Source organism: Sinohyriopsis cumingii, chromosome 17 (genome assembly GCF_028554795.1).
Source record: "Sinohyriopsis cumingii isolate HCF-2022 chromosome 17, ASM2855479v2, whole genome shotgun sequence".
Classification (NCBI taxonomy): Eukaryota; Metazoa; Mollusca; class Bivalvia; order Unionida; family Unionidae; genus Sinohyriopsis; species Sinohyriopsis cumingii.
Genome location: NC_142977.1, coordinates 26,111,500 through 26,216,011, shown reverse-complemented (window position 1 = coordinate 26,216,011; position 104,512 = coordinate 26,111,500). Strand labels below are relative to the sequence as shown.

The following is a 104,512-nucleotide window of genomic DNA, read 5'->3' as shown; positions in this document are numbered from 1 at the left end:
TATAATCATCTTGTGAAAGAAGTTTGGCTTATTTTGAATTTATTAAGCCCTTACACGATAAAATAAATTGGCATGGTTACTCTAACCGTATCCTGTCCGCCATGACAGATAAAGAGAGACTCTCGCCGTGACCCCTTTTCTACGTAAGGCTTGCCAGACCATATTTTGGATATTCTAGGCTATATTATTATCAATTAAGTGCGAATAATCGCTTCTTGGTGGAATTTCAAAGTTGCCGATAAACGGTATTTACTTTTAATGCGCAGAATTTCTGAACCAAACGACGCCAAATTTTTACTACAATTTGTTTACATTTCCAAATATGGCGTCAATGTCCTTATATGGCACACAAATAAACGAGGCTGAGAACGGAAGTAATCATTATTTGAAATAATATGGCGGACGATCTAAACGAAAATATCGGCTAAGAAAGGTAAACGAGATTTTAAAACTATTTCTACAATGATTTTCGATACTTCCGGTATTAAATAAGAGGGCTACTCAATTTATTGGATTATATGCAAGGACTATGTTTAAAGTGTTATTATTAGGCTAAAAGAGTGCCGGGTGTGAATTACACCCGGCTTGCTCCATTAACATGTATATGATCATGTTAGTACCCTGTCCACGAGGTACGAGTAAGGGTACTAATATTAGTACTAAGCTTCATATTGCTATTCCATCTATGAAGAAAATCCGTCAATGTGTTCAGGATATATAAGCAAAATGGAAAACGTACTTTATCCCAACTTAGCGCACATCATCCATGACCGTGACATTGACATCAAGGTCATAATGGCGAGAAAATTCCTACTGATTCATGCCAAATTTGAGGAGAATCGAAGGGATTTGGAAATATTTGCAAGCAAGAAAGCTTTAACTAAAACCTTAACGCATATTGATGTGACTTTGACGTTGACGTAGGGTATATATAAGTGAACGATGATATCGGAGAACGAATTCTGTAAATTTAGTAATAATGCATGCCAAGTAGGATTCGAATCGATCGATGACGATGTGTAGAATGAATGCAAATAAAGTTAACGTAAACTTCTACAAACTGTTGCCTCTGGCGAAAAGTGACTGCTGTGTCACATTTCTCACTAACATGGTCCCAAATAAAGAATATACTATGGGGTGACTATGTCATTTAGCTAATGTAAGTTTCAACGACAACGCCTAAAAATAACGCCAAAACAACAATACTTTTAAATAACCCAGAATCTTAAAGCAATAATATAGGGGTAGACCCGGACTTTCAGAGTTGAAACATAGATGTTAATAATACACTGAAATGTATTTGAACATACTTAGGTAAAGATTAAGGATTTAGAGTTCAACAAAATGAGTAACCTTGAGATAATTGTAAAAAGGTCGTAATAGAAAGATTTGCTTTTGAGACTAAAACATAACACCAGAATTTGCAGATTGTTAGAAAGTATATGGTGTATAATTAACGAACATCTTATTACATAAATCATGAATTAAAGCATGTTACGGTTATTTAATAGAGATGGACACGTACATATAGAGACTGCTGCAATTTATTTACAAGTGCAGAACATTGGCAATTTACAAAAGAGTTGTCTGTCAATCATCATCTCCACCTTCAGAACATTTTAGATTGCACAGATAAAAGGTTGGCAGATTCGATTTACACGATTTTCGAGGCGACTATAAGCAAGTATTATAATTACACTTCCAGCACCAACAAGGTAATAATGAATTAATTTCATGGAAGGAGCGTTTGTGGAATGGTAATTAGACCAAAAGTTTATATTGTTTATTTCAGTATAGCTTGAACTCGTTGCTAATAAGTTACAGAGAGTGGCCCCGGGTGGCCGAGTGGTCTAAATCGCTCGCCTTTACCAATCACCGCCATTTCAGCTCTGTCTACGTAGGTTCGCGCTGGGCTAATGTGGGTATGTGAAAACGTTTGCGCTTGTTCTGTCTGGTCTTTTCCCGTGTTCATCCTCCACCAGTGATAATGGCTCCTTGTGTAGCGTATCATTGCTGAAAAATGTCGTTAATCCAAGAACAGTATAAACTATACATAGATACCAGAACAAGTGTTCTTCACACATACACGATTCGGTAAGATTGGTAAAACACTTCGAATGCGAAACGGAGATATGTATTCTGTTTGAAAAATAAATCCAGTTAACCCAAACAAACAAGAACTAATAAATGCCCACTTTGTGAAAATAGAATTTATCACTATTTGCCATAATACAGTTTAGAGGAGATAAAACACCACAACATAGCACGTACATATTCTTACACAAGAGACAGACGGATTTAGAAGTTATTCGGTTGCACGACAAAGCATGCATCACAATAGCTGGAATTGTGACTTGTTAAGTAGAAATACGTTCATACAGCGTATTTCCTCTGAATTGTGTTCAGAACTAAATTCATGTTACACTCCTTGTTGAGAAGTACAGCCTGTTGTACAAAGCAAACTTGAACCAAGAAGATCGTTGGAAAGTTTTACATTGGACAGTAAGAGCATTCTACATTGATCTTTTCTATTCATTCATTTGTTTTTTGTTGTTGTTTCGTTTGCATTTGTTTCTTCTTTTTTTCTTTACAATTTGTTGCTTCATTTTACTTTAGCTTCTATATCATTAGAGAATATTCACTTACATTTGTCAGGTTTTTTTTTATCTTAGTTTTTCCCCCTGATACAGTAGATTTATTAGCAAAATATTACCTTTTGCACCATAATATATACATGTCTTAAGGTACTGACCGCCTAATGTACGAGACAAACGACCGAAAAGACTTCTACATTGTATATTGTGGTGTGCGACCAGCCGAGTGAAAATCGCTCATATTATCGGATTATCATGGAAACCGAACCAGAGAACATAGTAAATCAGCCCAAGGTGCAAGACTAAGCACCTATTTCAAGACCCAAGTACATGACGGTCAACTATTTGCACATCATCCCCAGGGATGCCAGATTTTGGACTTTGGGATGGCAACACCAATACCCAGACAGGAAGAAATCCTTGCAGTTCTTAATACTATCATTGATAACGGAAGGAGTGATGGCCTACATAATGCGGGGTATGACAAGTTCTATCTGTACCCACGCCAAGACGACACAAAGCTCTTGGAAGTTGGAAGTATAGAGGTCAAGGGAGTGCAAGCACAAGTGAGAGAGGCACCTCCCTTCATAAGACAACTTGAAAACAGATTGATAGAAGTACACGTAGTAGGATTACCTTTAGAATTTGAGACAACAGAAATAATACGAAAAGTTGAAACCTAGTTCCAGGTCCGGGTTAAAACACACAAAATGGCGACAGTGTGGGGCTTTGGGCCCATCAAATCCAGAGTTCGTATCCTACTTATGCCAACAGAGGAGGAAAACAACTACCTGTCTTTTTCTATGTGATGGGCTTCCGACTTAAGACGTGGTATAAGGGAAGCGAAAGTGACAGAAAATGCCCACTATGCAGTCAGACAGGGCACGCCCAGAAAGACTGTAGAAACACACAGATAGTCAAACAAACAATACCAGAGACTTATGCTAGCAGAGTAGCAGCAAATAACCAGGTGCCCGTAATGATGGATGATATAGAAAATCTGATACGGCAAGTAAGAATGGAAGGGGCAAATGAAGCACAGGAAATAAGGACAGCACATACTACATAAGAGACAGATACAGAAGAGACAAGAAGAGCTTAGTGGGAGAATTATCTCAGCCCAAATAAAACAGGAGGGATAATGAAAACACCAGCAAAGGAGGCAATACGCACGGCAAATAGATTTAGCCCACTACATGAGGAAGGATCGCATACAGAAGACCAGGGGGAGGAGGGAGAAGGGGACGAAGGAGGGAAGACAAACACATCAGGGCTAGCCCCCTTAACGTGCTCTACAACCCTCCCAAACAAGACAATAAAAAAGAGAAAAGCGAAATTCCCATCACCAGCATCGCAGGAAGAAACCTTGGAAGAGACAAATGACGACACACCACAAAGGAAAAGTGCGGCAAACACAATTAAAAAAAGCGGAAAGCAGAGGCGTAGCTGGGGGGGGGGGGGGCAGGGGGGTACATGTGTCCCCGGGCGCCAAGGTACAGGGGCGCCAAAATGAGGCTTACAACGTTACATTATAATAAGTAAACAAGGGTAATATTCAAAAATGTGATTAAACGGGGAGGGGGCTGGGGCGCCAATTTTATAGTTCATAGTTTACAGACATATATAGAAAATTAAATATGCTGAGAAAAGACAACATATATGAATATAAGGTAGAAGGAAGTCGATTAGATAGATTTTTTGGAACCCACTTTGAACAAAAATATATAAAGATGCAGGAGTTACAGATTTTAAAATATCCGACCACAAACTTATTTTTGTAGACTTAGAAATAAAATTTAAAAATAGATGGGGTAAAGGGGTCTGGAAGCTAAATTGTAAAGTCTTAGAGCAACCAGATTTCAATGCAGAAAGTAAAGAGGAAACAAAAATTGTAAACAATGGAAATGTTGACATTCAAGAATGGGATAACTTAAAGAATTTTTTCTTTCAAAAAAAAGCAATGAAGTACTCACAAATGAGATCATATAGAATTAGAATGGAAAAAGAAATAATTCTAGATCTACTTAAAACTAACTTAACCGAGGAAAGAGATGAAATTCTAAAAAAGAAACTAAATAAAATACTGAAGAGGAAAAAAGGGAAGGAGATTAAGGCAGCTAAATTCATGCAAGTATATAAGAAAGCAAAAGGTTTGTATAAAAGAGAAGAGCTAAGGAGGGGAGGGGAGAAAACTATGGATACTCCTAGATTAGGGGAAAATGAAAGTAGCTCTGAAAAAAAGGAAATTTTAAACTATATAAAAGATTATTATAGTGATTTGTATAAATCTCAAGTTATAGAGGACAAAGAGATTGATGAATATTTAAAAGGAATAGAATGCGAGATGATGTCATCAGAACATAAAGACTTATGTGATGATTTCATCTCGATAAATGAAATTACAAACGCCATACAAAATCTAGCAAAAGGGAAATCACCAGGTATGGATGGGCTTACTGCAGAATTCTACATGAAGTTCTGTGGTGAGTTGTCGCCTATACTAGAATGGTTGTATAACAACATATTGCTTAAAAACAACAAGATGACCAGCAGTATGAGGAAGGGGGTAATTACTCTAATATACAAAGGGAAAGGGGGATAGAGAGGATATTAAAACTTGGAGGCCCATCTCTCTCCTCAATACAGACTAAAAAAATTTAAGTAAGATTTTAGCAGAACGAGTTAAAAAAGGCATGTCGAAAATAATTAATATAAATCAAACATGTGGAGCTAAAGGGCGAGACATCCAAAACAATATCCTAAGCATTAGAACAATTATTGACTTCATAAACATTTCTGGCCAGAAAGGTGCCATGGTACTTCTGGACCAGGAAAAAGCTTTCGACAGACTAGAGCACAACTATATACAAAAAGTCTTAAAAACGTTTGGATTTGGAGACAACTTCCAAAAATGGACAAAAATCCTGTACAATGGAATAACTTCAAGTGTACAGGTAAATGGCGCCAGTACAGGAAAATTTGAAATCCAAAGATTGGTGAGGCAAGGTTGCCCCCTATCTATGCTATTATACGTAATAGCAATAGAAATGCTAAGTATAAAAATAAGGCTAAATAGACAGATTGAGGGCATCAAAGTTCCGAATATAAGAGAGAAAGTTAAAATGCTGCAACATGCAGATGATTACACAAACTTCATTAGGGATTCTAACTCATTTAACCACCTTATAAATGAAATTGAAAAATTTGGTAAGGCATCAGGATTCTGAATAAACCATTTCAAAACAGAGATTTTAAAAATAGGGAACTGGAGGGGAAATCACTCTGGATTACCCCCAAATCAAATCAAGGAAAAGGTAAAAGCTTTAGGGATATACTTTGGCCAAAATGAAGAAAAGGATAATCATAATCAAATAAAAAGCAAAATAAATGAAAATGTGAACATCTCGGCGCTTACGTCACTATGTCTTATGGAACGGGCCCAGGTGGCCAAGACGTATATGTACGCAAATATAATCTACACTACAAAATCTATAGATTTTAAAAATGATACTCTAAAAAGTTTAGACATTCCAGTTATAAATTACATCCGGGATTTCAAAACTCACTATATGAAAAAGGAAATAATATATAAGGTAAAGGAAGGGGGGGGGGGGGTCTAGCAATTACTAACACGGTACTACTTAAACATACTAACATTATTACTAGATTTAAAATGTTAAAACCAAACCCTGACAAACTATGAGAGGGTTTTTATATATACTGGTTCGGCCTATCTATGAGGCATAGAAAAGACATCTATCCAAATAATAAGTTGACTAGACTTTTGGAAACACCGCGGAAATTTAAAGAAATTAAGGAAATGCTAATCAAATATAGGGACAAAAGAGAATTATGGGAACTAGATAGAAAAAATACGTAAACATGGATGAGGGAAGAACTAGCAAATAAAATAAATAGTCAAGAAGAAATAGAAAACAGAAATGTAAATTGGAAGAGGGCGTGGGGAAACTGGGTCAAATTAGGCTCACTTAAGATACAAAGCCTCTGCTTTAAAATACATGCATAATGCATGGTTGACAGGGGAGGTCTCAGTGAGGCGGCATATGGTCAGAGTACCGCCGAAATGCCCACTGTGTAAGAAATCCACTTTTAGTAACACTCATACCATGATATACTGCGAAAACAGAAAGACCAAACGACATAAATTAATAAACGAAATTAAAAGTAAAGATACCTACAGGACACAAAACAAACTATATTTAGACTGAAACTTTCACCAAAAAAAACAACTTTATATCAGATTACAAATTACATAATTGACTCTATGACAGCATGTGGACAGGTTGGACGAGATTAAACTGAAAGACTCTCTACTAAGAATTTCTCTCACAAGAATAAATTTAAAGAAGATAGGAAGGATAGGGATCTATATGGAGCAAGTACTATAGATGACGCCATTATATATATATATATATATATATATATATATATATATATATATATATATATATATATATATATATATATATATATATATATATATATATATATATATATATATATATATATACACTTTTGAAACATTGGTAACTAAATAAATAAAAGATAACCTGCTCCAGATGGGAGAAATACAATTAATTAAGCAAAGTATGGACCCCACATACTGACTCGCCAAAATTCAAAATGTTCTATAAATATTCTATTGCGAACAAGACTCATAGGAAAAGATAGGACAGCTGGGTACTTGAATTTCATAAACAATCTGCTGTCCCGACATAGAAATATATATATTGCCATCATACCATATAGCACACACATATAACACACATGGGACATAGGTGACCCCTAGCAAAGGTCAACTATAAAGAACTAGGGAAGGAACTCTAAGAAGGTGATATAAACCATTCTCGGATGAACAATCCTATAGATACATTAGGGACTTCTTAGAAATACCCCCCCCCATTTTTTTCGAAGTTAAAAATTGTATTTCAAAATTCTTTTTATTAGAACAACACATACAACACACCTTTGGGGGATACACCAATACATAAACAATTTCCACTTCTTTGGTTAAGTTGGGGGGGGGGGATTTGTCTGGTGCCCCAAAAAAGAAAAGAAAGCAGTACAGATATATGAGCAAGGTTTCTTTAATATAACAGTTTGGAGGATCAAAATATATACACAGTAATCACTTTCCTCGTTGGTAATTTTAATTTTCTCTACCGTTACCAAATTAGCACATTGTAAAAAGGTCCATCCTTAATTATTGTCAAACAAAAATTTCTAGTGCACAATAATAGTTGGCGTCTGTCGATTCCTATCTTGTTACTGTGTAGTCGCTTATAAGAATAATTCAGCTGGAAACAACACAGACCCTAATCTGCCGGAATATAATGGTCTATGCAGTCTATTCTAGTAATTAATCCTAACAAACTGCATAGATCCAGATCGGTTAGCTCATTGTATAACAGCAGATCTGGGTCTGTGCATTTGTAGTTAGACTCGATTAAGAAGCGAGTAAATATGACAATCATTTTTTTTATATACTAGTACTTGCTTACACTCCAGAAAATGTTTGTCTATATGTTTCTCATACACTGATTTTGTTTGGAAAATAATCGCCCTTATTAAATCCACACATGAGAGTCTATGATTTTTGTGTTGTCTTTTAAGCGCTGAAAGCTGTGTTTATGTCTTTACCTCTGTTTTAGTTTTAGCCTTTATGATTCTACCTTATAAAAAATACACACATGACTAAATATATGAAATAATTTAAGAAACCTAGTTTATGTATTATTTCCATTTAGGTTTCTGTTAACAACTTTGTTAGATTTTAGTGAGTGCTTGTTTGATTATGGGGAGTCTGCGTTGGAAAGATATTTTGCAAACCTAGTAATTAGCCAATTTTTGTTGGAGGAAACGTTATGATGTACAGTATTCACGAGACTTTATGATATTACTGATTAGAATCGTAAGCAGGGACCCTCGTTAATATCTTAGAAATTCTCGGGATATTCTAATGTATAAGTATTAGTAATATGACATGGGAAAAATTATTTATTTTACGTATATCTTGTAAATCGTATTTATACTCTTTAAAATGAGTGTGGGTGCAAAAATATATGCCATCGAAACTTAGATTTATTAAAATGAGACCAGCTAAACATGTTGGTCACTCTTTAGTGTTCCCTGTTTTGTTTTTAAATAAATGTTTACGTGTTGTACTAAAATACTGAATTGTTCTTTCTTAACAACTCAAAAAGCCCATCATATTATCAAAGAAAGTCTCTGTAATAGGTTTGGGGTTCTGTATAATTTACATTATGTATGTTTCGTTAAGATGTTGTTGCTACTACATTTAATATTTTCAGACTTAAATGTTGTATTGTTAATTTCGATTATCTTTCGTGCATTTTTTAAATATAATACTTATTTAAATATATTTTATGGTATTCATTGTTGAGTCGGTACTCTCATTTTACTTACTGCTGGTATACTTACATACATGAGAAAATATTCCGACAGGACATATTTAGAAATCCTAAATAAATCCACTAATTCAAGAAAAAGCTGCTTTTACGCATCCTTTAATACTGTTGTCATTGTGGTTATTTAAATTTAGTCGTCGTTGTTATTATTATTTTTGTTATTATTATTATTATTATTATTATTATTATTATTATTATTATTCCCATGCTTAATAACTGAATCTTATGTATGGACTACCATCGTCTTTGAAACGACTTTAATGACTTGTTCTTGTGTAGACGAGTCCTCCTTATGTTTGAACATTCTGATTGGTGAAAAGAAATGTATTTAATTATTTTTGACTTATATAGGGAACATAAGGTGTGAAAATTTTCATCATGTTTGAAAGATCTATAAATGAAAACAACTTGAACAAAACATTTACGAACATTTTTTTTATGACTGTGACCTTGACCTAAGACTAATAGGACAAATATTTGTTTCACATAAAACAACGTTTTTGCTTCATAATGCTTCCTTCCAAGTATGGAGCAAATCTATTTATGGGATAAGGAATATAAATAATTGAAAAGCGTTAACCAAGGTAGTAACGCAAATTTTCTATGGCCGTGACCTTGACTCCATGGTCAGCTGAGGTCATATCGACAAGCAATTTTGTCATTAAAGGAATGTTCTTAGCTTTATAATGATTTGTTGCAAGTATAAAGATAATCTATCTAACGAAATATAAAGAAATTAACACATTTGTTCATGACAATAACCTTTAAACATAGTTTACAGGACTGACCTTTAGCCAACGTTAAAAAGGGATCCAGCATGTTGTAGAATGAATTGTCTTAGCTCTATAATGATTCATGCTAAGTATGGAGAGAATCAATCATTAGGCTTAGAAACATGCGCACATAAAACTTTGACGAAAACCACGAACATGACACTTCGCTGCAGTTGGAGAAATGACATGCGCAGATGTAATTACATCTCACTGAAAATGGCTGTACTTACGAAATTATAGTCGCTTTTATGTTTGGTTTCAGGCAAGATGAGTGCTGAAAATCAAGAATATACTAACACATTTGTTATTCATGTTTCATACATAAGCTGCGATGGCTTGGTGTTTAAAGGCGTTTGACTCGTGAGCAGAAGGGTGCGGGTTAGATTTCCACCAACGAATCAGCCCTAAAATGGAAACGGTGGTATGTCCTTATGCAAGGGGCTTTAAGACCCACGGTACTCATTTCAACTCTTATAGTAAACATATGGAAACACCATTACCGTAAACATTCAACAAGTACAAACGTCTCTCTACTAACGATGGTACCAATATGTCTCGGTATAGTCCCATTTATTAAGACAAGTTTCGGTGTGGAGAAAACCACAGAAACCTGATAACTTTTTAAAAAGATATACACGTGTATGAAACGCATGTTTCCAATTCTGCATCTATATAATCAGGTACTACTTTCGGTAATGAGTGTTCTTAGCTCAGATTGGTACAATGACTGAACTTTTATCAGTAGAATGTTTACCCATCATTCTCAGCATACATATGAATAGTTTTCTAAAGATTCCTTTTACTAAAATTTTACTTTTCAGTATCGAACAAATGCATGTCACTCTAAACTCGTATATACTCCATTTTATGTTCATCCATTTCTAGACGGGTTCTCATTTTTCCATATGAAAAGTGTTTCTCTACTGTAACACACCAAAACCAAACACTCACTCAATAAACTTATGTACAGCTATTTTAACCTTTCGATATATTGCTTACGTTGTGCAAACTATTAAAATCGTGCATATGAAAACGATGTGCATTAACTTAAAGGTCTCGCGTCAGATCTTCGCGTGCCACGTTATTTCTCATAATTTCAGATACTAATAAGTATTTGAATGCAAGAAGTCTAGGAATTCGGAAGTAAAGTACTCTTGGGACCTATGATCATTGAAATAGAAATGAGGACCCTTTGCGAAAGTCTTTCACCAATATGAAATAAAGTTTTTAAACTTAGTTGATCCATATATTTTCATGAATTGTATCTTCGATATCGACCTTTTCAATGTGACCGATATAATCTTGATTTGGCATAGCACCAAGTTTGATTGTAATGACCACTTTATTTATCTGCGATTGAAATGCGATTATTTTAATGATGATTATATACATCTATCTGAAATGCATTTTGTTTCATGATCATTGTATCAATTTGTGAGTGAAATGCTAGCGACATGCATTCATTTTAGATCATCCAGCCACCCGCTTTCCCCTCCCCTCCTCTTCCAGGGGCCCCGAGTGGCCGAGTGGTCTAAAGCGCACTCCGTTACGGATCACTGCCATCTCACCTCTGTCTGTGTGGGTTCGAGTCTAGGATTCGGCTAATGTCGGCATGTGAGAAAGCTTACCAGTAGCTTCTCGTGGGTCGGTGGTTTTTCCCGGGTTCTTCCTCCACCATTAATACCGGCCTCCATGCATAGCCTATCGTGTGCTGAGAAATGGTGTTAAACCCAACAACGACAACAGCAATCCTCCAACAACCCTATAATGTAATTGTCAGTCTATCTAGCTACATGCACATTTATCTAACGGAGCATGACTTTGTACCGAATGTCAAAACCGATTATTCTTGCAATGCTTTTGAAAAATATGAAAATATATATTAACAATTTGCCTTTTAACAATAACTATAATCAAATGATTAATTTCAGCCCATGTAAATTGAAAATCATTACACGTTTTTACTTGTTTGTGTATCCATTTATTTATGTGCCTGTTTATTGATGGATCTATTTGTTTATGAAAGAAGAACAAAGATGGTTGAAATTTCAATGTTTTATTTGAAACAAATGGAGAAAAGTCACGCATTTGGTCTCGTGCAGTTGATATGCACAACAAAATGTGATGTTATATTGTATCCTTGCGCACAAAATGAGACATGCCTTCATAATTATGCAGGATGAAAAATGTTGTTAGGTGCCGGTTTGTATGGCTAGATAATCAAATGACGGATATTGAAGTACACACATTTTGTGACGTCATGTGAAAACAACGGATATTTAGTTCCAATTGGAAAACGGAGAACATGGATTACATTAAAACTCTTAATACAATAATATCTCTTTGACTGGTATTAGTTTGGTCCTGGTTATAATTACTGCAACCAGTGTAAGTATCGTGTGATTAAAACTCAAGATGTCTCCTGAACCCATATGACCAATCAATTAATCAGTTTTTTACGGGTGAGGGTCTTGACATTATCACAGAGAACCTGAAAGTTACATGGTCATGCCCATGTAATAAGGCGCATACAGAAATATCGCGTTTGTATGTAAACAAGTAGGCGTGTGGTCTGTCAGATGTCGGGGAAACGAAGATCCAGGAATCTCTTGCATTTTGAGCATTTCAAGGGCATAATTGAAACCATCTAACTGTAAAGAAAACTTATTCCAGGTAACGGTCCTGTTATTTCGCGCGATTTTGTTCTGGGTGGTGGTGGTGGTGTTTGTGCTGGCTTGTTCATATAGGTCTTAAAATATGATACATTACCGAAGAGCAGGGCCCACGCAGGAAGGTGAGAAGGTTGGAGAATGAAGATGAAAAAGAAGAAAACCAGAAAGACACATTTGGCATTGCTGTTCACATTGGTCCAATGTTTAACGTTCCTGACTCACATTAAGTGGGTTGCAAGCTCGATTGTTGCCGATTTGCCATTGTGTGTCTATAGGCAAGTAGCTTTATTCCCATCGCATCGACGTTGAATAAATATTTTATCTACCGACGCTCCCTGAAGAATCGAATCATTTTATCCAACACGCAACGGCAATGTCTAATTCTGGTTTTTGTTCCAATGCCAATGCAAAAATGAAACAAGGACTTATGTGATTATGGTTCTGTGTGCAAGCATGTGCTATTGCAACCATACGTGTGGTACATGGCACAATCACTCTTTCGTCATTTGGGAAGACTTGAAACCTTGTGCTATGAAATAGGGAGTCGCTTGCAAATGTTCACGATGGCTTTGGAGAATGTTTCTGGGGACAGACCGAATCGGAGAGAATGTTTACAAGAAGGAGGGAACTGAATAATTAAACGTATTTGGATCATGTTGTTTGAATTCTACAAGCTTTACGACAAGAATGTTTTGAGTTGAAGTGTTCATGAGTTTCAGTGCCATATCGCTCAGATACCTATATAACGAGGAAAAAATAGACTGCCATACTTTTGGTACGTCATTATAGATGTGCAAGCAGTCCCTATCAGAGTCATTATCAGGACAGTATCCACATGTAACAAGTATTTGAATACGTGCTTACAGTAGCATGTACATTACGGTACCATTTTACCTTTATACGTAAGGGAAAATAAATATAACTTTCACTTCATATTTCTATTTGTTATTTTGTTACGTAAAGTTATAGACAAAACAAATGTTTACTGATTTACTTAACTCTCTCTCTCTCTCTCTCCAGAAGTAATATGGTGAACGATGCCATATTTTGTCTTTCTTAATGAACTGCAGTAATCAGAAAGAAACTCTTATCTTTGTTTTATCTCGCCGTTTTCGCCCTCTCTCTCTCTGTGTCTGTCTCTGTCTCTATTTATCTATCCTGCAACACTTTCTTTTGAGCATTATGCGCAGCTGCTTCATTTCTTTATTAGCTTCAAGCTAAACGTTGTAGAGAAAATATGAAAATTGTACAGTATTGACAGAGCTATCTTGTTAATTTTAACAGTTTGATTTATAGATAAAAAGAGTGTTTCGTGATTTATAGATAAAAAGAGTGTTTCTTGACTTATAGATAAAAGAGTGTTTCGTGATTTATAGATGAAAAGAGTGTTTCGTGATTTATAGTTGAAAAAAGTGTTTCGTGCTTTATATATAAAAAGAGTGCTTCGTGTTTTATAGATGAAAAGAGTGTTTTTGATTTATATATAAAAAGAGCGTTTCTTGATTTATAGATAAAAAGTGCTTCTTGATTTATAGATAAAAAGAGTGTTTCTTGATTTATAGATAAAAAGAGTGTTTTGTGATTTATAGATAAAAAAGAGTGTTTCGTGATCTAAAATTCGTAATTGTTGAATTTATCGGAACAGCGACAAAACAGTACCAGTAGAGTACAATTTCATATAATATGAAAAAAATAACATTTTGGTCAGCGATTTTATCAAACCTCAATTCCCTACTATGTAAAATATATTCTTCTTTGCACATTGATGTTGTTTCTTTTAATAATGGTGAAAATTGAGACTGCTAAGTCAAACGTATACAAGACTATATAGGACTGTCATACTTTGACCAGTTTAGGTAGTCATGGAGGTAGTTCCTTGCAGCCTCTAGCAAATGTAATTATTATCCAATGTATATAAACAATTTTGAGTTGGAATATACCTGTATAAAATTACAAATGACATTTAGAATAGTACTTACCAAATTTTGGACAGTATCGCATAATCTGTTGAATTAAGTCTTTTTATAATGTAATGTCATAATGGCATTTTCGTTATTATTGTATCCAGTCCGTCTTCGGGTAACATGTTTAAGTCGTGCAACTGTGAAATTATGTGTGCACTGGATACTTATTTTTATATTTATGACAGCAATATTGTTAATGCTAGCGCTTGGTGTACATTATATCGGTTTGCACTTATATTTTCGAGTTTTCCGTAGCTGGCAACGTGCACTAATATTCCTTGCCGAGTTACCTCCCGTCATCGCTCAGCTAGTCCATGTTCTTCTTCAACGCAATGTACTTTCTCACTGTACCTTGTACTTTTCTTCAAGTTCAAGTGGAATGCATAAACTGAATTATGGGAGTAACTATTAATAGTTAAAATAAATTCAGAAAACCACTTTAACCTCTTATAATTGCACTCCTGAAATAAGTTACGATAGTCTTTGAATATATACTAATGGAAAGTACTATTTAGTTATATAAAAACAGACCGTAAAAAATAAAGCCGATTTTCACTACCAGTGGCTATTTCTAAATTGTGCATGTGTTAATTCTCATTATGCAAATTCGCAGAGGGATCTAATTCTAGGGAATGGTTAACTTTGGTCAACAGTCAAGGCTCAAATTTCACAAGTATTATTATTAAATAAAGTATATATATATATATATATATATATATATATATATATATATATATATATATATATATATATATATATATATATATATATGCATTCTGATCGGTGTCGGTAAATTGATCTGGGACCGAAAGGATTAATTTTTCTTTGTGTATTTAATGTTTGGTTGAAATAACACCATTGATCATATGAAATATTTGTATACACTTCAATTGAAGTATCGGCCTTACCATCACTTTATCATAATGGACCAGCTGCTGAAACCCAGGGACCTATAGCTGTAAACAAATAATGCATCTCTCGAATAGGGCCTTAGTGTTTAAGAGCATTAGGAAAATTGTTGAGAAAAACGGATATACGGGAATGAAGGTCAGTCTCGTAAAGTTGTTTTGAAATTAATCATGATATACAGTCAGCAAAACAGATTTGTTACCTCGGCAACTTCAACAGCTTCGTCCCTCATCCACTCAAATCTCTCTCTCTCTCTCTCTCTCGCACACATGCACACGCATACACATATACACACAAACATAAACACAGCATACAAACTTTTAGGAAAGTTGTTCAACGCCATTTTTCAGCACACGATACATATCGGCCAGTATTAACGGTGGAGGAAGAACCCGGAAAACACCACCGACCCACGAGAAGCTACTGCTTTCTCACATACCCACATTAGCCGAATCCTTGACTGGAACCCACGCAGACAGAGGTGAGATGGCAGTGATCCGTAACGGAGAGCGCTTTAGACCACTCGGCCACTCGGGGCCCCCTTTTAGGAAAGACCAATCTCATTATAGATGTGGTAATATTGAAAGACTTCCGTGTCTGTACTGAGTACACTTGACTGTGAAAACCTTTTCCAGTTTCCCGGATCTGATTGCAAAAAGCACCATTTGGTTAGTCCATGCCCAAATGCACGTTTTGATATGATTGTCTGACTGGAGGGGACGTGTAGACTTAGAATTGTCATGCAATGCCTCTAAAATATGTAAAACGATTTTACGTGTTTGAATTACACACTATAGTGTACGCCAGTTTCTTTGTGTTAATTTCAGCAAGTAGGTTACAAGACATTTTAAAACAAAGCAGTGGTTTGGGAATGTTGACCTTGATCATAATTTCGCATTTTGACAAATTAAATTACCCGTTAGATTAAGTGCAATTATTTCATGCTAACAGCTGGTATCAAACATGGAACAATTAGCATCGGTCAGTTCGAGTATTTAAGAGGTGATTTTATGGTAGCATTCTCCGCATGCGCATAATTTCACAAACTGTTTTAGGGTCTTAGTTCACAATGAATCATATTACACATAAAAGTTTAAACTCGGCAATAAAAAAGTTTGCAAGAACTCTCAGATTAAGTTTATTAAGTAAAGCATTTGCAGAGTCTAAACAGTTGTGCCAGCAAATATGTTCTACGTCAAATTTTTCGAGGTAGTGACATGAGAGTAATCTATTTTCGAATTCGAGTATCTAGTACCAAAAGACGTAAGCGGCCGATCTTGGTGCAGAAGATAGCAAAACAACAATTCACTATTAATTTTTCAAATTGTTATAATTATCGTTTTGTTGAAGAATATTTTGCACGCTATTTTTCATCCCAACCCGCGTCACGGGGTGATGACAGCAGTGTTGCACCTTGAGAGATCCCATGGGACATTCTCCAGCCCCATAAATTGACAAGAAAATCCCCATATCTCTGTAATTATAGTGAGGCAGCGGTACATACAATGCCCGCTTATTGAGAGTAATTACATTTACGAGAATTAGAGCGTTATTACTTTTGCGAGAGTCGACAGTTATTACTTTTATGAGAGATATTGCACTTTCTAGTTTGACAGAGACTCTTCTTTAGGAAAACGGACCCTAATATCGGACGAAAAATAATAATTTGACAAGGAATCTAGAGCGAGCCTTACTTTCTGATCAGGTTCATAAAATTATTGAATAATTACGTTTTTAGTACATTCTTTATAATAATGAATTAGAATAACTGTTTAGTTTTCTTGAACATCAGATGAGTTGATCTAAAAGATATGATTTTTTGTTTATTATTTTCTACATGACTTTATATCCCATACATTGCTAAAAAGAAGTGACCACTGCTTTGCTTTCAAGTACATCTTGAGACTTTGAACGTTACATTCTTAGCATCATGTAATATTACTCACTTGTATTATTGAAAATAAGAGATTTATTACTAATTCGGCATTTATTCCAAGTTTTGTATAGACCTGCTAATTCCAATTGCTTGTACGCCAATTCCTTCGTTTACGACAACATATTTGCTCTTATTTGTTAAGTTAAGTATATTTTATAATCTTTGTAGTAGAAAGCAAAAGAAAATTATCAGATGGAAGATATGACTCTCTCTCTCTCTCTCTCTCTCTCTCTCTCTCTTCAGAAGTAACATGGTGAACGATGGAATATTTAGTCTTTCTTAATGAAGTGCAGCAATCGGAAAGGAACTCTATCTTTGTTTTATTTCGCCGTTTTCGCTGGTGAACAGATCCACGTTGACATTGATTCGTTCTTGGTCAGATGCCTAAACAAACGTAGAAACAATGCAAGCATTTATTCTTTTTCGATGCTTTTAAACTGTACTACTACTACTAATGCTATTATTATTATTATTATTATTATTATTGTTAGTAATTAGTAATTGTATTAGTAATAGTAGTAGCAGTATTAGTAGTATATTGTTAATTAACCAACAAGTATGACAGCATTAATTCTTGTCTGGACAATTTCTCACCTCAATCAGGAGCGTACGTACGTACGTACATACATACATACATACGTAAGTATATTCTGTACTTTCTTGATCGTGTACGTCAGTGCATATATGTATACATCCATAAGTACAAACTGACATTACCTACTTACTTACATACAAACCTACATATACATAGCTAGAGGCACATTTTAGAAAGAAAAACAACTTTAGGACAGCATTAGAATACTGGAAAGTTCAGAAGGACGAAGCAAAAAACCGCGACGTTTTTAATTTCTACAAGTAATAAAAGTTGAATCGATCAGAGTCTACAAGTAATAAAAAAGTTGAATCAATCCGAGTCTACAAGTAATAAAAAGTTGCATCGATCAGAGTCTACAAGTATTACAAAAGTTGAATCGATCAGAGTCTACAAGTAATAGAAACGTTGCACCGATCAGAGTCTACAAGTAATAAAAACGTTGCATCGATCAGGGTCTACAATTAATAAAAAGTTGAATCCATCAGAGGCTACAAGTAATAAAAACTTTGCATCGATCAGGGTCTTCAAGTAATAAAAAGTTGAATCGATCAGAGTTTGCAAGTAATAAAAAGTTGAATCGATCAGAGTCTACAATTATTACAAAAGTTGAATCGATCAGAGTCTACAAGTCATAAAAAAGTTGAATCGATCAGAGTCTACAAGTCATAAAAAAGTTGAATCGATCTAGGCAGTCCATAACAAAGCTGGCTTCAGTAAATGTAACTGCTGGATGCTGAGTCATGCCAACTAGGTCAAAATACGTTTCAGAGCTGGATCAAAATAGCAAAATTGTTTATGACGAATTCCAGAATAGGGCGGAAATAAAGTTAGGAATTGTTCTCATTTCTCAGGTTTTAACAGAAACGATTTCATTGCACACTGTATCAAAACATGAAATAGAATGAAAGAGTTTGAATGCAATATAACACACTAGAAAAGTACCAGGACCAGACTTACGTAGTAAAACATTACAAAATGACTCGAAGATCGTTTATTTGGTATCTATAACACCTTTCCAGCAAGATAATTCAGCGCACAAACGGATTAGCAAAACTTAAACTGATGCATGCAATTATACCGATATAACGTACACGTTAGTGAAAGGTGAACTGTGTATCTCGTTTCGTATCGAAATGAAGACGTTTGTGGTAGAACAAGAGACTGACGTTAAGCATACCATTTTGAGTAAGAAGAAACCCTTTTCGCGCAACCACGACGATCGGTTCAACTGAGGTGAGATAAATCCGAGCAGAAAATATATGCATACGAAAATACATATACGTCATATTAGATTTTCATTATGAAGATAGCAGTTTCTCGTATTAATATCCAATCTCTTTAAGGCTTTTTGATTTGTATTTTGAAGCAGGTTATAACATCGAAATATTTTTCTCTTTTAGCTATCTTGGAGACCTCATTTCTTGCCTTCATAAGCTTTGCAAGAACTTAACAATTCTTGCAGCTCTTATGTCAACCTTACATCTCTAGTTTCTATGATCTGAATCCCAGAATTCCGGCTTCTATGAAATCTTGAAATTACTTTTGTCCGCTCTGAAATGTGAATCTAACTGGCCCAAATAAGTTTGTGAAATCTTGCGCAGTATTTTTGTTTTTGATTGTTCGTTGTGATGTCTCTTTTTCCGCCCTCTGGAACCTTTTTATTTGTTTTCTTTTACTTTTACTATAAAAAAATTTGTCGGCCATCTTTCTAATTGATTATTCAAGGGAAATTGGGAATAAAAAAAAGGTATCTGAATATGGCCGATCTACTCCAGAAGGGCTAGTTACAAATCAAATCAAAAGTGTCGGTTAATTGATAGAGGGCGAGAGGTCCAAACCTGTTACTTGCACCCAACCCCTTGGCATTTGTGCCCCATAATTGTGTAAAAAATCTTATCTGTCAGTCAAAATCAAACACATTCATACAGTATACGATACATGCATAAGTCCTGTTATAATGCAAACTATAATATGTATCAAAATCAAACTAATTGAAGTTTAACTGCATAATATGTTTACCAAATATTCTATCAAAGGATTTGTCATTTTTACTACGTTGAGACTACATTGATTTTAATAATACCTTTGTATATGCAATATACACGGTTTACGGGAGGATAACCCTGATTGTTTAAGGTCTTTTCCAAGTTTTCTGGAAACCGTTTCCACACAACAAACCATGTTGGATTGTTATTCTTACATGATCGATTACTAAACCCAGAAATAATATCCAAAAAATACTAATGTACCATTTTTGAAAGCCATAAAAGTTGTACAAAAACAGTAAGTGCAATTTCAATGTTTGAGCAAGGCCGACGTAAATTATCGCACTTGTCAAAGCAGATAAAATTGTCCTGATCATATAAGAAAAATGTATAATATTTTTGCCCTGGTATGCTGTTTCCTGTTTCGAAACCGGTGTGTCTGTGTGTATGTGTGTAGGTAGTTCAATTGTAGCAATTTTCCATTAAGAGGTTAGTGTTAGGTCTGGTCGGCCTGGTGTCAGGATAATATGACTGGGTGGGACATCACGCTACATGTCTGCGGCATGATGCCCCAGTGCTAGACATCATTATAAACTGTCACACTGCAGACATCGTAGCGATATGACTGAAAAATTGTTAAAGCTACGTTAAAATCCTAATCACACACACACTCGGATATCTACATGACCTTGATTATTACAAAAATAAATGCACCTGTCAGTAATCGATCTGGAATTTGTAGTTCAGTACACTAATTTCTATTAAATCGCTTGAAAAATGCATAACTTTTGTTATAAAAGATTACCATCGGATACGTAAAGAAACGTACCAGCAAAGACATGCTACAACCATATTGTCTGTTTTCCTGTTCATCTCTCATCATCTGCATTCAATATGGCTGACATATTTCATGGCGCCTGAAGCAAAAGCTGCCATGACAACACTGTAATCTTATGTCGTGTGAAGTCCACCCCATGTACTACAAACATTGTCCGCAAGCTAATTCATCACTTGTTTTAAACGCCCATCCAGGTAAAGGTGACTCCCACAAAAATGTACGAAGATCAAAGATAGCTGACGGTATAATGTTTTTGTTTACTTTTATCTGGAGGAAGATCCAACTTTTTTCCTTCGAGGTGAAAAAAGACTACATTCTGTTTATGTCACACAAGTAGTTTTAAGTTCTGACTGTCCTATCTTTCGCTGCGCATCATTCATTTATTGAGGATAATTGAGGATACCCACTTCAGTGTGTATCAGCTGGCCATAATGTTTGTCCTAAACTGACTGCATCGCACTGCGATTGTGTTAGTAACAAGGGGTCTGCAGACCAAATTTTCTCTAATCTGAACTATGCCGGTTCTGTGATATACATTACACCCATCTCGTTATGGTCGGATATTGTTCTATCGGAATTCAGACAGATACCAAGGCTATCTGGTAAGCTAAACATGGTAGACCATAAACAAACACAGTTTCATAAGATTAACACACTGCCTAATGGCTATTCGATCCTGACTCACATTAACAGCACACGAGACATAACAGTTCCATTATATGGCTTAACTACGCTATTTTCAGCGAATACACAATTAAAGTCTTTATCATACGTGAAATCATCTAAGATCGGTGAATACAAATGGATTCTCGTAACTCATATCAACTAAAGTAATGTATGAAATCTTAGAATACCCGATTCCTATACAAAAAAGACGACAACTTCAACCAATTCGTCAAACTTATATAAATATTATTGTACGAATTCAGATGAATTCAAGCACAGTCATCTCATATCAAGAAAGTTGATCTACGAATTTAAACAAATTAATTCATGCAAATATAAGAAAATAAATTCATGCAAGTCATAATATTGGTATCAACAAATTATATGAAACTGACGCATATACCTCGTGCTTCAAGCTGTGTTCGCTTATACCACCAGAATTGTGTCTGTTTTCCAGACATCCGGACCCTTTGTAAACGTTTTACGAGAGAATTTCTTCCAAATTTATTCTCGGAGTCCCTTATATTTTCACTCTTAAAGGAAAGTTGTAGACTGACCAGATTTTTCGATGTGTGTCTGCGTGTGTGTGTGTGTGTGTGTGAGGGGGGTAGGTGGGGGTATTTACAGCCCAAGGAATTTCGTGTGGGAAAAACGCCTCTTATTTAGCGTAACCAATCAGGGTTAAATACATTTACCGCCTTTTGTAACTATGCGCAAAAATTGCGGTCAACCTGACGTTTACTTTTCCGAATAACTGTTCTGGAGCATTTCAATTTCTGACAGTTCCTATATAAAATCGAAGTTAAACGTCCCATTTCTAGTCGTCTAACGGCTAAGTAAACGAAAGCTTAATTAAGAATCACATCCTCTCCCGACACAGACATTAGAAATCATTGCAGCATAGCAATTTAACAAGCACCTGTCCCCATAAATCTAATTAATTGTTCTCTGGCCCAAAGTAATGTGCTTTTCATAGATCGACATAAATTTGCTTCCTTACAGTCTCTTTTCACATTTCAATATAAACCTACATTTTCAGTCATGTTCATTCCTTTCTTCCTTCCATCTTGAGACTTTTGCTTTACTACTTCTGCTCCATTGTTGACCTCAAGAGTCTGTGTGTAGGCTATTAAATGAAAATGCGGAAATACATCTATCATAGTCACCAGGCAGAGAGAGAGAGAGAGAGAGAGAGAGAGAGATTGTCTAGGTGATGAATAGATAACAACGATGGGATTCCAATTATTCATGCAACCGTAAGTGATTGGGTGACATGGAGTGTAGGATCGCTGAAGGTGGAAATCAAAAATTAACAAAAAAATGAAGCATTTGACATATTTAATAAAGAAAACATATTTATTATCAGTTTCAGGTGGGGTTTTTTAAAACATGATTTATTTTTTTTTAGAGAACTTGGACAAAGGTGTTAAATTGGTCCAATATAATGCAAGTTCATTACAGACATGTTAAGTTCTTGATTTATGCAAAACTTACATCTCTTGACGTGTATCCCTTGAAAATTTGTTTCGCCTGATGTATCCTTTTAACTCTTGTACCTCGTGACGTGTATCACTTTAAAACTTGTATCTCCTCGATTGTATCCCTTTAAAACTTGTATCTCCTGATGTGCATCACTTTAAATCTTGTATCTCCTGACATGTATCACTTTAATATTTGTATCTCCTGACATTTATCGCTTTACAAGTTGTATCTCCTTACGTGTATCCCTTTAAAACTTGTATCTCCTGACGTGTATCCCTTTACAATTTGTACCTCCTGATGTGTATCCCTTTAAAACTTGTATCTCCTGACGTGTATCACTTTAAATCTTGTATCTCCTTACGTGTATCACTTTACAATTTGTATCTCCTGACATGCATCACCATACAATTTGTACCTCCTGATGTGTATCCCGTTACATTTTTATCTCCTGACGCGTATCACTTTAAAACTTTATCTCCTGACGTGTATCCCTTTACAATTTGTATCTGCTGACGTACATCACTATAAAACTTGCACCTCATGACCTGGATGACTTTAAATGTGTTATCTCCTGATCTATATCACTTGAACGCTTGTATCGCCTGACGTGCATCACTTTTCTAGTAAACGTGATTTAGAGATAGATGCAGTGCGAAAAATTGACATAATACTGTTCTTTGGTTCACATGTATTGTGATATGCATATCTCTTCCTTGTATTGTCTTCATTTCCTTGTGGTTTGATGTTGGTTATTGCTCTGGATTTCTACGATTTGCATGCTGAAATATTAATTTTCTTTCTTAAATATGAACATGGAGCTAGCCATTATTTATACATTGAGCTGCATACTGGGAGAAAGGCTTCTAAATAGGTTATGAGAACTCGAAGACCATCTCCATTTTCCGTACAAAGGACGTGTTTGAACCGAATGATGAAACATAATTATGAAATCCATATTACCAAAGTTTATCGGGATGATTTGTGTCATCTTTACATCAAGAACAACGAGTCTCAAATAAAAATCAGTTGCGGATCCAGGAATAATTTTGTTTTTAGTTTTTATTAGGGTGATAGTGTTAGTGGTGGGTGTAAATAAGTAAAACTGGGGTCTTTGGGATGGAACTTTATAAACTGACGGTACCCCTAGAAGCTCCTGCAATTTAATCGTTTCTAATGCATAACTGTATCCATGTAACTGAAAACAAATATTTTTCTTGGAAACGTTCCTATTGTTTGGCGCTCATGTTTTTTTTATTTCGAAAGGAAGAAGGGTGGAGTAGGCCCATATCCCCCTCCCGTGGAAATCATATCAAGAAGTAACGTAGACGCCAATTTCGCGTATAAATATCCAATTAACTTGCGAGACAATGGAAAGCCTAAGACAATTTACATGGCCATTCGTCTTTCTGAGGATATCTTCTACTTGAACCGGTCCTTCCACATACTCCTGTAGAATTCGAAATACATCACACGTAGATGAAGTTTCTTTGTTGACTAATTCATTACTATAATCTAAACTCCATTTCATAATGTAGTCTCGTCTATACAGATTTGAAGAAACATTGAGTGGATTGAACAAATTATTTTCATCTGCAATGAAACCTGATTCGATGACTAATTTAGTCACATTTTGAGGAACGGTGAAAATTATCAAAACAAAGTTCTTTGAACTTTTTGTATATCCCCAGAAAAAGTCACTGTTTAGTTTGTTATACGCCTTGTCAATGTAATACTCTTGATAGACACCGAGATTTGTCTCAATGGTCGCATTTGGATTATCTCCCTTTAATCGCTTCTGCTGAAGAAAGAAGTATAAAGAATCGATCCCATCTGATCTTGTTTGATTAGCGAGTGTGGACTTCGCTCCAATATGTTTAAATACCGTCGGAATTCTTACATATTGCTTTGTTTGGACCGTTATTGATTTGAAATACATAAATAGATAGTCAATAGGTTGCTCCTCATAGAAAGAAGTCAACAGACTAACTAACTTTGGAAGATCTGAATTTCGGAAAACTTTTCCGATCGCTCCGACAAAGGAGAGTTCCAGAACAGACCATGAACTTCCACTTTCTTTTATAAACTCTGATATTTCTCGAACATATCCCGGTCTTGTTATCACATCATCTTCAATATGAACATAATATTCCGCCAAATCTTGACAGTATTGCATTAAGAAAGCCGCATCTAGAGTTTGCTTGGCACGCCATTTTACTCTAACTGTTGAATCTCCGAAGTTTTGTTTGAGGTGTTCCAGAGATGGATATTTCTCAGCGCTCACATTGTGTATCAGTATGAATTCGTCTGAAAGTTCCTTCGGAAACATTTCTCGGATTTTTCCTTTCACTTTCTCCTGATACGAAATGTTGAAGTCGCTCAGCTGAACAACAATTTTGACACGAGATCTATCTTCAGGCGAAGTACATGACACCAATGAAGATAATGTAGCAAAAAGATAGGAACCACCTGCACGGTAGATCGTTGGAATGCCGATCACCAGGAAAACTGCGGTGATAAAGAAAGGAAGATAAAATGCTCTTGTTGAACGTTAAACGAGATACGGCGTGATGACTCATGAATAACGAAAAATCGGTTCATTTTATCCTCCATTAAAAGGTATAAACAATTGAATGGTTAAGATTGCGATAAAATATTACTAGTATTCGTCAAGTCAGTTCTTCTCGTTTTAAAATATAACTATATATACAACAACTTGCATGACTTTGTTCATGTTGCACAAGAAAGATTGACTAAAAATCATTAGGCACAAAAAATGAAAGTGGTCCTAGGCCAACCAAACCAGAATGTTAATGTGCATCTTTGATGCACACCAATAACCTATGTGACTCTCCATGTGAGTCCTTTGTAACCAATCGACCTCAGTTTCTGAATATATGATTATGAAGTGTACATTATACAACGTATGCATACGAGCCGCTAAGCGAGAAAACGTTACTTTGGGTATAAAAATGACATTGTGAAATTTTGCGAATGGCGAAAGAACAATTTTTCCCGAGTATAATAAAGTTTATTTCACGCAAATATCAAGAATATTAAGAGAAACACATGGTTTGCTTCCATAAAGCAACAACGTTATTGTGTTAGAATTTAGTTTACATGATATCAGTTTCATGCTAAGACATCGTTTGTTTGATTGGACGTTACTCGCATTGCGGTTCGTATGCATGAGGACTCTTAATATAATTACCGTACCTTTTGTATTCTTTAAAACAAGTCCTGAAATATTGGCATTCCTTGCCTGAAATAGATAAAAATCGAAACTGTGATAATATGCATTAACGCGTCTGTGTCTCTCTTTGTCTCTGACACCGTCTCTCTCTCTCTCACTCTCTCTCTCTCTCTCTCTCTCGTTATCTGTCTCAAAGTCAAATTTTAAAGTATTACTAACTTTATTCTTAAATAAATAAAACAATAAATGCATAAATAAACAAATAGGTAACCTTCTAGAAATTCTGATTCATGTATTCTCATTTAGCCTACTTCTATAAAATTACTGGACCATTCAAATTAGGTATTATTTTATGAAAGGAAATAACTAGATAAAGACATGTTGGATAACGAACATGTCTTGAAGAGGAACATTTTCTATTATTGATATTGGTTACTGTTAGAAACTGCCCGATAAAACGCCTGCTTAACAGACATAAATAGCATAAACTTCAAAAAGTGGCAGCAAATTGCAACCCCGTTCCTAGCACACCTCCTTTTTGTTAAAACATAATGATTTTTTAAAATTAATTTGGAAAGACCAGTTCAGTGTTAGAGGACAGCAGGTGACAATTAAACAAGGGGATCAGGAATGCAGGTGCTAGCCACGATCAAAGCATTGCCGTGAAACGTGTGACCTTGATCCTTTGCCCAAAAACTTGAGCGAGGACTTTTGAAATTCATAATTGCCAATCCATGGATGAAGACAATCCGTCAATTTGTTCGGGATATATAAGCCAATCAACAACAAAAACATTTTAACGGAAAACTTACCGCAAATTGTCTATGATTGTGACATTGACTCCAATATAAAAGATGTTATAGGTTCTAGAATACATGTCGTAGAATAACTTGTCCTAGCTTTATATTGATTCATGCCAGGTTTGAAGAGAATCCATCAAGGGTTTAGGAAATGTTTGCAAGCTCTAACAAAAACATTAACGCAAATTTTCTGAGGCATTGACTTTCATCCCATATACAAATGGCAAACGATCATGTCGGAGAACGAATTGTATAATTTTTCTAATAATTCATGCCAAGTAGGATTGGAACTAAGAGGTGTAGAATGTATGCAAATAAATTTAACGTAAACTTTAACAAACCGTGTTGCTGCCGATGGAAAAGTGACTGTTATGTCGAATTTCTCGCTAACACGGGTTCAAACAAAAGAACTGCTGTACGACTAACTTTGCTCTATATGTTTGTTAGCTGATACAAATATAGTTAAAACGACATGGTGGGAAGATTAAAAAGAAACACCAACATTTGTCAATAGTCCAAGTTCTTAAAATATAATTTTGTGACCAGGGTTGTAAATGGGCTAGGGGTAAACCCAGTCTTTAGTAATACTCCGTATCAGGTCTAACTTTCAAGTTTAAAAATAGATGTTGCTGGGGATACACCGATGTATTTGAACAGACTTAGTCATTTATACATTCTCATTTTAGAGTTCGACAAAAGGAATGATGTTAAAGGTATTTGTATCAAGGTGGCAATATAACGATTTCCTTCCTAGACTTACAGGCTACGCTAGACGTTGCAAGTAGGTAGAAATGATATGATATATAATTCATGAAGAGGGCATTACATAATAAAACGAACAAACACGCCTAAAGGATCATTAGTAGAAAACGACACACATATAGGTATAGACTACGGCAATTTATTTATAAGGACAGAAATATGATAATTTACAAAGAGTTTCCTGTCGGTCATCATCCAAGGATGAAAAGAAGCGTATAGGTACACACCTTCTAAACATTTTAGATTGCACAGACATCAGATTTGGAGATTAGGAAGATCGATTTGCAAGATTTTTGAGGCGACTATAAGCAAGTATTCTAACGAAACTGTAAGCAATAGTATGGTAATAATGAAGGATGGACATCTTCTTCAAGGAAGCATTTGTATAACATTTATAAGACCTAAATTGAACTAATGCTTTTTAACAACAAAAATGCAAAATAGACTGAAATCAGTTTTTGAAAAGAAAGTTGTTGAAGAAGATATAGTTGTTAACTTCTGTTTATCTCATTTTAGCCGTAACTCGGTGCCAATAAATTACACAGAGTAGACCCGGGTGATTGAGTGGTCTAAATCACTCGCCTTTACCGATCACTGCCATCGTAACCCTGTCTGTGTGAGTTCGAGTCTCGGGCTTGGCTAATGTAGGTATATGAGAAAGCAAGGTTCTTTCCGAGGTTTTCCCGGGTTCTTCCTCTACCAGTTATACTGGTCGCCATGTATCATGTGCGGAGAAATGGCGTTAATCCCATAACAACATAAATTTCACAGAGATACCAGAGCAGGAAGAAAAACTAACTTCACCGATAACAACTTCGGTAAGATTGGCAAAACAAACACGAAACAGAAATATATGTTCCTTCTGAATAAAGGTTAATCCAAACAAACAGAACAAAATACTGTAATATCACAAAAGCCATGTCACCTAGATTGTGTGTCATATGCATGTGTATATGCGTGTGTGTGTGTGTGTTTTTCTTTTTTACTTTCTCTGTAGATTATATTTATTATCCCTAGATTATCTGATAACCAGAAATGTTTGATTGTAAGGTGACTCTGGGATGGTTTCCCGACCCATTGGTCAACCTATTACGGGGTTAATAAAAAAAAAAAAAAATAATCCAAACAAACAAGAGGAACTAATATATTTCCACTTTCTAAAAATGGAGACATGTATCACTCTTAGCCATAATACAGTTATGAAGGAGATAAAACATAGCATGTACATCATCCACCAAAAGACGGATTTACAAGCTATTCCATCATACGCCAAAACAGCATGTTGATGAACAAAAGACAAATAAAAAACATGGAAATGGCTCTATAAAACAATTGGTCGGTCATTAGTACAGACATACGAGCAAGTTTTCTAAGCATACAGAAGTTTGTTGGATCACAAGGAAGGAATACACAGTAAACGCATTCCTCGTTTGTTACTTTTAATTTTCTTCTACATTTTCACAAATGGTCCTTTGCAAAATGGTCCATTTTTAATTATTGTCATGCTAAAAGTTTTAGTACACCATACTAGTTGTCGTATATTCCTTCCAATCTTGTTACTCAGTGCATTAGCTTTTAATACGGATTCAAATGTAAACAACATAAACCCTGAACGTGTAACGCTGCAACAGGCCAGGGTCTATGTAATGTATTTGACTAATTGAACCCAATAATCTGCATTGACCTAGATCTGCCAGCCAATCATATCTGGGTCTGTTCAGCTTGCTGGTGGCCCGACCTATAAGCGAATACACAAGTCAAATGTTATTTTTTATTTTCGAGTTGGTTTTTAATAGTACTTGCTTACATTGCAGCTGGGCACTTTTAAAGCTTTTAACTTATTCTACCTCGCAAAAATAGCTGCAAAATCTAGCACTAGTATTATATATATATATATATATATATATAGTCTCTCTAATATGACGTGGGTCCTATTTTTGCTGTTCTTTCTGTGTAATTTACGTTACCTATGTTTGCTAAGACTCTATTGTCACTGATATTTTATAATATTAAGTTATGCATATCTAATTGTTGTTGTAATTGTCGTCCTAGTAATTGTGTTCGTCGTTATTATTATTATTATTATTATTATTATTATTATTAACTAAATTTTATGTATGAAATACCAGCGTCTTTGAAACGTCTTTTTCGACTTGTTCTTGTGTAGATGAGACCTCCTTATGCCGTATGTTGAAAGTACCGCTTGCTGAAAAGACATATATATCTGATTATTATTCAGTCATATAAGGGATATGAAACACCTGTAAGACACGTACATTAAGGTCTTAAGAAACACATGTAAGACACGTACATTAAGGTCTTAAGAAACACCTGTAAGATACGTACATTAAGGTCTTAAGAAACACCTGTAAGACACGTACATTAAGGTCTTAAGAAACACCTGTAAGACACGTACATTAAGGTCTTAAGAAACACATGCAAGACACGTACATTAAGGTCTTAAGAAACACCTATAAGACACGTACATTAAGGTCTTAAGAAACACCTGTAAGACACGTACATTAAGGTCTTAAGAAACACCTGTAAGACACGTACATTAAGGTCTTAAGAAACACCTGTAAGACACGTACATTAAGGTCTTAAGAAACACCTGTAAGACACGTACATTAAGGTCTTAAGAAACACATGCAAGACACGTACATTAAGGTCTTAAGAAACACCTATAAGACACGTACATTAAGGTCTTAAGAAACACCTGTAAGACACGTACATTAAGGTCTTAAGAAACACCTGTAAGACACGTACGTTAAGGTCTTAAGAAACACCTGTAAGACACGTACATTAAGGTCTTAAGAAACACGCACGCACCTTGATCCCAAGGTTTAAAGGTTGTTAGGTCTTTAGAACATATAAGCAATTGAAAGGAACTAGAAGAAAAAGCTTAACGCACATTTTCTATGACTGTGACCTTGTGTGTGTGTGTGTGTGTGTGTGTTATTTTGATTTTTAACGTAGCTTTAACGACTTTTCAGTTATATCGCTACGATGTCTGCAGTGTGACAGTTTATTATGATATCTAGCACTGGGGCATCATGCCGCAGACATGTGGCATGATGTCCCACCCAGTCACATTATCCTGACACCAGGCCGACCAGTCCTAACAATAACCTCTTGATGCTGAGTGCCAAGCGAGGCAGCTGTTAGTACCATTTTTGTAAGTCTTTGGTATGACCCGGCCGGGGATCGAACCTACGACCTCCCACATCCGAGACGGACACTCTAACCACTAGGCCACCGAAGCGGTGACTGTGTCACAGAACAAAATTTTTTTTGCATCATAATGCTTCCTCCTAAGTATGAAGTTGAGGTCACATGGACAAGTAATTGTGTAATAGAACGAAATTTCTTAGCTTCATAATGACTCTTAGAAAGAGGGGCCCCGAGTGCCTGAAAGGTGTAAAGCGCTCTCCGTTAAGGATCACTGCCATCTCACCTCTGTCGGCGTGGGTTCGAGTCTAGGATTCGGCCAATGCGGGTATGTGAGAAAGCATGCCAGTAGTTTCTCCTGGGTCGGTGGTTCTTCCCGGGGTTTTCTCGGGTTCCTCCTACACCATTAATACTGGCCGCCATGCATAGCCTATCGTGAAAAATGGCGTTAAACCCCACAACAACAACAACAACTCTAAGAAAGTGTTATTAGAATCTATCGAGAGTTCAACGAAATACAAGCAAATTAACACATTTGTTTTGGACCAAAACCTTGAAGCAAATTTTCTATGATTGACCCTTACCCATGGTAAAAGCACACATTTGTCATTCATTTTGCATACGTGAGCTGCGATGGCTTGGTGGTTAATGCGTTTGACTCATGATCAGGAGGGTGTGGGGTTGAGTTCCAACCAACGAATCATACCCACCATGGCTAATGTGATGTGTCCTTAGGCATGGCGCTTTAGGACTCACCATAACGGTTGAACTCATTTAGTGAACCTATGGAAAACACCTTAACGTCAAACATTCAATAGGTATCGATTTCTATATACTAATGATGAAACATACATCTCTTAGCAAAATTGTTGTTGATGCATATATTTTTAATAAATTTCTCTCGATTTCGACCTTTTCATTATTATCGATTACATCTTTATTTGACATATCCTCAAGATTTATTTGAATGATCATTTGATCAATCTATTTGCGATTGAAATGCGATTTATTTAACGAGAATTTTATGTGCCTACCTGCCAGTGAAATGCGATTTATTTAATTACCATTTGATGTATCTATCTGCGACTCTAATGCGATTTACTTAATGAGCATTTTATCTATCTGCGACTGTATGGCGACTTTTTAAATAACCATTTGATTTAAATATCTGCGATTGAAATGCGATTTATTTAATGACCATGTTATCTATCTGCGACAATAATGAGATTTATTAATAACCACTCGATCAAATGTCTGCGATTGAAATCCTAGCCACACCTCCACCCTTTAGAAGTCTAATTATCCGCTGCCTCCCCGCCTCGGATGTATTTGTTAGTCTGTTTAGTTATATGTAATTTGCTTTGAACTTTTTTATTTCACTTTCCTAAGGCTTCAAAATATTAAGACCTTTCTTCCATGCTTTCAAAAATTATGTGGCACGAACTACTGTTCTGTAAAGATTCACATCCTGATGACTGCTGGTCGATTTAAATGTGCATATAGTCTTTCGCAGATGAACATATTTTGTTGCCAAGTACTTCGGTTCGGAGAGAATAGCATGGTGATTACATGCTGGCCCGATTTACAAGTCCACTTAGTCTTTAGTAGATGATAATATTTTTTTACCATTGACTTCAGTTTCAGAGAGAGAGAGAGAGAGAGAGAGAGAGTATACCGATCGATGAACATGTATACAGCAGAACAATATTCAGCACAGCCAAACAGATGACCGCCAGCCAGGCCAACGGCAATGATGTTATTCTCCTCATAACTGATGATTAAACCAGATGTTTACCGTTCAGAAGTCTGGAAATATAGACATAGCACAATAACGTCAGACAAACGAATCTACTTAACCGTACTTAACAATATTTCATTTTCAGAGCTCTTTGTCAATCTGTCTATCTATCTATCTATCTATCTATCTATCATTAAATGTTTAGAGCATCCGCCTCGTATGCGGGAGGTCGTAGGTTCGAACCTTGTCTAAGTCATAGCAAATATTTATAAAACTATGCAGTATTTATAGAACGGTGTTGGTAATGATAACAATTGGACTTAAAGGCAAGAAGTGTATGTGTGTGTATGTGTGTGTGTGTGTGTCATTGAAGATATTTTCCCTCTTCACTCAGATGTTAAAAAAGTGTGTATACATAGCACAACATGTTAGTTCGCATATTCCTGATAATATGTTTACCAGTTAGCATCAAAATCTGATAAATTTCTGCAATGTGCTGCACATTGAGAATAATACAGTATGCTGACTAACTAGTTAAATATAAAACAGTTCGAAGGTAGATCTTAAACTGCCCAAACACCCATACTGACCCTAACATAGGGAGTGTCCCTCGTAATTCGTTCGTATGACACCCACCTACATATATTCTCCCATTCGTGATTAGCAAAGGATATTGGCCATACCTGTATATACTATGTCAATGCGAACTAAAAATATCACATACGCATCAATGTATTATTTTCGAAGTTGTTGTTTTCATACGAAGTTGAAATATAACTTACCTGGTAGGTATTTCTTTAGATACACTCAACCGTATCAAAATACCGAGCAACCCCACACTTAACCCAACACACGCAAATATACAACGCAGTGTCGTTATTTGTGTTGGTGATCTTTGCTTTGTAGACGACAGGTTGGCTGGTAGAAAAAAAAAGGTGTGATACATTTTGATACCATCTTGGTCAGAGACTTTATCAAACTTTAATTCTTTGCTCTATGAAATATATTTTATATTGCACAATAACGTTGATTCTGGTATAATTTTAAATGGTGAATATTGGGCTTACTAATTCAAACGTATATCAGAGGAATTAAAGCTAATTGCTGAATAGGTACAATCTCGTGACACCACATAGCCTAAGTAAACAGAGTTTTGATCAGTTTATATAACCGTGGAGGACGTCCCTAGCAATCAATCAAGGCTTTTCTACGTCACAGCGAACAAACGTATTTTTTTAGCTCTGATATTATTGCAAATTTTATTGAAGTTTACACAATGTTGCCGAGAGAGAATTGTGTAAGGTTTTTGTGATTAACGCAAGTGACGTCATTCCCATAACGTCAAGTTTGAAAACTGTCTCTCAATTTGCTTGATTTGTTTACTGTGTAAATCCGGCTTGGTGTATAATTTTAAAAGTTCTACTGAGTGTGGCCACCACCATCACCAATTAAAATAGAATAAAGGAACAGGAAAACAAGAGCAAAGAAATAATACCAAGAAGAGGAAACGATTAGCAAACCGCCAAGCGGTGAACAAAGAAATTGCACAGAACAAAGGAACTCTCAAACAAAGGAACGATAGGAACACGAGAGACTTCTAGCGGAAGAGCAGACTGGGTTAGGACAAAAACAAAAGATAAGTCATCATTCAATGCTATACGCAATTTAAGTAGAAGAATGCAAACTAGGTCCAAACAAATGTCTCTATTCAATCCAAACACGCAAACACACAAACCACCAAACAACCCTATCAATAAATCAGTAAAAATATTGCATATATCACAACTCCAAACAGCACCAATAAAGCATGTAAAACAAGCAAGATTAACGCAAGTCGTACCAACCACAGCAAACTCGAATACAACCAACATCACACTGGGACCCCAAATTCTGGTCACAGACACAGACCAAACAAACCACAAACCAGCAGACATAACTAACACCCCCCCACCCCACCAAGAGAAACTACTAGAAATACAAAACTACACTCCAGGGAACAATATAAATACAATGCCAATACTATCGCCAATCCTCTTCAAGGAAGCGGAAAAACCAAACACAAATGAAGATATAGACACCACTATTCCAAACCTAACAAATGAATTTGACAGTAACCTACATATCTTAAACTCCCCACAGTTAGACCACATAACCATAACCAGCACCCCAAAATTCACCAAAAATGAAATAACCAGTTCTAGAAACATGCAAACAAACCAACAACAGGAAATCAAGCAAACAACAATAAATCAAAACATTAGGAAAGAAACTATACACACAAGCCAAACTCCTGGACCATCTGGGATAATAACAGTAAGGGAACCGCCAACCTATGGGAACAAATCCAATGAATTAGACACTACAAAACTACCCAGCAGCATCACTAATATGGCAACCCAAAGACCCCAAACAACCCAAAACACATACCTAGGTAATGGCAAGGGCTCGCTAAAACCCCAAAACAACCACAAAAAAAACACAAGTAAGGTTAACTCAAAACAGGAAATAAAACAACAACATAACCCCCAAAACAAAATTTACAATTATCATTACATCGAACACACCATATACATAAGCAGCAGGTGCAACAGAATTACTAGTCTAAGTACCAATAGTATTATGACAGCACTGGCCAAAATTCACACTGGACAATTCAAACTGATAAGACCAAGGCGAAACTACCTGATTGTCCAATGCAGCACAATTCAACAGGTGGAAAAATTCATCCAAATTGAAACTAAAGGCCCAATAAAGATCAAAGTAGAGAGACACCATAGCACTCAGAGGAAAACACGAGTCACTTCGAAATCCAAACACAGTGAAACCACAACTAATCTGGCTGAGCCCACTAAAACCACTATCTTTAAAAAAGTAATAGCACTAAACGGATACAACAAGGACATAAGCAATGAACTCCTACTTCATATACAGCAAATGGAACACAGACCACCAAAGTATATCGTCTTAAAAATCACAAGGGACAAGGAACAAACAAAGCAGTTATTGAGGCTACCGAGCCAATACCCTCAATAATAAAACTAGGACAGTCAGGAGTGTGCCATAAGCTGGAAAACTACATAAATAGGCCAAGATTTTGCACCAAATGCCTGCACTGGGGACACTATGTCCTCAGATGTAGATTCAAACCAAGATGTAAGTACTGCGGAGGTCAACACAAAGGAGAATGCCACACAACTAAACAAAAATGTGCTAACTGTAAAGAAAACCATTATCCTAGATCGGCAGAATGCAGATTTGCAATAAAAGAGAAACAAATAGTGGATTTAATGAACGAAAAACACCTCACCTACCAATTCTGCCAAAAACATTATTTGTAAAAACAACCCCAACACACCAAAATCTACCTCTGAAACAATCAATGAGCACCAAAACTCTCCACGCAGAATCAGAAGGGAAAACATTGCACCACAAAACATACCCTCGAATCAGGAAAGAAAAGAACCAAAAACTACAACCCACATTGTAACAAACCATGACCACCCTGATAACACTCCAGATACAAACAAAACTTTCACCCCAAACATCCCCAAACCTAACCCACACCCCAACACAGAATTAATACAGGAAGTAATGAACCTAACAACAGGAACCCTAATGCAAGATCTCAGTAGCATAATGAGAACCCTCAAAACCATTTTCACCATACCAGCTGATTGGACCACAAGACTAACAGATAAGGACAACGTCAAAAATGAATAGTACAAAAAATAATAAAATCACCATCTGGCAATGGAACTGCAGAGGAATCTTTAAAAACCTATCAGAACTGCAGAACAAACTGAATAATACGGCCGTAAAACCAGACGCAATCTGCCTTCAGGAAACCCTCATAACACAAGAACACAAACGCCTGCCCAAACTACAAGGCTATACCCAGGGAATCTTTAAAAACAGACCCATGGGGCAGAAAGGGGGTGGACTAGCAATTATTTTAATAGATACACTAATCTACTATGAAGTAATAGAAGTACCCCCTAACCTAAACATCAATAATAGCATCGAAATAATGTCAGTAATGATAAATATAGGAACCACAAACATTCAAATAATAAATGCATACGACCCAGGGGGTACCTTCTGCCCTAACAACCTAATCTCACTAAAGGCAATCACTAATAACAACAACAACAATCTAATGATCTGTGGCGACTTCAACGCACACAGTGAATTATGGGGAGGTAAAAAGAAAGATCAAAGAGGGAAAATGGTTGAAAAATGGATAACTGAGAACAATCTGGTCATCTTAAATGACGGGTCGAACACTAGATTAAACCCTGAGGATGGCGCTCTCTCAGCAATAGACCTAACCATCACTACCCCAAAATTGGCTCAAATCACAAATTGGTGGGTGGATCAGGAAGATACGTTAGGAAGTGACCATTTTCCCATCACAATCAATATTCAAACAAAAACTCAACACATTCCAAACGAAACCCCACCTAAATGGAGGTACCAACAGGCAGACTGGGACCAATTCCAATTATTACTAGCTAGAGTAAATCCAGATAACTTAGAAAGCCCAACTATTGACATGTATTATGATAACATTACAGACACAATTATAGAAGCAGCTAACCGATGCATACCAAAGACAACTAATATCCAAAATAAAAACCCTGTACCATGGTGGACTAAACAGTGCACTATAGCACATAAAGACAAAAAAAGGGCCTTAATTAAATATAAACGCACCAAAAATTCTATCTACTTCCAACAATAAAGAGATAAAGAAAAAGCACTAAAACAAACTATAAAAACTGCTAAAATTAATCTATGGCAAACCTTTTGGTTTAAACTGAGTCTAAAATCAAACTCAAAACAAGTATGGGACAAGATAAAAGCCATAAAAGGGAAAGCAACTACCTCAGCCCCAAAAATTAAAAATGCCATAACAAATAAAGATAAGGCAGACCTCCTAGCGAATCATTTTTCGAACATGAGTAGCAACAATAATCACACCAGAAACTTTCAAGAACACAAAAAACTAATGGAGGGAACCCAGTCTCAAATGTTTCAAGACCAAGGAACAAAAGAATCTCACCTAAATAGCGACATCACAGTACATGAATGGAAGATAGCCCTACGATCCAAAAACGAAACATCCCCTGGTAAGGATCAGTTAGGTTACATTATCTACAAAAAACTACCTATCAATATAACAATAGCCATAATCAAACTCTTTAATAGGATATGGGATAAAGGCCAACTACCCACCAAATGGAAACAGGCCATAGTAATACCAATCCCCAAGCTAGGTAAAGATCGCATCAACATAAATTCGTACCGACCCATTTCCCTTACAAACAATATTTGCAAAATAATGGAGACAATAATCGCAAATAAGTTAAAACACCACCTAGAAACCAATAACCTACTCTCCATAAATCAATGTGGCTTTCGGAACAAACGGTCCACCACTGACCAACTTCTCAGATTGGAAACAGACATCAAACTCGCTTTTAACGCACATAGGAAAACCGATCGCAACCTCATAGCGGTTTTTTTAGACCTATAAAAAGCGTTCGACCTAGTATGGACCAATGGACTAATGGCCAAATTAAACCAAATTGGAATAACTGGACGCTTGTTCAACTGGATTGGCGAGTTTCTCACAGGCCGGAAAATTACCACAAGAATAGGCAACACCCATTCGGAAGAATTTTCACTTGAAAATGGAACACTGCAAGGTAGTGTAATAAGTCCCTTACTATTTAACCTAATAGTAAACGACCTTGACCTCAATGCAGCCTCCGCAAAAATAAACTTGTCACAATTTGCAGATGATAGTGGCATATGGAGGAATGGAAATCCTGCCAATAACACAGTAGTTACAGAAATCCAGCAGAGCCTAGACAACATAGGGAGATGGGCGGACAAATGGGGTTTCAAAATATCTCATGAAAAAACTGTGGCAATCATATTCACCCCCCAAACGAAATAACAACCTAGTCTATCCAAACTTCTATATACAAAATCAATTAATCAAATACGTGACAGTAGTAAAATTCCTAGGAATGTTCTTTGACAAACACCTCACATGGAAACAGCACATTGAACAACTCACCCAGAATTGTAACAAAGATCTCAATTTACTCAGGAACATCACAGGGACTGACTGGGGATCCAACCAGGAAACCCTCCTTACGATATATAAAAGCCTAATTAGATCAAAACTGGATTACGGCTGCCAAGCATATAACTCGGCTAAGCAACCTGTACTACAAAAACTTGACACTATCCAGAGAAAAGCCTTACTATTATGCACAGGAACACTCCCCTCAACATCATTAGAAGAATTACAAACACTAACTGGAGAACTACCCTTAAAATTACGTAGGCAAGAACTGCTCCTCCGATACTCCATTCGATTAGATACCCACCCAGACAACCATCCCACCAAAATAGCTATAGATAAGTGTAAAGTGGTCTTCAAACCCAAAATCATACCCATCACACCAAGTGGCAAAGTAATCCTTGAACTAAGAGAAAAGATACCTCTACTAAAAAAAACAGGTAACAAACAATAGAGACCAGAACAAATCACCGTGGTTACAAAAACCACCAAGGATTAACACTGAAGCTACCAAATTAGGCAATAAAGAAGGACAAGAAAACTTACTAAAACCTGTACTGGTAAACGAAATCAACCAAAAATACCCGGACTATGTTAAAATATATACCGATGGATCAAAAACAAACAACCCACCAAGAACAGCAGCAGCAATAGTCATCCCTGAATTCAATATACAAACGGGATCCAGATTACCTGACTATTGCTCCATTTACACCACTGAATTCTGGGCTATACTTGAATCACTACAATGGATCAAAGACAACCAAATACCTAAAGCAGTCATTATAAGCGATTCCCTAAGCGTTATCAAATCGATCCAAAATCGCAATACAGACTCTAGGGAACAATTCCTCGACAGAGCATGCCAATTAATCGACGATATCACCACAGCACATCAATTAGTCGAGCTCATGTGGATACCGTCGCACATTGGAATCTCTGGCAACGAAACAGCAGACAAAGTTGCAAACACCAAACTAGGGGATCAAAACTCTATCAAGCTTAACTATATAGCTCTACAGAAGTAATAAGCTTCGCACAAACATATATAGACCAAACATGGCAAGATTTTTAGAACTCCTCCACAAAAGGTAAAAAGCACCATGAAACCCCCAAAAAACGTACATAGGAACATACAGCTACCTAAGGGTACCTATTTAGAACAGAAAACCATAAACAGGATAATAACTGGAAAAACTAAACTAGCAAGCAGTTTTGGAAGGTTTATAGGACCCAAACCAGCAACCATTAACTGCTTTAACTGCCACACCACCGAAGATCTACACCACGTATTCAATATATGCCCAAAATATCAACCCGCTCGGAAAATATTTATCAAAAACCAAAAAGAGATTGGATCACCACACACATACCCAGAGTTACTTATGGACTCTAATAAAAATAAACAATCAGCATATAAAGATATAAATCAATTCATAGACTCAGCAGGAATTAGGAACAAAATATAATTACTATCCTCACAAAACCAAAAGACCCAGTAACTAGCTAAATAAATTTAGAAGCCACCACATAAAAACCCATAACATATCATTCAATTTTATAAAAGTATTAATAAATAATTCACTTACGAAGCACCTATAAAAAACTAAGGAAACCGCAAAATCGGATGTCCTAGATGTCCTTAACGAACCGAGTAATCAGCTAGGATTCCGGTCCTAGATGTCCTTAACGAACCGTGTAATCGGCTAGGACTCCGGTATCTTGCTAAATAAAGTATAAATAACATTCAATCTCTAAAAACATTAATTAATAAATAACTTAAAGAGGTAATATCTAAAAACTTATAAATAACATAACGTAGGAAACACACCCTAAACACCTCGACTAGTAATACCATAATAACCTTGAAAATCTCTCTTCATACATGATTTCTACTAAGAACCTCTATAAACAGCATAGAACATCCCCCCTCCTTTTAGAACATTTTGAAGAAGAAAAAAAAATCGAAAAAAAAAATAAATAAAAAATTGCAAGAAACACCAGGCAAATGCAACAAGAAACCAGCGATGTAAAGCAAGCAGGACCGTTTCCGAGCTCTCCTTCCCACTAATGACATCCAACCATTCAACTATAGGGACCTATATGGACCCACAGATTGAGGCCAAACTATCAGGGTTCCTTGAATCCATAAAAGCCTGGGGGAGGTGGCACCATCCCCTTCCCAAGGAACAACTAGCAGGCTGAAGTGCAGGCAGAAAAAAGTGGCACATGCACAATTGTGCGCACCCCACTATAATTAAACTCAACAACAACAACCTAGCAACCTATAACAAATCGACATATGATGCTAAGTGAATAAACAATTTCGATTTGTAAATGTACCTGTATATAATTACAAAGGATACATTTAGAATAGCACTCACCCAGTTTAGGACGGTATCGCATAATCTTGCTGTTGAATTAAGTTTGTATCTACAAATATCCTGAGAAAGAAACTCCTGTGTAATACGTAATGCAAATATGATTGAAACCGAATATCACTTCCTTCATGTGTGTCCTTTGAAACGAATATTTACCTTCGGACATTTATTTTGTCCCGTTACACTAATTTGAATTTCCCATGTCTTCTCAGTCAAATAGTAAAATGTCTTGAACAGCTGAATACATTTGTGTTCAAAGAATAACCAAATTTAGAGATATCATACCATTTTGATCATTTCTGTCTGAGCCTGCTACCTGATTATTCTTATTGTTTTAAGCATGTCAGTACTGGCAAATGCATTGATTATAGAAGTGCACCATTCACGCCAAGGCTGTGTTGAATACCGAATAAAATACTGGTCATAAATGATTCATCATTTCTGAGATACACTGAGCTTTGAATTACCTGTCTATTGTCGGCCTACATTAAAGTGCAAGTAGACCGTAATGTTCATAAAATATCAGAGCTTTTTCATTGAAATGCCCGTATCTGTGACCTGTATTAAACATGTATTCTTTAATATCTGTAATATAGTCCCTATATAATACATTTGCCCTACTCGGGTTCGTGCATGGATAATTTGGAATGTTACAATCTATTAGTTTTATTTTATTGAAAACTCTTGCTTCCTGTTTACATATCTCAATGACGTGCTGATGAATGTAGATAACAGTGTAGATAAAATGCACCATTTCAATGAGAAACGTTGTTGAGTATTTGATCAATACAATACAATACAATACAATATAATACAATACAATACAATATAATACAATACAATACAATACAATACAATATAATACAATACAATATAATACAATACAATACAATATAATACAATACAATACAATACAATATAATACAATACAATACAATATAATACAATACAATACAATACAATACAATATAATACAATACAATATAATACAATACAATACAATACAATACAATATAATACAATACAATATAATACAATACAATACAATACAATACAATATAATACAATACAATACAATACAATATAATACAATACAATACAATACAATACAATACAATACAATACAATACAATACAATACAATACAATACAATACAATATAATACAATACAATACAATACAATACAATACAATACAATACAATATAATACAATACAATACAATACAATACAATACAATACAATATAATGCAATACAATACAATACAATACAATACAATATAATACAATACAATACAATATAATACAATACAATACAATACAATATAATACAATACAATATAATACAATACAATACAATACAATGCAATATAATACAATACAATACAATACAATACAATATAATACAATACAATATAATACAATACAATACAATACAATACAATATAATACAATACAATGCAATATAATACAATACAATACAATACAATACAATACAGTTTATTGCTTCAAGTACTTGAAAGTAGATATATAGATTGATAGATCGTCTGAAGGATCGATCGATCGATCGATCGAGAGAGAGAGAGAGAGTTAAAATAGTGACCTTTGAGCAGTTTTGGATTCCTTTTCCTGTAAAACTGGATCTGGTTTTTGTAATTATTTGAAACATTTTAGTTAAAAATCGATGATATGTTGGATTGGCGCCGTACCTTGCCTAATAAAATTTAATGATGGCATTTTCGTTATTAATGTATCCAACCCTTCCACGAGAAACACGTTTAAGTGAAGCAAGTGTGTAGTTCTATGTGCACTGGAGTTTTATGTTTGTTTGTATCAAAGCACTATTGTTAATGATAGCGTTTGGTTTACATTATTATATCTTACTAACTATTCGAATTTCCATATATGCTAACATATACTAATATTCCATAAAGAGTTACCTCAAGTCACCACTCAGCTCGTTCGTGTTTCTTCTTCAGCGCAATATGTGCGTCAGTTCTCGTTAGGCACCTTCTCATAGGGATCTGATTCAACTTCAGTCAACATACATTTCTCATCAATATATATTTAGGGATTTTCGTTGCTGCAAATGTAAACACAAATCTAAAGAAAATTGTAAAAGTAACAATTCCGACTCTATGTATATGAGAGAGAAGTAGTGAATAGGGACGATCTGGCGACAGTGGGAATTAGCATTACAGACCCCCCTGGGACTGTCTAGCGACAATGGAAATTTAACATTAACCACCCTGGGACTGTCTAGCGACAATGGAAATTTAACATGGACGAAAAATCGTGGGACTGTCTAGCGACAAGGGAAAATAACATGGGAATAGAGTTTGGGACTGTTGAGCGACAAGGGGAAATGAACATAGGATTTTTAAAAAAAAAAAAATAAAAAAAAAGAAGGGTAGGCAATGGAAAGTCAATCTCTTTTCGAGACCTATGAGTGGCCCTGAAAAGGGCCTTTGGGTTTCGTCTTCTTCTTTTAATTTCTTCTATTTCTCCACCAGCTTCTTATTTTCTGTCCTACACTCTTTCTCTTCTTTTCTTTCTTTTCTTCCTTCTTTTTCTCTTCTTTCTGCTTCTCCTCCTCTTCTTTCTTCCTCTTCTCATTTTCTTCTTCCTTTTCAATTTTCTCGTTCCATACTCTCATCCTTATCCTTTCCTCTTCATCCTCCTTCTCCTCCTTTATTTCTTTCATCAGAGCACTGATCATTTCTTTTACTTTTCTTAAATTGTTTATCTCCATCTTCACACGATGGGGACTATAAGAATAGTGATCCTCGTTTATGTCAACCATCATTTGCTCCATCATACCCAAATTGTCCAGGACGTCTTGCAATGTTTTCATTTTATCAAGTTGGTTTGAAGCCATCTTCCTATTTATTCTTTGAAGAATGGTTTGAACGACGAATACTGTGGGTTCTTATAGTGAAAGCGCGGACGTGATGGAAAACATCCCCCTAAAACAAAATTGATCTTACCTAGATCATAACCAAACAACGCGCGGACGTGAAGGAAAACATCCCTACTTTTTTCTCATTTCATATGATCTACTATCCACATACGTGAGCCAACAATAAACAAACCCCAAATCTACTATTTACACACGCAAATCATTAAAACTAAATCCATAATCTACTATTCACACAAACGTACGTGAGCGCTTGCAAAACCCCATAATCTACCATTTACACAAACCTACTTGATCACTTACAAACACTAATACATACACTCGCAATTAGAAAAAAGAGTCAGTGTTTATATTCACACTACTCTGCATACACACATTGGCAAATAAATAACTATATCTTTTCTAGAGATTGGGGTAGCCCTGAAAAGGGCTTTTTTTTTTTTGAACTCCATGACACCTGGTTAATGATGGCACCTTCCAGGCCTGGCACCACACACATCTTCTTCCCCAGTCTCTTTTCACTCTTTTTGGGGGAAGAGCAGAGGCGGGATAAGTGGCTTCAGAATCCCAATTTTCTGTCTCTGGGATTCTGAAATTTCCTCTCTCCTCTTCTTTGTTTCTTCTCTCCTCCTCTTCTTTGTTTCTTCTCTCCTCCTCTTCTTTGTTTCTTCTCTCCTCCTCTTTCATCCTTCCCTCTTCTACTAGGGCCTCTGCAGCCAGCTCATTCACTATACACCTGGCATATTCCAGGTGTACATGAAGTTCAAGCAGTTTAGCTAGTCTGGTGTTCATTCTGGTGGTGTTGATCAATCAAGAAGGGTAGCTAGACTGCCGAACGATTTTTAATTTATACTGAAAGCGCGGACGTGAAGGAAAACATCCCCTAAAACAAAATTGATCTTACCTAGATCATAGCCAAACAAACGCGCGGACCTAAAAGAAACACTCACTCACTTTTTTATACTGCCTATCACTATTCTAAAAAATCTTATTAAACAAATAATATACTATTCACATACGCAAAGCAATCCAATCAAACCCCAAATCTACTCTCCCCACACCTCAAACAGCAAAAAACATGATCTTAATCTACTATCCACACAAACGTACGTGAGCACTTACAAACACACAATCCTATACACAAACACATACACTCACACTATAAAAAAGAGTCAGTGTTTATATTCACACTACTCTACCTACACACATTGGCAAATCGATTGTTATTTCTTTTCTAGAGTATTGGTTAGCCCTGAAAAGGGCTGTTTTTTTGTTTGCTATGGCAATCTTTTAGTTTCTAAGAATGCGACGTCCTCTGAGGATAGACTTTCTGACGATAGGTCTGCTTCTTCGGAAAGAGAAGAAGAACTCTTTGGTGTCGATACGACAATCTACAAAGCCTCTGTCAGGTTCAGGTTGCTGCTGCTGCTGCTGCTGCTGTTGTTGTTGTTGTTGTTGTTGCTGTTGCTGCTGTCTCTGAAGTCTGTACTTCTCTGTCCATTCTTCTTTCTCCCTGTTCACTTCTTCTCTGAAGAGCTCTTCTATCAGGTCTTCAGTGACTTTTAACATTCACACATTCTCTATCTCTTCTGGCTTCGGTATCAGACTGTGTCTGACCATGTGCAAATTCACGTAGGCTTCGTTTAGCTTAGCTAGTTTGGAGCACATCTTCGTAGGAGGATGAGTCGATAATGGATGGGTAGATTGGAAACTACCCCGGTTCTCAAAGTCAAAGCGCGGACGTGAAGGAAAACATCCCTCTACGGTTTTCGAGCCGCAACGTTCAATGAGTGTCATGAGAGGGATAGAGAGAAGTCAGAGAGCATGAATCAAAATTCTTATAGCCAAACAAAAGACAAAGGCATTTTTTCTCAAAACACAACATTTTTTATTCAAAATCACTTAACACTAACCAACAACTCTAACATTTTTAACAATAATCCAACAATATAACATCAAACATTTTTTTTTCAAATGACAAACATTTTTTTTTTCAATTCACACTCTACTTTAAACAGGGCTGACAATGTTGTGAATGAAATTGTGATTTCCACTGTTGGAAGTCATTAGGCCATTGATGGACACTACGTTTCCTAGCTTGAGACAAAAGATAAGCATAATGGTCACAAAACCATCGATCTACTTTCACATCGTTTCTAGAAGAAGAACGAGGATCAAAATGAGTCACTAAATGTTCTAAGGAATAGCCCAAGCTGCGATGATGCAGAAAATACACACATTATTGTCCACACACCAAGGAATCTGTACCTTGTAATTTCACATTATTGAATCGGGTGGTCTGAGCATTTCTTCTCATAAAGTCGATGATATCGTCTTCCAAAGGGGGCAATCCGTACGAATCAAAATATTCCACACATCCTTCTTGAGGAAAGAAAACTGCTACCCAGTGGGTTCCTGGGAGATGACAGTCGTCGTGTTGATCACATAAGCTAGATGGTCTTGAGGTTTGCGATGAGGGAGTTCATCTTTAGCACAAACGACAAGATTCCAAGAAGCCGTATACGAACTGTGGTTCAAAAGGTAATAAAGTTCCCAGGTATTCATTTTTTGTGTTTTTTTTTTCTTCTTCACAGGTAATAATAAGTTATCAATTCGATCCTGACTTTTTGCTTGAAAATGCCTGACAAATAATCGTTTCTTCGTTTCGTCTCCTCACTCTGATTCAGGAGAGCTTCGATACGATGGATCTCTTGAGTGGTTAATGGTGGACAAGAATGTTCACGCAAGTCGTTATACCACTGATGCAACACGACTTCGTCCGAGATGAGACTCCAAGCTTCGTCCAGATACTCGTTCAATTTTTCTTCTTGACTCAACATCAGGCATTTATCGTGTTGAATTTGACTGGGATAATCGTTTTGACATCCATAGCACTCTTTTTTGATCAATTCCGTCATTTTTTCCACCAAGTGTTTGGCAAAACAGGAGACTAAATGTGATTCTTGTTCTGGCCATCTAGACTTCATCATGATGACTTCTTCGTCTTTGTCTTGAGATTCTTTTTCCACGGTCTCCTCACATTCCATCTCCAAAGTTTCTCCACTAGGTAAAGAGGGATAACAGTCTTCCATAGCTTCTAATAGTCTAGAATGACTTCTCTCAAACTGTTGATTTCTATGGTATTATCGAATTCTGCATACAGGATGACGTTCACTGCCTCGTTCAGTGGCTTTGCAAACTGAAGTTCCACACGAATCTGGCCGGATTTTATAGGGTGGAAATGTCCCTCGTCGCTGCCTTGGTCTGGAGTGAAATCAAAAGCCCACAAAGCATAGCCTCCTGCGTAATCCTCGTACGTAATGCCGTGACTGGTGTTGGTCCCTAATTGTCCGGTGGCTTCGTACAGGGACAAGTACGATCTCAGATAATTCATCTTTGTGTCACCAAAGTCAGGTTCGAAAGGACGGGTACACAAGATCTTGCCATCGCGACTGACTTCGATTTTCTTCACGTCGAAGTGTTGAAAGTAGAAAGGATTTTCAGCGAAGGCTCCGTTGAAGGCTGAATTCAAGACCATACCAAGGATTAAACGCTTGGGTAACTGTCCTTGAAACAGATGATCTTCGATCATGGAATGATGGTTACGGGGAATGGTGAACGTTTTTACTTCCACGCGTCGGATGGGATACTTGGCGGTCGTTCTGCTCAACGTTTGACTGATGTCGTTTCCCACTTTAGGTAACACTTCCACGCGTCGTACGTAGAGTTTGGCCTCCTCGATTTTGCTTTTGGCAGAACTATCAGCCAACAAATGGAAAGCGGTACTGCTACGATTCAGTCTCAAGCGAACATTTACCCCGTTCAGCAAATATTTCTCTTGCAACCACATGTCCAAATGCAAACGATCCATCAGTTCTAAACTCTTCTTATTTAAGATTTTGCTTCGTCTTTCCACAAAACCGTCATTGCTTTTATTTAATGTGTTAAACTCCTTCGCTTCGTCAGGTCCCCATAGCACACCGGCATTGAGATGAGTATTCATGGCATCTATTCCGTACGTCAAGAGATTTTCCAAGTAGGCACGGTAAGGGTAAGTATCCATGCTGCTGCCGACCAGATTGTTATTCAAGTACAAGTCCAATGAGCTGAACAAGGAATGCATGAAATTGTTGACGGGAGCTATACTCTCAGTGTCTTCTACTCCACCGTCATCCTTATCTAGAACTTTGACTTTCAAGTACAAGTAACTGCTATTCAGATCGATGTAATCTTCGGGCTGTCCCTTGATTTCAAACTCGATGGGAGCGGAATCTGTCAGTGAGGAGACGGGATGAAATACCACCCATTGGGATTCTTGCATCGTCATCATGGTAGGTGGCATGGCAAACAGATCCAGTTCCGACTTGGAACAAGCGCATGACTCTTGGTGCATCATTTTTTTCTGTGTCTCAATAATCGAAAACGTCTAAGTCTCGAACGGTTCTTCTTTTCTTTGTCTTTCTAGCCTTAGACGTGTGAAGTCTGGTGAAAGGGTGTTTTCTTCGTCGTCTCTTTCTGCCTTGTCCTTGCTGATTGCCTGACTCGGTAGCGTGCAGGGCATTTATAGGTGTGTCTCGTCGGCCCAAAAGGTCTTTGCCCGTTTGCAGCAAGACATTTTTGCCTGCCCTCATAAAGGCTTCTTTAGGGTTTTGTTTGTCGATGATGACATTTTGGAGAAATTCTTTGCCTTGTGTCAGTGCCGCATCTTTCAAGGCGTGCAATCCGCGTGTCACCATCGGTTTCAACACCGGAGCCACCGAACGAAAGGCCGATTTTAGCATATCTCCTAAACCGTGTCCTCGCTGTCGAGCAACCCTTCGGTACACTGGATACATGACTTAAGAGTCGCTAGAGAACCGTTTTCGAAAATGAAGTTTCACCGTGACTTTTCCTTTGGTGAATGGAATATTTTGTCCCAGATCTCCTTTTATAGCAATGTTGACCGTGTCCAAATACGACTTGCTGACAGGCAAATAATGAGGATGTACAAATTCGCGGTGGACGTGATAAGTGTTTCCACCTTCCTCGTCAGTGTTCGTGACAGAATTTACTTTGAAAGGAATGACACGCAGTAACGGCACGGAGGTGTGTCCCACCACGTTGTACTCCACCACATCGGAGTACACAAAGATCAAATTCAGTCCCTGGTTCAGTTCTACCGGGAAACGAAAATACCTCGCAAAATGCCCGTTGTTGTCAATGTCTGCTATGTGAATCTTTTTGGTCCGCTTATCCGTGACCATATTGAGGTCTCCACCCAAAATGTCATACAATTCTGGGCAAAATTTAATACGTATACTTCTATCCTCACTTTCAAATTTGATGAGTAGACGGTGAGACAGTTTGTGGTACTCAATGGTGACACGTTTTTTTAGTCCGGTCAGAACTTTGTCAAATGCTGCATAGAATTTGTCAGCGATGGCCTCCACCAGATGTTGACCACTAAAATAATGGCCTGAGTTAATTTTAAAGTGATAAACGTAAAAAGGAGGAGAAGTGTCACTGCTGCTGCGGGGTATTTGGGTCTTCGCAAGTGATTTATGTTGAGAAGTGGTCATCATGGTTTGCTGCACTGTTGGGTCCAGAATTTCGACGTCAAAAGTGTTTTGAGTTTCAGTGATGTTTTTGATTTGTGTTGGGTAAATCATTTCTACCAAAGCCACTTCCCAATGGGCTTCGTGATCTAATGGGATGGCCTGAGGTAATTTGGCCGTGTAACAGCACAACGTCTTGTGGGGAAACACCTCCATGGAACTGTCACTGGGTAAGGTTAAGTAAAATTGGTTTTGGTGACTCATAATTCCAGAGTTCTGTGGCTGTCCGAGGGGTTACTGGACGTGAGAGGCGTGTCTTCGCTCAAAATGGGGTTGTTGTTGTTGTTATTGGAGTGGTGACTGGCACTGGCACTGGACACAAGGTTTCCGCGGTTCCCGTTCGAGGAGAATTTCAGGGAGGGATTGGGAAGCAGGTAACCGATGCAACTGCTCAATAAAATGGTCCACAATTGTTTGTCTCCTTGTTGCAAACTCAAATTGACGATGGCTGCCCCGGTGACACAATACACCACGAAGATTTGGCAGAAAAAGACGATTTGCGTTTTAGGCACACGTTCTCCGCACCACACCCACAAGGGTTGTTTTTTGCAAATCTTGCACAGAAGAACTGGGTGAAGGAGTGGTCAACGTAGCTGCGTCTGTGTGAAAGGGCATGATGGTCACTTCTTTTTATAGTCGATGACTTGCGAAGCGTCGATCCAAGAATAAAAACTGGGTGGATATCCTTTCCAACGTACTTTCACTTCTTTGACACGTCGTTTGCCCACTTTACGGGTTCTGCGTTCGAGAATGCTTTCGATGTCGTACACGTCGTCTTCTTTTTTGGTCACACGTTGTAACTCGGGCAAATAAAACGTTCCTTTGAGTACTTCTCCGTTCATGTCTTCCAATTTATAGACGGCAGGATGATGACCATGCACTCGTCCAGTGACACGAAACAATTCGGTCGTCCAGTTAGGTAAGTAACCTTTGTCGAAAGTGCGTTTGGTTTTGCCAATGCGCACCCAATCTCCTACGGCCAACACTTCACTTTTCTTGGGGACAGCCCTCGTCGTGGACGTACCAAACAGGCGCTCAAACACCAGCACTTCGTTGTCGGGAGTCACTTCTTGCGGGGCACGTCCGATGCTTCGATGGTAAGATTGGTTGTACGCTTGCACCAGGTGCGGTAAGATGTCGATGTACTTCAGAGTGTGGTGATGCGTAAAATATTTCCACATGCGTTCTTTCAAAGTGCGTTGAAAACGTTCCACAATGCTGGCTTTGGTCTCGGGATTCTCGGTGGTAAAAAAATGAATGTCACGTTTCTTTAATTCTTTTTGGAAAGCTTGGTTCAGAAATTCGGTGCCTTTGTCCGTTTGCCATCGAAGAGGGTGACGACCGCTTTGTTTCAACACTCGTTGCAGGGCTCGCACTAACTCGCTGCTCGACTTAGAAGTCAAGGGCACGACCCAGGCAAATTTGGAAAAGACGTCGATGACACAAAACAAATATTTGTAGCCACGATTGTAGCTGGCCAAATGAGAGACATCGGCTAAATCGGCTTGCCATTGATGATCGATGCCTTCCACTCGGGTGCGACTTCTGGCAAACTTGCGTCGAATGGGTTTGTGTAAAGTGTAGGTAGCTTGTTCTTGTAACCATCGTTGCACTTGAGGTAAACGGAGACTTTTCAGTCGCATTTTGGCAGCACGATACAATTTTTGAACTCCTGTGTAACCTGCAGGATGCGAGGGATCGTAGTAAATGCTGGCTAACACTTTTTCCATTTTTTTTTGTGTTTGTGTGTTAATAAGACACCCACTCTTGGAGGATGCTACTCTTTTTCTCTTGGGTTATTTTCTTGGATTGCAATGCTTTGCGTGTGCGACCGGCAATAGGTGTCGAGGAGGAGGATGTGTGAACAGGGGATATCGGTTCTTGTTTCACTTCTGTCTTCACTTTTGTTTTCTCTTGTGATGAAGAAGGGGTGGCCATCATCTTTTTAATCCATCCAATTCTGGAGGTAGGTGGTGTTATTAACTTGCGTACTTTTTCTGGTGGAGTTTGAAACCCTTCTTCTTCTTCTCCTTTTTCTGTCTTGGTCACTGGTAGTGGTGGTACTGGTACTGGTGATGGTGCTGGACTTTTCATCAAGGTCTTAAAATCTTTCAGAGTGGGTAGAGCTGTTTCGTCTAAAGCTTTCTGGTGAAAGAGTTGCAGTCGTTGCAAGAGTTGGCCGTACTTTTGCGATTTTTCTGTTTCGGACAAATCTTGGCGATCCATCAAGGACTGCAATTCGTGTTGTAACTGGGACATCTCGCTCAAATGGGGATTGGGAGGTAAATGCCCGGTGCGTTGTTCTTGCCAACGATGGTATTCCATCCATCGTTTGTAAGGCACTAAAGCTAGTTTTCGTCCTTCCATGGGGTTGTCAGGGGCCGATTCTGAGATCTTGGGACTTCCGAGGGCCTTTTTATCTTGCTCCCACCAGTCCTCCCAACATGGATCCCAAGATTCCTTTCAGCAAGGGACCTAACAAGAGGGGTAAAATGCCTCCACGTTGGACCAACATCTTCTTCTTTTGACGAATGGGAATTTTCTTTTGAACCATTTGGCGAAGAACGTGACGATGTTTGCCTAAGCATTGTTTCTGGTGTTTGGACAAAGGGATCGTGCCTTTCAAGACGTTCAAACAACGTTCGCACACGGTATCGATGACCTCTTTGGAGGCTGATTGAATGAGTTTTTTTTCGTAGAGGTGGAGAAGCTTTGGACAGGACAGATAACATGTCCCCATGTTTGACTAAACGAGGAGGCAGTCCTTTTCTTTTCTTTCCTTGGGGTTGTTTAGAAGAGGGATGTTTTCTGCTGGGTGACATCTTTGAGTCTTCAGGAGCACCAAAAACACTGATACCCCGACTTGGTCACAGGCCTTTTTTATACTGGAACGCGTCGCCACTGATTGTCTTTACGTCGTATCAATTTGAGGACAGGCATGACACGTCGTGTAGGGGTACGCAACGGACTAAATCGAGCCAGTTCTTGCTTGGACAAATCCAGTAAACTTTGTAACATGCCCGATCTTTCTTGGACTTTGATTTTGGGAGAAGGTACTTTGTGAGCAGCAGCCACTGCCACTAAATTGGAGGGTCCTGCCACTGGGGAAGTTCTTTTTGGGGTCATCAACGGAGAAGTTCTTGGTGTGATCAACGTCTCCAGGTACTCTTCAGTTCTTGGTGTCATCAACGGAGAAGTGGATGAACGTGAGGCTGCCGGAGACGCAGTCACCGTCGTGGCAGGTCGTGGTTTGCGAGTGTAAGGTTGCGTCCTGGCCGAAGAAGTGCCTCTCTTGCGACTAGTTTTCTTCTGTGGACTTTTCTTTTTCTGGGAACTTTTTCACTGTTTCTTTTTCTGGGGGCTTCTTTTCTTTTTCCGGGGATTATGTCTGGTAAGAGGAGGGTCACGCCACTGGAGAAGTTCTCCTTGGGTGCCTGGTCTTTTTCTTCTTCTTGGAGCTTCGTTTGACTTTTTTCTTGGGGAGAAGTTTGGGGGCATTAGGATCCCATCTTAAGAGAGAGCGAATGATGACCCCTCCTAGAGTACCGCTCCCTCCAGGTTTCAAAATGATTTGTTTTTTGGTTTGAGTGTCGATGCGGGGATCGGCCAGTTGGGTCAAAGCGACTTTGTTTCGATCAAAAAAGCGTTTGGTTTGATGAGGAATCTGAATGATCCCTTGGAGTAATTGACGTGCTGTCACCGTGAACCATCGTAAGACTTCATTGAGACTAGCTTCTAAGACACGAGCTCGTATTTGTGGATTTTTTTCTCGACTGATGCCATACAAGGCACGAATCAATTTGACGGGAAGATGCGACTGAAGGGACGTCATGTTCAAAATGTGTGTGAGACAGACGAAAAGGGTCTGAGGTTTTTATAGATTTTTTGTGGAATGAAGTTAAGTTGAGGACGGAGACGTGTACAGGACAGGCCCTCCGTCTTGGCACCAGTGGTGAAACAAGTGGGTACGAAATCGCAAATCATCGGGGGTCGTAGGTTTCAAATCGACGAGTAAATAGGCGTGTGGCGTTTGAGTGGCATCGTCGTACGCCTGAGTCAGCCAAGGCGTTCCGAACTGTTTGTCTAAGACTTGCACTTGCGGTTTATCTCGAAGGCTTTTAAACAAGACCACGTAATGCGCATTGAGACTGATGGTGCGATGGGCTTTACTTTGTTGAAACAAATTTTGGGTGATGTAAACGACACTGGCATTACGGTGATGCCCTTTGCGCGTGAACCACAGTTTAATTTCTTCTTCGTCTTCTCCTAACATGTCGAAAATGACCAAATGGGTTTGACGGGAGTCAGAGACGATGCCGTCGTCTTCTTTAGGAATGCCTTCCACAAACACGATGGAATCGCCTTGACTTTCTAGCAAGAGGCTGTACGCCGATTGCCACTCTTTGTAACACCACACGATCCGTTGAGGTGGTCGATCGATCAAATGATGTTTATGTTCGATCAAACGTTTGACGAATTCGGTTTTGCCTGAACCGCTAGGTCCAGCAATGAGCATGTTAAAGGGATGGCGAAGATACAAAGCCTCCCAACTGGCACGATCTAAGTGTTCGTCGATGACTTTGACAGTGGAGGAAGAGGGAGCAGAGACAGGAATGTCACTTGTGACACGAAAACAAACAAGACGAGAGTTTATATACTTTTTTTCAGAACACGTTTATTGAATGTTTTAAACATGAATACGAAAGAAAAATATACATAAAAGCCAAAGTCTTAAGTACAAGGATAAAAGGCACATGAAAATCATTAACGTGGAATAAAAACAAATGACTGTACAACATGTTTTGGGTAAAGTTCCGACCAGTTCTATAGTAGGGGGTAAGGTCACAGAAGTGTCCTCCCGAAAGGGTCTTTCAGGCCTGTCCACGACAGTCGTGTCCTGGGTGACGGGTTCTTCTGGTACCGTCACTAACACAGGTTGAAAAGTGACTTTTTTCCTTGAACAACTCTCGTGCATACTGGGCCACTTCTTGGTTCCAAGCCTCAAAATCCCATTTTTTCCAGGCACGGACATCTGTCCAATGGGGGTGTAAGTCACAAGCTACACACACATCGTCATACACGTCTTGGGTAGCTAAAGGTTGACGAATCTTTTTTTCCCGTAGAGGTCGAGAAGTATCCAGATGAAAACGTAAGGCTTTGAGCAAAAGGAGTCTCTCGTGAACATTTAAAGGCACCACTTTCATGTTGTATGGGTGGTAAATACTGTTCGTAAAGAGTCCACAAGGAATCGGCTGGTAAACGAAATCCCAGAAAACAAGTCACTAAGACACACACCACTTGTCGACCCAAATTGAATGGATACAGTTCTTGTAATAATCGATGGTAATGATCCACGGTTTGAATATGGTCATTGAGTTCCTTCCACGGAATCTGTTGGATTACATGCGATAAAAGTCGTGGCATGGCAGCCTGTTTTTATAGTCTCTTTGTTTCGGAAACAATACACGTACTTTCTAGCTAGAGATCTTCGTTCTCCAGTGGGGAATTTAAATGTTGCATACTGTAACCGAAACGTCAGACTTCGTTTAGAAGTTTCCTCTTCCGCTAAGTAGATTCCACGTAAAATATGTCGGTAATATTTTACCTTGTCTTCCTCAATGTGTTGTACTAGGTGAATCTCGAAGTAACCAAAATGATCAACACGTGGATCATCGGGGGCCTGGAAGTATTGAACAAGGTCTGACCACTGAAACAATTTCTGACGAATCAGTTCTCTTATACCATTCAGGTACCAGTGGTTAAAGATCTGGTGACGTAACGGATGCAATTGTTCTTTACGTTTGACTTGTATTTTGACCAGCTCTCGGTAAATGCGTTCTCTCAACTCCACAGGCAAAGCACGAATGTTCTCGTGTAAAGTATCCATGAACAGATTATGGTAAGTTACTTCAATGTCTCGGTCCCACTAAGAGTAAGTAATGACAATTCGGTGACCATCTAGCATGTTCTACGTAGGCCGAATCTTGCGGTTCCCAGTGGTGAAGTGACACACCGCAACTGAAGCACTTGACTTTATCTCCTTCTCCCAAGTAGAAAAATCCGGCTCTGGCTAATTCTTCGGGGGTCGAGCCTCCCAGATACTTAGGCCATTTTCCTTTGAACGATTGAAGACGATTTTCAAAGTCGCAGTATTCCGACAAACGCACAGGAAACGAATATTCGTCTTTCACAGGTTCGTTTCGATGAGGGTTGGGTGACATGGACAGGAGTTTGCTCAGGGCTGGATGACATCCGTAGGGGGGTAGACGTGAAGGTGAACATCCACCTTTAAAACGAAACCCAGTAAAATGTCCACTAGGACGAGCGGCATCGCTTTCGCATCCCTCAGGTTTGACACGTACAGCATCACTTTCCATGATAGGGGTAGTGAGAACAAAGTCCCCATGATGCTTTACGGCATCGCTAAGGTCACAACGTACAGCATCGTACCCATCGCAAGGCTCACAATCGCATTCCACTTCCGAAGCCCCACACTTGAATTGTGCCTGTCTAAACTTGTTTTGTGTTTCTCTGAAAGCATTCATCTTGTTCGCTCGGTCTTGGTAGTCCCAATGAACTATCGATCTTGACCATAGCCCCTTTTTATACTAGTCGCAATGCAGTCTCAAGCTTGTACATCGTTCCTTTTTTATGTTTTTTATGTCTTGTTTTGGAAGGTACCGTCTCTAAGGTACCGTCATCATTGTACCGTAATGTCATGGGTGGAAAGGCCATAGAAAGGTAAGGGCAGTGCGGAAACCATCGAGTATGTTCCAGAATAGCTGAATCTTTATAGATACATAGATCCATTCGTAACTTCAGGCCACAAGCGAAACACTGTACTTCATATCCCAATCCTGACTCAGGTCCCAAGTAGACAAATCCTGTTCTAGCTAAAATATGCGAAGAAGGTAATCCTTTCCTATCCGTAGGCCATGCTTGAAACTTGTCCAATCGACGGGCACAATCACAATAGTCAGGCAAGAAAACCGGAAAATGGTAGGGTTTGAACTTGGAGTTCTCATCGGGTTTCTCACTCGATTCTTGCTGTGGCGAAGTCATCCTTCTGGTGGGTGGCTATCCGCTTACAACCAAAGTTTTATACCAACATGTCCATACGGCAAAGTAAAGTGGTTGGGAAGTCGCACTCGCTTCTGGTACACGATTTGATAGACTTTTTCCAAGGGTCGACTGACGATGTGGTGAGTGGATAAACGTACAATCTTGTTCGGTTGATAGGTGGTCGCTTTAAAATGTTCATCCTCTCCGGATTGCAAGGCTTCTTTCAATACCCCAAAGTTGACCACACGACTGGTACTATAATTCAGAGTCAATCCTTTCACTTTGCACGTCGTGTGTACTTCTCCTTGTGGGTCCCGGTATTCGTAGCCGTAATTTTTGGGACCGCCACTGACGAAACTTAGAATCTTGTCGTCGAGATGCTCGTCTGTCCAGGCTCCTAAACGGTCTCCTTCGATGTCAGGGTGCAGTTGACTCGGGTGATGGATGTAAATGCAACTGTCCGTGTCAAAGTACAGGACGCGTTCCCCTAACAGTTCTAAAGCTTCGTACAATTTTAAGCGAGCATGAGCTGTCACGTAAGCCGCAATGATGACATTTCCAAAAGGGTCGTCTTGTACAAAGTCCAGATCTTCTTCGGAATTGACCAAGATCAAATCCTCGCGAACGACGTCCACGTGTTTCATGAATTTGGTTTTGTCGTGAATCATCTGGAAGTAGCGGGAAGGTTCTGTCAAATACTCCGTCTTGGGTAAACACGGTCGTTGTACCATTTTACCCCACAAGCAATTTAACATCACTTTGGCAAACGATCGCCTGCCTTCGTTTTTCTCGATGTGGTCTAAAGTGATGCCTTCTTGTTCATAGTATTTCTCTTTGAATGTCTTTTGGTCTTCGGGAGTGTGACACCAGGAAGGATAGCCGCTTGCTTCTTGCTTCAGTTTCAAAAAGGCATCCACGTAGTCGGCGAAAATGCCTTTCTGACTGGGGTCACCCTTGTGGTATTGTTCTGTCTTGGGAAAGTGACAAATTTCGTACACTTCTAACAGTTGGTATCCCATGTCCAGAGCTTTGAACAATTCTATGCTGTCCCAGGTTCCCGTCAAAGCCCGTTCTTCCTGGGTGTGCTGACAAGGCTGGTATTGGTTGCACGTTTCGGCACAAGTACGACACAAGGGAAACATCAGTTTGCCTTGACAATGGTGAGGTAAGACGGGATGGTACAAGTCTGTGGGAGGCAAAACTTTACACTTGATTAAGCCTTCGTATTGTCGAATGTTTTTCAGGTCGATGTGTTCCGTGAACAATTGTGGGTGCCCTGTAGGAAAGCGACAATATTTGCACACGTAGGGATACAGCGAACACACGTCCAAGTATTTGATTTCTTCTCCTTTCTCTTCGTCAGCTTGGTACAGCAAACAGGTGGCATTGGTCCTTCCTCCGTACAAACTATCCCTTGGGTTCAGGGGTTCCATGAACTGGTAACTTTCCACGAGGCGTTTAAATTCGGGATCGGTTTTCAAACGGTGATCGTATTCGTGTTCCCACATTTCCGCCACTTGGTATCCTTCCTGTTCTAACTTTAGGCGTCGCTGACAAGTGTCCTGGTACAAGTCTTCCATGGTTCGTTGTAAAAACTGATTTTTAGTGCCATGGTCAGGGTAACAGACGGGACATCCGTGAAATAAGCAACCGTTAAACTCGTACACGATCTTGGGGTTTTCTAAGTCCCAGCCATCGACCGAACGCGTTCCGATGGTCTTTTCGCCCCCTCCGTTGCGAGCATGCTGAATCCATTTGTCTTCCTTGTCGCACAAGTAATGTAACCAACGTAGGGCTTTGACCGAGTATTGACGTTTGACATAGTTGGTCGTTTGAGGACTGATGACAGCTACGGTGTTTTCAGGCATGAATCGTTGTCGATACACTAAGGAACACGCTTTGGCAATGGTGCAAGCTTCTTTCAAATGATCGACCCCTCCGTGTTCCATGAACAGTTCTCAAAATTTTCCACAGCAACATCGTAAAATGTCCACGTCGGAACGACAATACTTTAACATTTCTTCCTGAAAGTCGAAAGGGTCCGAGGCGTGAGCCTGGTACCAAGCGTAGAAAGCTTCTCGTTGTTCGGTACGCATGTTGTCGGGGTCGTAATAGTGAGCCTCAGGTAAATGGGGTAGAACGGCGTGTTGATTGGCCTCCGTATTGAAAAATTGTGGAAAGTACCCTTTAGCCATTTCTGTCATTCCAAACGTTTTAGGCATTCGGCTCAAAGGCATGGCCAAGTAACTCATCGAATCTTTAAACTGTACTTGTCCCACTTGCATGAAAATGATTTTGGCTCCGTTCAAAGTCACTTTAGGACGCTCGGTGCCTTGTTCCGTATAGTATCTCAAAAGAAACTGTCCATCGTATCCGGAGAAATTGTGAGCCATCACCGTGGCATGACGATGACAATCTCCGTAACGTTCGATGTCCTCTTGGCTCCACGTCTTGTCGATGGGGTCTAAGACCCATTGTGCAAAATCGGCTAACGTGTTCGGTCCTCGGAAGATTTTTTCACGCCCTCCGGGAATCTTGCTGCAGTGAGGGCAATGACTGAAGATAGGTTCCTGAATGCACTTCTCGCACGCTCGATGAGCCACGCAGAAATTAGGAATGTGAATGCCGGTCTCTTGCATGCATTCGAAATCAAAAAAGATGAAAATGCCTTTCTTCTTGTGACCGTCCTCTTTCTCTGGTTGGGGTTGGTATTTTTGCACGTAGCACTGGTGTTCCAAGTCCACGATGTGATGACATATGTGACATTTTTTCTTTCCTGAACATACATGTGCCTTGGCACTATTGGCACGTAGGCCTTGTCCACACGCGGGGCACAATCTCAGCAGTTGACAAGCACATTTCTGCTGTGAACCTTGCGTCTTCAGATGTTGTTGGTAACAGGCAGGGCTGACAAACGTGTGCAGAGAAGCAGGACAATGTACTCTTTCTTGTCCTTCGCTCAGACTGGGTGGAGAGGCCAAACATCCTGAGCATTTCAATCCGCAATGCTTGTGTTGCTCTCGATTATTATAACCATGGTCACATTTCTCACAGTAATAACCGTATCCCAGGAATGCAGTGATACTGGTAATGGTATCGAAATGTTCATCGTGATAATAGACATGAATGTATTTTCCGTCCTTAAAGTCTTGGCCTCGAAACAACAGAGGCCCACGCACTTCTTGAGGGTGTACTTTCAAGGTGTAGCGTGGAGCTAGTTCATCTTGCAATTTTTGCATTTCAGGAATGCCGCAGGGTGTGTCTTTGGACAGTCCGGCTTGTTGCAACAGGAGTTCTGCTTCATTTCGTTGTTTGGCTCGATCGGATCGTTGAATAGTTTTCCAGGCTCTTTTCCATTCTACCGTGTCGTTCTTGTTGGCATAGGTTCGTCCCACCACAATGGCTCGGGCTAAACACATCTGGTCTTGAGGGTTGTTAATTCGGACGAGACTTGTTTTGGTGCTGCGACGGTCGTTCACCAGTAACAATTTATTGCGTTGTCCGGTCCCTTGAGGAGGAGAGACGTAGGTCATGTCCAGTGTGGCTTTTCCATCGGTGATGTCAAACTGGTCATTAGATTGTTGCACGTGTTGAATCTTGTCCATGACTTTGGAAGCAGTTAGTTCTGCGGGTCTGCTAAACTCGATCCAAACAGGGGATTTCAAACCGTCGTGTTGTATGGAAAGTCTCAAGCGATCATCTTCTTTGGGTTGACATTGTCGCTTGAGTGCGGTGAGCAAAGAATCCCACACCCCAGTGATGAACCCTTCTGCTTTCTCTAATGGTACTTCAGCCTTGAAATCTTTAAACTTCACCGTGGATTTGTAAGCCGTGGTTCTAAATTTTCTAGAGGAGCGCTTTTCCGTCTCTCGAATGGAATAGTACTTTTCAGGGTTGACTAAGGGTGGTGAACTTTGTTTAGAGGGTTCGGATTCTGGTTCACTCATGTCCTCTTCAAAATCACTGGCATGAATTTGTGCCAAGACTTCAGCCCTGGTACGAGGCGATAGATCACGTTTCTGCCTCTTACTTTCTTCTTCTTTCTTCTCGAATGAATAGGATCGTTTCATCTTGAGTGAAAAACGTCAAATGACTCAAGTTTAAACACCATGGGCTAATTTATAGTCATAGCAAACCAGCGTATATAAAAGGGTGTGTGTTTTGTCCTTTCACTATTCATTTCACTCTCTAACCGAGCACAACGATGGAAGAGACTACCCAGATGGAACGTTTCATCAGAGCTTTGCGAGGGGTCATTAGAAAATTCTCTTCAGACCAGCCGACGGACTACTCTCCTTCCTTTCGAGATAAAAGTCAAGATACTTGCTATATCTGTCAGAAGAAAGGGCATTGGTCTTCAGAGTGTCCAGACCGTCAAAAAAGAAAAAAAGGGGTAGAAAAGACAAAAGTCAAGATACCTGTTATTATTGTCAAGAAAAAGGACATTGGTCTCCAGATTGCCCAAAAAAGAAACAAGAGGAGTCAGAAGAAAAGAGGGATTCTTCTTCAGAAGAGATGGATTCTTCTTCAGAAGAGAGGGATTCTTCAGAGGAAGAAAGCAGCCAGGTAAAGAAAAAGAAACAGGAGAAGAAAAGAAGAAGGAAAGAAAGTGAAGAGGAGGAGGAAAAGAATGTGACGGTGAAGAAATTTAAAAAACAGAGAGACTAAACAATGAGACAGAAGGAGTGTAAGAACTTTTTAAAGTGCTCTGTTAGGAATTGTGAATTGGATTGTAACTATTGATAAAAGAATAAATTAGCTATAAAAAGGTAAGTGTCTTTGAATTTTGATTTTAAATAAGAAGCCACACTCACGCACTCATATACACTTACTATAGGGGTAAAATGTTTTTTTTTTTTGTTGATTTTTGAGTTATTGGCATTTGAAAGTCTATATCTTTTCGAGAGACGTGGGTGGCCCTGAAAAAAGCCTTTGGTTTTTGGTGTAGGGGTGAGTTTAAGCAATCAGCTTTAACTGCCTTAAGCCTTTGCCACGGCCAAGGCCTACTTCTGGACTGCGTACTGTTGATGATGATGATTGGGTTGAAATCACTAAGGGTGGTACGGTAGGCTTAGTCACAGGGTTGACGTGTTTAGCTCGGGAAGGTCGTATTCTCTTCGGTCGTAATAAAGAAGTCTGATACATTTGTTTCAGACTTCTTAACTCCGCTAAAATGTCCAACAGTACCGTGACCGTTTGATTTTCACCCTCTTGTTTCTTTGCTGCTACTTCTTCTTGTTGTTGTTTTTTTTCTTACCTCTTCTTCTTGCTGTTGTTGCTGTAGGAGAAAAGCTTGTTCCGCTTCCTTTTGTCGTTGTATAAATTTCTCCAATTCTTCTTTCTGTCTCTGTCTAAAATTCTCCAATTGCGGTAATGAAGGTGACGAAGGTTCCGGAACAAATTCTTGCGAGGTAAGAAAATCCACAAAATCCCAATTTACCTCTTCTGAAAGTAAGTCCGGGTTCCCTTGGGCGGTCTCCACTGCTGGTGCACCCCAATGGATCGTTTTCTGAATTTCCGTCATGTTGAATCACTGTCGCATAGATTGACTGCACACAGGCGCTAGCGAATCTATATAGACCACGTGACGTCACAGACTGCTCTCTTCGGATTGGATACGGGCTGACTGAATTTTGTAACACGTGTTTGGATTGGTCAACAAACTCAATCCGTTTCAATCCTACCTCTACCTATAAATAAGTGCAGTTCACTGCATTGATTCACCTGTTCTCGGTGCCTCAAGATGTGGACCGATGTGCAATCTTCTACGCTTGTGTCTTCAATGATGTTCCGGACGGACATAACCCATGTATGTCTGATCCAAGTGGACAGTTGTCCACAGGACAGACACCAGTCTGTGGATACGTAGGATCTACGTAGAAAGACAAGGATGCCTCAAAAGAGTCCTGATTTACGGTCCTACAGTGAGACGCAGCCTGAGGACAAGAAGAAGACCAATGCGGTGCCCTTTATGTTAATGGATACATTAACATAAACCCAAAGGCCCTTTTCAGGGCCACTCATAGGTCTCGAAAAAGAGATTGACTTTCCATTGCCTACCCTTTTTTTTTTTTCTTTTAAAAAAAAATCCCATGTTCATTTCCCATTGTCGCTCAACAGTCCCACGATTTATTCCCATGTTCATTTCCCCTTGTCGCTCAACAGTCCCAAACTCTATTCCCATGTTAATTTCCCTTGTCGCTAGACAGTCCCACGATTTTTCGTCCATGTTAAATTTCCATTGTCACTAGACAGTCCCAGGGTGGTTAATGTTAAATTTCCATTGTCGCTAGACAGTCCCAGGGGGGTCTGTAATGCTAATTCCCATTGTCGCCAGATCGTCCCCATTCACTACTGAGAGAGAGAGAGAGAGAGAGAGAGAGAGAGAGAGAGAGAGAGAGAGAGAGAGAGAGAGAATTTCCTTGACATTCCGATAGGTGGTGCCAAACTGATCCAGGTCCGAAAGCGTAATTTCCAAGATGATTAAGGGCCTTCTGGGTGTTATATTTCTGAATATCTGCTTCGAGTAGGGTGAACATTATATTTTATATTTAATGATTGGTTATTCCAGCTACCTGCATTGATCATATGAGATCTTATTTTACAATGCAAGTTAGATATAAAAATTACCATCTCTCTCTCCCTCTGTCTGTCTCTCTCTCTCGCTCTCTTCACACACACACACACACACACACACACACACACACACACACACACACACACATAAAGACATCATACAAACGTTCAGATAAGAACAAGGATAGAGCTGGTAATACTGGAAGGCTTCACAGGATGCGCTTAGTACACATGACTTTGCAATCCTTTTCTTGTATCTCGGTTCTGATTGTACGAAGTACACATTTCATGCCCCTGATGCACTTTTTCAAATAATTTCTAACAGACGAAGAACTTGCAGACTGAGAATGTTCATGCTATGCGTCTAAAATACGTAGAAAAGAACGTACAAAAATACGTACAAAAAGACGATTTTGTGCGTTCGAATCAACTCTGTGCTGGACGCGAGTTTCTTGGTGCTAACTTCAGATTAGTCGTAAGACTGTTTTTAGCACAAAAGCTTGTCGAAGTTTATCGATTAAAGCTCGGGAATATTGACCATAAATCATATTTTTAATTGGATCAATAATTGAGATCAAGTGCAGTTATTTCATTTAACAGCGATTTTGGTATAAGATATTGAAGAATTTTCATATAATTGTTTGAGTATATTCGCAATGGTTAAGAAGCGATGTTATGGAAGCGTACACCGCATGCACAGGAATTTAACAGCTGTTTCCGGGTCACAGAAGAAAATGACCAAGTAAATTCAATAAATAATTTGCTGTTGAATAGTGTTTTATTTGAGACAAGCATACACTTATGTCAGTATATAGGTTCTACTTCAATAGTTTAGAGGTAATGACAACAGAGTTATTATTTGAGAGTCACGACGACTTAGGCATCCAATCTGGGCGCTGAAGATGGCAAAATATCATTCATTGTTCATTTTTATAGTTACCAAAATTGTTTTTATTTTAAAAGAAAATATTGATGCACAAGTTTGTATGTTAACCGGCATCAAGGGGTGATGATAGCACTGTTACACCTTGAGATAACCGAGGGGACATTCAGCAGCCCCAAACTATCCTCATAAATTGAACAAATCCCCATATGTTGATCATTATAGGGAGGCAAAGGTATACAGTATAAAAATGTCCCTTTGGTAACTCAGCTAAGGTACAACACTGCAGTGCATTACAGATAATTCGCCAATTGAAGCTTCTCCTTCCTTATTTCACTTTATTTTCATATTACTTATATCATGTGCAGGAATTATATTTTTGTTTCTAAAATAAAGAAAACTAGAAAGTGAAACAGTGTGTTTTTCCTTATTTTTACTTTTGTTGTATTGTTTGTAAGAGATATAACTCTAAGTTTTTTTTTATGCTATCGGCAAATATTCATGTTTTACTGTTATTTACAGGAAGCAATATGCCAAGCAGTAAACAAAATGGGACGGCTCCGGTGGCCTAGTGGTTAGAGCGTCGGCCTCGGATACGTAGGGTCGCGAGTTTGAACCCCGGGCGAGTTATACCAAAGACTTATAAAAATGGTACTAACCACTGCCTCGCTAGGCGCTCAGCATTAAGAGGTTATTGTTAGGACTAGTCGGCTTCGTGTCATGATAATATGAATGGGTTTGACATGATGCTACATGTCTACGGCACGATGTCCCAGTGTTAAGCATCACTATAAAGTGCCACACTGCATGCATCACCATTTTAAGCACAGCCACAGTACTCCAGATACCCCAGGTCCAGACTTAATTATGGGCATGACAAAACAAAATCAAAGTACACACGGAGACTGTTGTTTAGAATTGATGCAGACCTGAAGCAGCAGTCGGCGAGAAACATAGAGAGAAAATAGACATCCTATGAAGAATCTGGGTATATCGACATATATAAATTTATAGATCGCAGATTGCAGCAGTACTTGCTATAATCAGGTGAGTTCATCATACATTTTTCAAATATGGAGAAGTACAGTCGGAAACAAAAGCAATCGCAAATTTGGTTCTCAGAGTAAAAATCGTGAAACATATAAGATTTTGACCACATTCATGCTGCACAGAACAAATGTCATCGTTGAACAAAAAATATAAAATAATCATGTCTGTGACACAACGCTACGAAACAATATCAAGAAATTGCGTGGCTCAATGGAATACAGATACTTATACAATTATTACAAAATATCCTGGACTTCCTGGGGGAAAAGAGTGCTTTTGATTCTGCATGTAGCATTGTTACCTCTGATTCTGAACCATTTTGTTACTGGAACGGAAAGAAGGCTTGATTGTTTATAACACCAGTAGAACATTCATTCGTAAAATGACGAGAGATAAGAAACAAATAATATCGGCAAAGGCTGAAATTTCCTTTAGGATTCAGATGGGAAGCTTTAGGAGAAAGATTCAGCATATCAGAGGGATTCTTCTCTCAGTCAGTCAAATTTCCTGTCAGCTGAGTTTCCTCGAAACGATGTGGTTATGCGTAATTTTCCCAAGGCATTCGAACATGAATATGCCAGCACAAGGGTTATTATACATTGTACGGAGATATTTATTTTGCGTCCAAGCGATATGTATGTATGTATGTATGTGTTTATATATATATATATATATATATATATATATATATATATATATATATATATATATTTATTCTTCTAGGACATTGTCTGACTACCAACAGATTAAAATTTATTGGTGGAATTACTCCATCAGCATTATGTATGGTAAGTTACAATATGAGTCATTGGACGGGAAGGTATTAGATAAGCACGTGTTTTTTATTCGAATTTCCTAAAGTTTCTAGATCCACATGACCTAGTTATGGCAGATTGAGGAGTCCCTATTAAAGAAGACCTCGCCATTCCTCCTGGTGCATGCGGTAAGGAGCAAATGTCCTCACGTGATGTGAAAATAACAAAACGTTGCAAATCTTTAGATTTATATGGAACAAGAAACTTACAGTCTTTAGAGGCATATGATTTTATAGGATCAGTAGTAACTCTTGTGTAATCGTTTTTGTTTTCTGAACGCACTGACATAATTAAACCGCATTCATGAGGAATCCCATGGAGGAAAAAAAATGGATCTCAAGCATAAATGAGACATCTTCAAGAAGTAGAAAGACATGAAATTCAAAACCCAATGGTATGTAACAATTATTTTAAGCAAGGAAGTCGCACTTGATATAATAAAGACCCAGAGTTACTTATGGACATGACTAAATAAAATCAATATATGAACGGAGATTGTTGTTTAGAATTGATCCAAATCTGAAGCAGCATTATTATATACATACAGCCAGAAAGGTCACTTTTACAATTTTATTTAGATTTGTGTTTTCATTTTCCACAACTAAAATCCATTATCTAACCATGTAGTCAAGACACCTTTTAATTCAGTGCTGACTGAAGCAGACCTTTCACAAGACTCGGATCCCCATGATAAGTCGCAGAACGAGAATTGTCAAACAGAATTTAAAAATAAACGCTGGCAGTGAAAATCGGCTTTATTTTTACATTTTTAAAATATTTTTGTCTTAATTAAATCGTTCTTGCCTTTAGTAAATTTTCAAATATAAAGCAGATTATTGGTTGATTGCAACTATAAGAGTTTAAAGTTAATTTCTGTGATTTCTGTAACTATCATTAGTTACAACTTTATTTAAGTAAATGAATTCATCATGAACTTTAAGAAAAAACAAGATGCAGCATGTAAGGATACTGCACTAAAGACCAGCTGAGTGAAAACGGAGAAGTTACTCTTCACAGAATAGTAGTGCTTGTTGCCATATATGGAGATTCGAATAACTAAGTGCGACACAAACAATAATATAAACCAAATGCTATCATTAACAATAGTGTTTTAAAAAAAATGCACGTAAAAGTCCAGTGCACATAGAATGTTTCACTTAAACATTTTTCTCATGGAAGGGTTGGATACAATAAAAACAAAACTGCCACTTCGAACTTGCATTAGGTAGAGTACAGCGCCATTCCAACATTTAATCGATTTTTCAAATGAAATTCGATTAATTACAATAATGAGATCCATTTTTACAGGAAAAATAATCCAATGCTGCTGGAAAAAATTACTATTTCAGCTAACTCTCTCGATTCATCTATCGAGAAATCAATTGGTCCATCAACCTATTTATTTTTAAGAAAGTTTACACAATATATCGTATTGTATTGTATTGTATTGTATTGTATTCTATTATATCAATCAACTGAACATAACCTTCGCCATACTCTCGGTGGACCGTTGCTCTAAGCGTTTCGCATTGAAATGGCGCATTTTAGCTACACTGCAATCGGCATTCATCAGTACGTCATTGAGAGGTGTAAATAGTAAGCAAGGGTTTCCAATAAAATAAAATTAATAGCTTGTAACATACACTGTTCATTAAAATGCATGAACGCGAGTAGGGCAACTATTGTGTGTCGGGATTACCTTGCAGACAATAAAGAAGACTTCTTTCATACATGCAACAGATACGTGAATTGCAATGGAGAACCTTTGATACTTTATCAACATTACGGTTAAACTTGAGCTTTCATGAAGGTCGACGATAGACGGGAATGCAAAACTCAGTGTATCTCAGATACGATGAATCATTTATGACAAGTAGTTTATCCGGCTTTCATCACAACCTTGACGCTTACGGAGCATATCTACCATCAATGAATTTGCCAGTATTGATATGTCTAATAACAAGAGTAATTATCAGGTAGCAAGCAAAGACAGAAATGATCAAAACAGTATGATATCTCTAAATATCTTTTCTCCTTGGAAATAATTTGTTTAGGTACAAAAATCATTTTACTTTTTAACTGAGAAGACATGCAAAGTCCAAATTAGCGTAATGTAGGACAAAAAAAAAAACGTGTTAAGGAAAATATTCGTTTCAGAGGACACACAGGAAGTGATATTAGGTTTCATTCATATTTTGATTACGTTTTACACACGACCTCTTTTCTCTGGATATGTTTATATACAAACTTAATTCAACAGCAAGATTATGTGATACTGTCATATACTGGGTGAGTGCTATTCTAAATGTATCCTTTGTTATTGTGTATAGGTATATTTACAAATCGAAATTGTTTATATAAATAACATCATAAATCAACGTGCTTGACGCTGTTAAGGACTACCTGCATGACTGTATAAACTGCTCATAAAATCTTTATTTCGGTTATGCGGTATAACAAGATTATATCTTTTCAGCAATATATCTTCATTCTACTTGTATACGTTTGAATTAGGAGCCCAGTTTCCATCATTATACATTATACCAGAATCAATATCATTGTGCAACTTAAAATATATTTCACTCAGTAAGGAAGTAAAGGTTTTATAAAATCCCTGACCAAAATGTTGTCGAATGCTATCACACGTATATTCCATATTATATGAAGTGGTACTGATTATCACTGGTCTCCAAGGGAAACATCACCAGCGCCAATATCACTACTGCATTGTGGATAAGCGTGTGTTGGATTAATTGAGGGGTTGATCAATATTTTCATACGGTCCAATATAACTGAAAAGCCGATTTGTTGATACCTGCCAGGTAAGTTATATCTCAGCCTCTGTATGAAAGGAACATCTTAGAAAAAATACCTTGACGAACATGTAATACTTCTAGCTCGATTTGAAAACATAGATACATGTATTTTCAATATGCTCTGCTAATCACGAATAGGGAAATATATGTGGGTGGGTGGCATACGGACGGATACCGGGGGACACTGCATATGTTAGGGTCAGTACGGATGTTTCCGGCAGTTTAAGATCTACCTTCTATTTTTCACTACTTATTCAGCATTCGGGTTTCTTTCTCTGTATTTGGCATAGAGTAAAAATGATCCCTTTGCCGCATAGATGTAGTTCTTTCTCTGTTTTTGGCATAGAGTAAAAATGATCCCTTTGCCGCATAGATGTAGTTCTTTCTCTGTTTTTGGCATAGAGTAAAAATGATCCCTTTGCCGCATAGATGTAGTGCTAGCTGATCAATGACAGTTATTATAAATAAACAAACCAATGCACAAATATATCGCATTGCCGCCATCATTTGCAATTCAAAGTATTATCATTATCTTGTATTGTTTTCGTGTAAATATGTATGCAATAATCTGGCGACACCTGTCAAATCATTTATTTAACTACAGGGAAGGGGATATTGTTCTTGTGTATTGTTATACTGCGTTATTATAAATATGCAGTAAATTGGAAAAAAAATATTATAAATTTCAGACATAAAGAAAATTAAGTACTGATATTGATGTAAACTATTACACGTATCATCAGAAATATGCGTACAGATCTTTGTGACATGCTTTTTAACATCACAATGAAGAGGGAAAATATTTTTATTATTAATTACTAACGTGAAGAATACTCATGTTTAAATCAAACCTTGTGTCATTCCCTTCACAGACAACCAAGGTTTATTGGCTGAGACAAGCCTCAGTTATATGTATTTATTGTCTCTCAACCGCTGAAAATTCGTGAATTGAAATAAAAACATTGCTGGGGATACATTACTGAAATTATTGGATAAATATATCAAATAATGTTTCTAAAAAGAGGTATGACTGACAGAGGAATTTAAAGGGTATTTCCACCAAATATAAAAACAACTAGAGATGAGCAATAAATAAATAAATAAATAAGTCGGTATGAGTGATAGAGGAGATAACTCAGAAAATATAAGTTATTTAAGAAAACATTTTGAAACAGATATTTCATACAAAATAACGACTTTCGTTGATTTCACAGCGCAGCTTTTGTTCCGGATTTCGACGTGTGCCTCGCTGAGAATTGAGACTTTTTAAGTGTCTAGGTCATATGGTGTGCTCTTTTTGTAACACTGAATTGAGGACAAATATAATGCATGATTTATTTGTCCCCTCTATCTGTCTTTTGAAGAATTATTCTCAGTAGCATCAAAAACTTGTTGCACAGTTTGGGAACTGTCGCAAAAACACCAGATTATATTTCTTCTACCACACACACACACACACACACACACACACACACACTATTGTAAATAATGATCAAGCCTTAGGTTGCAAAGAACAGATTGTATGTACAAATCAAACATGCCCCCATCCACTTGCCTGATATAACAACCATGAAAATGAAAGGTCAAAAAGAGGCGCATTTCCCACAGTAGGAAACTATTATTATTATTACACATTTTTCCTAAGATTATTGTGCAATGGTTTCTATAGGTACATTACTAAACTTAATTAAAATTGAAAATTTGAAAAATTTAGATCACACAATACTTTTTTGTACACAAACCAAATAACAATATCGTTCTGTCAACACTGTATAGTAGTCATCTTTTCTCTCAAATTTGTATCTTCGTACTAAGAAAGCACTGACGCACTGCACATTACTCGAAAGAAGGTGTTGCAGGCTACATAGATAGATAGATAGATAGATAGGGACAGAATTAAATCATCTATTAATATTCCTAAGTGTTCATAGCGGATACGTTCACGTCCGGCTAAGATGGTCTGTGCTAAATAAAAGCGTCTGTCTGCAATGGGTTGTGAAAAACAACCGAAAAGGAAACGGAGTGGAGGTCCAAGACCGCAATTGCCACATAACTACTTATCCTTTACAAACATAAAAGACGCACATACCAAGTTTGAACATGGGACCCTCACCATCAATTGATACTATAAAGTTTAGGCACGTATTCAACAATCATTGTTGGTGAAGTTCAATTATTCTGAGAAAGAGTCTGAAACACGTTTTGCTGAAAGGGGGTTTTGGTCGTATACTTCGGATGTAAGAATTTGGATGTGACAAAGGTATAATAATAATGATAATAATAATAATAATAATAATAATAATAATAATGAGGACTTTGTATAGCGCCTAATCTTTAGAAGCTCTAAGCGCTTTACAACATTAGACAACACCTATAAGATAAAAAACATACATAATGATATGATTACAAACACAAACACCATGAAATTAGAAAACATAAAAAACATGCTGAGAATAGTTAAGATAGGAAACATTATTAGGTCTTTAAGTTTGTTCTTGCAGTCGAAATAAGTGAGTTTTGAGAGCACTCTTGAATGGGATCACTGTGTCTTTGAGTCTAAGTTCAGTGGACAATTCATTCCACGTTGCTGGGCCCTTGTATGCAAAAGAACGCTGTCCATATGACTGTTTTTATAGTGGGAATAATGAGTATACGATTGTCAGAAGAGGAGCGTAAATATCTTGCTGGTGTGTACACATGGGTGATGTCGGATAGGTATGTAGGACTAGAGTCCGTCAGTGAAACGTAGCACAGAGAACAAATTTTGTGTTTGATTCTGGATCGAATGGATAGCCAGTGTAGGGTACAGAACAGCGGGGAGGTGTGCTCTGATCGTGGTACTTTAAGTATCATCCAAGCAGCTGTGTTTTGAACGTTTTGAAGTTTTTGGAGTAGATATTGAGACGAACCAGACAGAACTGAGTTACAATAGTCCAGTCTTGAAAGTACTAAAGAACACAAGTGTTTTAGTGGCATCAACAGAAAGATATTTGAGAATGGAGCTGATGCGTCTCAGCTCGAGATATGCAGCCTTGCATATGTTCATGACATGTTGGTGCAATGTGAGAGTAATGTCCAGAGTAATACCTAGGTTTCGTACTGATTGTATGAATTTAATGTTGGTGTTACTGATATTTATTGTTTGAAGTAAAGGATGTGAATTAGAAAGTCTTTGTGTTGTAATCAGAATGGCCTCAGTTTTATAATCATTCATCTGCAGCTTGTTACATGTCACCCATGATTTCACATCTGAAATGCACCTCTCTAAACCTTGGATGGTAGCATCAACTTCAGTTGGGTGGCTAGATTTGTATATTTGGGTGTCATCAGCGTACAATTGGTGAGACACTGGATGATGATATATGACACTTGAGAGCGGCTGAGTGTATATAATGAACAGAACAGGTCCAAGAACAGACCCATGTGGAACACCACAACATAGATCAACTGGTCTGGAGTGTATTCCATTTGCAGGCACAGTTTGTGTCCTGTTGACCAAGTAGGACGTGAACCATAGTAAGTCTGTATCATGAATGCCAAATACATGCTGGAGACGGTGAAGTACTATATCATAGTCTATTGTGTCAAATGCTGCAGACAAATCAAGGAGGGTGAGGACAGTAATCTTTCCGCTATCCAAAGCAGAGAGAATGTCATTAACTACTTTTAGAGGAGTAGTTTCAGTACTGTGGCAAGGGCGATATGCAGATTGTACATTGCTAAAATGACTGTTTGAATTCAGATAAGATACAAGCTGGGATAGAACAACCTTTTCTAAGATTTTTGATATGAATGGGAGATTATAAACTGGGCGGTAGTTCTTTAAATCCGTATGGTCTAGCGTTGGTTTCTTCAGCAGAGGCTTTACAATGGCAGTTTTGAAAAATGATGGGAATTCCCCTGATGAGAGAGAGGTATTAATAACATCAGTTAGTGAAGGCAATACTGGATCTAAGCACTCAAGCAGCAGTGATGTTGGAATTGGATCAAATTCACAGGACTTTGGTGCACTCTTCATCAGGATTGTACGTACAAAATCCATAGAGACAGGTTCAAATGCTGCTAATGGTTGCCGCTCAAATTCTGTATCCCAACTGTATGGTGACGTCGAGTCAATTGAAATTGTGTTGTCAAGCTTGTCTTTAATGGTTTGTACTTTGTCACGGAAGAAATTTGCAAATATGTCCGGAAGGTCGACTGGAGAGAAGGTAGTTGGATGTGGTGTAGATTTGTTCCTTGACATTAACTTGTTAGTAATCTCGAAGAGCTCTTTGCAGCTGGAACTTTCCATGATCTTAGTAGTGTAGTGGGCTGATTTCGCCGCATGTACTATATTTGTGACATTCTTCTTAGCGGCTTCATAGATTTGCTTATGAGTAGTGAGTCTGGTGGAAAGCCAAAACCTTTCAGCTTTACGGCGGTCTCTTTTAGCAGTGCGAAGCCGGTCCCTAATACTGCTATAACACGGAGAACACTTTTGAATTGATACTCTGCACTTGGTAGCTGGGGCATGTTTGTCGAGCAATGAACGCAGTTATCAAGTTGTTCTGCTGTTGGAGGTAAGCAAGTTGTTAGGTTTGCTTGGATGTCATGCAATAGTTTGGTTCTATTTATCATACAGAGGTTTTTCTTAGTGGCAGATAAAGGTGGAGGGTTAGGGACTGATACGTCAAGATGGCATATAATGCAGAGGTGATCTGATGCATGGTCATGGGATACCAGGGAGGACCGTAGAATGTTATCATCAGGTCTATGAAGAATCCAGTCTAAAATATGACCATGTTTATGGGTGGGTTGGTTAACTGACTGAGGTTGAAAACATTAATGGAATCTATGAGTTTTTATGTGTTTGTGTTTCCGGGACAGTCAAAGTGAAAGTTGAAATCTCCAAGAATAATCAGGTTGCCACCTATCGAATCTCCATACTCCAGGAGATTCGGAAACTGCTCCAAAAAGAGAGATTCAGTCAGCTTGTTGTTTCTACTAGGGGGAGGGCGGTATGGGCAGAAAAAATGGAGTGACCTTTGCTCCAGTGTGAGTGTGGTTTGGACTAGTTCAAACAATGTGTGGTCGAAATTGAATGTATGCCTATATGATATACAGACTACTAATCAAAAGAGAGAGAGAGAGAGAGAGAGAGAGAGAGAGAGAATCACAAGATATTGTGAGCGGTGTAAGGGGCAAAAAGAAGCTCGAAACTGCATTAAGTAAATCCTTAACCATTTGTTGTCCGATAGCCTTACATAACAAAACAAAATATTGAAATAAGATGGGAAACTTACGTTTCTATTTTTCCCTTATGAAGGTAAAATCGTACCGAAATGCCTGTTTCTTTCCATATAACGGTAAAATCGTATTGTAATTTACATGTTACTTCCATATAACAGTAAAATCGTACTGTAATGTACATGTTACTTCCATATAACAGTAAAATCGTACTGTAATGTACATGTTACTTCCATATAACAGTAAAATCGTACTGTAATGCACATGTTACTTCCAGTACATATTCAGATAATAAATAAATGTATGTACGTTCCTAATGGTGAAACGGGCAAAGTGAGCTAGTACATATATAATGACGTACCAACATTATTGCAGTATACGTTTTCATCGTAATTAATGGATTTCACCGAAATAACATGGTCTGAAACACAGGAACACTTAAACGGACAGAATAAAATAATCAGCACTTTCTTATCGAAACGCTTGAAGACATTAAGTTTCAGAATTGAAACAATATGATCCAGATACATTTCGCAGTTATCCAGTACCCTAATCCTCGCCAAATACTCTATCGGATCAAGTCCGACTTCGGAAAGTCAATTGTTAAAGGACAATGGATAAGATATGCAAGCCAATCCTTATTTCATAGCCCAAGGTTTCAAGTCTTCTCGAATGATGTAGGAGTGGTTATGATTCGTACAGTACGTACGGATGCAATAATACATGCGCGTGCACTGTCAGAATCACAGTTTCCTTATTTCGTTCCTTCAATGAGGCTGGAAGGATCAAAATCAAACATTATCTTTCAGGGATTGATCAACCGATTGATGTTTTTCAGGGCGCGTCACTAGATGAAAGATTTATCTAGTGCTGATGCGATGGGAATAAAGTAAATTGCCAACATATACACTATGGCTACCGACGCGTGCTGGTCTGGGCAACGATCGAACTCGCAACCCACTGGATGTGAGTCTGGGACCTTAAACACTGAACCACTGTGACTTGCTGAAAACTAGCTGCGAAGCTGAATGTATCTATGTGTTTTTCTCCTTGTTCAACTTCATTCTCCAACCCTACTCCCCTTCCTGCTAGGACCAAGCTCCAAGAGAATCGATCATATTCTAAGTCCCTTTGCGCACAAGCCGTTACAATGACCCTTACAAAATTAGCGTGAACCAACAATAACGTTTCTTAGAGTAAATTTTCTTAACAGATAGTTTAAAACATGCCCCGGAGACTCACACAATTCAGGAGCTTCCTGGCCCTAAGGGTTCATCCGACAGACCCCACGCCCACGTGTTTACACACACACACACACACACACACACACACACACACAGACACACACACACGATATTTCTAGATTAATTGATTGATCTTATGAATTCAAGAGATATAAATATTGAATTTTTAATTGATTTTCATATGGATGCAAGAGAGATAAATATGGAATTTTATTCACAGTATTACTTACATTGCATGCAGGAACTAGAACAAGGACCAAACTAATATCAAATGAAAGAGATATTATTAACAGTTTTAATGCAATCCCTATCATCCATCTTCCAGTGAGATCTATATACTGACTCCGAGATAACACGTGTATTAGGACTTACCATTTCAATTTCGGGCGGGGGGTTCCTGCCCGATATTTATTTCCTTTGGCGCAAGAGAATAAGGTTTTCATATAATATGATTTTTTGACCGCTCCGGGGCACTATAGCGTTCGCCTCGAGTGCGGGAGGTCGCTGATTTGAACCCCGTCCAAGTCATACCAAAGACTTATAAAAATGGTACTAACAACTGCCTCGCTAGGCGCCCAGCATTAAGAGGTCAGTGTTAGGACTGGTCGGCCTGGTGTCAGTATAATGCTACATGTCTGAGGCATGATGCCCCAGTGCTAGACATGACTATAAACTGTCACAATGCATACATCGTAACGATATGACTGAAAGAGTGTTAAAGTTTCCTTAGAAATCTAAATCACACACACACACACACACACACACACACACACACACACACACACACACACACACACACACTTCTTTTCCCCCACAAGGCATAGCAAGAATGTTTTTCTTCCGCTATGTGAGGGCAGAAATTGTTTTTCTCAAAATATTCCAATCATCTTCTCTGAAAAGCAAATAAATGGTCGGTCCCAAAGATATAGAAGAAGAAAAATAATGGAACTATTTCATTACTTGGTTTTTCTAAGGTAAATAACAATAAACATATAAAATTGTTAAGTACGATTTAATTACCGGTATGTTCATTTGTCTGACATTATTGTGTTTTATCAAAATTTCCAGACGTCTGAATGGTGAACATCTGGTTTAAGTACCAACGAATCGGTTATGAGAAGGATTACGTCGTTGTCATTGGCCTGGACGGCGGTCATCTGCTTGGCCGTGCTGAATATTGGTCTGCTGTATACATGTTCATTGATGGGTATGCTCTCTCTCTCTCTCTCTCTCTCTCTCTCTTTCTCTGAAACTGAAGTCCTTGTTAAACGTATGTTCCTCCGCGAAAGACAATATGTAAATTTAGGCTACGGGGCCTTACGGAATAGAAGTTAATACCACATAATTTTTGAAGTTTATGAGACTCAAAGAAAGGTCATAATTTTCCCGAAGCCTTCAGAAAGAAAAACAAAATGTCTAAATAAATTATATGTAACGTGACAGACTGACATTTTAAGGAGGGGGGCATCAGACGACTGGATGTCCTAAATCGTATGCATGTCGTTAGGATTCCAATCCCATATATTTAAATAAAATGTTAATTAATTAAATTTCATTTCAATCGGAGATACTTAAAATGGTCAATAAACAAATCGCATTTCACTCAACAGATATTAAGATAAAATTGTCATTCGATTAATCTCATTTAAATCGCAGATAATTAAAATGATCATTATATAAATTGCATTTCAGTGGCTGATAGAACAAACGGTTATTAAATAAGTCACAATTCAATCGCAGATAGACAAAATGGTCATACAAATAAATCGCATTTCAATCCCAGATACATAAAAATGTTCATGTGAAAAATAACTTTTCAATCACAGATAGATGGAGACAATGTTTTTAAAAATAAATCTTGATGCTATGCCAAATCAAAATTCAATCAATCATAGCGAAATGGTTGAAATCGAAGATAAACTGCTTAAAAATGTGTGGATCAACATAGTTTATACCAAGAGATATAGGTTTCACCATTATTGCATGGAGATTTATACTTAGTGGATTTTTAATGTTAATATGTTTCTTTAGATTCACTTTTAGAGTTGATCTAGTACATCAGTCCTAAAGGGACTTGCATTACGACACATCAAGGTTTACCTTTTCGGGCTGATTCATTGGCGGAAATTAAACCTGCCTTCCTCTAGTCCACGAGTCCATTGTATTAACCACCAAGCCATCACCATCGCAGTCGAAACATGTAAACTGAATGACAAATGTATCAGTGTAGCCTTGACTTTTAGCATACATCAGTCATCATAACTAAAACCAAAACAAAACAATGCGACCATAATTACGCAGTTACGACCATTTTCAGAGCGATGTAAGTTCAAATGCGTAATTGTTATCATTGAGAAGCGAGACATAGTACTCATTTCTTCAGCCGCGGTGTCGGCTTTTCAAGGCTTTCGTTCAAGTTTGTTGTGTGCATATGTTGCTAAGTCCAGTGATCGATTCTCAGCCTACATAACATGATTCGTTATATTCACTGAGTTAGTTCAGTCAAATATATTATGCTTTAAACCCCCAATGCCGCCTTTTTCTATAACAAAAATATATCGCCATTTTTCCTTTCTAACTAACGTTTAGAAGGAAGGAAAATATTTGCTAAGAAACTATATGACATAAACCGTTCTGTGAAAGAATCCATTGATAGGTTTAAACGACGTTCACATATTCAGTGTAGACAAAGGAGGTGCCACCTCTTAATTCACTCGCCGAAGTCGCACGTAACTCCGTTCTTTCTCGGGAGCTCTTAGAAGGTAGTGACGTCGTGCATTCCACAAATTCTGATACTGAATAATGATATAATCAAAACAACATTCGCATGTGGAAAACAAATTCGAGAGAAAAGAAAGGTAGGCCTGACTTTGTAATCCGGTCTGAGAAGATTGAAATTAAATAAGTTTGTACACATATTATGAACAATAAGCTTGACCTTTGTCCTCCATTTCTTATATAATTTATTTATAGTTGAGACAAATTATTCTTTAATAGTATCACACAAGGATCACTACCGTATCCTACATAGCATGGTGTTTTGCTTACTCTGTTTATAACGGTGACATTATCAAATCTTGTGTTGCAACGTTCGATTGAAATCGGTTACCCACGTAATTCGCTGATCAACATCGCATTCATTCGTACACACGTGAAAAATGGGCTCTTTTCTCAGTTCAAGGGAGGAATTACAAGGTTTGTAATTTAATGAATTAAATAGTTTGTAATGTAATGGATCGTCCGTATTATCAAGTTTTAATGGCAACCGATATATTTCAAGATCAATCATTTATTCAGGAGATTTGAGATATATGATGTTTTGCACGTCACGACTGAAATGGGGCTTTGGGGTTTTGGTTCAAAACAAATTGTTGATTTCTTTATATTTCATTAAACATTCGATAGATTCTCGTTATACTTACAATTAATCATTATGAAACTAATAAAAAAATTGCTTGCCTATGTGACGTCAGCTGACCTTGGAGTCAATGTCAGATTCATAGATAATTTGCGTTAAAGCCTATGTTAACGTTTTTGATTTATTTATATTACTTAATCCCAATGAAGAATTCTCTTGATACTTGGTAGAAAATATTATGAAGCAAACATTGTTTATTCAGTGACACATGGATTTGCCCTTTTAACCTTAGGGTTAAGGTCACAGTCATGGAAAACGTGCGTTAAAGTTTTTGTACAAGTTGTCTTCATTTCGTTATATCTCTTAAACTTGTTCATAAAAATTGTCACACCTATCAACCTTTTGACCTTGGGATCATAGTTCGTACGCGTTTAAGGTCACTGAGAATATCATGCATGTCTTAAAAGTGTTTCATGTTCCTTATAGGAGTCAATAATAATCAGATATTTCTTTTCAGCAAGCAAGACTTTCAAGTTACGGCATACGGAGGTCTCATCTACACAAGAACAAGCCATTAAGGACGTCTCAAAGACGATGGTATTCCATACATAAAATTTAGTTATTAAGCACGGGAATAATAATAATAGTAATAATAATAATAACAATAGCAACGACAATTATAAGGACAACATTGGCAACAACATTAAAAGATGCATAAAAATCTCTTTCTCAACAACTTGTAGATCTATTTATAATTTCGAAAATGTTTACTTGGAATATTTACTTGTACATGTAAGTATACATGTAATAAGTAAAATGATAGTACCGGCACAACAATGAATAACAAAATTTATTTTAACAAATACAACATTAAGGTCGAAAATGTAGGACATCGTACATTGCTTTCATGTTATTATTTTCAAATGTTAGAGAGGCAACAACGTCTTATCAAACATAAGCAACGTAAATTACACAGAAGGGGCGTCAAGAATTGAACCCCAATCCTATTACGGAGACTCTCTGTGACAACATGATAGATTTACAATTATCAGATCAGGGTCAAAATATCAGGGTCTATGTCGCAAACGGTTGGATTTGTCTTATAAGCGAGTACACACATTAACAAGATAGGAATGGACAGACGCCAACTATTACTGTGCACATGACTTTTTACTTGACAATAATTAAGGATGGACCTTTCTACAAAATAGTAATTTTGTAACGGTAAAGAAAATTAAAAGTACCAACGAGGAAAGTGATTACTGTGTATATATTCTGATCCTACAAACTATTTTATTCCGCCTTAAATAGTTATAGCAACACTGTTGTTATGTCTGTACTGCTGTCCATGCTGTCCAACTCATTGTGTTACATGCTGTATAGAGCCATGTCCATGTTTTGATGCATTTTTCCATATTTTTGTTCAGCATATATTGCTTTGTAGTGCAACTGAATAGCTACTAAATCCGTCTGTTGCTTTTGTAAGATGATGAACATTCTGTGTTAGGATGTTTTATCTCCTCTAAATTGTATTTTCGCAAAGAAAGGGAACTGTTTCTATTTTTACAATGTTGGCATCCATTAGTTCTTATTGATTGGTTTAATTAAACCGTATTACAAAAAGCAGAACATGATAATTCCGTTTCGCATTCTAAGTGTTTCGCCAATCTTATCGAATGGGGTATGCATGAAGCATACATTTTCTTCGTCCTGTGATATCTCTGTGTAGTTTAAGTTATTGTGGATTTAATGTCATTTATATGCACATGATAAGATATACATGCTGACCAGTGTAACTGGTGGAGGAAGAACCCGGGAAAACTCCGGGAAGAACCACCGACCCATGGCAAACGTTCTCGCACAACCACATTAGCCCAGCCCGAGACTCGAACCCACGCAGACAGAAGTGAGATAGCAGTGATAGGTGTGAGCGATCTAGACCATTCGACCTCCCGGGTCCACTCTGAGTAGTTTATTGGCATCGAGTGCATGCTAAAATGAGATCAACATCAGTTAAAATTTTTATCTTCTTCAACAAGTTTCTGCTCAGCAACCGATTTGTATCATTGTTCTTTTGTTAAGAAAGCATTAGTTAAATTTAGGTCTACTCACCATGCCACAAATGCTCTTTTGATGTCTACCCTAAATATTAACCCTATTAGTTCTTAAAGTTTCATTAGAATACTTGCTTTAAGTCGCCTCAAAAAATATTGTAAATCGATTCGCCTAATCTAGTGTCTGGTCAGCTCTATGTAAATTTTTAAATTTCTGCCCTTGTAAACAAATTACAGTAGTCTGTTTGTTTCTCTATTATGTAACCTTAAGATGTGTTTAATCGTTTTTATTTAATTCTCTGTTCGTTAATTATTCATATCTTTCCTAACTACCTGCAAAATCTGGCGTTATGTCTAAGAAGTATAAGAAGCAAATCGTTTCTATGCGACCATGTTACAAATATCTCAAAATTATTCGTTTTGTCGAACTTTAAAACGGGAATCTTTACCTGACAGGTACGTTCTAATGTATCACCAATAACATCAAGTTTTAAACCTGAATGTTTGACCTGATAAGAACATCAATAAAATCTGGGTTTACACCTAATCTTTTTACAACCCTTGCTGCAATTTTATTGCTCTGAGATCCTAGACTATTGTCATGTATTTGTTTTTTTTTTGTTGTTGTTTTTTTTCGCCAGGTTATCGAAATTTGTATTAGCTAAAATATGCCTATATAACGGAATTAGTAACTCCACATACATTTTCGAGCCCACGTTCGCGAGAAACGAGACACTTTTCCGTGGCCACAACAGATTGTTAATAATTACGTTACATTTATTTGCATACAATCTACTCCTCCTAATCTATAAAAATCCTACTTGGCATAATTATTACAAAATGTACACCATTCGCTCTACGACATGATCGTGCGCAATTTTAATATGGGGTCAATGTCACAGCCTTATAAAGTTTGCGTTACGGATTTAGTTAAACCTTTTTCTCTTGCCAACATTTCCTAAACCGGTCGATGGATTCTCCTCAGACTTTGCGTCAGTCAGTATGAAGCTACGACAAGTCATTCTAAGACGTGTTTTCTCGCCACAACGGCATGTTTTTGCCCTATCACGACATGTGTTTTCGCGATTACGACGTAATGTCTCCCCACTTGCCCTTGGGGTCAATGTCACAGTCATGGGCAATGTGTCGTAAGGTTTTGGTTAAAGTATTGTTTTCATTAGCTTATATGTTATGAACCAACTGACGAATTTTCTTCATATATGGAACGGCAATTATGAAGTTCAGACATCCTTGCTTACGCTTTTGGACAACGGGCTCAAGATCGCGCGTTTCACAGCAATGCTTTGATCGTGGCCCCGACGTGTATGCCCATGATATTCTTGTTGAATTGGTGCCTGCAGTCCTGTAACACTGAACTGGATTTTCCTAAATAATTTAAAAATCAATAAGTCGTTGAGCTAGGATCGTGGTTGCAATTTGCTTCCAATTATTGAAGTTCATGTTATGTAGGTATGTTAAGCAATTGTTGTTTCGCTCATTTTCTAATAGTAACCAGGCACAGTAATAGAAATATTCAGCTGCTACACATGTACGCTATCCATCATGTCTTTACCTTAATACATGGTATGCCCGTATTCTTGTCAGACTCGTCTGGTGATTTTCTTTCATTAAATGAAACCTAGTCTGACTGGTCTAGCAATTTTATAGAAGTAGCCATTAGTGAGAATACAGGAATAAAATTTTCTAGAAAGTTACGGATTTATTTATTTATTTATTTATTTATTTACTTATTAAAGATCACAATATTTAAAATTTCACAATGAGCCTAACACTCATTAGACATATTGCTTATGTTTCTGAGAGAGAGAAACTTGTCAATTTATATTATCACAGTTTTGATTTTGCATCTCTTTCAGGCAAACAACGCAAATATTTCTCGGGTTGTCATAAGGAAGGCAAAAGGTACGTTAATTATATTAGGTAAAGAGTGCATAAGCATATGAACCACCACGCCGGTAACGTCATATGGAACGTCACGAAGTTTTAGTAGGAAACATATATCATGTGAAATAAATTCGAAGGCAATTAAGTTGATGCATTATGGAAGCAAACGATGTGGTTCTCTTTATATTCCTGATATTTGTGTGAAATAAACATCATTATGTTTAGAAAAGTTTGTTCTCTTTTAAATAGTTTTCAATTTGGTCATTTTAATACCGAAAGTGAAATTTTCTCAGCTAGCAACTCATTGCATACGTTGTATAATGTGCACTTAATAATCATATATTCAGAAATTGAGGGCAATTGATTACAAAGGACTCGCACGGAGTCACAAAAGTTATTAGTATGCATTAATGACGTACATCAACAGTATGGTTTGGTTGGGCTAAGACCACTTTCAGGTGTTGGACCTTGCGATTTGTGGCTAATCGTTCTTGGGCAGTCTGAATAACGTTATTGTACACAGAGCGAAAATTTAAAACGAGAAGAGCTGAATACATGTAATATTTTATCACAAACCGTAAGAAACGTTATTTAAGCATTCATTTGTTTATACTTCTTGAATTTATTTTTCACTATTCATGAGTGATCACACCGCATTTCAGTTTTGGCAATAAGCAGGAGCATTGTTTTCTTTCTTTATCTTCAGTTTTTCTGGTGATCGGAATTCCAACGATCTACCGTGCAGGTGGTTCCTATCTTTTCACAACATTATCATCATTGGTGTCATCTGCTTCACCTGAAGATAGAGCTCTTGTCAAACTTGTCGTCCAGCTTAGTGACTTAAACATTTCGTATCAGGAGAAAGTGAAAGGAAAAATCCAAGAAATGTTTCCGAAGGAACTTTCAGACGGATTCATACTGATACACAATGTGAGCACTGAGAAATATCCATCTCTGGAACACCTCAAACAAAACTTCGGAGATTCAACAGTTAGAGTAAAATGGCGTGCCAAGCAAACTCTAGATGCGGCTTTCTTAATGCAATACTGTCAAGACTTGGCGGAATATTATGTTCATATTGAAGATGATGTGATAACAAGACCGGGGTATGTTCGAGAAATATCAGAGTTTATAAAAGGAAGTGGAAGTTCATGGTCTGTTCTGGAACTCTCCTTTGTCGGAGCGATCGGAAAAGTTTTCCGAAATTCGGATCTTCCAAAGATAGTTAGTCTGTTGACTTCTTTCTATGAGGAGCAACCTATTGACTATCTATTTATGTATTTCAAATCAATAACGGTCCAAACAAAGCAATATGTAAGAATTCCGACGGTATTTAAACATATTGGAGCGAAATCTACACTCGTTAATCAAACAAGATCAGACAGGATCGATTCTTTATACTTCTATCTCCAGCAGAAGCAATTAAACGGAGATAATCCAAATGCGACCATTGAGACAAATCTCGGTGTTTATCAAGAGTATTACATTGACAAGGCGTATAACAAACTAAACAGTGACTTTTTCTGGGGATATACAAAAAGTTCAAAGAACTTTGTTTTGATAATTTTCACCGTTCCTCAAAATGTGACTAAATTAGTCATCCAATCAGGTTTCATTGCAGATGAAAATAATTTGTTCAATCCACTCAAAGTTTCCTCAAATCTGTATAGACGTGACTACATTAAGAAATGGAGATTTGATTATAGTAATGAATTAGCCAACAAAGAAACTCCATCTAAGTGTGAAGTATTTCGAACTCTACAGGAGTATGTGGCAGGACCGGTTCAAGTAGATGATGTCCTCAGAAAGACGAATGGCCATGTAAATTGTCTTAGGCTTTCCATTGTCTCGCAAGTTAATTGGATATTTATACGCGAAATTGGCGTCTATGTTGCTTCTTGATACGATTTTCAGGGGCGGATATGGGCCTGCTCCATCCTTTTTCCTTTCAAAATATGAGCACCCCCAAAATATGAACGTTGCCTGTAAGTTTTTTTTAGTTACATGGATAAAATTTATGCATTGAAACGGTTAAATTGCAGGATATTTCGGGGCTATCGTACTCTGGGCCTAAACTTGGAATTCCATCCCGCAGACTCCTTGTTTACTTGCTTACACCCACCCACCACCAACACCACCCCAACATAAAAACTAAAAGCAAAATGTTTTCTGGATCCGCAGCGGATGTTTATGTGAGATTCATCCCCTTAAATGTTGGTAATATCGATTTCATAATTATGTTTCATTCTTTGGTTCAAAAGCGTCCTATTACGGAAAATAGAGTTGGTCTTCGGGTTGTCATAATCTATTTTGAAGTCCTTCTCACAGATTGCAACTCAGTGTATAAATCAAGGCAAGCGCTTTATTCATATTAAGGTAGGAGGATTAAGATTCCCAAAGGAACTTTATAGAAATCACAAAAACTACCAAGATTAAACCAAGAGGAAATGAAGACAATAAAAGGAAGACATAGATATTACCTGCGAACCAAAAAACCGCATTTAGGCAATTTTTCTCAATGCATCTTCTGTAAATCGCGTTTTAAAGTGATACACATCAGGAGATACAAGATTTGAAGTGATACAGGTCTGGAGTTACAAGTTTTAAAGTGATACGCTTCAGGAGTTATAAGTTTTGAATAGATCAAGAACTTAAAGTTGCTGTGTGAATTTGTTTCTACATTGGTCTGATTTATCTCCCTTGTTATTGTATGTTTTAGATGTTAAAATTTTTTGTCTAGTTAGAGAATGGAGAAAATATGTGTTATTTTTAAATATAATTATATGGATAATTTTTGTTCATTTTTAATTTCGATATTCATTCATTCCACACCCCGTCTTCCCAATCCCGAGAAGCTGCATCCAGAACTGGAATCCATTCATTGTTATCTATTCATCACAATAGCACACACCATTATCACCATAACACACGTTTTTTCTCTCTCTCTCTCTCACGTGACTATGACAGATGCATTCTATCATATTTACTAGCGGACACAGACTTCTTAAGTTGACATTAATGCAGGAGTATAACGAAAACCTCTAGAGAGAAGGAAGAAAATAATGAGAAAAGAATTAATATGACTGAAAAGTCAGGTTTATATTTCAATTTCAAACAAGACTATTTAATTTTCAGCTATCAGCCACGCCAGTTTTACCAGATATGTACAGTGTCGTCTTATCAACGTTGACATCGTGTTGTTCGTTTGTTTTATTTATTTATTTTAATTATTTGAATGTCATGTACCAGAGGGCCGGCGTAGTTCAGAAAAGATAATTTTTTCCGCAGGACCTTTGTTACTAATGCAATCGCAGTGCAATAGGACAAATATAATGACCAGATGACACACCCTGGAGAGAGAACCGTCAATTATGTACAATAATTGAGTGATACGTAGCGAAAGATGGGACAGTCAGAAATTAAAACTACATATGTGACATAAATAAGATCTATAGTCTAACTCTACATCCCCGTTTGTTTGTACCCCCCTAAAGAGAACGTTTAATGTGACAAAAAGTGCACAGAATTAAGTCTATTGAATCATTGATTTATAATTTCTAACCTGACTGTGATCAGAATGGCACTAATGCTGGCATCCCCTGCACCATTTCATGCTTAACGGACTTTCCATATTAACACGGCGCCATATTGCATACACTATAGGCTAGTTGATTTCCATCAGACAACATAATGACGTGGTTCATCCTGTTCGGCAAATGCTGAATAATTGTGTAAATTACATAACCTTGAGAGTTTGGAATTATATCCCTCTGTATATATGAACATAGAAATTAAACCGCTTGTTTAATCCACATGAAAAGCAAATTTGTAGTTGTCATTATTTTCCTTTGTTTGATTCGACATTGTAAATATCGGAAGCAGACGACTTATGTATGTACATATGTAGTCGTGATACACCCCTTGGCTGAAAATGGACTTGTCCAGAAACTGGAAATGGATCCGAGCATGTCCGTCTATTACACTGAAAACTTCCGTTAAGCATGAAACGCACAGAAGATGACGGTGTTAGGGACACTCTACTCAAAGTCAGATTATAAACTATAAATCAATGAATGAATTGACTAAGTTCCTTGCACTTTTTATCACATTAAGGGTTTTCATTATTAAATCGGTAGAGGGGTCCAAACAAACGGGTTTGTATTACCAGACTTTTATAGTCTTTATTCACCTCAGAGTATAAAGTTAGATCTTCCTACAGATCATGGGCGCCCGCACATAGGGGCAAGTAGGGGGAGGGGATAACTGCCAACCACCCCACCCTCCGGATTTTACCCCTAAAATGCTTACCCTTTATCTGTATAGTTTAATAGCTGACCACGATATGTTTGCCACCCCCACCCCCACCCCGAAAATAATCCTTCGACTGCCCTTGCTACAGACAAAAGCAAACAAGGCATTATATCGTCGTATATCTTTGATTTTCATACTATTTTGTGAGAGTCACCTTTGCCTAGATGGGCTTTTAAAACAAGTGATGCATTAGCTTACGGGACAGTCTCTGTAGCACATTCGGTGGACTTCACATGACAAAAAATTACGGTGTTGTTACGACAGCTCTTGCTTCGAGGACAATGATATATGTCAGGCATATTGAATGAAGACGATGAGAGATGAACAGGAAGACAGACAATATTGTTGTAACAAATCGTTGTAGGTGCGCTTCTTCATGTACCCAACCGTAATATTTCATAACAAGTCATGAATGTTTCAACGAATTTTTAGAAAATAGTATACTGATATAAAGATTCTTAGGTCAGTTTCTGAAAAGTTTATTTAGTGCTTTAATAATCAAGGTATTATGAATATCCGAATATCTGACAGACGGTTGCTTAGTTTTTCCCATGCTCTTTATTTCTCCATGCGTTTTCTTTTAGTGGTTGAGGAAATACAGATTTAGACTCATATGCAATATCTTGCATACTTGTTCCGTATATGTCGTAACGCACTGTATGAGGACCTATGACCAAGAATGGTTGGCATGCACTGTGGTTAACTGTAGACCTATGCCCAAGTCTGTTTTTTGCCTTACAATCCAATGGCACAGTTAATTTGTTCGAATCAAACTAAAATGCCGCTTTAGGCTCCGTCATCATCATATCGTCATCTTGGCAAAAACATTTCACGACTGCTAATCTAAATATTTTTCTTTACCAGCTCTGTAGCAAGATACCTCCGCATATGAGAAAAGAAAGAGCAGGACTTCAAGTACATGAGATAGTGAGAGACTGAGGGAAAGTTCACGAGAGAGAGAGAGAGAGAGAGAGAGAGAGAGAGAGTAATGATAAAGATATTGTGGTCCTACTGATAACTGTTTCAAAATATCAGTGATTGATCGATTTAATCGCATAATAATCCTAGATCAATAGACAATATTACTAATATGTCTTGGTTCATATAGTCAGAGTCCGTATATGGAGAAGCTAATTGAGACCAGAAACAAGAGTTCCATTTTAGCATGGCGATGTTTTCTATTAGTCTGCTGTTTTAAATAGGTTTTATGGAAATGCCTTGTTGTTGATTTCAACAGTTGAATCCTTCTCTGTCTTTTCTGAAATGTGTTAGCAACGTTTCACTTCTTTTTGGAGACGACTTTTTGCATTTTTCAATTTTTCAGTCAGACTATCCAAGAGGATCTGAAGCATTGCTTGCACATCGGAAAGAGTGGGACAAGATCACATCCGGTCTTTCGTGCGGTACTCTTTACAAGACGTCTTCATCCATAAAGTCTAGCAACAAAATATGATGGCGGAGCTGCAATTTATTGATATTTTATTTTGTAGTTCATAAGACAACATAACTTGGATATGGCGATTTTTGGTGGCATCCAACTTTGAGGGCGTCTTAATTTTTTATTTGTCTCTCCTGTATTGGATTGAATTGTCAGCTGCCGTACCTACTGAAAAATCGGATTTGTTGGATCATAAACCTTTGGACAGTACATTGTGTTCACAAAATTCAGGTAAATATTCTTGTCCATCTCCACTTTTCCTAATTAATTCTGAAAAGTCTATCTCGAAGCTTCAGAAATAATATAAACATCTTCCAGTATGAAGAGCAATGGAATCTGGAGTCATCACCCCATAACAAGGACCTAAACCTATATTGATACAAATGCTCTTGTCGCACGTATTATGTTCCAACAATGTCGAAATCTTTGTGAAGTTAAAACAATTTGAAAGCTTCCCTATTATATGTAGCATCAATAACACATGATATTGAAATCCTTTATCAGAATCTCTTGGTCAACTCTGTGAAAGAATTCGTCTTCTGTGTTGACGATACTTATAACATCATCGTTATGGAGCTCAGAGACACTATACCAAATCGAATCAATTTGTGCTACGTCAGAGATCCCTTTGGTGGACAGAACACTGCTCATATCCAGTCGACGGCAAAACAGTTACTGTGTATATTTTGCAGAGACAACCATGTTTCTTCAGCTAAACAAGAACATCCCTGTATACATATTTAGCTTTCAATGTCCAAGACAGGCTTTGTTTGCTATTAAGACTTTCATCCTTTGCCGCCATGTAGGTGCTTATGAGGCACGTGCAGTCCTTTGTTTCAGTCACATGTTGAGGGCATAATCATTCATCTGTCAATATCGCCAATAAACTTGAGATGACTAACAAATGTTCCTTGTGGCAGTTTTAAAGTCGTCAGGGATGAATCGGTACGTTTTTTCATATACATATTAGTGTCATTGCAGTAATTTGTCCCAGTGGATCTTTCAAAATACTGTTCTGAATAAAGTTCAACTACAGTTTGCGACTCAGTAATTCAATTTTGATTTTGACCACAGCAAACTCCAAAGTTTCAGCCTCAACATCCCTTGCCTGTAAAAAGGTCCATATTTATGTTACAACACTTTTGATGCTTTTAGCTCATTGACCAGCATGAATGTACTAGCTTTCTGTATTCAAGTTACTTTTGAAAAGACTTACCGTTTTGCCTCGATCAAAAGCTCGTCTTCGCTCATACTTTATTTTAAAAGCATTCTTCTGTGAGTTAGAAATGTGATGAAGTAATGTCACTTGTGTCGTTCAATTATATCATTCCACACATCCCATGCTGCCTTTTATTTTGGAGGCTTCATTGATGATTAAATATCTTAAAGTTATTTTGGGAAGAATTTTCGCAACGACTGTTATTACTTTCGCATTATTCTTCTTGAAATTCCAACTCTGTTACTGTGAAGTTACAGTTTGATTCATCTTCAGACTCCGATGCAGTTGAAATGTCAAATGTTTCATCGAATGACATTGTCAGGAAAGATTCTACAGTTCAATACGTGACATGCTATCGTCACTCTGATCTACTAATCTGTTTTTGACGTACAAGCAAGTAGCATTTCATATGTTATGCCACTCTCCTCGTTGTGATCCTTTGCAGGAGATTGAGTTGATTGACACAGTCCACAAACTTCCGGAAACGTTAAGCAAATAATGCATATTTATATGCATTGTACAATTGATTCCTAAGGCAATGATACATAAATCAACTGTTATGCTCTTTTCCAATATCCAAAAACTTGCCTAAATCAAATTAGAGGGTTAACTAGGTTTGTTAGAGCACATATCAACCCTTCTAAATTTCAAGTAAAAGCTTGTGCAGTAAAAATAATGCAATTTTAGTGTTAATTTGCATGTTCAAAATTATTGACTAATCATTTTGTATAAATTGGACATAACGCGGTTAATACAATAACAACAATATTACAACTTAATCTACTAACCAGTATTACCTTCTGAAACCTTTAACCATCAATATATAAATGACCATCTTCTAAACCTTTCATGCCTCTGTTTCACACCTGACTCTTCTGGGAAATCTTTTAGAATGCATGTCCATTCGTCATCTTTTGTCAGCCTAATTTCTTTCATGCAATTGAAAGCTAATATTGTTGTCTGTGTATTCTGCGGCATTCGTTGTACTTACAATGGCAACATCCAGTGTTGTTTGCTGTCAGGTGAGTGACAATGCGTACACCTGAAGCAATCTGTCTCAACAAAGGCTGAAAGTTTTAACACTTTGAATCTCTGTAAAGATTTTACTGTATTAAAGTATCAGCTTCAAATATCACATGTCTTTGTTGTGGCTTTAACGCCATTTGTCAGCACACGATAGTCTATACTTGGCGGCCGATATAACTGTTAGACAAAGAACTTGGAAAAATCCCGGTAAGAACCAGCTACCGACCGGAAGCTACATGCAAACGTTCTCAGATACCCACATTGGCCAAGCCCGAGACTCGAAACGACTCGAACAGATGTGAAATGGCAGTGACCCGTAAAGGAGAGCGTTATAGGCCATTCGGCCAGCCTTTGCCCCCAATATCATATGTAAGATAGTCTTGTACGAAGGCACTATACTGAGTTACCTCTCACACTCCATAAAATTCCTTTTATTCTTTTCCTCTTGCTATGATGTTTCTAGAAATTTTATTTTTGTGTTTCAGCATGATTCATTATGCATTTAATTCGGCCTGTTCTCGTATTTTATATTAGCAGCTTTACTTTAATAAGAACCTAAATAGTTATTTGATTTTGTGAAGGTTGTTTTTCTCTGAATAAGAACTTATAAACATCGACATAAGTATTGAGTAATATATAAACTAAATATGTCTTCCTTGGTAATATCAATTGAGCAGGAACAGATAACTCCTAAAAAGTATATCGTTCATTATAACAAACTTGTTTATGCTTGTGTGGCATGCATGGATTCTACGTAGGTATATTTGACATGCAAGGATTCTACGTAGGTATATTTGGCATGCAAGGATTCTACGTAGGTATATTTGGCATGCAAGGATTCTACGTAGGTATATTTGGCATGCAAGGATTCTACGTAGGTACATTTGGCATGCATGGATTCTACGTAGGTATATTTGGCATGCAAGGATTGTATTTTATATTATGTTTACGAATTAGTAACGTTGGACATGCAAAAGGATTGTATTTTTTGAAACACTTGTTCTTCTTTTCGATGATTCATATTATTTATATGAATATACTTCAGTAAAATTGCAGTTAGAAGCTTTACCACTTTCAAAAATAGGATAACACGCTGTGCCTGGAAATCTAATTAGTGTGTCCTTTTCAGCATGATTCTGTATGTATAAACATACTCTGTAAAGAATATAATTTATTAAGATACCAGATAAAAGATTTTATATTTTTAAATATCATACACAGGAATATATTTCGATACAGAAAAAGGTTAGCTCCTTTACTTAATACAACTTCAATTTATGCTACTATGTTGTACCATGACTGGCTATAATTATCTGACATTGATACTATGCCAACAAGATTGACCCTTTAATTACTTTAATTGTCATAATTTAGGCAGAGGGCATTGCAAAATATAAACTGGAAAGATGGTATGCATTTAGCTTCTCCTTTGAAAGTGGGTCTCTACATTGTGCAGAACTCTTTACTGATTTGAAATATATATATATATATATATATATATATATATATATATATATATATATATATATATATATATATATATATATATATATATATATATATAGATAGTGATAAAAAAACAACACAAACGCCGAAAATTCTGTGCAGCTAGTTTCGCATTTAATGTATGCTTCTTCAGGCACGAAATGTTTTGAAAGTAACGGATGACGTCTTTTATTTTAAAACAACAATTACGTCATTACGTAACGTCATAAATGATATGCATCATCATAACAATTATATATGACAGGATCTAAAAGATACACGAGTCTCTAATGAAACTTGAAATAGTAAAATATTAAAATAAACTAGAGACAAACAGTCATGCATATAATTATATTGTTATAAAGGATATACAATATATCAATTTAAATTATACAATTTTATATAGTGCATTAGCATTAAGTCCATTAGGATACAGAGTATCTAACTTATGAATCCAATAAGTTTCTTTTATGAGTCTATTCATGTCACCATGCACAATATCTATTGGCATGAAAGAAAAATCAAGTAGAGAGTGATTATTGGTGTTAAAGTGTGTTGAAACATTAGAGGAAAACTGAGGATCTCTATAATTTTTTATATGAAAGCGATGATTATTCATTCTCTTAGAAACTTGTTGTAGTGTTTGTCCAACATATTGCATGCTACATTTTTTACAGGTCATTAAATAAATCACATCAGTTGATATGCAGTTAGTGTTATCGCGTAGAGAAATACCTCTTTTTTATTAGCACTACTGAAAGAAGTACTTTCTCTTATGTTTGCACATTGAGAACACCGGTGTCTGTTACATTTAGACGACGAAAAGTGTATTTTTTTTATTTTCTGTCTGTTTAGCTGTGATTAAAAAATCTTGCAGATTCTTGGGTCTTCTATAAGCGAGAACTGGTTTAATTTTGAAAAGTGATTTGACGCTAGTTTTATTGGATAAATTTAGGAGACTATAATATTTATTAATTATACGACCTATATTAGGTAATGAAGGATTATATTGTATTGTGAAAGGAATTACATCTCTCTCTATTTTACATTCTGCTGTGTTTAAAGCCTCATGCTGAGTAAGATTAACTACAACAAGTCTCTAAGAGAATGAATAATCATCGCTTTCATATAAAAAATTATAGAGATCCTCAGTTTTCCTCTAATGTTTCAACACACTTTAACACCAATAATCACTCTCTACTTGATTTTTCTTTCATGCCAATGAACTAGGAAACCATTATATGTCCATCTGGGGGACATGAATATGTCTTTAGTTAAATACGTCAAATGTTAGCAGTGTTGCTGTCTTGAATTTAAAGTAAAAGGCACGGCACCAAAAGTGATAATCAATGTAACATGCTTATTGTAGATATTTGTAATCAGGATCACAAATAACTTTAAAAAAATATGTGTTCCACAGATGCACAATCCTTCGATAAAGACACAGAAAGAAATACCACCAATGTACAAAATGAGAATATACTTTTAGCATGTGTCATTATTCTTTCAATGAACCCAATGATATACACTGATAATTATTTGAATATCAGTAGTCCCAATGCAAGGGGAAATGTCCTTGATCTATGTCATGAAGTTGATGTGATTGATATTATAATTAGACATGGAGACTCACAGGTATACTTGGAGAAAAACAAACCCTTTAAAACAAGCTAGATTACATCTTTTTTGAAACCCTAACATCTTCAGAGAATGTTAAAGAAGCTTTGATCAAATCCGGGTACAGAACAGATCATTCTGTGGCGAATATTAAATTTGAAATCCTAAAATTTCGAAAGGGAATAGATTTTTTGAAGTTTAATAATTCCTTATAGAAAGATGCAAGCTATGTACGACTAGTTAAACAAACTGCACATGATGTTATATAACAATATGCGGAAAACCCACTGGAGAATTCGCATGACGAAGTCAATTATTACATGTGATCTATGATCAGTTACGTTTTGGAACTGTACTATCAGAGATAATGGTTAAAATGGTTTCTTACTCCACATGCACGGAAAATGAAAACGTTAAAAAAAGAAACAAGTTATCAGAGGAAATTAACGAATTAGTGGAAGATTTGAAACTTTAGAAAGTTCGATAGAATTGAGCAGGGAAAAGGAAGATTTGATGGAGTACAAGAGGAAAAACTGAAAGGGATGATGATCCGTTCTAGAGCAAATTGGCTTGAAGAAGGAGGAAAGGTTACAAAGTATATCTACACCCATGAGAAAATAAATTATATTAGTAAAACTATGCCTGTGTTAATAAGGGAATGTGGGTCAGAGACAATAACTCGAAAGGAACTTTTAAAAGAAACTGAACTATTTTGAGCATTTGTATTAATATGGGAACTGTCACTCCATCAGTTTCAATAAACGTTTTAACCTTATGGTTTCATTATACGGAAACGTTCATTAACACAGAAAGAGGTATAAATTCTTGTATACCGAAAGGCGACAAACCAAAGCAGTATCTCAAGAATTGGAGACCGACAACATTGATGAACGTTTCATATAAAATAGCCTCTGCTGGTACATTTAACAGAGCGAAAAGCATCTTACCTACCCTTACCAATGAGGATCAGACTGGTTTTATTAAAGGCAGATATATTGGGGTAAACATCATTGCCTTGTTTGATTTAATGTTTAGTACTGCAAACCAACACTCAGGGTTCATACATTGGATTTCAACTTTTTATAATAAGATCAAATCACGTATTGCAGCAAATAGCGACCACTCTTCTTCGTTTAGCATACTAAGAGTATGTCGTCAAGGAGACATCATATCTTCATATCTATTTCTCGTTTGTGCAGATATACTGGTACACATGGTAAGAGGAAGTTAAAATATTAACTAAATACAAAAAGTTTATAGAGAAAATTTGATCTCTCAGTATGCAGATGATACCTATTCATTTTGACTCTGGACGGGAATAGTAAGTCCTTGAAGTCTCCCTTGATTGTCTGTACTTGGCGTTAACATTGACACAGCTAGTGTTACCTGGTTTGGAAATAAAACTGGAAGTGCCAGAGTCATCGAATATATTCGGATACAAGAGAGTTTATATTATTTTGTGTAAAGATTTCAACTAAGCTAAACATATTTGTACAAATGATTTATCAAAATAAAATTAAACTAATAAAAATAAAACATTAAACCAGTGGTCATATGAAGCCCTCAGAATTTTTTGTAGACTCACAGTTATAAAACATTTCGCCATCTACTTATATCCTCACTATTGCTATAAAAATATCTAATGGAACATAACAATATATTTTATAAATTTATATGGAATAATTCTTTTGATACAACTGGAAGAAAAGTTTAAAAACCTTGCAATTTGGGAATGATATATGCATATGCATTCGTTGAAGCGTTAAAGATCACACGGATTAGACGACTTAGAGGTACATCAACAAAATGGAAACACATTTTAGAGGCATTTGACCAAAATATTACTAATTTCCACTTGTTTCGGGCAAACTACCTAAATAAAAGATAAAGATACATAATGCATTTTGTATATATGATTTAGCGCATAAATCAGTTTTGAAACTGATTTTCAATTGATTTACCTGCTGTTTTGAAGGTAGAAACTATTATGGCATAATAATGACAATATTAGAGCAGGTGGTAAATGTGTTTTCTTATAATAATTGGTTTGAACACGGAATTCTAAACAGTAACGACTTACAGCATATAACCAATGCTCATTAAGATACATCAATGAATAACAGAAAACATTTGGAATTAAAGCAAATAGTCAAAAATCATCTCTAAACTAATTTACCTTGTGGAAGACAAAAATGGTTGCAAACGTTTTTACAAGAAACTGGTGAAAAATGGGGACATTCCTACCTTAAGAGGCAAATGACACAAAGAATTTAGTTGTATAAAAGAGCACGATTGGTAACACATCTTCTCTGTTAGATCCAGACTAAGAAAGTGTCCAAAGATAACATTGTTTCAGATAAAGATCATACACAGATTTATAGCTATAATAACATTTTTATTTAATATTGGTATAATATATTTTTGCTTGCATCTTCCTCAATCCATTAGGCCGATCTGATAGCCTAGTCGTTAGAGCGTACGCATTGGATGTGGGAGGTCGTGGGTTCGAACCCAGTAATACCAAAGACTTATAATAACGGTACTAACAGCTGCCTCGCTAGGCGCTCAGCATTAAGGGGTTAGTGTTAGGACTAGTCTGCCTGGTGTCAGGATAACGTGACTGGATGTAAAATGATGCTACATGTCAGCGGCATGATGTTCCATTGCCTGGTATCACTATAAATTGCTACAATGCAGAAATCGTAGCGATATGACTGAATTTTTTTAAAAAGCTACATTATAAGTCCAAATCTTACAAACTCCTGAATCCACATGCAAGCCACCGCATCCAATCAAAATTAAGTTGTTAAAATCTGAACACTGTTTTTACATGAGCGAGACAAGGGGTGGACACAACTTGAATGGACTCATAAATAAACAAGTGTCCACTGCAGCTCCGTGTTCGTACAACGACCTCTCAATCAAATAAACATGTATTTACTTCTCTCTGATATGTAGTCATACTTTCGATGTTAAACTTACAAAGTATCCTTTTGAAGTCAATTGCCTTCACCATTTTAGGCCGGTGTACAATGCACCGTTGTTACACGCTGTTGGATAGTTGGCAGTACATACTAAGGGAGGCTACTCATGAACTCCAAAAGATGTCGTTAGGACAAAGAAACGTTGTAATATATCCAACAGAAAAAGGCGTTATTTGATATATACAATAGGCAAGAGGCAGATAATGTATTCACGCCACATAAACGTAAGTACTGTGATATTCATTTTCATTTAATACATTTTAAATAGGCTTTAAATAACATGTAGCAGAAGCATGCAACACCTTTAAGCGTTTTGAACATTTCTGAAGATGTACATGTCTTACATAAATGTGATTTAGTAAAGCAAGTTGTCAATAGAGAAAGTTACAATCAACATATCATATAAAGACCACGTAAGGTTGCCAAGACCATGCACCATAAAATAATGTGTACTAAATATTTTGTTTCCTCTGTCAAATCAGCTAAATGTTTGCAATATGTATTTGTTTTGAAATTAAAAATAATTGTATTTTAATATTAAACGACGCAGTACACTGTCTCTCGAGCCCCCTCTCTCTTGATTTATGTAACTATATAGTGATACTTGAGTCCAAAACTAGACATATATACCTGTGTTTCTCGGATAATAATAATAATAATAATAATAATCTCTACCACCACGTTCTGTCATTTCTATACTATTTAAGTGGAATATATACCAGTTGAACCAACGGGGCATGCCAGAAATACCTTGGAAAAAATTATTTCAGAAGGATTTGAACAATACGGTCAACGTGTACAGTTTTGATAAAATTTAAACCCGCTAATTTTAAGAAGTCAACAGAGGATAAAAATGTCGAAAACGAATCGCTAAAATAATACTCGCTAAAGAGTTTGAGCAAGCACTTCGTGGTGTGCACTGGATGCTTTTTAATCTATGCATTTTATCCACTGGTCAGATTGTAACGCCTGTTGATGTGAGAGGAATGTATATGTGTTGCATGGCTAAAGTTTAAGACTAAATATAAACAAATAAAAAAAATTCGCTTTAGAATCTTATCAAAAGTTAACTGTTTTATAATCTTGTACTTGTCTTTTTGCTGACTTGTTATAAGTTTTAGACCTGCTATCATTAATTCCAATGGATGCAGAGTTTGACAAATGAAATCATGTTTGAGTGAAAAAATTTCAGAAAAATTAACAGAAGCATAAAGAATAACACGATCTATACCTACATATTCGTCTCTTTTAATGGAGTTTATTCACTTTCTTTGGAATTGAATTGCAGAAACACAGGGAATTTGCAACGTACTTCCAGCTTTTATGGTTAATTTCATTATCATCACAACTATAAAAGGAATTACACTGAATAATTAGCCGCTATGGTGCATTTGTTTCTTGTATGTTATTGTGCTGGTTTACATAATCCCTATTTTATCGATTCCAAAATAGCCCTTGTAATTATTTCATGTTTTATAACGAGATATTGAATTATATCTATGGGGGAAAAACGTGTGTGTGTGTGTTTTTCATTTGTGTGTGTGTGTGTCAATGTGTGATTGGATTTTTTAGATAGCTTTAACAATTTTTCAGTCATATCGTTACGATGTCTGCAGTGTGGCATTTTATAGTGATGTCTAGCACTGGGACATCATGCCGCAGACTTGTAATATCACATCACATCATCCTGACACCAGGACGACCAGCTCTAACACTAACCTCTTAATGCTTTACGCCCAGCGAGGTAGCTGTTAGTACCATTTTTGTAAGTCTTTGGTATGACTCGGCCGGGGATCAAACCCACGACCTCCCGCCTCCGAGGCGGACGCTCCAACCACTAGTCTACCAGAGCGGTGACAACAAGTGAGAAAGAACGAGAACATACAGCAGAAGAAATAATTGATGAGGCTTATTATAAATATTTTGGTTCAAAAACTGGAAGTGGTCTTATTACTCCATGTCCCAATAATGTCCTTTTCGATCTTGAACGATTAGAAATTCTGACTGGCTGAAAACGAGCCGGTAATAATTCCCTAGAAATCATTAATGAAGCAACTAATATTTGTCAACGATCTTTTACAGGCGGTATCATGGACATTAATATTTATCGGTCTCTCATTGATGAAATCGTTGATGATTATCACAGTGATTGAGGGTATACAATTAGATCGGTGACAAGAAAATAAGATGATCGTACATAATGCTCAACGTTGACCTGTAATGGTCAGGGTGAAAAATTCGCGATTACCAATATATAAAGTTACCTACGGAGATGTACTCGGTGATGTTGTTCAGGATCAATTAAGAAGGATTGCCCCAAAAGCAATACAGATTGCGTAACAATTATCAATGAAAGCTATTGACGGTGTTCGTTATAAAGGTATTGAAGCTGTTGGTGATGTTGCTATTAAAGCATTCTCGGCAATCAAGGATAGATTAGCACGACTAATGCAAAGAAAACCTCAGCCAGTAAAATTACCCATCACTGAAGTTATGCTTGCAAATGTTAGTATAATAATAAATCAAGCTGCAAATAAAGAATTAGCAGAGTTGGCTGGTGTACCCATGTCAGAAAAAGAAAAACATATAACGGCAAGTTTAATAGCAGGAAGTGGTCTTCGTGTTAGGCGATAACAATTATAATAAAATGTTTAAACGTGTATCTGATCCTGCATTTGATATGGATGCGCCAGTTCTCAAAGACGAATATGCACGATTATCAGTATTATTCTTATGATGCACGTGTACCTAACGCACGTGGACGAATCGAATTACAAGTTCAAGATACAAGTAAATACATTTTACCTGCCGAAGCGTTTATTGAAGTAGAAGGTGGACTTTTGAAAGCAGATGATACAGTATACGGACTTTTAAATCGACCTGGTTTTGTGAACAATGATGATATGGCATTATTTAACAGTGCCATATACATGATTGACGGAATCAATAGTGAATCGTGTCTCGAACATGTTGATATTGCTACGACGATATTGGGTCTGGCAAGATACAGCGATGATTACTCGAGGTCAGCTGGTCAGTCAATGATATATGCAAAGGATACCACTGATCACCCCGAGATTAGCAACGTGAGACTAAATGCAGCTGGGGACGCAGTTGCATCGATGAATGACAATTTAAACTTAGGATTCGCAGCACACAGACAAATGTTAAATGGAGAAGAAAATGTTTCATGTGCGATTCACTATCACATATTTTGGATTCTGTAGAAATATCAGAAACGTTATATTTGGAGCTAAACAAATTGTGATACTTGTGTGAAATGCCACTGACAATGGTGCAACTTCGCGACCCAACGCAGTTGATGCAGGTAAAGTAATACTAACAAAACTGTCAATGTGGATGCCAGTAATGACTCCATCGATCGGCGAAGAACAACGATTGTTATCTTTCATGGGTCAAGGCGGTAAATCAACATTGTCATGGTTGACAATGACTACAGATAGGGTTCAAAGTAACGTTGCTGGGTTATTCACATGGCAGATAGCATCATAGCAGGGAGTGTCAGCACCACGGCATATATTCATCGTATTTCAGGAAAATTCCAGAGTAGATTCGCAGGAAAGAAATCCAATGGTATTTGACACGCTTGGGGTTAGTGAAGTTTCTTTGAAGATAAATGGACATCAAGAACCTTCTGAAGACGTTTTGCTAAATTTTGATCAAAATCATGTTGCACGTGCATATCATCGTTTGATGACATTTATGGGGCGTGATCAGAATGTTGATTCTGGTTTACAGATATCTCAGTGGGACTTCACATCATTATGGCCAATCTATTACTTTTCATTGGAACATTTAGATTTGTTCAGACAATCAGTCGTTGATATACACTTCCGAGCTCGTGTAGATCGACTGACCTCAGGTGGTTACAGAGCAATCGCTGTCATACTCAGCGATAAAACAATGTTGCTTGAAGGTGTTGGTAGACGAATGAGAGTCATCGATGCCCCAGCAGAAAACATGCAATTAAATCGCTCATGATATTTATAATGTGTATCACCATGTTATGTCAGTCTGACTCCTGGTCAGATTAAAAGCTTCAATCACTATAAAAAAGAATTCTGGAACAACAGCAAAAAAAACCCACACTAAAAAAGGATCAGTTTAGAGGTGATGAAAATAAATTACCACTGACTGAACGTCAACTCAAGCACTTCAATAACGCCACACGATCAAATACCGGTGTTAAATCTGATCTTTCTGCGGATGTCATTAAAGACGTAACTTAATCAGGTGGTATGTTTCTACTTCTTGCAGCTAGACCAGCGTTAATAGCCGCTGCATCTCCAGCTGTTGCAAATGCAGATGCACTTAGTGCTGGTGGAACTACTGATGGAATGGCATTAAATAAAGCAAAAGGAAAATGAATAAAGACCTCTAAGAAATGGGTCTAAGATTGTCAGGAACCCCTCATTGGTAAGGAAAAGGTCTGATGATTTCCAGGAACACTTCGCTGATTCTTCCTACATCAAATTTTGATTTAATTGATACTGCTAAAAATTAAATATAAAAATCATCAGAGGTGTTTTTAAGGGTGATCAGTTACAAAACAACAAACAATATTGAAACAGGCATTATTAATCTGGATGAACGTTCTGGTCCAGGTACTCATTGGGTGGCATACGCAATTGATCCACGTGGAATTGTTTATTTTGATTCGTATGGTTTGGCTCCACCAAAAGAATTTTTAAATCACGTAAACACAATAAAAACTCCAGTGTGGTATTCAACATTACCAACACAGACAATAACAGATCCGCCAGTAAACAAATATCGCAGACGCATTGTTGTTGGCAGAATTGTGTATTCGGCGTCTGCTGTTATCACTGGAACCGGCGTATTGTTATAAACAATAACAATGACATCACCACCAGTTATACCAATTTTTGTTTTAGCTGCAACAACTGTTGGCCTTCTTAATATCAACGCAAAAAATATCTACGTGCACAAACACAAAATTACATGATTATATAATAAAATTTCTTACAGCGACGTTACCATACTCCAAATTATCTTTCGTTAATACCATCAAGGCTTAGTGATGGAATAAAATATCAGATAATGAATTCACAGACATGATTAAGATTTACAAAAAGTAACGACTGTGATAGAATCCGCGCCCGATTTAAATAATAATAATAAAAATAAAATGCTACTACTACTACTACTACTACTACTACTACTACTACTAATAATTATAATAATAATAATAATAATGTCAAAGCCGAACGAGTTACTATAGCAGATCGTCGTTAGTACAACTCCGTCAAAAACAACGATGATATCAGCAAGCTCAGCCAATCCTGAATTTAGTGTTAACTTTCCAACTGCAATTCCAGCGAAAGAAATAGCACTAGCACAATTACGAGTATATTATAGCTGGCTAAATATCAGATCAGGATTATTTGGTGGATCATCAGCAAATAATTCATTGGTATCTGCAAATAAAAATAAACTCGATCGAAATCCCGATTTACATGTTGTTGGAATTCCCACGGGCAGTTATCAAATTGAACAAATCAACGATGAATTCCAGCGCAGAATTAAATATATAACTTAAAGAGAATCTAAAAGTGCTATTACTGTTCACGAACCAACATCAGCAGCAATATAAATATGCTCCTCTAGATTATGCTGTAGATATATATCAATCATCAATCCGATCGGTGTTAGGATTGCATGGGATACCACCTGAATATCAAGGACTGCCAGAACCAATACTTGCTGATTTTCTCACGGATAAGAAAATATGTATAAAACTTCCAGAGTATCAGAAAGAATAACCTTGTATTACGATAGGACGAATAAGAAGAGATCCTTCTCGGCCTGAAAAATTATTTTACTACATCTTATGGTAAAAGCGTCCTAAATTAGCAAGAATTCTATATGATTTTGATGACGATATTAAACCTGAATACACACGTGTACTTGGTGACCTACGAAATTTATTTTCTAATATCACGCAATACTATGCTAACGATGTAAAACAACAAATCATCGAAGCAATACAAAATCTAAATCAAGTTATATCAGATCTTGAATATGTCAACTGGCTTATTGTTGACGAGATGTTTGATGAAACATTAAGTGAAAAAACCCAAAAGGTATTGAATTTAATACTACCCTAAAAATATTTCTTGACCATTATAAAATAACCGAAGCAGATTTACTAAAATTTATGATACCATTATTTAGAACCGACGAACTAATAAAAATCAGTCAACGCTCTTATTAATGAAAACTTTCCAAACATTGTTGAGTCATGGAGAAAAATAACCACGCCAGCAGGTATTCTCAAACATAAAAAATATCCGTACGGTGGCGGCAGTCATATTTCACCAGGAATTGTTAAGATAACATCAACAATTAGAGTTAATCTTGCATATGATGCAGTTGATGGTAGCATTTAAATAGATCTTGAAAAATCTAGTTAGGCTCAGCAAGGATATATTTTATTCACATTTCCACCTCAGGTACCTCCTGTATATTTGATCATACAAGAACCCATTAATCCGGTCTATTTGCTATGTGATAATCCGCTATTATCAAGGATACGTTTCAAAATTACTGACCAATCCGGACAGTTACTTGATTTACGGAATAAAACTCTGAATATAAATATATATGTAAGATCATAGATCGTCGCGTTCGTAATTGATTTTCAATCCTGGTTCATAATCAGGGGAAATTAAATATATACAATAAAACATTTTTATACTGATTCTCATTCAAGGTATATGATATTCAACCTTGACAAGGTCAAGGCAGACATATCTTATAATTGATGGGGTAAAATGATACTCAAAAAAAACCAAACGAAGATTAGTTAGATTTTATAATTTGATGGGTATATTACCCGATTAAATCAGATTTTCAAACAATTTCATCAACTTGATGGGATATTACTAAAAATGTTTCAGATTATCAGTCAATTTCATCAAATTGATCGGTATATTACCCATACGTTTTCAGATTATTACTCAGTTTCATTAATAATTTTATGCTCAATAATTTTAGTATTGATTTATCGCAATTAATATTATTTCAGATTAACAAACAATTTCATCAAATTGATGGTTATATTACCCATATTTTTTCAGATTATCAAACAATTTCACCAAAATAATAGGTATTTTACCCGATTAAATCAGATTATCAAACAATTTCATCAAATTAATGGGGTAAATCATATTCAAAATAATAAAAATCTCATCGAAAACAGAACAAATAAAAATATAATAATAATAATAATAATAATAATAATAATAATACATTCAAGATAATTTCACCTTGAATATGTAAAGGAACAAATAAATATATTACAATACAATTTAGTTTTTACTGATTCTCGTCTAGATTTTAGGTAAATGGTACCTAACCTTGACCTTGTCAAGGCAGTCAGATTTTATAATTTGATGGGGTTATATGGTACTCGTCATTGTGAAAATCAGCCACATTTTATAATTTGATGGAGGTAATATGGTACTTAAAATAATGAAAATCCTACTAAAAACAGAAATTACATAATATTATTATCGGAATAAATATTATTATCAGAATAAATATTATAATCTTATTCTTCACTGATTCTCAAATTTGATGTGGTATATGGTATTCGAAATTGCTAAAATCAGTCAGAGTTTATAATTTGATAGGGTATATAGTAATTGTTAAAATCCTACTAAAAAGAGAAATATACATAGTAAATATCATTACCAGAATAAATATTATTATCATAATTATTATTATTATTATTATTATTATTATTATTATCGAATGATCTCTGCAAATCCGTTAAATTACTGATTCTCGAAGGGTTAAACCTCACACGCTTTTCTTATTGATTTTGATGACATTTTTATAAATTCTCATGAAAAAGTCTCTGAAGTAATGTTTTTTTTTTAAAAATGTGATTCT

At 37.1% G+C, this 104,512-nt stretch overlaps 2 protein-coding genes across 8 annotated transcripts; one reads left to right on the top strand and one right to left on the bottom strand.

Moving 5' to 3' along the window:
* Positions 1-22,702: 22,702 nt before the first annotated feature.
* Positions 22,703-77,357, bottom strand: LOC149778285 (alpha-1,3-mannosyl-glycoprotein 4-beta-N-acetylglucosaminyltransferase C-like). Of its 7 annotated transcripts, none has more exons than XM_089939084.1 (6): positions 41,000-41,456; positions 33,304-33,439; positions 32,459-32,589; positions 29,742-29,821; positions 26,077-26,122; positions 22,703-25,368 (listed from the first exon to the last, which is right to left on the bottom strand). In XM_089939084.1, the coding sequence occupies exons 3-6, from the start codon at positions 32,550-32,552 to the stop codon at positions 24,173-24,175; spliced, it is 1,416 nt and encodes a 471-aa protein (XP_089795210.1). In that variant the 5' UTR covers positions 32,553-32,589; positions 33,304-33,439; positions 41,000-41,456; the 3' UTR covers positions 22,703-24,172. The 7 variants fall into 7 exon arrangements, with proteins under 7 accessions (XP_089795210.1, XP_089795212.1, XP_089795215.1 ...); XM_089939086.1 differs by lacking the exon at positions 41,000-41,456 and adding an exon at positions 40,205-40,641; XM_089939089.1 differs by lacking the exons at positions 33,304-33,439; positions 41,000-41,456 and adding an exon at positions 77,278-77,357.
* Positions 76,249-85,239, top strand: LOC149778284 (alpha-1,3-mannosyl-glycoprotein 4-beta-N-acetylglucosaminyltransferase C-like). Its single transcript, XM_089939090.1, has 4 exons — positions 76,249-76,384; positions 79,053-79,132; positions 82,467-82,512; positions 83,201-85,239. Exons 1-4 carry the CDS (start codon positions 76,291-76,293, stop codon positions 84,394-84,396), a joined length of 1,416 nt encoding a protein of 471 aa, XP_089795216.1. The 5' UTR covers positions 76,249-76,290; the 3' UTR covers positions 84,397-85,239.
* Positions 85,240-104,512: the final 19,273 nt, after the last annotated feature.

What these genes read in the sequence shown, in the direction of transcription:
- LOC149778284 (XM_089939090.1), top strand. Translation starts at nt 76,291, where the DNA reads ATGAGAAGGATTACGTCGTTGTCATTGGCCTGGACGGCGGTCATCTGC. An exon ending in AGGACGTCTCAAAGACGATG is followed by an intron (nt 79,133 to 82,466) that starts GTATTCCATACA and finishes CATCTCTTTCAG; the next exon opens with GCAAACAACGCAAATATTTC. An exon ending in TGTCATAAGGAAGGCAAAAG is followed by an intron (nt 82,513 to 83,200) that starts GTACGTTAATTA and finishes CTTTATCTTCAG; the next exon opens with TTTTTCTGGTGATCGGAATT.
- LOC149778285 (XM_089939089.1), bottom strand. Translation starts at nt 32,552, where the DNA reads ATGAGGAGAATAACATCATTGCCGTTGGCCTGGCTGGCGGTCATCTGT. An exon ending in GTATACATGTTCATCGATCG is followed by an intron (nt 29,822 to 32,458) that starts GTATACTCTCTC and finishes ATGTCTTTTCAG; the next exon opens with CAAGCGGTACTTTCAACATA. An exon ending in AAGACGTTTCAAAGACGCTG is followed by an intron (nt 26,123 to 29,741) that starts GTATTTCATACA and finishes TATCTATTTCAG; the next exon opens with GCAAGGAATGCCAATATTTC.